This window comes from Capricornis sumatraensis, chromosome 7 (assembly GCF_032405125.1).
Source record: "Capricornis sumatraensis isolate serow.1 chromosome 7, serow.2, whole genome shotgun sequence".
Lineage (NCBI taxonomy): Eukaryota > Metazoa > Chordata > Mammalia > Artiodactyla > Bovidae > Capricornis > Capricornis sumatraensis.
The window spans coordinates 91102590-91246768 of NC_091075.1; the positions used below are offsets into that span (position 1 = coordinate 91102590).

Genomic DNA, 144179 nt, shown 5'->3' on the forward strand with positions numbered 1-144179 from the left:
TGCCTACCCCTCAGCCTCAGCTTACCTGTTCTCCAGACTTTCTTTCCTGCAGCCCTCCAGACACCGACACCGTGTGATCTGGCCTTGCGCCCACAGAGCAGCCCCTGTGCTCACTTGCCCACTGGATCCACACTTCAGAGGGTTGTTCCTGCTTATCCCATGTGTATGGCCCTGCTGTGTCCTGGGAGCAGAGGACGTTTCCTCTGTGCAATGGGCTGCAGCCACACCGTCTTCAGTGCATTTCAACTCCTTACGCCAAGCTTTTCCTTAGTTGGGTATTCTTCCTCAGACTAGAGTCCCTTTTAGAGTTCCCTTTCCATTTTTATAATTACTCTCCTATTATCACAGCTAAATAGTTCTTTATATTAAATTATAACCCCCATTTAAATGACTGTGTGATTTCTGTCTCCTCATTAGACACAGACTAATACCACTGATCACTATTAAGATACAACTTTTCCCACACACTTAGTGGCTATTGCATTTTCTCTTCTGCAATTTTACTTTTCAAACCATGTTTCTTACTTAATATTGTTATTTTTTCCTTTTTGTAGACTTTCAAGATATTAAAGATGAATCTTTTGTCATGTCTATGGCAGATACTTGAGACTACATTAAATAAGTAGGTTTGAGTATACTGAGTTTTAACCACTATATTTGCTTTAGTTTAGTGAGTTGAGACTTTCTTATTAACTCATAGATAAAAGGATAAAGATGCAAGCCACTGTCTTATTCAATAAAGGAGATTTCCTAGGACTGAAAAGTTCATAGCGCACTTTTACTTTCATCTGGTTTGGGATTTGGTGACATTGGGAAGTAATACTTTGTCTTAAATATGTTTCATGTTTTGATAACTGATCTTCCAACTGGGTTTACATCACTCAACCGTATCCTATAGTATGTGTAATACAATCAATGTAATCTAATACTTATTCAGTTCAGTTCAGTCACTCAGTTGTGTCCGACTTCTTGCGACCCGATGGACTGCAGCATGTCAGGCCTCCTTGTCCATCAACAGCTCCTGGAGTTTACTCAAATTCATGTCCATTGAGTCGGTGAGTCCATTGAGTCCCATGCTTATGAGGAATGCAAATAGAAGTAGTAGTAGAATGGAAAAAAGCTGCATGAATCTCCATTTTAATACAGAGTTCATAAGTAAAATCACAGGTGAAACTTGCGGCATTCGAAGTGCTTTTTCAGACAGGTGAAGTGGACTTAAAGGACCCTGAGCCCTATCTTGTAGAATGAGTTATTTTGGAGAAAAAGAACAGAGCTCGAGATTTCCTGCCCAACTTCAGATCCCACAGCTTCGCGTCATCTTCTGTATTCATTCAGCAACAAATGGTTATCATGGATCAAGTCTTAGCCTAGCTGATGAAATACATTAAATCTCTGTGATATGTTTATTTGGAAAAATAAAGAAAACTAGTTCAATTGACTTAAGAAAAATCTTCAGAACACTTTTGAAATTCATCAGTAGAACAGAGGGGGAAAAAAAGAAGGGCTCGGGCTGAGAGAATTATGATTTGGATTTCTTAACAGAGTCCATAATGTTTTCTGTCCCAAAGGACAGGTAGCTTTGATATTATAGATAGCTCAAAGGACTGAAAGACACTCCTAGGTTTTATGAAAAGGCTAGAGTTTAAGAAACTGTGAAATACCATCACCATCAGATTTCTTGGTGGGATAATAATGGGCTGATATTTTATTTCCAGAGCTGGAAGCTATTACTTCTGAATCATTTCTGAAAGCTAGTTGATGATAGTTCTCTTAACAGTTGAAGTTAAATAAGCTTAAGCTACATGGTATCTTAAGATACCATTTAAATTCAAGTTCACTGAGTGTTTTATTCTAAAAACTATTTGGAATACATAGTATCCAAGCTTATTTTAGTTACTGAAACTAAATTCAAGTTTCTTTTAGTCCAACTGTGAATCCTACCTAATCTCTTCACTTCAGAGAGAGACAAGCCTTACATTCAATTTCCTATAGATTCAAGTTCACATATGTTTTTATAATGCAAGTACAGAATTTATGCACTGAAATAGTACCAAAACCTTCTAATTTTGTTGAAGTGGCTTAGCAATAGCGACTTGTACTGCTAAACTGTTGTCTCTGTTTTTATTACCCGTTTACTTCGAAGATATTTCAATATGATTGCCTTTTCTGTACTGAATCTGAAAATAAGGAGAAAAAGAGTATTAACCACTGGACACATTTCATGCATTGAACCTACTAAAGAACCAAACACCCAGTGTGTAAGCTCTTGACTTACTTTGCTACTGTTCTTTGGATCTCTCTTTTTTCTTCTTCATTTAATCTTTGAAGGATGGATTCCAGGAGAGAAAAATGAAAGTTAATATACTGAGCCACCTGAAAGAAAAAACAAAAAGGCAGAGCATTTGTGTGAGAGGTACTGGGTCAGGACAGCTCAAAGACAGATTCAGGGCAACGGCATCCATACATCACTGCTAATTTCTTCTGCATCTTTATCCATGAGGAAAATGCGAGCATTTGTTTTGGACGGTCCCTGTAGGAGTCTATGCAGCAGCGGAATGTCTGTCTTCTTTAGCCGTTTCTGCTCTGCAAATGCAAAGAAGAATCAGCTACGGTCAGGAGGCCACCATAGAGAAAAAAAAGGACCATAATTTGTCCATTCATTTTGCTTCTTCTACTTACTTTGTGAAACCTATAAAGAAGAGGAGTTGGTTTACTCACTCGAAAAAGCAAGTTGAAATTAAAACCTTTAAGTGAACTAAAAATAGACTTTCTCTTGCTTTCCTTTGGGATTTGACTTTCCATTTCAGAATTCTAACCTTGCCTTTGGTTTGGATGTTCAGACAAATCTGCCATCCCATTTATGCCTTTGCAAAACCTAAAAACATTCATTCAATAAATATTTATTGATCTTTCCTAGTTCCATTAATGTAATTCTATCCTTCTAGTAGCTCAGATCCAAAACTTTGTAATTATCTTCAATTCTTCATTTCCCTCTCACCCCACATCCAATCTTTGGATTTTCTTTAAAAATATATTCTGAATTGTTATTTATATTAGCAGTATTTTTTATTATTTCATTCATCTATTGGCTTCATCCATTCAGCCATAATAATGACATGAGAAAGAAAATAACTTCCAATTTGGTATATTCCCAGAACTTCAAATTTCTAAAAGTCATAAACACTTCTACCACAAAATATTTCTAATTTTTTGCCTAAGTAGTTTCACATCTGTGATTTCATTTTTATGAGAATAAAGCATGAACAGGACACAGTGCCCTTACAATCATTTTCTTTCCTCAAATAATTTTTGAGTTCTTACTAGGCACCAGGCCTTGTTCTCTGTGCTGGGCACACTATAGAAGAAAGCAGGGTAAAATCACTTCTCTCATGGACCTCACACTCATGGAGAGGATGGTGATAAGGAAGATACAGGAATAAAACCTATCATATATAGTGGTAAGTATTCAGGGGGAAGGTTACTCAAGGAAGGGGGTAGAAAGCGTGCATGTGTGTACATATGTGTGAGCAAGTGAAAAGTTTTAAATTATTGATAGAATGGCTGAGGAAGGCCTCACCGAAGATGTAATATTTGAGCAAAGACCTGCAGGAGATGAGAGAGAAATCGTGACGCTATTTAGGGGAAGTGTGTGTCAAAAGAACAAGTAAGTAAACTGAGCACCCATGAAGTCAGTGCATGCCTAAAGATGTCGAAGAGCGCCTAGGGAACAAGGTGGCTGGTATGGAGATGAGGAGAGGGCTATTGAATGATGAAGAGAAGAGGTAATGGGGCCTGCACAAAGATTCTGACTTTGCTGTGAGAAGGGAGACCATTGGAGGATCTGAGAAGAGGTGTGACACGGTCAGACTTACACGGTTAAAGAATTGTCTGCTCTGTTGAAATAGACTGATAGGGAAAAGGTAGACCAATTAGTCCCCTCTCTGGTATCATGTGTTTCTTTGGGCTTTTAACAGTTCCAAGGGTCAGAACTGTTCTCGTCCCCTGGACTGGACTTCTCCAGGAAAAAAAATGCAAGGCAGGGTCCAGAAGTTAGAAGCCCAGCTTCCCCACAGCTAGTGATATGATTCATTAATGTGTCCACAGAGTCAGTGTTAGCTGCTTTAATTCCTCTATGATTTCTGAAGCAATGGGGGACCTTGATAATTCAACTCCTCTCATTAACCCACCAGAATCCTCTTTTATGAAAACTAATTAATTTATTTTAATTGAAGGCAATATTGTGGTGGTTTTTGCCATACATGGACATGAATCAGCCACAGGTGTACATGTGTCCCCCATCCCGAACCCCCCGCCCCCCGCACCTCCCTCCCCATCCCATCCCTCTGGGCTGTCCCAGGGCACTGGCTTTGAGTGCCCTGTTTCATGCATCAAACTTGGACTAGTCTTCTGTTTCACATATGGCAATATACATGTTTCAATGCTATTCTCTCAAATCATCCCACCCTCTCTTTCTCCCACAGAGTCCAAAAGTCTGTTCTTTATATCTGTGTCTCTTTAGCTGTCTTGCATATAAGGTTGTCGTTACCATCTTTTAAGATTCCATATATATGTGTAATATACTGTATTAGTGTTTTTCTTTCTGACTTACTTCACACTGTATAATAGGCTCCAGTTTCATCCACCTCATTAGAACTGATTCAAATGTATTCTTTTTAATAGCTGAGTAATATTCCATCATGAATATGTACCACAGCTTTCTTACCCATTCATCTGCTAATGAACATCTAGGTTGCTTCCATGTCCTGGCTACTGTAAATAGTGCTGTGATGAACATTGGGGTACACGTGTCTCTTTCAATTCTGGTTTCGTTGGTGTGTATGCCCAGCAGTGGGATTGCTGGGTCATACAGCAGAACCCTCTTTGGAACTTTACATCTTATGTTAACTTGGGTTTGCATCCTCAATTTGTTTTATGCTTGATAACATAAAACAATGTTTCTTACTTCATGGTCACTGGGATAATTATTAGAAATATGTATTCCCAGACTGTCCTCAGATCTGGAGGGGCTTGAGAATTTGTATTTTAAATGAACTCTTCAGGTCATCCTGAAGTGTGCCTCAATTTGAGAAACACTGTTATAGATCATGGGCTTAGCAGATAAAAGGTTTTAAAAGTACAGTCATCTATTTTCCACATTACTACCCAAACAGGTGCTCTATGCTCCATTCTTTTCCCTATTCTTAGTCCCTAAAAAGGACTTAGTTTTGATTACCTTCAGTTCTGGATTTCATGTATAAGAAATTTCATGTATAAGAAATGGATTTTCATAGGTAAAATGTAAATAACTATAGTTTTATAGTAAAAATAGGTTTCTTTTTTTTGGATTTTAAAATAATATGCATGTTGTGAGAGGGGAAAGGAGGTTACGTAGGTCAAAGGGTGCACATTTTCAGTTATTAGAAGAACAAATTCTGAGGACCTAATGTACACTTGAAAGTTGCTGAAAGTAGTAAGCATTCTTAGCCCAAGGAAAAAAAGGTTAACTATGTGAGCTCATACATGTGTTGATTATCTTGATCACAGCAATAGGTCCACAGTGGTTGTACACTTTAAATATATTCAATTATATTTGTCAATTATCCTAATTATTCATCAGTAAAGTTAAAAACCCTTATACACTGTTGTAATTATGAGGAAAAGCACAAGGCAGAAAGTAAAACTTCCCTGGAATCCCAGAACTCTGAGATAAGCAGCATTTCACTTTGAGAGGATACTCCTCCATACGTCTCTTTAGCTACACACACAGACAATACATAAAAGTGGTCATATCACACTTGCTATTTTTATTGCACACATTTTTAAAAATCAAAGTTTATTTTTTGCTTTTTTTATTTTATGCTTTCTCTTCTTCCCGTTGTCTTTTCTGTATCTCCCCAATCCCCTAACCAAGCAATCAATGTTAATGGCTTGGTATTTATCTTTCTCCCTAGTCATATACTCATATAAACCACATATTTAAATAGGGATTTATAATTCTTTTTAAAAAATGAAGTCATACTCTATACATTTATAGGCATGTTGCATTTTTAATAAATATGTATTGTAAAGGCCTCCTGGTGGCTCAGATGGTAAAGCGTCTGCCTGCAGTATGGGAGACCCGGGTTCTATACATTTATAGGCATGTTGCATTTTTAATAAATATGTATTGTAAAGTTCCCTCCATTCAACTGGTACAGATCTAACTCATTTCATAATAGCTGCATATTAATCATGTATTAAATCATTCTTCTATGATGGGTAACTTTGCCTTTAGCTTTCTATCATTATAAATAACCTTGCATATAAATCTGTAGGTAATAGTGCTTTGATTTTTGTGAAACAGATTCTCACCAGTGGATTTGCTGGGCTAAGGAATATGTATACTGTAGATTTTTAATAAATATTGCTAAAACGAGTTCCAAGAAAGTAGGAGTCAGATCTTCAGCAGAATTGCATGAACATTCTCTTTTACTCTTATCCGTGGCAACCAGTAGGTAGAATCAGATAAAAGATAACATGGCATTGTGGGTTGAATATACATATCCTTGACCTTTGCATTTCCTTTAATACTTGCATTCCCTTAAGCTTTAGACTTTCCTAAAAATATTTACAGGTTATTTTGTTATTCTCTGAACTGCTTTATCATACTTCTTTGTATTTTCATTGGACTGGTTGCCTTTTCATTATCACTTTGCAAGAACTTTTTGACACAGTAGGTATTAATTTTTCATCTGACAGTCTTCATAATCTTTGGTTTGTATCTTTTACGTTTTATACAGTCAAGCATTTTTATCTTGTAGTTTTCTCCTAAACAACCAGAATGAGTACACAAACACTCAGAACTTTCAAAAATTTATAAATATATATATATATATATTTAAGCTTTCAATTTATAAGGACTTCAATTTTATATATGTTTGGATATCCAGTTTCCATTTTCTTATAGTTGTTCTGGATCAAAATATATAATTTTATTTATTCAATTTCTGGCTCAAGCGATCAGACACTTAAATTACAACTTGAGCCATTTCTATAATTTAACTTCAAAATTTTTCAGTTTTAATGATGGCCATTCTGGCTGGTGTGAGGTGATATCTCATCGCAGTTTTGATTTGCATTTCTTTAATAATTAACGATGTCGAACATCTTTTATGTGCCTGTTGGTTGTCTGCATGTCTTCTTTGGAGGAGTGTCTGTTTAGATCCTCTTCCCATTTTTTGAGTGGGCTGTTTGTTTTGATGCTGTTAAGTATCATGAGCTATTTGCAGTTTGGGGAGGCTGATCTTGTATCATTTGCATCATTTGCAAACATTTTCTCCCAATGAGTGGGCTATAGTTTTGTTTTGTTTACTATTTCCTTTACTGTGAAAAAACTTTTTTGAGTTTAAGTAGGTCCCATTGTTTACATTTGTTTTTATTTCCAATATTCTGGGAGACAGATTGAAAAAGATATTGCTGTGATTTATGTCAGAGAGTGTTCTGCCTATGTTTTCCTCTAGGAGTTTTAGAATATGCAATCTCACATTTAGGTCTTAAATCCATTTTGAGCTTATTTTTGTATATGGGGTTAATGAATGATCTAACTTTTTTCTTTTTTTAACATTTAACTGTACCTTTCCCCCAGCACCATTTGTTGAAGAGACTGTCTCCAACATTGTGTAGTCTTGCCTCTTTTGTCATAGATTAATTGACAATAGGTGCAAGGGTTTATTTCTGGGTTTTCTATTTTAAGGCTTTCAAAAGTTTCATTTCAATATTGCCTTAGGATTTCTCTAATCCACCTTTTACTCTTTGCTCCTAGCGCCCCACACATAGTCTCTTCCCAAGGTCCTGATGCTAACTTTTACCCCACCACATAGTTCTGCACATTTTTCTCTACTGAGGAAGAGGGAACACTCCCACAGTGTGTCAGAAAGAGGTAATGTTGAGAAAGAGGTACCAATGAGATCAGGGAGTAACGGTATGTAATGATGACTCTAGTAAAAGCTAGAATGATAAGGGAAAGTGAAAAGGAAAGGAGTACAAAGATCGACAACTGAAATGCCTACAGTTCCTGGGAATCTTCCACCTATTCTCCAGGGCTCTTTGATCACCATTCAGATAGCTTAATGCCTGGCCAACAAGCAAATGGCAACCCACTCCAGTGTTCTTGCCTGGAGAATCCCAGGGATGGGGGAGCCTGATGGGCTCCCGTCTATGGGGTCGCACAGAGTCAGACACGAGTGACGTGACTTAGCAGCAGCAGCAGCAACAAGCAAAGTCTTTTGTGTTAAGCTCTTCTAGGACCCCTTATTCTTAGGTTGTCTTCCTTTGAAACTGTGAAGGATGAATAATGTAAAACACTCCACCTCTCGTCTTTCTTTCTTCCCTTCCTCCCTTTCTTCCGCGGAAAGAGGTAAACCGCTTTTCTGCCTTATTAATGGGCAGGAAACGACAACACATGCAGTCACATAAGAATAAGCAAGTTTTCTTACCTCCTGTTGCAAAAATAATGTAAAGTGCAAAATCCTGGGCACTATTTTCAATCTGTCAATGGAAAAAAATGAACAGACATGAATTCTTTGTTAGTATTTTCTAAGCCAACCAGACCCAGATTATATATCTGTTTCTTCACTTTAATTTTTCACTTTCATATATAAAATCTTCTCTGCTCCCAGGGGATAAGGTAATTTCTCAGTGCAGTTACTAAAAGATGTTATACAGTTATCTTTTGGTATCTGCTGTGGCTCTTGCCTAGGAAATCTCATGGATGGAGGGGCCAGGTGGGCTACAGTCCATGGGGTCATGAAGAGTCAGACACGACTGAGCAACTTCACTTTTCACTTTTCACTTTCATTCACTGGAGAAGGAAATGGCAACCCACTCCGGTGTTCTTGCCTGGAGAATCCCAGGGATGGGGGAGCCTGGTGGGCTGCCGCCTATGGGGCCGCACAGAGTCGGACACGAGTGACGTGACTCAGCAGCAGCAGCAGTGGATACCAGAATCCACATACACTCTAGTCCCTTCGTTGGCCTTTTGTACTCTCGGGACTGCATTCATGGATTCAGCCAACCATGTACTGTAAACAGTAATATATGCATTGAAGAAAAAAATCCATGTATATGAATATATATGGCTGAGTCCTTTTGCTGTTTACCTGAAACTATCACAACATTGTTAATTGGCTATATCCCAATACAAAATAAAAAGTTAACAAAAATCCATATTTAAATAGACCCATGGCATTCAAACGTGTTTTTCAAGGGTCAACTATACATAGGAAAGAATTTTTTGGAACTGAATATTTAATTTAGATATACATGCTTATATGTCTTTTTCAGAAAAATCCATTTATGTGTTTACAATTAAATTATACACAAGATATTCATAGTTCAGTTCACTGATAAAGATTACCTTAAACTTTTGGAGAATTTGCTTTATTACTTCTTCAGTTCTCATATTACTGTTTACTCTGACCTTAGTTTCTGATCCAAAGGCTGGAGTGAAAATTGACGTCTAGAAAAAAAAAAAAAAGATTTTTGTAATTTTAAGGACATATGTGACAAACTAACAAGAGTCTGTCTCTTGAATCTGGCCTTCCTTTGCACAAAAAATCCGAGATCATGAGTTTAAAATTTTGCTTTCTTATTTTTACTTTCTTTGTTTTGGTTGTTGAGTACTATGTATGCCTTTAAGCAGCTTCATATTGTTTCTAGAGTACGTTAGGTAAAACATCATTTGAGAATGTTTGAAATATTTTCATTAGATAATCATACTATTCTTTACTGTAATTTAAGATTTCAAAATTCCCTCCTGTTTGGGAGTAATTGTTCTAAATTGCTTTTATTTGAACCATATGAAATCATTCCTTTTCAGTTGGTCAGAAATGGTCCAATGTTGGCAATTTCATGTGATTCAGCTTATATCTCAACTGAGGATTTGGGTAAAAGTGCTGCTAATTGAACATTTAGAACAATGTTTCTCACAAGTTGCTCTAATCAGTAGTTGGCCCTTTAGATAAAATTTGGTAAACAGCTGCCATGATCCAATAAATTTGACACATCCCTCTTGGGGATTAGTACTGCACCATAAAAATTATAAGAAACATATAACCATAAAATTTTTTACTCATAATTTTATTCCTATTTAAAAATAAAGTCCTGAGAGAGACGAAAAAATTAAATGGAAAATTCCAGAAATAATTCACACATTTTAAATTGTGTGTTGTTCTTTTTTTAAAATTTTTTTTTAATATGGACCACTTTTAAAGTTTTTATGGCCTTTGTTACAATATTGTTTCTGTTTTATGTTTTTCCTTTTTTTTGCCACGGGCATGTGGGATCTTAGCTACTTGACTAGGGATCAAACCCACACCCCCTGAACTGGAAGGCGAAATCTTAACCACTGGGCTGCCAGGGAAGTCCCTGTGTGGCATTCAGAAAGTGTGTTGAAAGTGTTAGTTGCTCAGTAGTGTCCAACTCTGCAATTCCATGGACTGTAGCCCACCAGGGTCCTCTGTCCATGGGATTCTCCAGGCAAGAACACTGGAGTAGGTTGCTGTTCCCTTCTCTAGGGGATCTTCCTGACCCAGGGATTGAACCCGGATCTCCTGCATTTCAGGCAGATTCTTTACCATCTGACCCACCAGGGAAGCCATTCTGAGTAGCATGATAAGATCTTGCATCATCCTACTCCACCCTGCCCAAGATCCCCAACCACTGACCATGTCTGCTTCTGACAGACATCTATCAACTTCATCACAGCCTGATGGTCCAGGATCATCTGAAGCAGATGGTCCTCCTTCTGATATATTGTCAGAAGGTCATTAGTAGCCTAATGCTGCATCACAATGCCTATGTCATTTACCTCAATTTATCTTATTACATCATAGGCATTTTATCATCTCCTGCCCTTATAAAATTGAATACAGTACTGCAAGATATTTTGAGAGAGAGAGGAAAAGACCACATCCACATAACATTTTTACACTATATTATTATAATTATTCTACTTTATTGTTAGATATTGTTGTTAATCTCTTATTTTACCTAATTTATAAGTTAACCTTTATCATAGGTATGTATGTATAGGAATGAACATTGTATACACAGAATTCAGTACTATCCTTGGTTTTAGGCATCCACTGAGAGTCTTGGAACGTATTCCCTTGGGACTATGTATCACAATCTAAGCCTCTAATAAGTGTGTTATTCAATAATGGCATTATCAAGAGCTTTCATGATATAAAAACATATCTTACAACTATTTCAACTTAAATTCCTAGATATCCAGCATTGCATACCCATTGACAGGGTGCTTTGGCTTTTGGGGTTTCATTTTCTGCTAGTTATTATACTGTAGTAAATGACATTTGTATGGAATATCTTTAGTTTCACTTGATCTCTTTCAATCAACAGCAATGACACTAATGTAAACTCAGTTCTTTTGTGCAGACACTATGCTAAGTGCTAAATTCACCTCATTCCACTTAATCCCATGAACAGCCTTGTAAAGAAGGAAGGATGAAAGCTAAGAGACTGAGATTTTTTATTTGCTCAGCAAGAATTTGCAATCAAGTCATCAAACTGCAAAGACCAGGAATTTTAATTACGATGCTGTGCTGCCAACCTAGTGCCAATTTCGTTCTTAGTACTGCAGACCAATCTGGAAGATGCTCATTTGGAAACATGTGGCTTTCACAGCCTTTCTTAACACAAACCATCCTACATGTGCTGATGACATACAGCATAATTCTGAAGAGAAGAAACCAGGACTATTGGTAGTTGCATATCTGTAGGGGACTGTCAATATTATGTCTTGGCCAGGGAGGAAATTCTTGAGACAGAAAAATGTCTAATTTGAACCCAAAATTCACAAGGGAGATTTCTCCCCACCAGTCTCCAAAGAGACATATGGATAGCCTTCCAAGGGAGGAAGAAAGAAAAAGGTAGAAAGCCTTCTAAGGAAAAAGCTTATGATGAATGAATTAATATTTTGTATGAAAACTTAAAATGGTGCCTCACATAGAGTGGTTTTAAAGTATTTATTAAATGAATGGATGAATGATTGCTAAAATACATGACATAAAAAATTTGAGTTCTAGAAAAGAATGATCAATTTCCTACCTTCAGCCAAGTTAAGTCTTATAAATATTACAGAAAGGCACATAAAAGTTCAACACATATTAAATGAAAAAATCAGAGTACAAATTATATAAACTATAATTGCACTTCTGTAAAAAGTGATATGTATATTATATGTGTAAGACCTGGAATTAGAAATTTAACTGATCAGAATAAACAGGGCTATAGCTGACTTAATCCTTTTATTTCAAATTTAGTGTTTGAATGTACTTTGAACCAATATCTTTTGTAGCACTTACATGATTCTAAGGACATTTATGGATGTATTGGTTTCTTTGCCCAAGCGCTGAGCTCCATGCTGACACAGGCACCAGCTGAGCCATCTGTATATCTCCATTGTGTATCATAGGGGCTGCCACTTAGGGTTCACCAGTCATGCTGGTTGAGAACTTGAGTTCTGGCATCAGACAAAGCTGGATTTGAGTTCAGAGTTGGTACTTAAAAGCAGTGCAACCTGTGACAAATTGTGTAACCTCTGTGAATTTCTGTGAATCTGAGGTGATCAAAGCAGTCAGTCAATCCTGAAATCACCCTGAATATTCATTGGAAGGGCTGATGCTGAAGCTCCAACACTTTGGCCACCTGATGTGAAGAGCCAACTCATTGGAAAAGACCCTGATGCTGAGAAAGATTGAAACCAGGAGGAGAAGGGGATGACAGAGGATGAGATGGTTGGATGGTATCACTGACTCAATAAACATGAATTTGAGCAAACTCTGGGAGATGGTGAAAGACAGGGAAACATGGAGTGCTGCAGTCCATGGGGTTGCAAAGAGTTAGACATGACTGGTGGCTAAACAACAACTGTGAACCTCAGTTAACTCATATGTAAAATAGGGAAAAGAATAGTATCTGCTTCATATGATTATGTTTTAGTGAGTAATGAGATAAGCCAGCAAAACAATTTCATGCCAAATAAACAGAGAGTACCCAGTAATAATAGCAGTATAGCTGATAGTACTGTAAGTTTGAATTGTAAATTCAATTCAGTGATATTGTTAGCACAATAGACAGCATTCTTTTAAATGACATTAATGGAATTGTAACTCACTTCGTGGTTATAAAAGTGTCCATTAATAGAGGCCCTATGCTTCTGTCTGGCTTTTCTGTCCATCATTGGAGGCTTCATCCTTTTCCTCACCAGGGTTGCTTCACTCATAGTTCTGTAGAGTAAAGGGGATTCAGGCTCTTCGTTTGCATGAGGCTTCAGAGTGCTACTGTGATAAAATAAATAGTCTGGGAAGAATAAAGGTTATAAACTCATATAATTTAGCTGCTCATCTCTTTGCATCATGGATGGATTAGTATTAATAAGTAATTATGTGGCTAAGCAATGAACTAAAATTCTTTTAAACAGAAAATAGCAATGATCTTGTTTAAGAACAGGGACATCTGGTGACACTTGTGTTCCATTTTACCTTGGAATTTTAATTTAATTGTAGTTAGAGTATAAGCAAGTGATGTTTCATCTTTCTCTAGCACTGGTGCTAAATACAAATAGATTTTTATTATATCTTTGGTGTCAAGATATTGGGATTCCCCTGTGTTGAAATGAGTGTTGTCAATGGATTAATTATTAATATAAGGATTCTCATAAAAAAGTGCCAAAAGGCCTTAAGACAAAAATAAGGAAGTCTTGACAGGAGCATCATGTTTGTTATAGAATATGAGTTGTTAAAGGACAGTAGAGGGGATGAATTGAGAATGCTTTGAAAAAAATTAGTTACACATTGGAAGTTGCTGGTAGCTTCCTGAAGATAATGCCAGCATGATACCCTTGTTCAATCTGAAATCAGCTTGGTAATATCACCATTCCAAAAATGTGAACCCCACTCCAGTCTCAGTCATCAACTCCTCCTTGTATCTCTATATACCATATAAAAATGAAAATCCATGTAAAATACAAAATATCATGCCTGTCTCAGTAAATGACAGAAAACTAATAGTATTATACCATTGTTGTTATGATTACTGATGTCACAAGTCATAGGAGCTGGCATTTTCCAATGGTTTGTCAAATTTGATATGAACTAACTTGATTTTTAAGTAGATTTCTCTCTTTTTTTAAACTTGTTATTTTATCTTGGAATATAGCCGATTAACAATGTTGTGATAGTTTCAGGTACACAGCAGAGCAACTCAGCCATATATATGTTTAAAACAACCCTATCAAATATAGCAAACCAAGTATATCTGCCTCTGAGAAGTCATGTCATATTAAGTATTAACTAAAATGTTTAGCTTCTCAAAAGATGTAGAATTCAACCTGAAGGGCTTGGTCTTAATATAAAAAACTACTGAGTTATGAATGATCCTAATCCTTGGGGGGGAAATACTGAACAATTTTATGTATGAAAAACTTTATTCAAACCATTAGTTCTCCCTAATCTAATAAAGCTAAGTGACTTAATACATTTTTTTAAATAATGCTTTTATATTGCCAAGTAAGGTTCTTAAACATTATATGAGCACTGTAGTGACAAGTTGGTATGCTCCTAAGATATATTTTTTAAATATAAAATAAGAGTTTAATAACTAATGGTATATAAAATGTTATATTTCAGAGAAACATTTAGGATTCATGCATTATATTAGCTAAAAAATTCTCCTCATTAATAAGAGTTTGATACTGACCTTCTTGGGAACCTGTTCCTCCAGTCACTGGAATCTGATCCTTGTCCAAGTCACTAATGCGATAAAGATCATCAAATTGTCCCCAGCGTGTCATTCCCCTGAAAAGTAATAAATTGTGTATGTGATATCAATTATATTTATCAAAGGGCCTATGATAGTTTCCAGATTTACAGTATTAATGCAGTACATGGGCCTCTGTGGGTAGACACACCAGCCTAAATTATAATAATCTTTATATTATTAAATCTATATACCAGAGTGGTCAATATGCATTTTAATTAATTCTTGTACTGATTCTTAGCATGTTTTGACACAATATTTTAGTTACATACTGAAACAAAATTATACAGATTCTGTAAAATATATGGAATATGTAGAAACCAACAGAATCCATTCTTATACAGAAACCTCACTATGCTCTTCAGTGAGTTTAGATACAAAAGTGTTTATTCTAACTTGCATTGAGCTTCCATTGTATTCAAAGCATTTTAAGGTAAAATGATTCCAGTATAATTAGATGTAAAACCTATCTTTAAGACCCTTGAGCACTACAAAGAATTCAATTTATAAAGAAGGAAAATCTCTGGGAAAGACTCCTTTTCTGGGACATCATGATTTATAAAGTGTGCTATTAATTTTCAATGCATTCTAATACCCAGAAAAAATAAAACTGGGCAACTGCTTATCTTTACCAGTTGGACCATGGCTCATTTTTTATTTTCTTTCTGGCTTTAAATAAGTTATTTATTTTCTCTGTGCATTAGTGTTCTCACCTGTAAAATGGGGATGAATATAGAGTGAGGTACGATAGGACTGTTGAGAAGATTAAATGAGTTAATTTATGTAAAACCCTTGAAAAAGTGCCCCACATGCAGTAAGAACTCAAGATGTGTTAAAAAAAAATGACGGTGGTTGTCTTCATCTTCATTGCCATCCTCATCACAGTCCCCATCATCTGTGTGTATTTCATGATGGGTCTGGAGCCATTAGGGATCCAAGGTATTCCTAGATCTCTCTAGGTTAATAGATAACTATCATATCTGGGACTAGTCTTAGCTCTTACTAAGAGTCTCTTCCAATGTCTGTTTTCCTTATGGCCAAAAAATATCAACCCGTAGGGAGTCTGTGACATTAATTCTACCCAAATGTCACTGGTAGCAACAATAACACAAAGTGCTTATTCATACTAATGCTGGTAAATATGAATAAACATGATCCTTTTCTTCTTTGACCTTTGAATTCCTTTGAAGTCTTTTACAACTTCTATATCATTTGAGTCTCACAATAATAGTCTTGTGATATAGATAAGATAATCCTAATATACTGGTTTATTAATTTTCCATTAAGCTCTACCATCCAGGATATAGCCAGTCAAAACAAATGTCCTAAAAGTCCAAAGTTACTTAGTAACTTTGACTCAAAGGAGAACAATTCCGGCCCCGACTCAGAGCCTAGTTATTCTTCCTTTTACTTTTTTTAAATTGAAGTATAGTTGATTTACAGTGTTTTAAGTGTACAGCAAAGTGGTTAAGATATATGTATGTATATGTATATATATTTCTTTCTCAGATTCTTTTCCATTATAGATTGTTGGATGATATGAATATAATTCGCTGTGCTATATGGTAGGTCCTTGTTTATGTATTTTACATGCAATAGTGTGTATCTGTTAATCCCAAACTCCTAATTTATCCCTCCCTGCACGATTCCATTTGGTAGCCATAAGTTTGTTTCATGCGTCTATTTCTGCTCCTGAAATAAGTTCACTTGCATCATTTTTAAGATTTCACATGTAAATGATATTTGTGATATTTGCCTTTGACTTCAGGCAGTGTGGTATTCTTCAGGTCCATCCATGTTGCTGTAATTGAAATTATTCATTCTTTTTATGGCTGAATAATATTCCATTGTATGCATATATATACTACACCATCTTTATTCATTCGTCAGTGGACATTTAGGTTGCTTCCAGGTCTTGGATATTGTAAATAGTGTTGCTCTGAACACTGGTGTCCATGCATCTTTTCAAATTATTGTTTTCATCTTTTCCAGATATATGCTCAGCAGTGGGATGGCAAGATCATACAGAGGCTCTATTTTTAGTTGTTTAGGGAACCTCCATACTGTTCTCCATAGTGGCTGTACCAATTTACATTCCCACCAGCAGTATAGAAAGGTTCCCTTTTCTAGTTATTCTTTTGAAAGGCAAAATTATCAATGTATAGAAGATTAATTTTAAAAGGCAGATGTGATTATCATAGAACGAGAGTTGAAAGGGAAAGTGTTAGTCACTCAGTGTGTCCGACTCTTTGAGACCCCGTGGACAGTAGCCTGCCAGGCTCCTCTGCCCATGGAATTCTCCAGGTGAGAATACTGGAGTGGGTTAACCATGGAAAAAAAAACAACAGAATAACAGTGAAAATAGAAACTAAAAACTCAAGCAATCCAATGCTGTCTCCCCTGGGGGAAGACGAGAGAGCCCAAGCATGCCAGACTAGTGATGTGCTATAAATTCTTGGTAGTCCTGCCAACTTGACACCTGTCCTCTCCTTCTCTCAGCCCAGTGAGGTCACACAAATACAGAGGAACAACACGGCTTAATTTAATATAGCCAGTGTTGGGCCCCTTTTCTTCCTTACCATCTTAGCAAAAACAAGCACCTCCACCCCCAAATTGCCAGCCCCCAGCCTATCCCTTTTCAGCTCTAGACTGTGTAATTGGAAGTGCCTCCATATACAGTTGTGCACTTGACTAAGCTTGAATGCAGTGACCCAAAGTTTTCTAAAGAAAACTGGTGGAACTTTATGTAACATCAAATAGTTTAAGTTGCCCAAGCACGGGCATGTCAGCCTTATTCTGACCAAGTTTCAGGATATATACCATTAGCAAATTTAAACTGTGGAGAAGTATTCTCATGAGCTGCAAAATAAAAAGGAGGTCAACATTTGATAGACAAATTGAAGGTGGTCACTTCTCTACCCACATGGTAAGAAAGGAAAAACACTCTTGATGTTATTCACATGGACATCTGTCCAGTTTCTGCTCTTTATGCCATTCTGCCATGACTTGTCCAAAGCATGTCAAAGCAGACATTGGAAAAACATTGAAAACGGAAAGGGAAACCGGTGCCACAGCAAACATAACCTCAGTAAGATTGTTTTTACAAAAAATTTCCAAAACAAAATACTTGGACCAGTTATGAGATATCAAAGTACTGCCCATGGAAGTGTTTCCATAAAGGATCACAAGCGGTCACAGCTCAAACTGATTTATTTTTAAACTATTACCACTCCCATTTAGCTGATTCAGTGTGACTCATTTCAAAGATAATGTAAACAAAGTAGCTTGATTCTCTCCAAAGGTGAGTAGAAAGAAAAGATTATAGCCCTTCCTGCAGCTGAGTACACAACTTCCACATCTTTTGTACCACATCCAACTGCTGGAGATATTAAGTCTGTGAACCTGAGCGAACAGAGGTATAAGTTCTGCCCGCAGAAGTCCAGTATGGGAAAGGGAGCAATAAAAATTCTTATGGAGTGAGTAGTGACAGTCCATTTCCTTACACAATTTCACTCAAGGCTCAAAATTTAAATAATACACTGCAAGGAGATCCAACCAGTCCATTCTGAAGGAGATCAGCCCTGGTATTTCTTTGGAGGGAATGATGCTGAAGCTGAAACTCCAGTACTTTGACCACCTCATGCGAAGAGTTGACTCATTGGAAAAGACTCTGATGCTGGGAGGGACTGGGGGCCGGAGGAGAAGGGGATGACAGAGGATGAAATGGCTTGATGGCATCACTGACTTGATGGATGTGAGTCTGAGTGGACTCCAGGAGTTGGCGATGGACAGGGGGGCCTGGTGTGCTGTGATTCATGGGGTGGCAAAGAGTCAGATATGACTGAGCAACTGAACTGAACTGAACTGAAAGAAGGCTTCAGCAATACATGAGCCGTGAACTTCCAGATGTTCAAGCTGGTTTTAGAAAAGCCAGAGGAACCAGAGATCAAATTGCCAACATCTGCTGGATCATCGAAAAAGCAAGAGAATTCCAGAAAAACATCTATTTCTGCTTTCTTGACTATGCTAAAGCCTTTGGCTCTGTGAATCACAATAAACTGTGGAAAATTCTAAAAAAGATGGGAATACCAGACCACCTGACCTGACTCTTGAGAAACTTATATGCAGGTCAGGAAGCAACAGTTAAAACTGGACATGGAACAACAGACTGATCCAAATAGGAAAAGGAGTACGTCGAGGCTGTATATTATCACCCTGTTTATTTAACTTACATGCAGAGTACATCATGAGAAACGCTGGGCTGGAAGAAGCACAAGCTGGAATCAAGATTGCCGGGAGAAATATCAATAACCTCAGATATGCAGATGACACCACCCTTATGACAGAAAGTGAAGAGGAACTAAAAAACTTCTTGATGAAAGTGAAAGAGGAGAGTGAAAAAGCTGGCTTAAAGCTCAACATTCAGAAAACGAAGATCATGGCATCTGGTCCCATCACTTCATGGCAAATAGATGCGGAAAAGTGGAAACAATGTCAGACTTTATTTTGGGGGGCTCCAAAATCACTGCAGATGGTGACTGCAGCCATGAAATTAAAAGATGCTTACTCTTTGGAAGGAAAGTTATGACCAACCTAGATAGCATATTCAAAAGCAGAGACATTACTTTGCCAGCAAAGGTCTGTCTAGTCAAGGCTGTGGTTTTTCCAGTAGTCATGTATGGATGTGAGAGTTGGACTGTGAAGAAAGCTGAGCACTGAAGAATTGATGCTTTTGAACTGGTGTTGGAGAAGACTCTTGAGGGTCCCTTGGACTGCAAGGAGATCCAACCAGTCCATTCTAAAGGAGATCAGTCCTGGGTGTTCTTTGGAAGGAATGATGCTAAAGCTGAAACTCCAGTACTTTGGCCACCTCATGGGAAGAGTTGACTCACTGGAAAAGACTCTGATGCTGGGAGGGGTTGGGGGCAGGAGGAGAAGGGGACGACAGAGGATGAGATGGCTGGATGGCATCACCAACTCGATGGACGTGAGTTTGAGTGAACTCCGGGAGTTGGTGATGGACAGGGAGGCCTGGCGTGCTGTGATTCATGGGGTTGCAAATAGTTGGACACAACTGAGTGACTGTACTGAACTGAACTGAACTGAAAGGATGGATGGCAATCAGAGTGAGGATGTCTGGAACTGAATTGAAACAAAGTACAATACTTTAGGGACTTCCCAGGTGGCGCTAATGGTAAAGAAAGTGAAAGTAAAGTTGCTCAGTCATGTCTGACTCTTTTTGACCCCATGGACTGTAGCCTACCAGGCTCCTCTGTCCATGGGATTTTCCAGGCAAGAGTACTAGAGTGGATTGCCATTCCTGCCTGCAAATGGAAGAGACTTAAGAGACACAGGTTCGATCCCTGGGTCAGGAGGATCCCCTGGAGGAGGGCATGGCAACCCACTGTAGTATTCTTGCCTGGAGAATTCCATGGACAGAGGAGCCTGGTGGGCTATGGCCCATAGGGTCACAAAGAGTTGGACACAACTGAGTGACTTAGCACTCATGCACACATAATACTTTAGGTGGGACTGCATCCCACTAGGGAACAAGAGGTCAAGGAACAGTAGTTATTCCAAATTGTGCTGCACATTCCGGCTAACTGTTCAGCTTGTTCCCACAAAAGCTTCTTGGATAATTAATCACAATTGAATCAATTGAATCTAATCTTGCTCTTTTGTGGGACAGGAGTGGGGTCATTTTCTGACAATTTTTACCCACTGTAAAAATCTGATATCCTGCAAATATGCACTTCAAATATTCTCCCAGTAGGTCTCATTACTGTGGTAAAGAGCAAGCAAAGTTTTCACGGGTAGTCTTCCTCAACTTGAAACAAAAAGAGATAGATTTTTTTTTTCTGGTCACGCCACACAGCATATGGGATCTTAATTCCCCGGCCAGGGATAGAATCCATGCCCCCTGTGTCAGAAGTGCAGCCTTAACCACCAGACTGCCAGGGAAGTCCCTACAGGAGATAATTTATCTTTGGTTCACAGCATTATTCTGATAAATAATGGAAAAGGCAAATGGATCCTATGGAAGGCAACTCATGAGAATATTAATTTATAATCTTCTATAGAATATGGAAAGGCATTAATATACCTTGTCTACTTGGGCTCTTGAAACTTATCCTCAAGTTCAGGGATTCTAGGAATAAGTGTTTTGAATTTTAATTTGGAAAATAAAAAAAATATATATTGGGATACATATTCAAGATCATGAGAGCTTAATGTGATAATTTAGGTAGCTTACTGCATTTCCTTGACATCTCCCCATAATGTCTCATACTAATTAAGTTTTCATGATTCAGCTAATTAAAATGCATCGAAAGGAGCTGACTGCTCAGAGAACTTTGCAATGAGTTCTTAGGCAATATGAAGAATGATAGCTAATTTTGCCAAATTCATATCTTGTATAGTTTCCTAAAAGTAGGACCCAGGGTAATTTCTACTTTTACTTGAGGTTCCTAGTCATTTAGAACCACCAGCCCATCAATCACTTAGTACCTGAAGGTGAAGGATACAGGATTTCATCAGGTTGCCTAAGTCTGTGGTTTCCCTTCTGCTGTTTCATAAGTGCTGGACTCTTTGTCCTTTGATAGCTTGGATGGGATACTAATCAGAAGTGGTAGATGGAGAGAAAGTTCACACAGCAGAGCAGAAGTATTTCACCACCAGGATTCTGAGGGTTTCATTCAATACTATATTTTGAGTCCCGTCTTTGTGCTGGCTCACTGCTGAGCATGGGGATAAAGATGAGTAAGGCATGCTCCTTACCCATTAGAGCTCATAGACTAGAGGGGGAGGCAGGTATATGAAAATTCAATTAACAGCGTGCTCTGAAAGTGACATAGAAAAGTTGTCAGTGCACCTCCTACAGACCTAAGGGTCAGAAAAGGCTTTCTGGAGAAAATGTTACTGACCTGAATCTTAAAAGAGTGGTGGAAGAGTCTAGCAAGTGGATATCGAGAAGCAAGTAGGCTTCTAAGCAGAGGTAGGAAGTAAGACTATATGACATGTGTAGGCAATTACCAAATGTTCAGAATTATTATGGGAGCATAGCACTTGAGAAAGGCTGGCAAGGTGCAACTTGTGGAACCTCTGTGTTTCTCCAGGGGAAAAGTAGGGCTTCCCTGAAGGTGATATGGTATCATCTTGGTTATGGCCAAAGGTCACATTGAGGAAAATGTCCTGGCTGCTCTCTCTCCATCCTCTGTCCTGCTGGAACTCCAGCTCATCTAGTTATGTATGGAAGGGTGGATGAAGAGAAGGACTGATAGCTCCATGAATATATAAAAGAAAGAAGCATTAGAAGCCAACGATTGAAAATGAAGGTAAAAAGGGAGGGAGGGAAGAAGAAAACAAGATTTATATGTGTGTTAGATGGTCAGTCGTATCCAACTCTTTGCTACCCCAAAGACTGTAGCCCACCAGGCTCGTCTGACATGATATTCTCCAGGCAAGAATACTGGAGTGGGTTGCCATTCCCTTCTCCAGGAGATCTTCCCAACACAGAGATAGAACTTGGGTTCCCTGTATTGCAGGCAAGTTCTTTACTGTCTCAGCTACCAGGGAAGCCTAAACATTGTAAAGGATAATGAAAGTATCTATCAACTCTACTTATGTCTTCAAGGTACAGTTGAGAGAGTCATTTCCTAGGCAGGTTGATAAGAAGTCTAGGGGTCCCCAAGGAGAGAGGGGTCTGGAATTCTCAAGGAGGGAAAAAGGACAAACATTTTTATCCCTCTACATTCCTTAGGATTATGTATCCTGCCAGAGGACAGTCTCTGGATTAAACCTTCTGGCTAATCCTGTTGTCTTAAAATGTAAATTATGGGAGTAGGTCTGGTGAGGTCTTTAAAACCACCAGACACTCTTTTGATTCCTTCAGTTCAGTCACTCAGTTCTGTCTGACTCTTTGCAACCCCATGAATCACAGCACGCCAAGCCTCCCTGTCCATCACCAACTCCCAGAGTTCACTCAGACTCATGTCCATCAGTCAGTGATTCCATCCAGCCATCTTATCCTCTGTCGTCCCCTTCTCCTCCTGCCCCCAACCCCTCCCAGCATCAGAGTCTCTTCCAGTGAGTCAACTCTTCCCATGAGGTGGCCAAAGTACTGGAGTTTCAGCTTTAGCATCATTCCTTCCAAAGAACACCCAGGGCTGATCTCCTTCAGAATGGACTGTTTGAATCTTATTGCAGTCCAAGGGACTCTAAAGAGTCTTCTCCAACACCACACTTCAAAAGCATCAATTCTTCAGTTCTCAGCTTTCTTCACAGTCCAACTCTCACATCCATACATGACCACTGGAAAAACCATAGCCTTGATTAGATGGACCTTTGTTGGCAAAGTAATGTCTCTGCTTTTGAATATGCTATCTAGGTTGGTCATAACTTTCCTTCCAAAGAGTAAGCATCTTTTAATTTCATGGCTGCAGTCACCATCTGCAGTGATTTTGGAGCCCCCCAAAATAAAGTCTGACACCGTTTCCACTGTTTCCCCATCTATTTGCCATGAAGTGATGGGACCAGATGCCATGATCTTCATTTTCTGAATGTTGAGCTTTAAGCCAACTTTTTCACCCTCCTCTTTCACTTTCACCAAGAGGCTTTTTAGTTCCTCTTTACTTTCTGCCATAAGGGTGGTGTCATCTGCATATCTGAGGTGATTGATATTTCTCCTGGCAAGCTTGATTCCATCTTGTGCTTCTCCCAGCCCAGCGTTTCTCATGATGTACTCTGCATAGAAATTAAATAAGCAGGGTGATAATATACAGCCTTGACATCCTCCTTTTCCTATTTGGATCCAGTCTGTTGTTCCATGTCCAGTTTTAACTGTTGCTTCCTGACTTGCATACAGATTTCTCAAGAGGCAGGTTAGGTGGTCTGGTATTCCCATCACTTGAAGAATTTTCCACAGTTTATTGTGATCCACACAGCCAAAGGCTTTAGCATAGTCAATAAAGCAGAAATAGATGTTTTTCTGGAACTCTTGCTTTTCCCATGATCCAGCAGATGTTGACAATTTGATCTCTGGTTCCTCTGCCTTTTCTAAAACCAGCTTTAACATCTGGAAGTTCATGGTTCACATATTGCTGAAGCCTGGCTTGGAGAATTTTGAGCATTACTTTACCAGCATGTTAGATGAGTGCAATTGTGTGGTAGTTTGAGCATTCTTTGGCATTGCCTTTCTCTGGAAATGGAATGAAAACTTTTCCAGTCCTGTGGCCACTGCTGAGTTTTCCAAATTTGTTGGCATATTGAGTGCAGCACTTTCACAGCATTATCTTCCAGGATTTGAAATAGCTCTACTGGAATTCCATTACTTTCACTAGCTTTGTTCGTAGTGATGCTTTCTAAGGCCCACTTGACTTCACATTCCAGGATGTCTGGCTCTAGATGAGTGAGCACACCATCATGATTATCTGGATCATGAAGATCTTTTTTGTACAGTTCTTCTATGTATTCTTGCCACCTCTTCTTAATATCTTCTGCTTCCGTTATGTCTATACCATTTCTGTCCTTTATTGAGCCTATCTTTGCATCAAATGTTCCCTTGATATTTCTAATTTTCTTGAAGAGATCTCTAGTTTTACCCATTCTGTTCTTTTCCTCTATTTCTTTGCATTGATTGCTGAAGAAGGCTTTCTTATCTCTTCTTGCTATTCTTTGGAACTTTGCATTAAGATGCTTATATCTTTCCTTTTCTCCTTTGCTTTTCACTTCTCTTCTTTTCACAGCTATTTGTAAGGCCTCCACAGACAGCCATTTTGCTTTTTTGCATTTCTTTTCCATGGGGATGGTCTTGATCCCTGTCTCCTGTACAATGTCACGAACCTCAGTCCATAGTTCATCAGTCACTCTATCTATCAGATCTAGGCTCTTAAATCTATTTCTCACTTCCACTATATAATCATAAGGGATTTGATTTAGGTCATACCTGAATGGTCTAGTGGTTTTCCCTACTTTCTTCAATTTAAGTCTGAATTTGGTAATAAGGAGTTCATGATCTGAGCCACAGTCAGCTCCTGGTCTTGTTTTTGTTGACTATATAGAGCTTCTCCATCTTTGGCTGCAAAGAATATAATCAATCTGATTTCGGTGTTGACCATCTGGTGATGTCCATGTGTAGAGTCTTCTCTTGTGTTGTTGGAAGAGGGTGTTTGCTATGACCAGTGCATTTTCTTGGCAAAACTCTATTAGTCTTTGCCCTGCTTCATTCCGCAGTCCAAGGCCAAATTTGCCTGTTACTCCAGGTGTTTCTTGACTTCCTACTTTTGCATTCCAGTCCCCTATAATGTAAAGGACATCTTTTTTGGGTGTTAGTTCTAAAAGGTCTTGTAGGTCTTCATAGAACCGTTCAACTTCAGCTTCTTCAGAGTCACTAGTTGGGGCATAGACTTGGATTACTGTGATATTGAATGGTTTGCCTTGGAAATGAACAGAGATCATTCTGTCAGTTTTGAGACTGCATCCACGTACTGCATTTCGGACTCTTTTGTTGACCATGATGGCTACTCCATTTCTTCTAAGGAATTCCTGCCCAGAGTAGTAGATATAATGGTCATCTGAGTTAAATTCACCATTCCAGGCTATTTTAGTTCACTGATTCCTAGAATGGCAACGTTCACTCTTGCCCTCTCTTGTTTTACTGCTTCCAATTTGCCTTGATTCATGGACCTGATATACCAGGTTCCTATGCAATATTGCTCTTTACAGCATTGGATCTTGCTTCTATCACCAGTCACATCCACAACTGGGTATTGTTTTTGCTTTGGCTCCATCCCTTTATTCTTTGTGGAGTTATTTCTCCACTGATCTCCGGTAGCATATTGAAGGGTATATAACTCCATTGCTAACACTAGCAAGCGGGTACTCTTTCTACCCCCATCTGATGTCTATGTCAGAAGCTTTCTCTATCTCCTTTATATTTTAATAAAACTTTATTACACAAAAGCTCTGAGCGATCAAGCCTCGTCTCTGGCCCCAGATTGAATTCTTCTCCTCTGGAGGCCAAGGGTCCCGGTGTCTTTGCATCATTCAGCAACAACTTTTCACAGTCACATAAACCTGCACAGGGAACTGTTTCGTGCATGTATTGTACTTCACCTGTACTTTGTCCTAATCCTGTTTAACAGGACACAGCGATCAGATGGAACATAAGTCTCCTTTCCAGAAAGCAGGAAAAGCCCTTTGTTCCATGAAAAGGGGAAATTTAAATTTCATCCTCCTTTTTGCTGATAAGCACAGGGCTAATGAATTACTTTGCCAACAAAGGTCCTTCTAGTCAAGGCTATGGTTTTTCCAGTGGTCATTTATGGATGTGAGAGTTGGACTGTGAAGAAAGCTGAGCACCGAAGAATTGAAGCTTTTGAAGTGTGGTGTTGGAGAAGACTCTTGAGAGTCCCTTGGACTGCAAGGAGATCCAACCAGTCCATCCTAAAGGAAATCAGTCCTGGGTGTTCATTGGAAGGACTGATGCTAAAGCTGAAACTCCAATATTTTGGCCACCTCATGCAAAGAGTTGATTCATTGGAAAAGACTCTGATGCTGGGAGGGATTGGGAGCAGAAGGAGAAGAGGTAGACAGAGGATGAGATGGCTGGATGGCATCACTGACTTGATGGACATGAGTTTGGGTGAACTCCAGGAGTTGGTGATGAACTGAATGAAATCTTGCCTGTATCTCTTATCTATTCTAGTGAAAGAATGAAGGCTCCTAGAAGAGAAGGACTACAGCAGAAAGGTCAAGGGCACAGACTCTGGTGCCCACAGACCTGAGGTCCAGTCCAGCTCTGCTGGATGGTAACTGGGTATCTTGCACAAACTACCTAACCTCTCAGAGCCCTGGTTTCTGAACACCCACTTTCTAGAGTTGCTGGGGGATTAAATGAGATTGGATATAAGCTTTAGAGCTTTCATCTTCAAGAGTGTGCACAAGAAAGATAATTATGAAGATCATTTTCTAAGGAAGTAAAACCATAAAAGCTAGCTCACCTTTTGGAAAAGTCTTCTGGTGACTCCAGCACACTGAAAGAAGGGATTTGTTTCTCATCTTGTATTTTCAGTTGGATAGGCCGTTTTACTCCCCAGAAAATGTCCAACGTTCCTTCAACAATTAGCTTACCATCTTCAGTCTAGGGAAGAAGCCAACCATCTCAAACACTGCTTTTTTATTATCTATAGAAGGTAAATGTTTTAACTGAAGGTATAGAAATTAAGTCTGTAAGACATCCTGACAGCTAAAAAAAAAAAAAAAATTCCCAGGTGGGATTATTTGGCTTTTAAATTTATCTACAGAACAATCCTATTTCTTAAACATTCTTTTATTTTTAAAAACAGTGACAACCAGCAATGTAAGTCATAATGGTGATGACATGCCCACCAGAGGGCACAGTATGCTAAAATGTTTTCTGAAGTCTTGATTCTACAATTAAGTGGAAGTTTAATTCTCTAATTCTATTTAGCTTAAAATTAAAGCAAAATTAAAAGCTGTACTAGGGTATAAATCTGAATAGCATTGATCAGTTTAGCAGTTGTTTTCTAATTTCTGAAAAGGAAAAATTTGGCTCACACACTTATTATGCAGAAAAAGTGAAATAATGTATGTAAAAAGGTGTAAAGTGCTTGACATGATATTTTTGAAAAAATCAATAGCACTTAATCTCTTTTAAGTTGGAAATATAATAAAAGAAAGAAATTCCATGCAAACAACGAAAAACTAGTAAACAGGATTGAACACTTACTCATTCTCTGAATGTAAATATTAATATCTAAGCACATTCATATAGAATGTATTTTCTAATCCATTTTTCTCTTATATATGCAAAAGTTTCTTATTAGAGATATATTATTATAATAAATTTTAAAAATAGAAAGATATTTCATCTATTCAGTAACTACTATAATATCCAATAGCTACTTGTTATTATGAAAAATCAATTATTAGAAAACATAAATGACTCAATTCTTATTTGAATGTGTAATGAAGACTCCAGACTGTGGAATCAGATAGCCCTGTGCTTGAACTGTGGTTCAGCTACTTCCTAGCTGTATGATTTTGGACAAAATGTCAAACACCTTTAAACCTGAGCTGTTTCTTCTGAAGAATTAAATCATAACAGTCCCTGAATCATAGGAACTGATATTTAAAGTGCTCAGCAAATGTTGTTGCTTATTATTTCTTTGGCTGATAAACCTACTTTGGAGTCACTCCTGAAACAAAGTTTTGCTCTTTTCCCCACTTTTGAGTCCACATTTCAGATTATTGTGAGGTCAGGCACTTTTCAGTTCTTAATATGTTATGTGCTGTGCTTAGTTGCTCAGTTCTGTCCGACTCCTTGTGACTCCACAGACTGCAGCCCACCAGGCTTCTCTGTCCATGGGGATTCTCCAGGCAAGAAGACTGGAGTTGGTTGTAATGCCCTCCTCCAAGGGAATGAACCAGGGATCAAACTCAGGTCTTCCCGCACTGCAGGCAGATTCTTTACCTCTGAGCCACCAGGGAAGCCCCATTTCTTAATAACCAAACACAATTTGCTCTCTGAAATGGCAGTACATGATGCAGGGCCTACATGTTAGTTATTGATGTACGATATCTTTCCTTGGCCTAATTATACTTCCATGAATCCTTTATATCAAAAACTCATAGAATAACTGATCTTCTCAGGTTATCTAATTTTTGCTTTCAAGAAGAAATACTCCAACTATAATCAGACAATGAGGTTTTCTCATATAAGGAATATGAGAATATTTTTTAATTTCAGAAAACATCTCTTTTGAAATTAACTACATAAATTACCCCTGAAGGTTTGGTTGCACTTCTGTAGTCTCATTGCCTCAATTGTTAGGCCTTTTCTCATGTAGGTCTACACCGATATCCTTGGTGACCTCAGTGATCTTTACATGCTATCTCTAAACTGGTAGCTCCCAATTTTAGATCTCCAGCCCAAACCTTAACCTTTCCCCTAAACTTGAGCTTTCAAACTTGATGTCAAATTTAATACGATCCTAGTTAACTCTTGAAATTTCTCTCCTAAACATTTTCCTTTCCCAGCCTTCCCCATCTTGTTAAATATCACTCCTATTCTTCAAGTTGCTCACATTAACATTGTTACAGTCACCAGTAATCTTTCTTTCATTCTGAACATCTCCAAATCCAATACATTAGCCAATCTGATTAGCTTGACCTTAAAAATATATACCCGATATGGCTATTCTCACCATGTGCATTACCACAAATCTGGTCTATGCCATTGTCATTATTTGCCAGATTATTGCAGTAGTGTCTCTGTGGTCTACTTCATTCTTCTCTTGTCCCTCTATGTATTCCTACTAGCTAGAGAGACCCTTTTAAAATGAATCTTTAGATTATATCTCAACACCTAAGGGGCTTCTCCTCTCTCTTCAAGAGCAAGCTGAAGTCTTTGCAGTGATCTACAAGACCCCACATGCTCTAGCACCTTCTCCTTCTCAGTTCTTCTCTAGCTTCCTTATTCTCTACCAGTCCATTCTCACGAGGTTCCTGGCACACTGGCTTCCCCGCTGTTCCTCAGTTACACCAGCCAGGCTCAGGACCTTGATTCAGACTGCTGTCTGTACCCAGAATGCATGTCCCACAGACTCCTGCAAGGTTAGCACCCTGATACCTTTCAGCTTTTGGTGAAACGATCTTCTTTACCCATCCACTTAGATTCCTGAGCCCTCTTCCCTGATTTGCTCTCCTCCACAGACTGTTCACCTTCTAATACACAATTTACTTTTTTGGTTTTTTTCTATCTACTAAAATGTAACGAGCATGAATGCAGGACATTCTCTCATTTATTCATTGTTGTCTCTAGCTTTTAGAACAGTGTCTGCTGTGTTGTAAACAATAAATAGTCATTTCATTAATTAATCAGAGATTAAGAAAGCTTAAGTCATTCCACACACTGACCCTTTGAACTGTATCCATCACTACAACTAAGTCAGAGACTTGGAAAATTCTGGATTCTAATTTTATTGTCAGCAAGTAAAGATGAAAGATTAAGCAGTCTGATATTCTCACTATATACTTTAATTCATGCAGTTTAAAAAATTATGTAAGACACAGACTTTATTTTAAAAAATCAAATGACTTTTGTAAATTGAGCACCAGTTCACAGAATAGAAAAGACATGCCTCAATTCATATGCTTGTCACATCAAAATGCAAAATTTTCCTAAAGGAAACATGGAAACTATTGAATTACAATCTAAAATAATTTCCTTAAAGTTTTGATCTTTTCCTAAAGTTTATATTTTTACAATTATGCATTTTACTGATCTAAGATATAGGACAATATTGAAATAATTTTAAATTAGGCCATTTGGAAAACTTAGGCCCATTTCTTTATAAAAGGATTAGCTACTTCCTGCTTCTGTAGAAAATTACATTTGGGAGGAGAATTGAAATGTCTGATCAAACTAAATCATTTAGGCTCACTAGTAAAGGCCAAAGAGGCTTATAAATTTCCTTCTGTCCCAAATGCCAAGGGTGGCATAAAGTCAATGCTGTACCACCACATCTGAAGATCTAAACATAGGTAGACAATTCTAATGTCCCCTAAGACCAGGAAGATATTGTAAAGATGTGAAGTGAGTCCCATTAGGATACAAGACTGAGTGGGGAGACCTGTAGAGAATAACATATTAAAGAAAATCTAAGGTCACTTGATACAGTAGCCTAACAGTTGCACCCTTAAAAATGCTTGCTAGATTCAGGACTTTGCTGAATTATTTGTAAGGTAGAGTTCTAGTGGAATTGCTGTTCAAAAGATATTCATACTCTGTTTTTAACATAGAAAGCAAATATGTCATTAAAGTTACTTTAAATGTTTGCCCATTCCAAAAAATACTTAGAAATTTACAGATGTTTCAGGACTAGGATTTTCAGTATAGTCTAAAACTAAAATTATCCACCTGTTTTTCCCAGACCGTTTGTATTATGGAGTCCAACTTATCCTGACTTCTCTGTACTTTTACGGAATTTTTTTTTTCCAATAAATCAATCTTCTTTGGTGGCTCAGCTGGTAAAGAATCTGCCTGCAATGCACGAGACCCAGGTTCGATCCTTGGGTCAGGAATATCCTCTGGAGAAGAAAATGGCTTACCCACTCCAGTATTCCTGCCTGGAGAATTCCATGGACAGGGGAGCCTGGCGGGCTACAGTCCATGGGGGTCACAAAATAGCATGACTGAATGACTAACACACACATACATGCGCCAGAAACCTCCCTGGGTGCTGGCTGGCAGTACAGCGGATGCGGCCTACCCTTTGTGGTTTCACTGGTAGCTCAGCTGGTAAAGAATCCGCCTGCAGTGCAGGAGACCCCAGTTTGATTCCTGGGTCAGGAAGATGCGCTGGAGAAGGATAGGTTCCCCACTCCAGTATCCTGGCCTGGAGAATTCCATGGACTATAGTCACAAAGGGTCGGATTGAGCGACTTTCACTTTCAAACTGTATTGCATTTCTTTGACGAGCTTACCTGTCCATATAAAATATGCAGATTTTTCTGGTTCCTATAAAAGATGTTATAGGTCTTCAGTAAAGAATCAAGTTGTTCCCTGAAAAATAAATTACATTCACTTACACTTGGTCTTAGACTCTTTAATGGTAAAAGGCAATAATGATGCTTTCAACTCATAAAGGTATGAGATAGAATGAAATGCTTCAATGAAATCTTTTCTATTCTGTCATTTTAATGAATGTCATTGAAAGCTGAAAACTTCTTAGGACACCACCAAATGTTGAAGGTGTTAATTCATAAATGAATAACCAAAGTAAAACAAACAAAATCTGACCTTTAGATGGTTATTTTCCCTTGGTGAAGATATGTATGAATAATTTCCAAGTTGAATTTGATTTTTTAAAAGTTCTTCAAAATTTTCTGTAATGAAGAAATGACTGGCTGCAAAAGTTTGACTTGAATATAAAATCTAAAGCAGTGGATCTCAACCTATTTAAGTCACAGTATCCTTTGAAACCCTGATGAAAGCTTTGGCTTCCCTATGTGGGGGAAGAAACCTATATATAGACACATAGTTTTGCATATACAATGTGTGCTAATTTATGTGATGTTTTGAAAGATTTTCTTGATAAACAAGGAAGGAGTCATTTTCCACATGGTTTAAGTATAGATTCTTTTTATCTGACAGTAACAAACTGACATTTTAAAATATTCTTTGTCTAAAATTCTAGAGTAAAAGAGAATTCCCTGGCAATCCAGTAGTTGGGACTCCAGGCTTTCACTGCTGAGGGCCCAGGTTAAGATACCTGGTTGGGGAACTAAGATGCCACAAGCCATGTAACTCAGCCAAAAAAAAATTAATCTGGAGTATATACACCAATATATTTATAGTAGGTAGGTAGGATAGTATAGTAGGTAGGATTTGAGATGACTTTATTATTATTTTCTTTTTCTACTGTCATCTCTGTTGTCAAGGTCTTCCAGTTTCTTTTCTTTTTTTAAAATTTGATTAGTTTTATTTTGACAGCTAGCAGCTAAAATAAAAATATTTTCATAAGAGAAAAATAAATAAATAACCAAAGGATGGAAAATAACTCCAGACAAAGCAGTGAGGAGAGTATTCTGTAGCAGGAGGCAGCCATAAAGTAGATTTTGTTTCACATTTCCTTTTTCGTTTTACAACAATTTAATCAACTTAAGTTCATCAACTAGTATGTGCCTGACCTTGTGCTACCCCCTGGGGGGGTGGGGGGTCGGGTGGGCACAGCACTGGTTCAGGAGCCATCGTTGCTCCCAAGCATCTCACCTTTGTGGCAGGTAGGCTCTGGCAGTGGGAACACTGGTTCCTGCCACACCTCCATCCTTCTCTTTGGGCCACTATGGCTCAAGATGCTTGTCTCATTCACCTCCCCCTCTGGCCTCTATCAACCTGTTGGTTTAAGCTACCTTCTCTCACCTGGATTATGGCAGCAATCTCTTAAAAGCCTCCCTGTATTTGTTGTCTATTCTCAACAGCAGGAGTAATTTTAATGTAAAGCCAATAGCCTCTCTCCTTTGTGCAGAACTCTTTAATATTTCTCATTATTACAATAAAAGTCAATATCCTTCCAACAACTTCAAAGGCCAGCTTTGATCTGGTTCTTGTTACACCTTCCACCTCATTTCTGCTTCTCCCTCCTTCACTTACTGCACTCTAGCTGCTGGTCTCCTTGATGTTCCTTGAGTACTCCAGGCACATTCTCACCCCAGAGCCTTTGTACCTGTTGAACTTTTATCCAGAATGACCTCCAGCCTGCTATCACACTGTCCTGCATTCATTTTCTTTAACTATTTCCTCCAAAGTCACCTTCTCAAAGAGTCCTTCCTTATAACTAAATCTGAAAATTTGCCTTCTCCCCACATTCATATCTTGCTTTCCTCCTTACTTCTGCCCCCTGGTCACCATCTAACCTTGTATAAGCTAAGCTAAGCTAAGCCACTTCAGTCGTGTCCGACTCTGTGCGACCCCATAGACGGCACCCACCAGGCTCCCCCGTCCCTGGGATTCTCCAGGCAAAAACACTAGAGTGGGTTGCCATTTCCCTCTCCAATGCATGGAAGTGAAAAGTGAAAGTGAAGTTGCTCAGTCATGTCCGACCCTCAGCGACCCCATGGACTGCAGCCCAGTAGGCTCCTTCGTCCATGGGATTTTCCAGGCAAGAGTACTGGAGTGGGTTGCCATTGCCTTCTCTGCTAACCTTGTATATATTCTACTTATTTATCTAACATTCTATCTCCTCCACTAGACTACAGCTCCAAGAGAATAAGCATGTTTTCATATTTTGTTCATGCTATATTTCATGTGCCTGGAAGAGAGCATGGCAAATAGTAAGAACTCAACACATACTGGTTGAATGAAATGATCAGAAAAAAATATTATTCAGAAAATAAAACTAAACATATCAAAGTGTGAAAAGTTCTTTTATATCATCAGTTTTAGGGGGGAGATAGCTCATGATATTAAATTCTCAGGTATAGTAATTGCTAAAATCCCTTTGATCTTTAACATCTGTCTCCCTCTCATAAGAATCCTGGCTCCATGAGGGCAGGGATTTTGGTCTGTTTTATTCATTGCTGTCTTCCCAGTGATTAGAGCATAGCCTTGCTCATGGTAGGCTCTTATGAATACCGATTGACAGAATTCATGTATATTGATTTTTATGTTTGAGATCATATAAGCATACTTTACTTTGCCAGCAAAGGTCCATCTAGTCAAGGCTATGGTTTTTCCAGCAGTCATGTATGGATGTGAGAGTTGGAATGTGAAGAAGGCTGAGTGCCGAAGAATTGATGCTTTTGAAGTGTGGTGTTGGAGAAGACTCTTGAGAGTCCCTTGGACTGCAAGGAGATCCAACCAGTCCATTCTGAAGGAGATCAGCCCTGGGTGTTCTTTGGAAGGAATGATGCTAAAGCTGAAACTCCAGTACTTTGGCCACCTCATGCGAAGAGTTGATTCATTGGAAAAGACTCTGATGCTGGGAGGGACTGGGGGCAGGAGGAGAAGGGGACGACAGAGGATGAGATGGCTGGATGGCATCACCAACTCGATGGACGTGAGTTTGAGTGAACTCCGGGAGTTGGTGATGGACAAGGAGGCCTGGCGTGCTGCGATTCATGGGGTCGCAAAGAGTCGGACACAACTGAGTGACTGAACTGAACTGAACTGAACTGAACTGAAACATACTTTCCGTTTGACTTTTCTCACTTGTAATTTTAATGTACCTATTTCCAAGGATCAATATACTCCACACAAACACCACAAAAAATTTTCTGCAGAATTACTTTATGCTACTATACCATTTTCCTACTGGCTTACTTTAGAATTCTAGTGTTGATGAATATTTCTGTTTTAAATATCACTGAGCACACAAGGGATTTTATTTCATTGAAGTCATTGCTGTGGGATAGTTCCTAAAAACTAACATACTGGTAAAGAGCCTGAACACTTTATAGCTTTCGTTATGGTGCCAGGGTGGCATATGGAAATTTCCAGTTCACTTGGGATGCAAATCCTGATATGCTAAGCTGTGAGAATTGTAATATAAGCAAATGAATTTTTACATAATCTTGTTCCCTCAGCTTCTGTTTCTGATAAAACTGCATGATAAGGAATGGTACACGTATCCTTCAAAGTATTTACCTCAGGACCATGTTTAATTAGAAAGATTATTCTCTGGGAGCAAGCTCTTTGGAAAATATTTCTACATCTGAAAAGAACCAGGCTAAATCTTTCTCCACAGAAATAAGTCTCCATATGACCCAAGGAGTCAGCAAACTGGTTCCCAGGACACCCAGTTTTTATAAATAAATTTTATTGGAATACAGCCACACTAATTTTTTTGCTAATTGTCTGAAGCTGCTCTCCTTCTATAATTTGATTGACACAAACCATATGGTCCACGAAGCCTAAAATACATATTATCTGACCCTTTACTGAGGTATCTGGTCAACCTATAAACTGTGTGTAACACAAGGTAACTGAAGACCACAGATACCTTACATATTTTCCTCACCACAGGCAGGATCTTTCTGACGCCACAATGGCAAGCACTTTGAAGGATTTTGGCATGCAGAATAAGGGAAGAGTTTGGGAGAATAGTGTTGGGATAAAATTGGGTAAGTTAATGGTGCAATAAAGTGAGGGATTAGAAAATTCAGAAGTTAGGTGAACAGCTATAGTAACGGTGAACGCATTCCAAATATTAAAACCTCATCACGTTTTTATCCTGTGGACCTTACCTGAGGAACTTTTTAAAGATCATTAGCTTATGCACCTGATGAAACAATGGACCTAATACAATACTGGGAATACAATATAGCCTACAACATTCTAATTCAACTTTTTTGGGCAACCAGGCCACAAGGAACTGAAGAAATTATTGTCAAATGAATCATTTTTTATTTGATGAATTGTTCAAATTTTGTTCTCTAAGAGAAGACTCGTCCTAGTGGCCATTCATTCATACACTTGCTGTGTGAACACAATAAAGAGGTTTCAGTCATACTCTGAGGACGAGTGAGAGCTTCAAGCAATTGGTGCTGCCTGTTTTGCACTTTCGGGGCAAAGGAATAAGCGAGAGTGTGAGGAGCTCACCAGGCAAAGAAAGTGTTAACAGGGACCTTCTAGATATTTTCATAGCTTTTGTGGAGAAAGCTCAGAAAGTTGATTCTGAGAACAGGACATTTAGGATGGGGTATGGTAAGTGATGAAGAAGCAGGCAAGAAGCTTGCGAACTTCTAAAAGAAGTTTAGCATTCACTCTGCAGGGAATGGGCAGTTACTGGAGCTTTCATGTAGAGAAAGATATGCTGCTCCTAAGGGCCACTAGGGAACCTATGGTAGACGGGGTAGATTAACTAGACTTTCGCTCGGTCATGTCCAGCTTTTTTGCAGTCCCATGGATTTTTGCCTTCCAGGCTCCTCTGTGCATGGGATTTCCCAGGCAAGAATACTGGAGTGGGTTGCCATATCCTTCTTCAAGGGATCTGTCTGACCCAGGAATGGAACCCACATCTCCTGTGTCTTCTGCATTATAAGCAGATTCTTTACCCACTGAGCCATCCAGATTTCAGGGTAAAAAACATGACGGCAGCAAGATGAGTAGAACCACTGCAATGGCATTGGGGTGAAGTGTCAAGGCTAATTTCTATAGCTGCTAAGTTGCTTCAGACGTATCTGACTCTGTGCTACCCCATAGACGGCAGCCCACCAGGCTCCCCCGTCCCTGGGATTCTCCAGGCAAGAACACTAGAGTGGCTTGCCATTTCCTTCTCCAATGCATGAAAGTGAAAAGGGAAGGGGAAGTCGCTCAGTTGTGCCCAACTTCGCAACCCCATGGACTGCAGCCTCCCAGGCTCCTCCATCCATGGGATTTTCCAGGCAAGAGTACTGGAGTGGGGTGCCATCGCCTCCTCCGCTCCTCCAGGCAAATCTTCCCAAACCAGAGATCGAACACATGCCTCCTGCATTGGCAGGTGGATTCTTTACCGCTGAGTCACCAGGGAAGCCCGTTACTTTATGTGTGATATATGAATTGATTTTCTAAGAAAAGCTTGGTTTTTCAAACATGGAATACTGTATCATAATGTATCACAAGGATTAAAAAAAAACACTACTACACAGTATATAACATGAACAGTGTTTTTACAAAACTAAGGAATAACAAGCCTCCGTATAAACTTGACTTCTAACTAAATGAACACATAGAATCATAAGCTTCCCCAGCACAGAAGCTGGTACTGTGGATGACAGTGCAGAGAGAGGACCCTGTTAGATGCAGATGGACACCCAGAGTTAGTCATTAAAGCTCCCAGATAAGCGCTCACCAGGGAAAGACTTAACACGGGGGTGACAGGTATAGGGGAGATGATGCCAGGGCTCCTGTCCCTTTAAAGGTCCCTGTTCCTTTAAGCCTCCTTGCTCAGTTTTAATGAGTAATAGTGGATCCAAAGCTGACTGTAAAATGCTTAGGTGTACTTTGCACTTTGTGGTCTGAATGGCATCTGCTCAGCAGATGGGAATTACCCACATTCTGACGTTTGTCATGAATAATGGAGTGAGCAAGAAAGGAGTTCCTCAATCTTATCACGCTATTTGCTTGGCCAGAAGAAACACTTTGTATTTTATTTTATAAATCGTAATAAATATTGACACTGGACAGCATGATGGGTGGAAGTGAGTTGTGCCCTCCATCCATAGATAGAGTCATATTTTAGTTGTGAGTTCTCTCTCCTTTAAGTAATGATTTGCAGCATAATTAAATGGATCTCCAACTCTCTTCCTGGAAATCAAAAAACCCCATCTCACTATTTACTAATGATTCCTATACTTTGGACAAAGGAAAACCAGAAATACTCTTGTATGTGGTAGTCCAACACAAATTTCAGAGCGTGCCACATGACACAAAATAAACTTCAGTGGAAAATACAATCCCATGTAGTCACCAAAGACATATTGGGTCATGGCGGTGCTTCCTTAGTTTGTGTCATTTTTGCCTTTTGGGGACTTGCTGAAAAATATTTAGGATCCTGGCCAGGCAGCCACTGAACATCACAGTGACAGCAGCAGTAGAGATAGCATCCTGCCTTGTGTGTTGCCATGTTTAAGAGCAGGAACCTAGAACATTCGAAACAGTGTCTTCAAAGAGGTGAAAAATTAAAGCAGAATAAAAATGCTAGCTTGCTCTCTTACAGATTTAGTCATCCCCCTCCACCAAATTTTGTTCATAATGTTACATTTCAGCAACGAGGTTAACAATTTAATGTCAGTTTCAAAAAACTGAATTAAAAACTTAATTCATAGTGATTTTTATAAACAACTTAATAGACGTGTAAAATAGCAAATTGATCATATTCTGGGAATTAAGGTTGGGATTTTTTTTTATTTTATGTGTTGTAGTTCTATATGCTTTCAAACTCCATATAGTAAGTGCATAATACAGTCGATGTTTTCATAATTTCACTACCGTAAAAATGTATGTAGAGTCCTGTATGTTTTTGGAAAGGTGAACCAGGAAATACAAGGACAAAAGAACAAGTAAAGCCTTATCATTAAGCTTTTTGCCAAGACAAACAAACCATCATTCCATAGTCCTGACATCTGCAAGAAGTAGCAAGATTCTCTTAACTTCCTTTACCCTTCATTACCGTCAGCTCGAATCCCGGAATTAAAATTGCAAACTCCTTCAGTCCTTTCTCAATAAGCAGCCTGGCTCCAGTTCTTTTTGCCTTGGGCCTCATCTCCTGGCTCAGAAGATGAGGAAAAAAGGCTGCTTTTCAACCTTTGCTTAGAGACTTTCCTCAGTTCTCAAAGTAGGCTATTCATTTCCATTGCAAATGAAAGGATTGGGTTCCATCATTTGAATACTGAGAGGCTGGGGAGAGGAACGCTATCTCCTCGACTGAAGTAAAACTGCAAAACCAAAATGATCAGGAAGCCCCGAATTGAACTCTCCTGACTTCCTTTGAAGTGCTGCCCTTTCTGACATCCCTCACAACGCTGCTCAAGTATTATTAATTACTGCCGGTGGTTGGGAGAATGGTGACTGTGGCTTGTCTTGTTCTTCCTGGCAGTTCTGTCTTAAGACTCTGATTTACTCTGTCAGTGCTGACGACTGATAATAAAAAGGACCTGGGAGCTTCCTGCAATCCATTAGTCACCTAATCAATAAGGTAATATAACCAGATGGATCTTACCTCTGGGGCTTCCCTGGTGGCTCAGCTGCCTGCAGTGCAGGAGCAGCAGGAGATTCAGGTTTGATCCCTGGGTTGGGAAGATCCCCCTGGAGGAGGGCACGGCAACCCACTCCAGTATTCTTGCCTGGAGAATCCCATGGACGGAGGAGCCTGGTGGGCTACAGTCTGTGGGGTCACAGAGAGTCAGGCAAGACTGAAGCGACTGAGCACTCACTCTGGTTGTTTTTTTAGCCATTTTGTGACTTTTGGGGGGTATTCATCATCTCAAAATTACCCTGTAAACAGTGGCCCTGGAGTCGGCTTCTCCCAGGTCCTTAACTCCTCCTAAAAATCAGTTGAGAACAGAAGGACTAAAGATTAAGGTATAATTTCACAATTTTAAAAAGAAATCTGACGTGACTGATGTCTAGTGAGTTGGCACAAAACAAAAACACCCCAAATATTTGAAAAGTCCACTGCTAAAGAGACGGGCTAGAACCACTGGGAACAATGTCACCAGATGCTGATGTGACATGGAAAAGGGATTAAAAGGGAGCGGCAAAGAAGGACAGTATCATTTATTAAAACACTTGTGCTTCTGAGGAAGACGGGGAAAGTGTTTTAGAGGTGACATCTGATTCTGAAGAGAATCCCTGTATAAGTTAGGCATCCCTGATGATTCAGGCAGTAAAGAATCTGTCTGTAATGCAGGAGACCTGGGTTCAATCCCTGGGTCAGGAAGATCCCCTGGAGAAGGGAATGGCTACCCACTCCAGTATTCTTGCCTGGAGAATCCCATGAAAAGAGCAACCTGGAGGGTTATGGTCCCTGGGGTAGCAAACAGTCAGACACGACTGAGTGAACTAACAAACACCTTTATAAGTATTTGATATTTTAACACATTAGCTTGTTTTCTAACAACCTCAGATAAAGGAAGACACATACCTGCTCCCTTTCCTTCTATGGTCTGGCTTCTGAAGAAGCTTCTGAAAAAATTTTTTTAAAAATTCGTTGTCTATTATTCCAGTTGGTGGCTGTAATGAACTGCTTCTGCGTCAGACCTCAGTTTCTGTTGTCACATGCAGCTGACTTCCTAGGGGCAGCCTGAGCTGTGTGTGGACAGGGAAGAAAGAGGGAAGTCTTTGCTCTATCATCTCCTTTTCTGGCTTGAAACACAGAGAAGTATGGTCTCTAATTCCTTGCCCTGCCACAATTCAGAAATCACTACTGATTTTTAGATTTCTATTCTAATCCAAAGTAGGGACTTGAAACGACCTCTCCTTTGATGAAATAGTCTGTTTCTTGTTGTAGCTGATCATTTAGGAGAGAACAAAGAAACATTTAGTGCCCAGGAAAATACGGTTTGAAAACTACAGAAAAACCATGTGCCCTCGAACGTGTGAATAACAGGAGAGGAAGTGATACTGTACTCTGTTAGAGAAATGGTTCTAAATCGAAGCGAGCATCAGAGTTGCCGGGAGTGCTTGTTGTGAGTGGCACCTCCAGAGTTTCTTATTGAGTTCGTCTGGTGGGTATCCTGAGAATTTGCACGTCTAACAAGCTCCCAGGTGATTCTGATGCTGCTAATCCAGAGACCATACTTTGAGATTCATTCTTTCAGAACTCAGGATGCTGAAGAAGGGGAAGGGAAGTTTATCTATTGGCAGATGGCAGGTTGAAATAGGTGGTCATTCAGACTGAAACTAAGATAGTTACATATAATCAGACCACTAACTTTTTTTGGCCACACCACACAGCAGGCTTCCTAGGTGGCTCGGTGGTAGAGAATCTACCTGAAAATGCAGGAGATGTGGTCTCAATCCCTGGGTTGGGAAGATCCCTGGAGAAGGAAATGGCAACCCACTCCAGTATTTTTGCCTGGAGAATTCCACAGATAGAGGAACCTGGTGGGCTACAGTCCATGGGGTCGCAGAAAAGTCAGAAACGACTTAGTGATTAAAAAACACTTAGTTCCCCAACCAGGGATTGAACGCATATTCCCTGCATTGAAGTGCAGTCTTAACCACTAGACCGCCCCGGAAATCCCACTACTAACACTTCTGCCCCTCCTCCTTTATTACTGAGCTGAGAGGATGGAGGACACCATCCCCACAGACATTCTCTGGGAGCAGGTTTGTTTTAGTTTCCTATGGCTGCTAAAACAAACTACAGCAAACTTAGTGGCTTTAAATAACACAGACATATTATCTCACAGCTCCACAGGTCAAAAGCTGGTCTCACTAGCTATAACAAAGGTGTCTGTAGGGCTATTGCTTCTGAAGGCCCTTGGGGTGGAGAATGCATTCCCTTGCTCTCTGCAGTTTCCACAGCCTGCCCACATTTGTTGTCTTATGGATCTCTTTCCATCCATCTTCAAAGCCAGCAATGCCACACAGTCTTACCTACTCCATCACTCTGACATGGAATCTTCTCATATAGCTCTTCTCCCCTCCCACATTTAAGGATTGAGGCTTTCTTGGTGATGCTAGTGGTTAAGAATCCACCTGCCAATGCAGGAGACGTGGGTTTGATCCCTGGGTTGGGAAGCTCCCCTGGAGGAGGGCATGGCAACCCACTTCAGTATTCTTGCCTGGAGAATACCCATGGACAGAAGAGCCTGGAAGGCTACAGTCTGTGGGGTCTCAAAGAGTGAGACAACTGAAGTGATTTAGCACACAGCATGTGATTACATTGAGCCCATCTGGATAATCCCCCAAACTTAAGGTCAATTGATTAGCTGCAGTTGACAGCTAAGGTTGCCATTCCATTGGCAACCTTAATTCCCTTTTGCAATGTAATGAAAAACATTAACGGGTTCAAGGGATTAAGGAGTAGACATCTTTGCTACTAAACCGCTTCAGTCATGTTCGACTCTGTGCGACCCCAGAGACGGCAGCCCACCAGGCTCCGCCGTCCCTGGGATTCTCCAGGCAAGAACACTGGAGTGGGTTGTCATTTCCTTCTCCATCTTTGGGAGGGCATTATTCTAGCTATCACAAGACTTAAGGGTAACTCTGTCTATCCAAATATTGTCTGAACATTTGAGAGGCATCTTGTTAGAAATCACAATCTGTATTTTAACTAAGATCCCCAGGAAAGTCTGCATGCACATTAAAATGGAAAGAAACCCTGATGTAGATAATCACCCTACCACTAGGTATGAAGCAGTGTTTGAGAGTAACACCCATCAAACCAAAGGGCATCCCTGGTGGCTCAAAAGGTAAAGAATCAGCCTGCAACTCAGGAGACCCGGATTTGATTCCTGGATTGGGAAGATCCCCTGGAGAAGGGAATGGCAACCCATCCCAGTATTCTTGCCTGGAGAATTCCACAGACAGAAGAGCCTGGCCAGCTACAGTCCATGGAGTTGCAAAGAGTCAGGCACAACTGAGTGACTAACACACACACACACACACACACACACACACGTCAAACCAAAATACTAAGGTCCTAATTTAGTTCCTTGAGACTGATACTCCCATACTCACTCATCATCAACACAAATTTATTGGAGGATTACTATGTAACAGACAAAACAACAGGTGCTAGGAAGACTGCAATATTTAAACCGATGGGGCCCCTGCAGTGATGGGAATTACTGTCTGGAGAAGGACGATTGAAAAAAGAACAAATAAAGAAATATGCTGATTTTACATATGGAAATATGCTGATTTTACATATGGGTAAGAGGTATAGGAGCAATAAAATGTCATCCTGTGATGTAGCACATGAAAGAGGGCATTTTAGAAAAGGTGATCTGAAGGCCTGAACTATTAAACTGACACCTGAATAGTGGGAAGAAGTCAGCCATGTGAAGAGTCAAAAAGAGGGTCCAAAACGAGAGATGCCAGTGCCATATCCTGTGTGCAGGACTAAACTTGGCATATTTCAAGGCGATAAAGAAAGGAAGAGTTGTAAAAGTTCTTCAGGCCAAACTGCATTGGGTCTTAGAGACTCCTTAATGCTGTGACTACTCTGTAGAGAATCCATTCTCTGGGAGAATGGATTGCAGGCCCAGGAAATGGTAGCTGGCAGCCTGATTAGGAGGCTGTTGTAGGTGTCCTGGCAGGAGCTAGTGATTGCTTGGACTGGATGGTGAGAGGTGGTTGGATATTGGATGTGAGGCTGATGGGACTTGCTGTGGGGCTGGGTGTAGCAATGAGGGAATGAAACAGTGAGGTTGGTATCTAGTTTCTGTTGAGATCTTGCTTCTCATTTTTCCATGATTTAAACTTTCAAGTCATTCTAATACATGCCCCATAGATTTTTTTTTAAGAGCCAGTTAAAAAGTAAACACAAGTGTGCCACACAATACCCGTCATGATTGAAGCAGTTGCAGGCTGACTGTAAAAGGACACCCTTTGTGTATGAACAGCGGGGGAATTTTGTACTTATTGGGCTTCCCAGGTTGCTCAATGGTAAAGAATCTGCCTGCCAATGTAGGAGATGCAGGAGACGCAGGTTTGATGCCTGGGTTGGGGAGATCCCTCAGAGAAGGAAATGGCAACCCCCTCCAGAATTCTTATCTTAAATATCCCATGGACAGAGGAGCCTGGAAGACCATAGTCCATGGAGTCGCAAAGAGTTGGACATGACTGACCACACACACAACACTCACTATCTTGATTTCACAGTCTGATGTCCCTATTCCCTTGAGATGGGGAAATAATCTATCTATTCAGTTAATGAAGACTTTCAATTATTTGTACTGATATCTTTCAGCCACTTGGATCATCAGGACTGTCACTAGAGTGTCGGAAACACGGCAAGTGGTCAGTGATCCTTGGGGCCACCTACGTGAGCATGAACTAAAGACTGAGACAGGACTCTCCTGATCCACCGGCTCTTATGGCTTTTCGATAATGCCACCAGACTATAACCACAGATTCTCTTTATATGGGAAAAAAAAAAAAAAAATATATATATATATATATATATATATAAAGCAACCTCCTTGTTTCTATCCTGGGCATCTTCCATCTACTCCCACATTCTATCCAGATTATGTAGAACACCTGTAAGCGAATCATCTACTTTGCCAAACATCCTTAATATCTCTCCACCGCTCTTGGTATAAAAACCTCAAATCCTCATCACAGCAGGTGAAGTCCTGCCTGGTCTCTCTTCCTCTTTAGCCTCTTTGACAGAGACACTTTTCCTTGGGTCCTGCACCTCAACCACTCTGGGAACTCGGACTTGCTGGAACTCTGTGCTCTCTCTGGGCTCGAGGATGTTGGGCTGGCCCCCTGTATCAGGAGTGGTCTCCCACTGACTTCCTTAAACTCGTTAGCTTGATCCTCCTTCAGATCTCTGGCCTTTCCTGCTTGCGCTAGATCCTTATTCTCTCAGAGTATAAGGGTTCTTTGGCTTCTGAATCAGGCTTTTAGAGCCGCGGTTCTCACTGTGATTCTGAGAGCAGTAACATCTGTACCACCTCGGCACCTGTCATATGAGCAAATGCTCATTCCTGTGTGCTCAGGCATGTGTGACTCTTTGCGACCCCATGGACTATAACCCACCAGGCTCCTCTGTCCATGGGATTTTCCAGGCAAGAATACTGAAACGGGTTGTCATTACCTCCTCCAGGGAATCTTCCAGACCCAGGGATCGAACCTACGTCTCCTGCATCTCCTGCATTGGTAGGTAGATTCTTAACCCCTGAGCCATCCCAGACCTCCTGAATTAGGGACTCTGGGAATGAGGCCTAGCAATCTTTATTTTACCAAGCTCTCCAGTGACTCTGATGAAGGCTCAAAAATTGGAGATTTGTGGCTTCAGACTAAAACCTCCTGAAAGCAGGGCTCTGGTCTTTTTCATTCAGAATTGCTACCCCAGCTTCTCAGCTTCTAGTACAGCATCTGGCTCACGGTAGCTCTTAGTAATTATTTGCTTAGGGAATAAAATGCAGAAAACTGAATCCTGACCAGCTTTTAAAGTGGAACAATTTTTTACATTAATTAACTAATTAATTTTTGGCTGCACAGGGTCTTTGTTGCTGCTCACAGGCTTTTCTCTAGTTGCGGAGAGTGGGGGCTACTTCCTAGGTGCAGTGCACAGGCTTCTCATTGTGGTGGCTTTTCTTGTACAGCACAGGCCCTAGGGCACTTGGGCTTCAGTGGTGGCTGTATGCGGACTCTGTAGTTGCAGCTCTTGGGGCCTTTTCTCTAGTTGCAGTATGCGAGCTTCTCATTGTATGTGAGCTTCTCATTGTATCTGGGCTCAGTAGTTGTGGCTCTTGGGCTCCAGAACGCAGCCTCAGAAGTTGTGGCATGTGGGAACTTGCGGACAAGGGATCAAACAGGTGTCCTGGGGAAAGCCTAGAGAGGAATGATCTTTTTCCAGCATAGCTAACATGACCAGAAATTCAAGTAAACTCTGTGTCATCTATTCTTAGAGTTTTTGACTTTTGACTTCATCAGACTATCTACTGAAACATATTCAGTGTGTATTGGGCAGACAGATGATCTTCCTTTTTAATGGACCAAAGTGATCAAATAGTAAAATGTGGAGTAGATAAATGTTATTGCAAATAGCGATCATCTTGGTATGCTCAATGACTGTTAACAATATATACTCATTGAAAAATATCTGATATAAAGCTGAATGACCATTTGTACATGTCTGAGAGTGACATTATTGACCTTTTTTGTGAAACTGTGATATCCAATTTCTGTTGATAAAAATGTATTTTTACTAGGCCACCAAACATGAATAATGGAAATTTTTACATAAATTAAAAACAAAAGAAAACTCCCACACAGAAAAAATATTCTTCAGTTTTAAAGGAGATGGTCCTACCTATGTCTCAAACATTTTTAAATCCTCACTGCTATAAAAATATGTTAGGGAGGGCTCTTTTCTGCTTTCTTAAAGACGGAAGTCCAACGGTGCCCAGTCTTTAACATCTAGCGCAGGGCATGCTAGAGCTCGTGGTGTTTGTTCCAGTTCCTTTGATCCAGAGAAGACTCTGGCCACTAGACCTGGGAAAACATGGCCCTCTGGCTCTGCTGGCCAGGTAGGAGGCAGCCTCAGGAACACCGCCCTTTTGTGCTGAACTTGTACTCGGAGGTGTAGGTGGCTGGTTCCTTTGTTTCAGCAAATGGTGCCGGCCAACACCCTTGGAAAAAGAAACTGTTTGGAATGATGTACTTTCTGCTAAAATTTATTACATCATGCTAATTAAAGTTAGTTGGTAAGGACAAGAATGCACACGTGCCTTGTGACTGCTTTTGGAAGAGCTGCAGCCTGCAAGGGTTTGTATTAGGTTCCTAAGTAGGAAGGGAAAAAAATCTAGCAAGTTCTGAGGGTGAAATCTGATCTATATCCTAAAACTGGATTTGAACATCTTTTTTCAAATTTAGGATAGGCATTTCCTCACTCCTAAAATGCCCAGATTTCAGCCTAGGACCTGAAGTAGAAGCACTTTGAAAGCAACCATATGGAACCACTTTTTTTTTTTTTTTTTAATGACTCAGCTCACTTAGAATATTTACCAGGTGAAACAACAGAGCAGTGATAACCCCAGGCAAGGAAACAGCAACTGGAACCTTAGTTACTTGAGCATGAAGTTAACTTCTGCCAACGCCCTTCACTCAGAGAAGTTTCCAAACTCTAATCCAATACTAAGACATAAATGTTCTATTGCTTACTGTGCTATTAAATCAAGACCTTTTATTTCACAGATCATATACAGTTCTCATGAAATCTGCTGAAAGCAAATTTCTCATTAAGGACTTTTTTTATTAGTCTTCATCATTTTTATGTATTTCTCTGCATGAAAATAAACATCCCTTAAGTTGGTGGCTCCTGCCTTGTTTGCCAGAACAATCCCTGTTGCAGAGTGGGAGCTGAATAACTACTTAAGTGAATAAATGAATGGAGGTGTTTGTCAGGTTTATGACAAGTTGGATGTTGTAGGTAATCAGTCATATCACTATAATTTCTGGTGACTAGTTTGTAAAGATTTTCCTGAATTCCAGAAATTTATTCCAGGTGTCCAAAAATTCTCAAACTTTAATCTTTTCCTCCTCTAAGCAGTAGTTTCTAGGCTTCAGTACTGCATCAAAGTCACCTGATTAACACTGGGGTGGACCATAGTGTCTGCTTGTTAACAAATATCTTAATCAGGAGGCAAGTGGCCCATGACTACATTTTGAGAAACACTATTTTCTCATCTGGCGTTTGTGTAAAGGCTATGTTACTTTACCATCTAGAATGCCAGTAATACATGGATACTAGGGCCTGAAAGGGGCTCTAGCCTATAGAAGATAAACTGCAAGTCTCTAATTTAGTCAATGTAAAATACGATGCAAAATAAGGGTTGCTGGAAATCCAGACACTTCTTCAGAAATATCCTCCCCCAAATATGTGGTTTCATTGTGACATATTTCATCATGACGTGTGCTCGGTTGCTCAGTCGTGTCCGACTTTTTGCAACCCCCTGGACTGTAGCTCACCAGGCTCCTCTGTCCATGGAATTTTCCAGGGCAACAATACTGGCACAGGTTGCCATTTCCTACTCCAGGGGATCTTCCTGACCCAGGGATCAAACCTGAGTCTCTTGTGTCTCCAGCATTACCAGGTGGATTCTTTACCACTCAGCCACATAAGAAGCCTATACTCGGTTATAGGCCAGTTATAAAATGGGAGTGTATATAAGTTCTCAAATATGGTTAGTTTTCTTTTTCTCTTATATTCCTAATTATTAGAATGCATTTATAAAAGTATTTTCAGAGATAAAAAAATTACAAAATGCTGACTTTAAGGCTCCTTTGTGGGAAAATGATTGCTCCATTCTGGCTGAGGGCTATGGCTGTGCTGTTCAAAATAATTACTTATGTACTGCTTTTATGAGTTTGACCAACTCCCAAGTATCATCTGTTGTCACTTAATATTTTTCTAGTTGACTTCTTTTTACATATTTACTCAACAATCATGTATTATTTATTGAGTTCATATTTTCAGAATTATATATGAAGCACCACCCTTTCCTCTTAAATTTTCAGTCTTATTTAAAGAATAAAATTTAAAAACATAACACATTATAAAGTGAGAGTGTTCTGATAGCATGTGCTTCAGGATAGGTATTTTTTATTGTTAGAACTCTGTGGTTGTGTGTGACTGACAGCCAACTAAGTTGCTTAGTTGATTCTCCGTTTAAGTAAGTTTTTATTTGTCCTGAGAAATAATGTTTGTGGAATCAAAGATTTCATGTGCTAATTACATTTTTCTAACATTTTCCATAAGTGTTTAATTAAAAATCAATTATTTATGCTTAACCTAAAATCATCTCATGTATCAAAGTCATCTAGGTATCTCATCTTGGGAAAGAAGTTGTAAAAGATACTAGGTCTTACCTTCAAAGGGTTTACATTCTACCTTGGGAAACCAAGCATATATTATGAGACAAGCCAGGAAGCCTCAAGCTGTTGGTGGAAGAGAAGGCTCATCAAGCATTTTTAGAAAGCTAATCTGTAACAATAATATTAGATTTACTTGTATACTTTGATTCAGGAATTCTACTTCCGTGTAAACTGCTGCTGCTGCTGCTAAGTCGCTTCAGTTGTGTCCGACCCTGTGTGACCCCATAGACAGCAGCCCACCAGGCTCCCCCATCCCTGGGATTCTCCAGGCAAGAATACTGGTGTGGGTTGCCCTTTCCTTCTCTGTGTGAACTAGTCCTAGTGTATTCAAAATATTGGAGCCATTTTGAGGATCAAAATTAAAGGAATGATTATATTATGACATATTATATGCTATTGAGTGATATAATGTCATTAAAATCATCTTCAGGAAGATCATTTTAATTGTACGGGGAAATATTGATAATGCCAGGTATATAAAACAAGATATAGTATAATCTCAACTATATAAAATAGAATCCTTAGAAGATGAGGAACATGACAAAATTAAACCTTTTTTTTCTGAGTAGTAAAATTATGGATAATTTTTATTCTTTCAGTCTATATGTTTCTATATTTTCTCAGTTTATGAAATAAATATATAAAAACAATAATTTATAAAATAATCATACTTCCATAACCAGGAAATATTTTCAAAGAACAAATACACAAGTAATTAATGGGCTAATTAAAGTCTTAATGCAGTTCAGGGAGGATTTCATGAAGAAAGTAAGGAGCTGAGACTGGGAAACTAAAATATTATAAAGGAACCAAAAGTTGACCTGGTGACTACCAGGGTATGGAATAGGTGTTAATTTCAGTGAAATTCTTGATATTCATACTGTGATTAGACAGATGAATAAAAGGAACATGATGTCCAGGAGGAGAAGTTATCATTAAGATACAAATGAGATTAACATACATCAGTTTAGAACAGAACAAAGTTTCATGAAGATGGAAGGAAGCTGTTCTAGAGAAACAGATGATTCAAGGCTGAGAATAAAGAGAAGCACATGTGTACAAATAGCAGGACTGGGAAGAACAGGACTGCCCCTCAGAGCAGACCTGAGTTAGGGAGGGCACTGGGGCTTCTCTATGACGTTTGTCTTGAGGTTTTGTAGAGGAAGAGAGATGCTAGTTCAAAGAGACGCCAGTGAATGCAGAAGGGGACTTTGGATTCCTATTTGGGTTAGGTGGTGCCTGTTTAGAGAGTATTTTAATCTCATGACAAGGGTTCTGGGCTTCCCTGGTGGCTCAGTGGTAAAGTATCCACCTGCAATGCAGGAGATGTGGGTTCGATCCCCGGGTCGGGAAGATCTCCTGGAGAAGGAAATGGCAACCCATTCTAGTATTCTTGCCAGGGAAATTCCATGGACAGAGGAGCCTGGTGGGCTACAGTTCATGGGGTCGCAAAAGAGTCAGATGACTTAGCAACTAAACAACAAGGATAAATCTAAAGCTGTGAGTGAGAAAGGATCTTGCTTCCTTGGGAGTTCAGGAGTTGAAGAGCAGCTGTCTAGCTGAAGAAAACGAAAATTATTGTAGTTTCAGACTGAGAGGTGGCCTGAGGTATGGCTTAGTAATGCCCTGGCGTGGATGGGGGATAAGAATCAGGATTTCACAGACTAACCTGAATTAGGCAGTTGAATAACAGGAAAATATATACATGGGTTTGTACATTCTTCTCTTATGCTGTGTAATGTTTCTTCTTGAAACTTCTCTCCTGGTGTGGTAAATGTGTTTTCCAGGTTTGTTAAACTTACTCTGCATGAAAGGCATTTATGCACAAATAAACAGCGGTGTAGACCCAGGGCTATGTCTTTGCAGACACCTTTGTTGCTTCCCTGGTGGCGCAGAGGTTAAAGCGTCTGCCTGCAATGTGGGAGACTTGGGTCCGATCCCTGGGTCAGGAAGATCCCCTGGAGAAGGAAATGGCAACCCACTCCAGTATTCTTGCCTGGAGAATCCCATGGACGGAGGAGCCTGGTGGGCTACAGTCCACGGGGTCGCAAAGAGTCAGACACGACTGAGCGACTTCACTTTCTTTCTTTCACTTTCTTTGTTGCTTCTGTAATTTTGGGGGGAAGAGGCACATGGCGTACGGGGGCCTTCTTGAGGCTGTCCAGTGGCTCTTACCCTGTTCTGCCCACCCTCTTGTGAGCTTCTTCCCTTTTATTCACAGCATCTCCCATCTTCTCCATCATCTCTCTGTCTTGAATCTCATTTGCTTCCTGCTTCTCCTGCAGATCACTCACATCCTTTTATCATCACCCTTTTCTCTTCCCAAACTATCATCTTTCAGGTACTTTTAACAATGTCCATCTTACTTCTCTCTAGGATCTTTCTGTCTCTCTCACCTTTGGTTTTATACAGATGTTACCTTGTCTCCCTTTCATTATCAGTCATCTGCACTTATTTTAAAGCGTAATTTGTCTTTCCTTTCAATTTCCCATTTCCTCAACTTCCTTCTTTTATCTCCATCAAAATGTTAGCTGCGTTGACATCCCAAAGTGGTGCTTTATATACGTACCCACTATATCGCTGCTCCTCCTCTCTGTTCTATGCCCACATTCCTTCTGCCCACTTTCCATCCAAAGCCTTGCCTTCTTGTTTTCTACTTTTCCTACTTCATTTTGCTCTTTTCTACCCTTGGACCTTGAATCTTCTCTGTTCATATTTATTCCCTTGGTGATATTAGTAATTATCAAAAGAAACATGTTTAGGACTGAACTCCTGATCTTCTACCCCAAATGTGGTCCTCTTGTAGTCTTTATAATGTCAGCAAGTGTTCACTCCATCCTTCTAGATCCAATCCTTGATATCGTCCTTAATTGTTCTCATACCCCACATCTAATCCTTCAGGATTTTCTATTGTCCTTCCCTTCAAAATATACCTAGAATCTGACTGTTTTTTCCCTGTATCTCCACCACTGTCACCTTGGTCCAAGCCACCATCATCTCTACTCTAGACTCCAAGTTTCTCAATAGTTTCTCTGCTCCTACTCTTGTCTCCTCTTTGGTCTGTCCTTAAGAGAGCAACCAGACTGATCCAGAAACTCACATACTCAATATTCTTCAATGGGTCTCATCTTTTAAGTGGGAAAGACAAAGTCTCAATGGCCTACGAGGCCCTACGTATTCTGGCTCCATTGTATCTCTGACCTCACCTTCTCCTACTGTCCTTCCTATTTCACTTTCCACACTGGCTTCCTCCACTCTTACAGGCCTGTAACTGCCTCAGGGCTGTGAACTTAGCATCCCCTTTCCTGGAAGCCTTCCAGCTAGATACCAACACAGCTTATTCACTCACCTCCTTCAGGCTTTTCTCCCAAGGCTACCTCCTCCTTGAGGCCTTTCCTGGCCATCTTATATGAAATCCTAACTCACTGGTCTCCACCCCCAGTGATCATTACTCCCTTTCCAGCTTTCTTTTTATCCTACATATCTTTCAGCATCTCATAGTGCATGCTGTTTAATACTTACCCTACACACTGGTTCCCTTTTTTAGGAGGCAGCCCCATGAGGGTAGGGACTTCCCAGGTGGTGCAAGCAGTAAAGAACCTGCCTGACACTGCAATCACAGAAAACTAACCAACCTGATCACATGGACCACAGCCTTGTCTAACTCAATGAAACTATGAGCCATGCTGTGTAGGGCCACCCAATATGGACGGGTCATGGTGGAGAGTTCTGACAAAATGTGGTCCACTGGGGAAAGGAATGGCAAACCACTTCAGTATTCTTGCCTTGAGAACCCCATGAACAGTATGACAAAGGACACAGAAAGAGGAACTCCCCATGTCGGTAGGTGTCCAATATGCTACTGGAGATCAGCAGAGAAATGAATCCAGAAAGAATGAAGAGATGGAGCCAAAGCAAAAACAATACCCAGCTGTGAATGTGACTAGTGATGGAAGAAAAGTCCAATGCTATAAAGAGCAATATTGTGTAGGTACCTGGAATATTAGGTCCATGAATCAAGGCAAATTGTAAACAGGAGATGGCAAGAGTGAACGTCGACATTTTAGGAATTAGTGAACTAAAATGGACAGGAATGGGTGAATTTAACTCAGATGACCATTATATCTGCTACTGTGGGCAAGAATGCCTTAGAAGAAATGGTGTAGCCATCATAGTCAACAAAAGAGTCCAAAATGCAGTACTTGGATGCAATCTCAAAAATGACAGAATGATCTCTGTTCATTTTCAAGGCAAACAATTTAATATCACAGTAATCCAAGTCTATGCCCTGACCAGTAATGCTGAAGAAACTGAAGTTGAATGGTTCTATGAAGACCCACAAGACCTTCTAGAAGTAACACCTTAAAAAAATGTCTTTTTCATTAAAGGGGACTGGAATGCAAAAGTAGGAAGTCAAGAGATACATGGAATAAAAGGCAAATTTGGCCTTGGAGTACAGAATGAAGCAGGGCAAAAATTAATAGAGTTTTTCCAAGAGAACACACTCATCATAGCAAAAACTCTTTTCCAACAACACAAGAGAAGACTCTACACATGGACGTCACCAGATGGTCAACACCGAAATCAGATTGATTATATTCTTTGCAGCCAAAGATGGAGAAGCTCTATACAGTCAGCAAAAACAAGACCAGGAGCTGACTGTGGCTCAGATCATGAACTCCTGATTGCCAAATTCAGACTTAAATTGAAGAAAGTGGGGAAAATCACTATACCATTCAGGTATAACCTAAATCAAATCCCTTATGATTATATGGTAGAAGTGAGAAATAGATTCAAGGGATTAGATCTGATAGACAGAGTGCCTGAAGAACTATGGATGGAGGTTTGTGACATTGCACAGGGGGCAGGGATCAAGACCATCCCCAAGAAGAAGAAATGCAAAAAGGCAAAATGGTTGTCTGAAGAGGCCTTACAAATAGCTATGAAAAGAAGAGAAGCTAAAGGCAAAGGAGAAAAGGAAAGATATACCCATTTGAATGCAGAGTTCCAAAGAATAGCAAGGAGAGAAGAAAGCCATCCTCAGTGATCAGTGCAAAGAAATAGAGGAAACAATAGATTAGGAAAGACTAGAGATCTCGTCAAGAAAATTAGAGATACCAAGGGAACATTGATGTGAAGATGGACTCAATAGTGGACAGAAATGGTATGGAGCTAACAAAGCAGAAGATATTAAGAAGAAGTGGCAAGAATACACAGAAGAACTGTACAAAAAAGATCTTCATGACCCAGATAATCATGATGGTGTGATCATTCACCCAGAGCCAGACATCCTGGAATGTGAAGTAATGTGGGCCTCAGGAAGTATTACTAAGAACAAAGCTAGTGGAGGTGATGGAATTCCAGTTGAGCTATTTCAAATTCTGAAAGATGATGCTGTGAAAGTGCTGCACTCAATTATGGCAACAAATTTGGAAAACTCAGCAGTGGCCACAGGACTGGAAAAGGTCAGTTTTCATTCCAATCCCAAAAAAAGGCAATGCCAAAGAATGCTCAAAGTACTGCACAATTGCACTCATTTCACATGCCAGTAAAGTAATGCTCAAAATTCTCCAAGCCAGGCTTCAACAGTACATGAATCATGAACTTGCAGATGTTCAAGCTGGTTTTAGAAAAGACAGAGAAACCAGAGATCAAATTGCCAACATACATCGGATCATGGAAAAAGCAAGAGAGTTCCAGAAAAACATCTATTTATGCTTTATTGACTATGCCAAAGCCTTTGACTGTGTGGATCACAACAAACTGGAAACTTCTGAAAGAGATGGGAATACCAGACCACCTGACCTGCCTCCTGAGAAATCTGTATGCAGGCCAGGAAGCAACAGTTAGAACTGGACATGGAACAACAGACTGGTTCCAAATAGGGAAAGGAGTATGTCAAGGCTGTATGTTGTCACTCTGCTTATTTAACTTCTATGCAGAGTACATCATGAGAAATGCTGGGCTGCATGAAGCACAAGCTGGAATCAAGATAGCCAGGAGAAATATCAATAACCTCAGATATGCATATGACACCAACCTTATGGCAGAAAGTGAAGAAGAAATAAAGAGCCTCTTGATGAAAGTGAAAGAGGAGAGTGAAAAAGTTGGCTTAAAGCTCAACATTCAGAAAACGAAGATCATGGCACCTGGTCCCATCACTTCATGGCAAATAGATGGGGAAACAGTGGAAACAGTGACAGACTTTATTTTCTTGGGCTCCAAAACCACCCTAGATGGTGACTGCAGCTGTTAAATTAAAGACCCTTGCTCCTTGGAAGAAAAGCTATGACTAACCTAGACAGCATTAATAGGCTGAGACATTAATAAAAGCAGAGATCTTACTTTTCCAACAAAGGTCCATCTAGTCAAAGCTACGGTTTTTCCAGTAGTCATGTATGCATGTGAAAGTTGTACTATAAAGAAAGCTGAGCGCAGAAGAATTGATGCTTTTGAACTGTGGTGTTGGAGAAGACTCTTGAGAGTCCTTTGGACTGCAAGGAGATCCAACCAGTCTATCCTAAAGGAAATCAGTCTTGAATATTCATTGGAAGGACTGATGCTGAAGCTGAAACTCCAATACTTTGGCCACCTGATGCAAAGAACTGATTCATTTGAAAAGACCCTGATGCTGGGAAAGATTGAAGGCGGAAGGAGAAGTGCACGACAGAGGATGAGATGGTTGGATGGCATCACCGCCTCAATGGACATGAGTTTGAGTAAACTCCAGGAGTTGGTGATGGACAGGGAGGCCTGGGGTACTGCAGTCCATGGGGTCAAAAAGAGTGGGACATGACTGAGCAACGGAACTGACTGACAGAGTGACTGACACTGCAGGAGATGCAAGTTTGATTGCTGGGTCAGGAAGATCCCCTGGAGGAGGAATAGCAACCCACTCCAGTATTCTTGCCTGGTGAGTTCCGTGGATGGAGAAGCTTGGTGGGCTACAGTCCATGGGGTCGCAAAGAGTTGGACAGAACTGAGTGACTTAGCACATCCATGAGGGCAAGGGTTTGTTTCATTTATTCCTGAACTCTCAGGGTCCACAAGAGTACCTGTCCACAGGGAGCAGTTAACTAGTATCTGAGGAATGAATGAGTGAGTTCTCTGTCTTTTGTGTTCTGCCTTCTCATTTCTTGCTCATCCTCTACCTGTGGCTTCGATTCCATTTTAACCAAATTTTTCTCTTTGCTTTCCCATTGTGCAGTCCTGCACCATTTATACTACTTTATCATTTATTTGGCTTTGTTTCTCTTCCCTGTAAGACATGGGTCATGTTTCAGGGCCACTTTTTTTTTTTTTCCTTACCTTTGTGTCTTTCTCTTATTCAGCTTCTGCTTTAGCTCAGCCAGGTTCATTTTTATCTCTACTCTTAAAGTTTTCAAATCCCTGCTCTATTATACCTAAACTAACATGATATATGCTATTTGCTGTGTATAAGAAAATAACTATAGCTACTGGTCATCTATTACATAACCTAACATCCAGAGGGAAATAGTAAATAATGAAGTGTGTCCTGAAGAGCAAGGAAGGGGAAGGACAGAACAGGACAGGGAAGTCTGGTTCAGGCCTGTGGGCTAATTCTTTGATACATCATTTATGACGAGTCTTAGATCTTTTACTGAATGCTGCTCCTGAGAACTGTGCCAACTATTAACAGAGAAATTTAGCTTTTGGTGACATTAGACCACTACTTATGAAATAGAGTGGTTGTTCCATGATAGGCTATGGCTTTGCAGTCTTCAGGAACTTATTTACTTAATTTGTTATTCAAAGTCTCAACTGATAATTTGTATCATTGATCTTGTGGATCATATGTCATGCTTTTTTATTGATATACATTTAGACTTTATTATAATTCCTGTGGAAAAACCGAATTTAGACACTGTTTATCTCATATGTTCTGAAATATTTTACAAAGCCCTTCCATAATTTTTATAATATATATATCACTGGGTTCTTTTTATAGAAAAATGAGAATAGTTAGAAAATGTAACGATGTCATTTTCCAGTTTTTTTTCAATACAGCCAAAGTTTTAAAATGATGGTTAGAGTGACATAATGCATAATAAACATAAGGTATAACCCACAAATGACTGATGACCAGAATAAAATATAAGGTATATAGCTGTAGGTGTATAGTTACCCAGTAATGAATGTCCTTTCATTGATGAAGATCCAAGAGGAAGGCTGGTAAGCCATCATAGTCTTCTTCTGCCCCTTTCTGAGATCATCTGAGGCTGCCCTAAAACATTAGAATAATATTAATGGTATGTTCCTGGATACATTCATAAATCAGTCTCTAGTTTACATTGAAATTGTTTGTTATCTCCCTAGTGTGTAAAAATATTCTGGGGGCAGTTTTTAAGTAGTGTTTTGTGTATGTGAGCATGAAGGTTAGATTGGAGAGGGAAGTAAACAGACTTTTTACCATGTGTCTGCTTTGAATCTCATACTTTGTATGTGATTTACTCCTTAGGCCTCCCTAGCAAGGAAGGGGCATTATTATCTCCATTTCAAACAGTAAGTAGTGGAACAAATTATTTGAAGCAAGGTCTGAATATGTTTGTTTCCTGTTTTTCCTTTTCACCAATGTTCTTTTTGAAATTTGCAAAAAGGTTGTATGGATTAAATATTGTTGATTTTCTACAGATTTGTCCATTTTAAGATTTTTTTCAAAGATATATTTTTCCTACATCCAAGGGAATTAATATTGAGGATAAGTAAAATGTTTTCCACAATCTTCAATTTTAAGAAAATAAACTTAGAGTTCAGAGTTTTAACTACAACTCACTGTGAGTGGGTATTAAATAGCATCCTGTAAACCCATTTTTCACAGAATAATTTGTTTTGGGAACAAGTAATAACATGTTTTTTCTGACCCTTCCATTCCTCTCCACCACCTCCATATAATCTTTAAGATATTTAGGTGTTTCATTCCATTCTCATTACTCAGTATGTGCTTTTAAGAAAAAAATCCATTTTTATCCTATTTGATAACCATTTCTTATTTTAAATTGAAAATTGTATTCTTCATTTACTTTATGGAAAATATTAGTAAAGGAAATGAAGTGAAGTGAAAGTCGCTCAGTTGTGTCTGACTCTTTGTGACCCCACGGACCATACAGTCCATGGAATTCTCCAGGTCAGAATACTGGAGTGGGTATTATTTCTTCTCCAGGAAATCTTCCCAACCCCCTGGATTGAACCCAGGTCTCCTGCATTGCAGGAGGATTCTTTACCAGCTGAGCCACAAAGGAAGCCCAAGAATACTGGAGCGGGTACCCTTTCCCTTCTCCAGGGGATCTTCCCAACCCAGGGATCAAACCCAGGTCTCCTGCATTGCAGGAGGATTCTTTACCAGCTGAGCCACCAGTGTAGCCAGTGAAGGAAGAGGAACACATAATTTTATTTTGACCCACTAAAGAAAGATGATAAAGAGGGCATACTAGGAAACAGTAGATGAGTCAAAAATACTTAGCCTGACATACAGATTTCCCCTTGGTGATCAATTTGAGAAACTAACTGTGTGACAGAGAAATGGGAAGAGAGAAAGGTAGAACAAGGGGCTGGATATCAAAGGACCATACAAAAAGTACAGTGTTGGCCCATGGTAAATGCTAATGATTTGCAAATGTGTAAGTGAGATCCTGGATCAAAGTTGTGCTGACTGTCACTTTCCAGCTGTTGGCTGTACTTAGCTATGCTCCCAGTAATGAATGTACCCACCAGTATGTCTAAATTTGGCATAACTCCCATTATAAGGAACCCTACTATGAATTTTTAGTATTTGATTTGGAATACATGAGAAGAATTTTCTTCATTTTTTCAGTTTATCCACAGTTCTGATGCTAGCAGGTTTCAGTGATTTAAAAATCATCCTCCTGCTCCATCTCTTCATAAATGCACAGATGGGCTCAGGGTGTTTGAAGCAGCTGTTTCCTGATGCAGAGCTTATGCTTATTGAGAAGTATAAAAAGGAAAAAAAGAGAAGCTCCTTGAGGAATTCTGCCTGGTTGAAATAATATTTCAGAAGTCTTCTTGGTTTTAGATTTTGTAGTAAAATTTCCAGGTATTTTTGAAAAAAAATTAAATATCTTGTTATACTTTTAAGTTAAATTTCTAGACACTTGTGAAAACTTCTATCTAGCTTAAAAGTTCTGTTTATATAGCAGCCAAGTGTTATTTTCTTTAAAAAGATATTAAATTTCCAAAGGCTTATGTGATCCAAAAAGAGGCATTTTGCAATCATTGAAATTTGGGGGGCAACATGAGAACACGAGCTAGTTAAAGTAGAGAAGAAATTCTAGAGCAATGTCTGAAGGTATGCTAACTGAAAACTATGAAGCTATGAAAACTATATAAACTGAAAAACTACAAAAACTGGCCCAAGGCAGAGAAGGATCAGCTAGTTTGTTAAGTCTGTTTTTGGAATATTTCTAGAAAGAATTCTCTTTGGTATGACTGTGCAAGAGAATATATTCCTTTCGTTCCAGCAATTGAATTCAAACTGACTGAACCCTGTCCCATTCCACAAACACAATTTCAAGTTGCCAGGCAGCCAAAATCAAGCTCTGACTCGTGGGGTTAATTAAGTGTGACATAACATCCTTCAGATTTCCTTCAGGCTCTGGAAACTGTGGTCAGATATGAATAATAACCTTATTTATATCTTCATATAAATGGCATTAGGGTGTGACCAGAGAATATTTTCTAGTCATTCCCTTTTGCAGAAATTGAATATTTAATTACCATTGCTTCAAGTCTACAGAATCAGAGGGGCTATAGCCAGAATAAAAGGATAGGCTGGAGAGAAAAATTCCATTTTTTTTCTTAAATTTTAAAAAGAAAGGGAGGTGATTCTAAAGTAGGTCATTCTGGCTGGGGTAAGGTGTGTGGAAGATATTTCATGTTTTCTTTTTCCAAGAGAATAGCTTCCCTGGTGGCTCAGATGGTAAAGAATCCACCTGCAATGCAGGAGACCTGGGTTTGAACCCAGGGTTGGGAAGGTCCCCTGGAGAAGGGCATGGCAACCCACTCCAGTATTTTTGCCTGGAGAATCCCAAGGACAGAGCAGCCTTGTGGGCTACAGTCCATGGAGTCGCAAAGAATCGGACACTACTGAGCGACTAACACACACACTGCAGTCAAAAACAACAACAAAAAAAAAAAGAAAAGAAGAAAAGAGATTTCATAGAATCCATCCCTGATGTGTATTTTCCCTTAGTCCATCCCTGATGCACATTGTTACTTTGAAATTATATAATCTGTTAGAAAGCTATGAGCACGTCCCACCAGGCGTATTATAATGGTCTCTAAGCTGAATGCTTGACTAATTTCCCTTTATGCTTTTGCCATTTTGATCATCACATCATCTTGCTATCAGATATTCCCAAGCTCTCATTCTTTGCAAATACAGCTCAAGGCCCATAACCTGACTTTCAGGCTTTCTGTATTCCCACCGAAACCTACCTTTCCAAACACAGCACTGAAACTTTCTTTAATACCAGGCTTTGCAGTCTAATGGAGTCACATGTCATCCAGTCTCCTCTCACCATTCCCCTTTCCCTCATCTCTGCAGATCCAGATCTCTACTTCCTTCTTGTCTCTGCTCAGAAGGAACCAAATGAGTCTCCCCATGGTCTGTTTTCTACACTGCTGTGATGTCACTCTCTGCCTCCCACTGGTATTGCCATGATCATTTTATACCTTATCTCATTTTCCAATCATGTCCTCCACTTCTTAGAATTTTGCCTAGAACGTAAAAGGAATTTAGATAATATTTATTTAGTGACTGACTAAATGTCAAGCTGTACCTGTGATCCAAAGGACTGTCCATTACTAATAAAACTTTTCTTGACCTCATAGTTAATATGGTATTTTAGGTAGGACTGGAAGTGGACAATATTTTGAACTGAAGTACAAAGGCAAATTGACAATCATGGGCTGAAGAATCATTGCAATGGCTTCCTGATTGGTCCCCACTCTGTTTGTGTTCATAAAAACATTAGCTAAAGTATTATTAAAGATAGCAAACAACTGCGATGTAATTATATTGTCACTCATGACCTATGCTGAAGCAAATTGTAGCTAGCTTCAGAAGACGTAATTAAATTTCAAAACAAACAAATAAGAATTCAAAAGTCCTTTCATTATTTTGACCTTACAAAGAAGGACAGTTGAATGAAATCTGTGAAAGAAAATGAAAACGGGGTAACATTTTTCTTGATAAGCATTATAAGCTAATTGAATAGGAAATAATATTGATTGAATCCAAAAGTTGGCTAAGCAAAATACTCAAACAATTGAAATACGTGAAAGGTAATAAGGTGATTTGGTAAAAGTCCCAGCTTATTATTAATTGCTAAAGTGAGAAATAGATCTATGAATTCAAACAGTTTCCCCTTTCCATTCCCATTAACCATGATTCATCATAAATTAAAATCTGGTAGTGTCCTTGTGTGGAGAAGGCAATGGCAACCCACTCCAGTACTCTTGCCTGGAAAATCCCATGGATGGAGGAGCCTGGTAGGCTGCAGACCATGGGGTCGCTAAGAGTCGGACAGGACTGAGCGACTTCACTTTCACTTTTCACTTTCATGCACTGGAGAAGGCAATGGCAACCCACTCCAGTGTTCTTGCCTGGAGAATCCCAGGGACGGCCGAGCCTGGTGGGCTGCCATCTATGGGGTCGCACAGAATTGGACACGACTGAAGCGACTTAGCAGCAGCAGCAGCAGTGCCCTTGTGAATATCCTCTAAATTACAGAGACTTGGTAGATTTAAGGATCTGAGCTAGTTTCCTCAAAAGGCTTAAGAGGAGGATAACCAGAGGTTATGATTAAATAGGCAGAAAGATTTATGAAAAAAAAAGAAAAATTACAGGTCTGAAGCCTAAGGGTCTTACTTTGAATGCTCACGATTACTTTGGAAGAACATAAATTATGACTTTGGGCTTTCCTGGTTGCTCAGACAGTAAGGAATCTGCCTGTAATGCGGGAGACCTGGGTTCAAACACTGGGTTGGGAATATCCCCTGGAGGAGGGCATGGCAACTCACTCTAGTATTCTTGCCTGAAGAATCCCCATGGACAGAGTAGTCTGGTGGGCTGCAGTCCATGGGGTCGAAAAGAGCTGGACATTACTGAGCGACTAAGTACAACTATGACTTAGCAACTTATTTTTTTGACTCCTAGAGTGAATGTATATATGCAAGTATGTAGAGAAAACATATATTAATATAAACCAATGAATATCTCTATGTTCAGTATGTGATGTGAGTGCTCAGTCGCTAAGTCAAGCGACTGAGGAGGAAGGTAGTTGTTAAAAATCTAAGTGTTTTACTGGTAGAGGTAATCTTACAGGCTCTCCCATCCTAGGGCCAGAGCTTATTGACTTTGATTGTGTAGGAAATAAGATCACTTATTCAATGTTTGGCTATCTATTTTAAAATTTTGTCCACATAGAGTACAGCTCAATATAGAATTAAATAAGCAAATAATTAAATCTTGGATAAATAAACAGTCCTGGAAGTACTAGGTCAGTCAAGGCTAAAATAGACCTTGGAGGCACAACAGGGAAGAGAGAAGACCAGGAAGATAGAATCAGTCTGAGCAGGCAGCAGGGATGAAGACGCTGAGAAGGCAGGAAATCAGGTGCTGACCCTGAGAAGTCAGCACCCGTATATGGGCAATGCTGAGGATGGGAAGCATCTGAGAGCATCTGAAGTGGTTTACCCCTTTCCATTCTGCATCCAGCATAGGTGTGGACTTGCCTGAACTGGCCAGTTACCAGAATGAGGCCAAAGGATGTGAGGTGAAGCCCAAATAAAACACCAAAAGGACCAGTCATTTAAAGTACCTTCCCAGGTTCAAGCATGGATTAATTAAATGGTTACTTGTTTAAAAGTGGAAACTTGGTTCGCTCCTCTGTATATCAACAAATATTTCAAGAGTTCCTTCTCTGTGCCTGCTATCGTGCTAGGCCAGGAAGCATAACCTATATTTGTATCTCTATCTGCAGCCCTTGATTCCTGAGGCCACTGGGTGCAGGAAATGTCAGAGCAGTCATAATTTTACAATAAGCTAGAAAAATATATGTGTTAACTCCCTGGGTCCTCCAGCCAAAGAGAGTTTCTCCTTTGAACTTTCACAGCAAAATATCTGAGGCTTTCTAATTACTGATCGCTTTCTCTCCCTAATCATATTTTATTTTACCTAGCTTCCTTTAGAACAGGATGATGGCTTATTTTATTTTTTTGACTCCAAGAGTGAATGTATATATGCAAGTATGTAGAGAAAACATATATTAATATAAACCAATGAATATCTCTATGTTCAGTATGTGATGTGAGTGCTCAGTCGCTAAGTCGAGTCAGACTCTTTGCAACCCCATGGACTGTAGCCTGCCAGGTTCCTCTGTCCATGGGACTTCCCAGGCAAGAATACTGGAGTGGGTTGCCATTCCCTTCTCCAGGGGATCTTCCTGACCCAGGGACTGAACTTGTGTCTCTAGCACTGCAGGCGGACTCTTTACCACTGAGCCACTTGAAAAGTCATTCAGTATATGGAGAGATGTACAAAAATATTAACAGCGAAACTGAAAGCTGTGAAATTATGAGTGATAATTATTTCCTTTTTGATTTCATATGTACTTTCTAAATCATACATGAGGAGCATATCTTATGTAACACACCAAATTCATGCCTGCATGCTCAGTAGGGTCCAACTCTTTGCGACCCCATGGACTGTAGCCTGTCAGGCTGCTCTGTTAATGGAATTTTCCAGGCAAGAATACTGGAGCTGGTTGCCATTTCTAACTCCAGAACACATATTATAAAAATTGCTAAAAAAAAAAAGGTGACTAGAGAGTATCACATTAGAATAGCAAGAATGTATTTCAATTATGAAGTAAAATTATATTAAAGGCTGTACACATGGAGGATTTTGTTTTAAATATTTTGGCCTGAAAAAACAATGGAATATTACAAATATGTATTTAACTCTAAAATAAAGCTGTTTTCTCTAAGCTCTGACCTGAAACCGTATAGTATGGAAGAGCAGTTCAGTTCAGTTCAGTTCAGTCGCTCAGTCGTGTCCGACTCTTTGTGACCCCATGAATCGCAGCATGCCAGGCCTCCCTGTCCATCACCAACTCCCGGAGTTCACTCAGACTCAAGTCCAAAGAGTCAGTGATGTCATCCAGCCATCTTATCCTCTGTCGTCCCCTTCTCCTGCCCCCAATCCCTCCCAGCATCAGAGTCTTTTCCAATGAGTCAACTCTTCGAATGAGGTGGCCAAAGTACTGGAGTTTCAGCTTTCGCATCATTCCTTCCAAAGAAATCCCAGGGCTGATCTCCTTCGGATCCAGAGCCATATACAATTATATCACTTCAAGGAAACACAACATCTGTAATTCTAACGGTTATCCAATTATTAGAAAACAGGAAAAAAGTCAAGAAAAAATATGGGTTCTGGGAAATACTTGGCACCATATTTTTTCTAAGGAGTGTGCTTCATTTGCAGAGATGGTAAAAGTTGAGTGTTGGACTATAAATATTATCACTTTATCAGGTGATATTGATTGCAGTTAGGGAATGTTTATTTTGAAATACAAGTAAAAATGTATTATAGTCTTTAAGACAGGACTAAACAGAATGTGGATCAAGCAACCAGATTTTTATGTGACTCTCCCATCACCATCAGTCCCAGTGGAACCTAATTTGAAATGCCAAGCCATTAGAATGCTATTGCACATTTACACGGTGCTAACCCTGGGTGCTCCACTCTCCCCAGAGTGCCCTCAGGGAGGTGAGAAAAGCAGGAACAGTAGGGGGGGTGAACTAGTCTGAAGCCCCTTCAGGATTCAAAGTACCTTGCCACTGCTTAGTCTGGGAGGGAGCTGTTCAGTCTGCCAACAACATCTTCTGGAATCGCTGCTGTGAGCCAGCTCCAAATTCTCTGCTTCATCTAAGTTTTCAAGAGGAAATTCTAAGGTTGACTTTACAGGGATCAAGGCTCATTTTTCCTGTTCATTATTTGGCTGCAAAAGAATGATCCCTTTCTCCTCTTGAGCTCCATTTCCTAGACTCTGGGATGATAATGGAGATGTCCTTCAACCATCTCCGCTATTAAGATAACACCCTCATCCCTTAAGAAGGAGACGCTTTCATGTTCAACTCCTGAAAGCGGTCGTACTGGTTCATTTGGTACTTGAGATGATGTTATGAAATGATGAAATCACTGTACCTGATCGTCTTTAAAAGACTAAATTTTGCAACAGATCCCAATCTTTTCTAAGTCCAGACTTCAGTGAAAAGGAGAGCATTCAAAAGAAGTTCTTTTGCAGAGGTTGTACCTTCAATTGACCTTTACTTGACTTGTTTTTAAAAATTAAAACTTTTATATAAAGCCCATGTATCTATCAATCTTAAATTCCTTGTCTGCCTTGTGATCAAAGAATCTGCACAAGTAAATTGACAGCATTAGATTTCTATTTCAATGAAAAGTATAGGATAGCTCTTATTTAAGGAAGTTAAAATAAGTATCAAATATGAAACCTTAAATTACATGCTACACATATATTACACATATGTTACATTATTTTAAATGTAACCAGAAAAGTTAGTTTGTTTTAATCACTGCTGGTTATTTCTCTCTTCTGATTGACCAAAATATTTAATGGTTTATCACAAAATTTTATAGGCATTAGAAATAGTAGAAATACATTTATATACTAAAATAAACTTTAGGAAGATTTATACCTTTTTATGTAGCTAAATAAATTAATCTCAAATATGGTTAATAGATTTGTTTTAGTTGGGGCTACTGTTTGTTTGTTATTTAGATATATGCCCATTATGAAACAAAAAGTCAAATGACTTGTTTAAATTCTAAAAATATTTATTTAGCATAAAGGCATATTTCTTTTTTGAAAAATGTTTAGTGAGCACTGGTACTATAACTTATTCTAAATAGATTGCATTATTTTGCAAGTTTTTAAACTACACTAAATGCAATCACACCTCAGATGACAGTAATGTGGTACAGTTCAGTTTAGTTAGATTATAGAGTTCTATTTCCAATTCTCCAGTCAATATCCAATTATAAGGGGGGCAGGAGGGAATCATATCAAAGTGTCAAAAGGTAAAACTTGCAATTATAAGATAAATTTAGTACTAGGGATGTAATATACAACATGATAAATATAATCAATGCTGATAGGGCTTCCCTGGTGGCTTAGGGGTAAAGAATCCACCTTCCAACGCAGGAGTTATCAGTTTGATCCCTGATCCAGGAAGATCCCACATTCCTCTGAACAAATAAGCCCACAACTATTGAGCCTGTGCTCTGGAGCCTGGGGTTGCAACAAGACAAGCTACCACAATGAGAAGCTTGCGCACACCACTAGAGAGTAGCCTCTGCTTGCTGCTAAGAGAAAAGCCCACAGAGCAATAAAGACCCATCAGAGCCACAGATACAATAAAGAAGTATGTTGTATACGAAAGTGAAAGTCGCTCAGTCGTGTCAGACTCTTTGCGAACTATAGAGTCCATGGAATTCTCTAGGCCAGAATACTGGAGTGGGTAGCATTTCCCTCCTCCAGGGGATCTTCCCTACCCAGAAATCGAACTGAGGTCTCCTGCAATGTACGCGAATTCTTTACCAACAGAGCTATATGAAAGTTGTTAAAAGAGTAAATCTTAAGAGTTCTCATCACAAGTAAAAAGTTTCCTTCTATTTCTTTAATTTTATATCTATGCGAGATGATGGAGCATTTCATGAATATGTAAGTTAAATTACTGCGTTGTACAACTTAAACTCATACAGTGCTAAATGTCAATTATATTTCAATAAAACTGGATAAAAAAGTTATTTTCCCCTCTCAAGAAAAAAAAAATACAGTGCAGATTTTCAACTCAGCATTTGAGGGCAGAATTCATTAAAACAATGATAATACTAACCTAAGTTCAATTGCAAAATATTTAAATGTTTTATATTAATAAAGTAAAGAGATAAAATGTCATCAATAGAATTACTTTGTTAGTCACGCCTACTAAGTTTATTCCTACCTCAAAGTTATCCACATTAATAAACCTATCAGCAATATTATTAATAACGAAAGTACCCTTTAAATAAAAATTCATAAAGTAAGTTCACTTCCTTGTAATTTAAGTTTAGGTGGTAAAGACCAACAAAACACAGGCATCAATTTTTATGTTTCATGTTGCCTGTCTATACACAAATAAAAGTCTGTGTCACTTTACTGTGAACAGTACAATATGTGTTACAATATTAGAACATGGAGTATATGGTCTAATTTTATCGACGTTATTCAGGGGCAGTCTCTTTTATAAATAAACCTCAAAATTGATGGGTTCCACAACATAGGATTGAGTGGTTCTCTCTTATTAAAAATTATAGTTTCTAATATTGTTAGTTGCTCAGTCATGTCTGACTTTTTGCAACCCCATGAACTGTATAGCCCACTAGGTACCTCTGTCCATGGAATTCTCCAGGCAAGAATACTGGAGTGGTGGCCATTCCCTTCTCCAGTCAGAAATAACAGATTAATATAAGTATGACTTCTTCAAAATAAAAATGATTGAGCATAGCAAGAAGTTTGAACTGGCCACCACAACCTCTATTTGAAAAGTGGCAAGAAGCCAGATAATTTCATTGTTTCTCAGAGGTAATGCTCTGCCTACTTGCCATCTGCTTATGCATCCTGGACTCACTCACTGGAAACCAGTTCAACTCTAGTACCCTTATACCGTCTGGTCTCACCAGCTCAGCTCATACTGCTTGAATGGACACTTTGGCAGAGCTGTTTATTTCTTAATGCTAATTATTTATAGCTATTTATAGAAGGCTTGCCCAGTGTTTAATTCCCACCAAAGCCCTATTGGAACATCCTCTTATGATGCCTATTTTATAGATGATGAACTGAGGCTTGGCTAGGTTAAGTTGTTTGCTAAGTAAGGGACAAACCAGTAAGTGACAAAGGCAAGATTTGAACCTAAAGCTCTCCTGCTTCAGAATTGGATCCTTAACCCAAGAACTCCTATTTAATTATGATTATTCTTTCATTGTTTGGTGCAGTCCTGAATTGTATCAGAAATCCTTTTTAACTTTTATTTTGGTAGGAGAGAAGTCTCTTTTGATTTGTGGAAAATAATAAAAGTTTAGCTGAACCCTCAATTAAAAAGACCTTCTGAGTCTGCTGGTTGAATGCAACATTGCAAACCTAAGGATATTCAGAGGAAGCAGTAAGTCCTGCAAGAGTCTAATATCTTTTCCTGACAAAAATCACAATTTCAGGTAAAGAACATGAGATCATTCCCTATTAAAAAGTGAGGGGAGATTGGCGGCCACACTTAGCTTCAAGCCCTTCCCTGTCCCCCGCCCCGTAGCCCTTCCATGCTTACCTGGATCAGGAAGGGGTGTTCTGTAAAAATCAAAAGGAAAAGTATGTCCGGGTTTCAGGCTGCTCTGATACACGCACACCTTCAAACCTGGCTGCCTGTGGATTTTGCTTTCTAACAACTTGCCCTCAACTTGACCTCAGGGAGTGGATTAGAGCGCTTTTTTCACCCCCTGCTCCCATTTTTCACCTCCTACGGTGTGAATACGAGGAGACTTTTTACCTTAGTTGTGGAGCCGAACCTGCCCCGGGGAGTTTGTTCCCGAGCTCAGTCACAAACTCTGATCATCGCCGGAGAGTCAGCGCTCGCTCACCTGTCCCGGAGGTGGAGGTGAGGTCGGAGCCAGGTGCGGGAGGAGGGGCGGCAGGGCGCCCTCTGCGCCTGGCAGTGCCCTTCCGACGATCATCCAGCCTAAGAAGCTGTTAATTATTACTCCCTGTCGCCACAGCAGGGAAGTGTTGGAACCTGAGCCACTCCCTGCGCCTCAGTGCATGTTGGGAGTGTTTACTTTCTTTCTCCCCAGCAGCTGACAGGGACACTCCTTTGTGTCCTGTCACACATCTTGAGGACAGGTGAACTGTCAAGTGAATTTGTTGCAGCTTTACCCTCTGAACTGGACGCATTCTAGTCTCTCCTCTCTGCTCTCTAGAGAAACAGTCTTCTTTAAGAAATGACATCAACGAGGATGGAAAGTCATCATTCATGTCTTTCGTTTTTTAAAATTTGTCTTTTAATTAGAAATTTCTGAAATATACCCCCTTGTTTTTATTGCCACTTCCTTTTGGAAAAAGCACCTAATCACACAGAGCAGTGGTTTTCACACTTTCTAGGGAACCAGAGACGTTTCTGTATCTCGCTAGACTTCACGGGTCTCAGCATCTATGAGACTTTGATCTAGTAGGTTTGGGGCAGGTGGCAGGTATTTTTAAAATCAGCTTCACGGAAGAATCTGGTGAACACCTGAATTTGAAAACTACTGTAATAAAAGTATACAGGAGAAAATGAATAGTAAGTTAGTCACTAACTAGAGAATTCTGTTTGGAAGCTGCTTTCCCTCAATACCTCTGATTTTAAAAAGGACACAAGTGTAATTAACTAGACTTATTATGGTGATGATTTCAGAATATATGCAAATATTGAATCATTATTATATTATATGTCAATTATATCTCAAAATGAAAGGAATGGATAAAGGAACTGACAGTTAAAATGGAGGATGGCTCAGTGATAAAGAATTCCGCTGTCAATGCAGGAGACATGAGTTTGATCTCTGATTCCAGAAGATCCAACATGCTAGGAAACAACTAAGCCTCTGAGCCACAACTATTGAACCTGTGCTCAAGAGCCTAGGAGCCACAGCTACTGAGCCTATGTGTCAAAGTGCACTGAAGCCCAGGAGCCCTAGGGCTCGTGCTCCACAGTGAGAGAAGCCAAGGCAATGAAAAGCCAGCGCAGTGCAACTAGAGAGCAGCCTCCGCTCCCCGCAAATAGAAAAAGCCCTCAGCAAGGAAGACCCCATGGACGGCAGCCTGCCAAGCTCCTCTGTCCATGGGATTTTCCAAGCAAGAATACTGGACTGGGTTGCCATTTCCTTCTCCAGGGGATCTTACCAATCCAGGGATCGAACCTGGGTCTCCCACATTCCAGGCAGACTCTTTACAATCTGAGCCACCAGGGAAGAAATGAAGACCCAACACAGCCAAAATTATAAAATTTTAAATAAATAAATAAAATTAGTTTTTAAAAAAGAGTTCCCGCGTTGAAAACTACCAAATACCAAAATTTTAATACTTATTTAAATTAAAATCAGACTCCTCCTCCCCCTCAAAAGGTACAAAGACTTGGAGACACTCATAGTAAATGCTCTGGAAATAATGCTTTCATTTATACATGCACAAATGTACTTTTTGGTATCATTGGTACTTTATTTGTTTCCCATGTAAAGTACTTTGATAATGGGAAAAAAAAAGGTTATTTTACAAGTATAAACCTCAGAGACCTCAAAAGGAATTGAATATAATTCCTACAATGAGCTCAGAAGGTAGAGTTGATTTCTGGTTTCCTATAAATGCAAATGTCAATTTAACTGTGTATTACTCTGATTTGCAGGTTATAAGTTAGATATAGTATCAATACTTCAAGGATTCTCTATGTTCAAAAGATCAGACAGTTTATCTAGTTAACTTTTGGTGTGTGGAGACCAGGGATGTTCAGACTGACCATTCTTTGGGCTAGTTTAATAAGCAGAACAGAATCAGGCATGTGGGCTTATTGGATCACAATAAAAGCTTCTACAGCTTCGTATATGAGGACAGTGTGACCTGGTATTACCTGTGGATCTTAGTTTGATGGCTATGTTGGCTCTACAAACCCTCTTGTGTGACTGACCACTGGTATGGACTGACCTTTGAATGACAACTAACAGCAACTGCAGTGTCCACAGATCCTAGGCTCCAGAACATCTTTTTCCAAATCCATGCCGCACTCCTATTGTCTACATTTGTTTATTATCAGTATCAGAGAAACCTTGTTTTGTCTTTTTTATCTGCAACCGTCCTTGAAGACTTTGTTCCAATGACTGGTTTCAACTGGTTTCCTTTTGTTAGTTTCAGTGATTCTTTTTGGTTTGGAGTATTTAATCTTTTACAAATAAAAATTTTTATTTTATAATATAAAAATCCATAATTTCACTTGTGCAATGTGAAAAATTTGAAAAGCACAGACATGTAGAAGAAAAAAATCACTTACAATTCCATCTCTGAAATATAGTTACCAAGAACAACTTAGTAAAAGTCACTTTTGATATACTTTCTCTTTGGATATTTACCAAAATGCTATTACACTTGCCTTATTGTTTTATAGTCTGCTTTTATCACATTGAACATATTATAAACAATGTACCACATGTCAGCTTTTTTTTTCTGCAGTGTGATTTTTAACTAGCTGCCCTGTGTTACACCATATGGATATACCATTATTTACTTAATCAGATCTCTATTATGAGAAATTTATGTTAGTATAAACAATGCTACAGAAAATGTTTGTATGTAGTTACACACAACCATGCTTATACCCTTTAGACATTTCAAAAACTGAAGTTGCCAGATGAAAGGTAATGTACATTTTTGAAGAATTTCTCTCGTGTCAATTTTATTCTCCCAAACTAACTTTTGGATTATTTTTATCTATAAGCATGTATGAATTTGAACTTCACAGTTGATGCTAGTGGTAAAGGACCCACCTGTCAATGCAGGAGATGTAAGAGACGCAGGTTCTATCCTTGGATTGGAAAGATTCCCCTGGAGAAGGGCATGGGAACCCACTCCAGTATTCTTACCTGGAGAATCACACGGACAGAGGAGCCTGGAAGGCTACAGTCCATAGGGTCGCAAAGAGTCAGACACAACTGAAGCAACTTAACACACAGTACATCAATTTGAAAGGTTTTAAAAAATTCATATCCTATTTTAGCTATGTATGTTATTGATAACCTGCAAGGTTGAACCCATTTTTAGACTGACCGTGTACTTTTGCTTTTTGTTTATTATTCTCTTTGGTCATTCTTTCTGTATTGATTTCTAAGATCTCTTTCTATATTAATCACATCAACATGTTATCGAATATGCTGTGGCTATATTTCCCAGTACTGTTTGCATTTTAATGTTATGGTAGATTTTTAACTTACAAAAGTTTAAAATTTTTAACAGTCAATCTATTAATATTTTCCTTTATTGCTTACACCTCAGTGTTAAAAGGGGCTTCCCAGGTGGTCCAGTGGTAAAGAATCCTCCTGCCAATGCAGGAGATGCAAGAGATGGAGGTTCCATCCCTGGGTTGGGAAGGTGAGTAGGAAATGACAACCCACTCCAGTATTCTTGCCTGGAAAATTCCATGGACAGAGGAGCCTGGCAGGTTACAGTCCATGGGGCCGCAATCGGACATGATTGAGTACACACACCATGTTAAAAAGCTTTCCCATCCTTAAAGTATATATATATATATATTTTTTTTCTTCTAGGTTATTTAGATATTGTTTATTAAATTTAAATTTCAACCCATCTGGATTTTATGATGTTAACAATTGTGATATTTAAATCTAAATTGATTTTTTGAACTATCAGCTATTAACCAAGTAGCATTTAGTAAACAGTTTTAGATTGTAAACTCCAGAAGTGGAAGAGCTATGTCTTATGATCTATTTTACCCCTGAATCCTAGCATAGTGACTAGCAGTCTCATGGTTACTCAGGTCAAAGTTTTGTTTACTTATTCACTTATTTACTTATTGATATATTTAATTGGGTCAATTTACAATATTATATTAATTCCAGGTATACAACATAGTGATTAAACTTTTTATAGATTATACTCTATCTAAAGTTATTATAAAATATTGGCTATATTCCCTGTGCTGTATAATACATCCTATAGCTTATTTATTTTATAGGTAGTAGTCTGTACCTCTTAATCCCCCACCTACATCTTGTCCTCTACCCACCAGTAACCACTAGTTTCTTCTCTGTATCCCTCAATCTATTCCTTTAGGCCAAATGTTTAATAGTCACTGGATTCTTTTCTTTCAGTCCTTCCCCTCCCAGCAAGTCCTGAAGTTATATCTTAATCTCTGCATCTCCTCTACCCCTTAGATTAGGCAGCAGATTAGATTCTTGCTCAGATACTACACATGGTCTCCTAAGTGAGGCAGAGAGCTGCCTCCACTCTTGTTCCACAATAGTCCATTCTCCACCTATAGCCAGTGTAATCTTCTAGAAACAAAAGGCAAACAAAAAACAATGCTGCCTCTCATCTCCTTTGCTGAAAACTTTCCTGCTGGTTGTCCCTTAAAATCTGCAGTAAAATCTAGATCTGAACTTTTTCCTATGACCTCCAAGGTCCACATGACCTTGCTCTTCCCGATGTCTTTGAACTTATAATTCTCTGCTCCCTTAGTACTGACTCTTTCTTGCTGTCCCGGTTTGATTTTTGTTCCCAGAAGAGACTAAGCTACTTCCTGCATCATTGCCTTTGCACTTGGTTTTGTCTCTGCCAAGAAAGCTCTGCCCTTGTCATGACTTCTTTCTTTGCATTTTTTGCTTTTTTCTCAAATGATGCTTCTCAGAGAGGCTTCCCATGACCACTCTATTGAAATAAATCTTTCAGTCTTTCTATATAAGAGTCACCTGTTTTGTTGCATTAGTGGAAATCATCACTATCTGAATGAATTTTATTTTCTGTTTATTACTGAATGTGTATTTATTGCTTTGGATGACCTGTTTATTTTATATCTCCCCTCATTAAGACATAAGCTCAAAGAGAATAGGAACCTTGACTTCTAGATCCACTGTTCTGTCCTCAGTGTCTACAGCAATGCCAGGGCCATGACAAAAGCTTAAGAAACAATATGTCAGCAAATTTGGAAAACTCAGCAGTGGTCACAGGACTGGAAAAGGTCAGTTTCATTCTAATCCCAAAAAAGGGCAATGGCAAAGATTGTTCAAATTACCATAGAATTGTGTTCTCTTTACATGGTAGTAAGCTTATGCTTAAAATCCTTCAAGCTAGCCTTCAGCAGTACAAGAACTGAGAATTTCCAGATGTACAAGGTGGGATTAGAAAAGGCAGAAGAACCAGAGATCAAATTGCCAACATCTGTTGGATCATAAATAAAACAAGGGAATTCCAGAAAAAAATCTATTTCTGCCTCATTGGCTACACTAAAGCTATGACCAACCTAGACAGCATATTAAAAACAGAGACATTACTTTGCCAACAAAGCTCTGTCTAGTCAAAGCTATGGTTTTTCCAGTAGTCAGGTATGGATGTGAGAGCTGGACTCTAAAGAAAGCTGAGTGCCAAAGAATTGATGCTTTTGAACTGTGGTGTTGGAGAACACTCTTGAGAATCCCTTGGACTGCAAGGAGATCCAACCAGTCCATCTTGAAGGAAATCAGTCCTGAATATTCATTGGAAGGACTGATGCTAAAGCTGAAACTCCAATACTTTGGCCACCTGATGCAAAGAACTGACTCATTGGAAAAGACCTTGATGCTGGGAAAGATTGAAGATGGAGGAGAAGGGGATGACAGAGGATGAGATGGTTGGATGGCATCACCGAGTTGATGGACATGAGTTTGAGCAAGCTCTGGGAGTTGGTGACGGACAGGGAAGCCTGGCATGCTGCAGTCCATGGGGTCACAGAGAGTTGGATATGACTGAGCAACTGAAGTGAACTGAAAGCCTTTGGCTGTGTGGATCACAGCAAACTGTGAAAAATTCTTAAAGATGGGAATACCAGACCACCTTACTTGTCTCCTGAGAATCCTGTATGTGGATCAAGAAGTAAGAGTTAGAACCAGAACTGGAACAATGGACTGGTTCCAAATGGGAAAAGGAGTACGACAAAAATGTATATTGTCACCCTGCAGACTTAATTTATATGGAGAGTACATCATGTGAAATGCTGGTCTGGATGAAGCACAAGCTGGAATCAAGAGTGCTGGGAGAAATATCAACAACATCAGATGTGCAGATGATACCACTCTAACGGTAGAAAGTGAAGAGGAACTAAAGAACCTCTTGGTGAAAGTGAAAGAGGAGAGTGAAAAGCTGGTTTGAAAAGCTGGTTTGAACTGAAAGTTAAAAAAATGAAGATCATGGCATCCGGTCTCACCACTTCATGGTGAATAGAAGGGGAAAAAGTGGAAGCAGTGACAGATTTTACTTTCTTGGGCTCCAAATCACTGTGGACAGTGACTGCAGTTACCATGAAATTAAAAGGGGCTTGCTCCTTGGAAGGAAAGCTATGACAAAAAAGCGCAGAGATATCACTTTGCAGACCAAAGTCCGTAATAGTCATAGTTATGGTTTTTCCAGTAGTCGTGTATGGACATGGGAGTTGGACCATAAAGAAGGCTGAGCGCTGAAGAATTGATGCTGTCAATCTGTGGTGTTGGAGGGGACTCTTGAGAGTCCTTTGGACTCCAAGGAGATAAAACCAGTGGATCCTAAAGAAAATCAATCCTGAATATTCATAGAACTGATGCTGAAGCTTCAATAACTTTGACCACCTGATGTGAAGAGCCAACTCATTGGAAAGACTCTGATGCTGGGAAAGATGGAAGGTCAAAGGAGAAAGCAGCGGCAGAGGATGCGATGGTTGTATAGCATCACCAACTCAATGGGCATGAATTTGAGCAAACTCTGGGAGACAGTGAAGGACAGGGGAGCCTGTCATGCTGTAGTCGGTGGGACTGCAAAGTCTGACATGACTAGCGACTGAAAAACAACAATAAATATGAGTTGAGTAAATGAATATAGGTCATAGTTTTTCCTGATTTGGAGTGATACTTTTCTCCCAGGCCAGCGGGTTGTTGTTCAGTTGCTCAATCATGTCCAACTCTGCGGCCCCATGGTCTGAAGCATGCCAGGCTTCCCTGACCTTCACCATCTCCCAGAGCTTGCTCAAACTCATGTCTGTTGAGTCAGTGATGCCATCCATAATACCAATCAGTAACTTCTGGTCCAGGGGATAAAGGATCCTAAAACTACATATTTTTCTTGTCTGATGCTTTCTTTTAGGGCATTGATTTGTTCCTGCCTCTTTTAATCCCTTGGAAGGACTTTCTTACATTGGTTCTGGCATTGGCCATATGACTTTGCTTTGGTCAGTGGGTCAGTTCCCAGTGGTAAAAGCAGAGGCTTGAAGATCTGTTGCACACTGGGACATACCCTCGTATCACTCTTGGAGTCGTGAACAACCATATGAACAAGTCTGGGCCAGCCTGTAGGATGAGCGAGACCCTTGACTCGCTCTGCTCCTTTATTACCCCAGCTGACAGTCTAAAAGCAGAGCCACTAAGCTAACCTGCAGTTGACTGAAGACCCATAATGAAGTCCAACTGAGAACAGCAGAACTACCTAGCTGAGCCCAGCCCAAATTACCAACCCACAGAACTATGAGCTATTTTAATGGCTATTGTATTAAGCCACTAGGTTTTCGGGTGGTATGTTAGAGCATGGTCTAACTGATATATCTGGTGTGATTTTCTCACACACATACACAAATGAACACATATGTGAACATGCATCTACAATAGTATATCAACAGTTGGAAAGTGAGAGAAATACTAGGATCACAATGTGTTCTTAATATAATTCTGCTGCCAGGATGCAATCACCCATAGAAATAGAACAGAAAGGGGACAAGAAAGAGATGTGGGTATAATTAGATTGGGTCATTTCTAGATCTCACTTAAGCACTCCTGAAAGATATTTAGAGACGATTGCAACTGAAAGAAAGTAGAAAGAAAACAGGAAATTGCCTGATTTTAACACTGTGATCCAGTTGCTATGGGCCACACATACCAGTCTGTTCCATAGCCTTATACCTTGTTAGGTTTCTGAAGCTGCACTGGAAGCCAAAGTTATACACTAAAGGAAATTTTAAAAAGGAAGCAGATGAGCTCCAAACAAGGAGGGGATTCCCAATAAAAGCCTAACTAGCAATTGCCTTAATAAGGAAGCCACTAGACAACATGTTGTCACAAGACAACATGAAAAATTACTTTTCCAATATGTAAAGCTTGAAATAAATATAATTTACATTTGGTAATTTTGCTGTAGAGATCTTAATAATTTACAGTTATAATATTAATTCTCAGGGGAAAATCCCAACATTTATCCTGAACTTGAAGAATAAACCACCATTTCCTGTTGAAATCAAGAAACATTTAATTTTTTTTAATGAAAACACAGACTTTAAAGCATTGACTTTAAAATATATTGAAAAAATAAGATGAGGGAGGAGAAATTCCCTTCTAAAATCCCCCTAAAGCTTTAATTGAATCAATGCTGTTATTGATGTACAGGTCATTTAAAAACTTATATGTAGTTGTTTACTTTTTAAAAGGTCTCACCCTTCTGTAGTTGCTGTATGTTTTGTACCTATATTGACTTTTGAATCAGACTGCAGTTTGTCCTACTCATGAGAATAATTGCCACACAACTGCTTTTAAAATTTGAACAATGAAAAACATTACATTAATTGAGAAGTGATGAAATAAGTTCCATTCCTAGTGCATTTGCTTTCTCCTCTGATAGACAGTTTTTAAATTGTCAATGGGGACTGTTTTCAAGTAGTGTAAAGGCCAGTGGAAGGCATTCACTTTAGTCACATTTTGAAAAATTACTAGGATTAAGGTCAATCTGGATGGGACATCTGTCACCCCATTGATCACAAGGTTTGATTTAACTCACCTGGCTGGCTCGGCAGTGTCACTTTCCCCGTTCACATCTCCATGAAGGTCCTTCCTCCACTGTCTGCTCCCCTAGGTCAAAGAGGATGACCTTCCCCTACATAGGTGGATCATTCTTTGGTCAAGGTTATATGAGTAGCTGTGCTTTCTTGCTGGAATTACACAATAAGCTCTCATGGTTCATTTGCAGGAGAAGGTAAGGTAGTCATACTTTCAAGACTCCAGACACATCTGAATGAGGCACTGCATGTCGCAGTCTGTCTTTCTTTTTTCTAAACTTACTTACTTTTAACTGAAGGATAATTGCTTTACAGTATTGTGTTGATTTCTGCCAAACACAGTCTGTATTTCTTTTCAAAAAACAGGAAAGGAAAAAGAAAAATTATTTGATGTCAGGCAGGTGCAGAGATGGTCTTACAAAGTTAAATAAGACAATCTCTGCCCTCAAGGAACTAAAGTCTTCAGCATTGAGATGGACTCCATTCAGTCTTCTCTGCCACAGAAGAGAAAAGATTTCAAAGCACACATACTTTCAAAATTCAGTGACAGAAAGAAACGAAGGGCATGAAGATGTTTGATAGATTTTAAGAAGTAAAAGTCACAGTGGGTTTTTTTTTTAAACAAGTATATTCTTTATTTAAAAGTTTTTATACAACTTTTCAAGGTTATTTTCCATTTACAGTTATTTCAAAATATTGACTATAGTTGTATGCTGCAACCTTGACCCAGCAGTTTCTACCTCCCATTCCCCATCCCTGTGTTTCCCCTCCTTCTACAAGTAGCCGCTAATTTGTTCTCTGTATAGGTTGTTTCTATATAGAGAAGCATTCTCTATAAGCAATTGCTTCATTTTGTTATATTCACTAGTTTGTTGTATTTTTTAGATCCCATATATGAATGATATCACACAGTATTTGTCTTTTTCATTCTGATGAATTTCACTTAGCATAATGCCCTCCAAGTCCATCCATGTTGTTGCAAATGGTAAAATTTTATTCCTTTTTATGGCTGAGTAATATTCTATCGTGTATATATACCACACCTTCTTTATCATTTCATCTGCTGATAGACATTTAAGGTTTCTTCCATATCTTGGTAATTTAAATAACGATTCTATTAATATGAAGATTGGAGTGCATATATTTTCTCAAGCTTTCGTGTTTTTTGTGTTTTTTTTTCTGTTTGTTTGTTTGGATATATACCTAAGAGTAGAATTGCTGGATCTTATGGTAGTTCTGGGTAAAGAATCCCACAGACAGAAGAGCCTGGTGGGCTTCAGTCCATAGGGTCACAAAGAGTTGGACATGACTGAAGTCACTTAACATGCATGCATGTATGGTAGTTCTGGGCTTTCCAGGTGCCTCAGTGGATAAAGCATCCACCTGCAATGCAAGAGATGTGGATTTGATCCCTGGGTCAGGGAAGATCCCCTGGAGAAGGACATGGCAACCAGTGTTCATGCCTGGAGAATCCCGTGGACAGAGGAGCCTGGAAGACTACAGTCCATAAGGCTACAAAGAGTTGGACATGACTTAAGTGACTGAGCATGCACACATGGTAGTTTTATTTTTAGTTTTTTGAGAAACCTCTGAACTATAATCCACAGTGGATCTTCCAATTTATATTCTCAGCAACAATGTACAAGTGTTTCCTTTTCTCCACATCCTCACCAACATGAACTGAAAGAATTAACATTGCTAAAATGTTAGGAAATCTACAGATTCAATAAACTCTATATCAAAATACCAATGACATTTTTCACAGAACTAGAAAAATTAATTTTTTAATTTGTATGGAAACACAAAATATCCCAAATAACAAAAGCAATTTTGTGGTGTAAGAGCAGAACTGGAGGAATCATACTCCCTGATTTCAGTTCAGTTCAGTTCAGTCGCTCAGTTGTGTCCAACTCTTTGTGGCCCCATGAATCACAGCACGCCAGGCCTCCCTGTCCATCACCAACTGCCAGAGTTTACCCAAACTCATGTCCATTGAGTCAGTGATGCCATCCAGCCATCTCATCCTCTGTCATCCCCTTCTCCTCCCCCGCCCCGCAATCCTTCCCAGAATCAGAGTCTTTTCCAATAAGTCAGCTCTTTGCCTCAGGTGGCCAAAGTATTGGAGTTTCAGCTTTAGCATCAGTCCTTCCAATGAACACCCAGGACTGATCTCTTTAGGTCCTAAAGAGAGAGAATTGCAGTCCAAGGGACTGTCAAGAGTCTTCTCCAACACCATAGTTCAAAAACATCAATTCTTTGGCACTCAGCTTACTTTAGAGTCCAACTCTTACATCCATACATGACTACTGGAAAAACCATAGCCTTGACTGGATGGACCTTTGTAGGCAAAGTAATGTCTCTGCTTTTGAATATACTATCTAGGTTGGTCATAACTTTCCTTCCAAGGAATAAGCGTCTTTTAATTTCATGGCTGAAATCACCATCTGCAGTGATTTTGGAGCCCAAAAAATTAAAGTCTGACACTGTTTCCACTGTTTTACCATCCATTTCCTATGAAGTGATGGGACCGGATGCCATGATCTTCATTTTCTGAATGTTGAGCTTTAAGCCAACTTTTTTACTCTCCTCTTTCACTTTCATCAAGAGGATTTTTAGTTCCTCTTCACTTTCTGCCATAAGGGTGGTGTCATCTGCATATCTGAAGTTATTGATATTCCTCCCGGCAATCTTGATTCCAGCTTGTGCTTCTTCCAGTCCCGCGTTTCTCATGATGTACTCTGCATAGAAGTTAAATAAGCAGGGGGACAATATACAGCCTTGACGTACTCCTTTTCCTATTTGGAACCAGTCTGTTGATCCATGTCCACTTCTAACTGTTGCTTCCTGACCTGCATATAGGTTTCTCAAGAGGCAGGTCAGGTGGTCTGATATTCCCGTTTCTCTCAGAATGTTCCACAGTTTGTTGTGATCCACACAGTCAAAGGCTTTGGCATAGTCAATAATGCAGAAATAGATGTTTTTCTGGAACTCTCTTGCTTTTTTAATGATCCAGTGGATGTTGGAAATTTGATCTCTGGTTCCTCTGCCTTTTCTAAAATCAGCTTGAACATTTGGAAGTTCATGGTTCACGTATTGCTAAAGCCTGGCTTGGAGAATTTTGAGCATTACTTTACTAGCATGTGAGATGAGTGCAATTGTGCAGTAGTTTGAGCATTCTTTGGCATTGCCTTTCTTTGGGATTGGAATGAAAACTGACCTTTTCCAGTCCTGTGGCCACCGCTGAGTTTTCCAAATTTGCTGGCATATTGAGTGCAATACTTTCACAACATCATCTTTCAGGATTTGAAAGAGCTCAGCTGGGATTCCAGTATGCTAAACCAATACTGCTTTTGAAAACTGACAATTGTTTACAAAAAATAAAGAAACTCAATAGAATATAAGAGTATATTTCTAAATATGACATTTAGCAATTTGTAGTCATAGATGGGAGCGGGTAACAAAGTGCACATGTATTTTTTTTTTTTTTAGCTTTTCATTTAAAACATGTCATACGTAATGACTGACTTAAAAATGTTATGAATTTTTAACTATTGTTTTTCTTAGAAGGCTTACAATTGCTTTCTGTCCCACCCTTAATAACTCCAGCTACTGTGTCATACATTCTAAGCTTCCCTGGTGGCTCAGTGGTAAAGAATCCTTCTGACAATGTAGAAGACGCAGGTTTAATTCCTGGGTGGGGAAGATACCCTGAAGAAGGAAATGGCAACCCACTCTAGTAACTTTGCTTGGGAAATCTCATGGCCAGAGGAGCCTGGTGGGGTTACAGTCCATGGGGTCACAAAAGAGTTGGATCAACTTAGCGACTAAACAACTCTGTCATTCACTCTAAGCATAGATGCTTTCTTAATTTCAGAAAATAGGATACAGTTGAGTTGTGTTTGTTCCAGCCACAGCATGCAGCTGGTGGAGCATATCCTGTTCATGCTAAAGGATCCTTCTTGGAGTAAGTTCTTGTGACATAACATAAATCAGCATATTGACAGAACTGGGTTAAACACTTGAGTAATGTCTGTGTGAAACTGAAAGTTGGTCAGTTGTGTCTGACTCTTTGCGACCCCATGGACTCCATGGAATTCTCCAGGCCAGAATTCTGGAGTGGGTGGCCTTTCCCTTCTCCAACTGATCTTTCCGACCCAGGAATCAAACCAGGGTCTCCTGCAGGTGGATTCTTTACCAACTAAGCTATCAGGGTCTGCTTATTAGTTAGAATAGAATGTTGATCTGAAATTAATATTAGTATGTCAGAATCTTTGTAATTTAGGCTATGTATTTCTTTTCTAATTTCCACAGATTCATGACATCTGATATTTGACATCTGATATTCTATAGCTTTGTTGCTTTATTTTCTGTTGGTCTCACAAACCCAGAAATCTAGAGGACTAGTTAAATAAATTTTATTGGGATATACTTTATACATAATACAAAAATTATCCATTTTAAGTGTACAGTTTTGAGTTTTGATGAATGCATGCATCCACTGCAATCAAGACAGAGAATATTTCCATTGCCCACACATCTCCCTCCTGCCCCTTGTAGTCCCTCACTCTTACTCACAGACAGGTATTGATCGGTTCCTTACAACTCAGACAGTTTTGCTTGTTTTGAAATGGCATCTATACAGTCAATCACAGTGAGCTTAGCTTGTACAATTACTTGGAATGGCTGCAGGTTCTGATGATTTATCTTCATCAGATAAACAAATGTTTATGGAGCTCCTATCAGGCATCAGACATTTCCCACCAATACTCTTACCTTTGCAGGTGAAGACAGTGACAATGGAGATAATTTCATAGCTATATGGATTTCATAGGTGAAATTTATGTTACTTTTCATAAGCAATGTGGAAGTTAAGGGAAGGGAGTATTCTGAGTACATTTCTTTAATTTCCAGTTTGGACAGTGAGTTTTTTTAATTATGTATTGAGTTTTATTGAGTGTAGTTGATATATAATAATCTGCATATAGTTAAAACGTGCAATTTAATAAGTTTTGATATATGTATACCACTATGGAGTCATCATCACGCTTAAGATAATGACCATGTCCATCACCCTCAGAAGTATCCTCTGATCTGTTTGTAATCCTACCCCCACATTCTGTCCACATGAGAATCCTAATTGTTCTACATATTCACCAACTCTTGGTATGGTTAGTCTTATTACATTTATCCATTCAGTTAGATATATAGTGGTATCTCATTGTAGTTTTAATTCTTATTGCCCTAATAATCCTGATGCGAAAAACTGACTTATTGGAAAAGACCCTGATCCTGGGAAAGATCGAAGGCAAGAAGAGAAGGGGATGACAGAGGATGAAATGGATGGATGGCATCACCAACTCGATAGACTTGAGTTTGAACAAGCTCCAGGCGTTGGTGATGGACAGGGAAGCCTGGCGTGCTGCAGTCCATGGGTTTGCAAAGAGTGATAGACTGAATGACATAACTGAGCTGAACAGGAGAGGGCAAAAAAATCTCAAAAGTGATGCTTCCAAGACTGAAGTTATGTTTTATATCTGAAGGATGGAGTTACAACAGGAAAAATGAAAGTAGATTGTGGCTAATGAAAAAAATTTAGAAGGAAACTTAGTTTGAAGTTTTAGTTTTTCCAATGTGACTCAAGTATCATTTTAATCCTTTCCAAAAGCACAAACGTATATGCCTATATGTCTATGCGTGTATATATATATATATATATATATATATATATGTGCATATATATATCGATAAATGACAGACGTAGACTGAAGGCAGCTTGAATTGTCTGGGACAAGGAAAGATTAAGAAGAGTGGTACAAACCAAAGCCACATATTTTTAGATATACAGATGGAGAGATAACCACGAGAGACAGGCAGAAAGGATAGGGTGTCTCCAAGAATTCAAAAGTTGAAAGACTTTGCAATGCCATTCAGCCCAAGGCCGATGTTTTGCAATTGTGGTCGTGCCATTGTTTGCCAGGATCCCTTTCCTTGGCAAGTCTTGTTAGGTTATTAATTTAGGGTGGATTTCTTTTATTAAAATATAAAGAATACACTGGAAGGCAGTACACAAGGGCAGAACTATGTTTGCCTCTTAGCTTTGCCAATTTGGGCAAACTAATTAGTGCCATCTACGTTACTGAAATCCTATCATGACCCTGGTACTGCACCAGTTTCCGATGATATGATGGTGAGCAAAGCACCTGTTATTCCTGCTCTTTTGGACTTCAGAGTATCAAGTGGGACACAGACATTATTTTAAAATGACAGCAAAGTGCATAATTACAAACTTAGATACGTTCTAAACTATACTATGATTTGAAGGTGTATTCTTGCTTGGAAAATCCCATGGACAGAGGAGCCTAGTAGGCTGCAGTCCATGAGGTCGCTAAGAGTCGGACACGACTGAGCGACTTCACTTTCATTTTTCACTTTCATGCATTGGAGAAGGAAATGGCAACCCACTCCAGTGTTCTTGCCTGGAGAATCCCAGGGACCAAAGAGCCTGGTAGGAGGCCGTCTATAGGATTGCCACAGAGTCGGACACAACTGAAGTGACTTAGCAGCAGCAGCAGCAAACTGTACTATGATTTGAAGGGGATTGGGAGAAGAGTGTGATAGTCAGAAGGAACAGTAGGTACCAAAAGATCTGGGGCAGGAAGGAACAGGGAAAATTAAAAGACTGAGAAATCAAAGGTCGCTGGAGTTAAGACAGTCAAGGAGAATGCAGAAGCCTCAATCTCCTTGTCTGTGAGCTGAAGCTATTACTGTGGGAGGTTGTCTTATAGATTAGTAAGAACACATGATACTGGCCCATCAACAGGGGCTACTAGTTAAATGTTGGCTACAATGATCATTACATAATTGCTGCAGAAAGGAAGATCCTTCTTGAATCACATAAGTCAAATCAACCATGCCTTTAACATTTTGGGCTTCCCAGATGGCTCAGTGGTAAAGAATCCACCTGCCAATGTGGGGTGGGGGTGGGGGCTTCCCAGGCAGCGATAGTGGTAAAAAGCCTCCCTGCCAAAAAAGGAGACACAAGGTACTTGGTTTTGATCCCTGGGTTGGGAAGATCCCCTGGAGGAGGAAATGGCAACCCACTTCAGTATTCTTGCCTGGAAAGTCCCATGGAAAGAGGAGCCTGGTGGGCTACACTCCTTGGGGTCGAAAAACAGTCAGACATGACTGAACGTGATGATGGGCCATCAGCAGACAATTACATGTCAGTCCCTGGGTTACCCAGCAGACCTGTAGTTTAGGGAGAAAATGGGGTGTTTTCTTGTGGTCTTGGGCTGCATAAGATGCCTATCAGTGAGAAGAGGAATATCAGAAAGGCAAAGTTGAAAGGAAGAAGGGAAGAGGTCAAAGAAGCTTCATGTTCTAAATATTTTTCCCAAACATGTCTGGAAATGTGGCATTCCATTCCCTTAATCTGTCCCATTCTATGCCACAGGCAAATGTTCCAGTCTTCCAACGTGTTCCTGCAAGCACATTCTGAACAAGGACACCCCACCACAGAACAATCTCATTAGCAGTATCAGTGGAACCAAATTGTAGAATTAGGTAGACTCACCCAACCAGTGCCTTTTAAAAGGACCCCAGGATGACAGCCCCTGTATCCCAGGGCCTGTAGCACTAATAGGATCCAAATCCTGTCTCCACAGTTGACTTCTCTGTGCCCTGGTTTCCTTATCCGGGGGATGGTGATAATGATGAAAATAGTTATACTACCTCAAAGGCTTATTGCGAGGACTGAATGAGTAAGCAGAGTGAATGTGCAAAGCCTTTAGAACAGTTCCTAGCACAGAGTGTGCATATGCGTAAGTTTTAACTATTATTTTAATGCCTGAAGAAGTTGCCAATTTTGCTCTTCCCCATTCCAACATAGACACAAAATGAAATTGTTAGTTACTCAGTCATATCTGACTCTTTGAGACCCACCAGGCTCCTCTGTCCGTGGGATTTTCCAGGCAAGAATACTGGAGTGGATTGCCATGTCCTTCCTCATGGGATCTTCCTGACCCAGGGATCGAACCCAGCTCTCCCTCATTGTAGGCAGATTCTTTACCATCTGAGCCACCAGGAGAGCAAACAAAGACACAAATATAGACACATGCATACTTATAGACAGGAATCCACCTGCCAATCTAGGAGACAAGGATGTAATCCCCAGGTCAGGAAGATCTCCTGGAGGAGAAAATGGCAACCTACTCCAGTATTCTTGCCTGAGAAATCCCACGGACAGAGTAGCCTGGTGGGCTATAGTCCATGGGCTCATAAAAGAGTTGGACAGGACTTAGGGACTAAACCACCACCAGCACGATACAGTTAGAAAGGCTTTGATTTTAATGAGTTTTCAAATACTGTAGCTATTAAGGTCAACAGACAAAGGGAAGAATGTCTTCATTTCTGCAATATCCTTCTAGGGACTAGTATTGTTTCTTAAGAGTCATGAGGGAAAGATAAGTGAGGGAGGGTTATTTAGGGCACAGCTCTTCCTTCTTTAAATTTCATGTGTGTCCAAGTAGTCCACATCAGTCTTACTTCCCTGTCCTGTGATGCTCAGCCCAGCAAAGCTAAAGCCTGGGGAAAAGGTAGAGAGAGACAGCAGGGGTGGGAGCAGAGAACCCATTGCCTCATTCTGTGTACAGTTTAGCTTCCTGCATCCAGACCAAGGTCCTGTGGTCACCTTTGCTTGTAGAAGGCTGAGCTGTCATAGGCTGAGATTCATGTATTTCTAGGCCTCCAGTGAACAAGCAGGGATTAACTAACCCGTCCACCCCACTCTAAATCCATATCAGTTGTCATCAGAAGCAGTGGGCTGGCATTCATATGTTTAGGCTCCTATTGGTACATCTTCCTGGAACCTGAGCCTCAGAGACTCACATTTCTGTTGCAATTTTATGGCAAGAGGGTGCCCTTGTTCCTGCCAACCTCTCACTTTGAGTCTGGTTTCTTTGCCATTCTTTATAAAGCTGGAGAACTTGAGTCTGCAGACACCCGTGATCAGTGATATTCAGGCTGTCCTTCCAGGACACACATTACCAATTTTGCTTCCTACATATGTTACTCGGAGAAGGAAATGGCAACCCACTCCAGTATTCTTGCCTAGAGACTCCCATGGACAGAGGAGCCTGGCGGGGTACTGTCCATGGAGTCGCTCAGAGTTGGACACAGCTGAAGAGCCTTAGCATGCATGCATGCATTAGGAAATGGCAGCCCACTCCAGTGTTCTTGCCTGGAGAATCCCAGAGACAGAGGAGCCTGGTGGGCTGCCATCTATGGGGTCACACAGAGTCAGACACAACTGAAGCAACTTAGCAGCAGCAGCAGCAGCATGTTACTACCCGACCTATGTGAGGCTTGCTAACACATTTTCTTTTCTGCCACTGACATCTGCTGTGTTTCTGACTCTCTTTGCTCTAATCATTTGTCTTAACCCAGAAACTTCAGTCAAGGGAGATGTGGACCATCATGAGGGTGAGCTGTGGGTCAGTCTGGGGTAAATATAACCCCATGGTTCACTACGATTTGTTCTCTACCGACACAGCACCAGAACCCAGTCCTGGCAAAATCCCATCTTAGGGCTTCTAGATTTCTCTAGGGATCGCGGCAGAGTCCTCCATTTTCTTCTCCATGACCTCCATCTGCAGCCAGCCAAGGTCACCCTTGTTCCTCTGCTGCTGGGTTTCTTGGAAGAGGCTGAGGCCTGAGGGTTTCATCCTGAGGTTTCCAACCTCGTCACTGCAGAGGCTCCAAATGGTGCCTGCGTCAGCAGTTCCTGCTCTCGACCACACTGACGCCAGCCCCAGCTGTCCCGTTCATGCCCAAGGCCTCCGAAAGTCCCCGCTGTGAAGCTGGCCCTTCAGCTGCCGCCACCACGCCTCCCCTTCATGGCCTCAGTCACAAATCTAAGGGATAAAGTAGAGACTTCTGGTTTCTGTCTAGGATTAAGGAGCTTGGAAATCACCACTCTGTTCTAACAAGTAAAATGCTGATCAGACTGAAAATGCAGCGACTCTTCTTAGGTCTGTAAGAGAAATGAGGTCACCATCAAACCACTTCCACCAAGTTGAAGAGACAGAGAATCAAGACTTACTGGAACAGAAACCCATGAGCAAAATCTCCGTCGGAACCAGTGCTGGGGTAGGAAAACCTGAACTGATCAGTTTGTTATGAAAAATTTCAAATATACAGAAAAGTAGAGAGACTTTTACAGTGAATAACTATGGATTTAGCAGTTAACCCTTTATTATACTTGCTTTTTTAAATTGTATATTTATTTATCCACCCATCCATCTATTCATTCTTTATCATGTTATGTTTTGATCCATTTAAAATAAATTATAGAAATCAGCTTGTTCACCCCTAAATACCTCTGTGTGCATATTATTAACATGATTCACTAGAGTTCATTATTTGTGTATAAACCAAATGCTATTCCCTTTTTTAGGTATAATGAAATGTGCAAATCTTACATGTTCCATTGGGCGAGTTTTGACAAATGTATTGTTTCTGCACATGCTCAGTCATGTTCACTATGACTCTGTGGACTGTAGCCCACCAAGACTCCTCTGTCCATGGAATTCTCCAGGCAAGAATACTGGAGTATATTGCTACTTCCTTCTCTGAGAGATCGCCCGATCCAGAGATCCAACCCAAGTATCTTATGTCTCCTGATTGACAGGTGGGTTCTTTATCACTAGAGCAAATCGACATACCAGGGAAAATCAACACTCTTTTTTCTAGCCATGCTGGCCTCCTGATGATCACTCAAGGTGTTTGCAATTGCTGTTTCCTTTATCCCGACATACATTCCCCCCAGAGGAGATGTGCTTATGGCTTATCTTGAGTTTTTGCTGAATTGTTACCTCCATAGAGATTCCTCACTTAAAATTGCACTCCCACCTCCATGCTGGCACTGCCCATCCCTCTTGCTTGCTTAATTTCCTGCATAGAACATAAAACTTATTTTTAAAACTTATTTATATTTTTTATTGCAGTATAGTTGATTTACAATGTTGTCCTAGTTTCAAGTGTACAGCAAAGTGACTTCTATATACATATATATATGAATGTATATGTTGTACATATCTGTTCATCTCAGACTCATAATTTATTCCTCCCCCACTTTCCCTTTTGGCAACTGTAAGTTTGTTTTCTGGGTCTGTGAGCCTGTTTCTGTTTTCTAACAGGTTCAACTATGGGTAGTCAGGGGACCCACTCTGAGAAATATTGGATTAAGTATTTTGCCCAAGTTCACCATGATAAAAGCATACATGGAACAGAACCATGTCTAATTCATTGAAATATATTCTTGAGTTTCTACTGTCTGCAAGCAATGTTTTGAAGGCTCTGAAGAGGCAGTGGTTCACAAAATAGATTTCATTACCCATGCCCTTTCAACTAGAACATGCCTCCTCTTTCTAAATGAGTCTGATAAAGATTTCCTGAGATGAATGATGCTCTTTGCATTTCAGTTTCAGCCACTGTTTTTGTAAGAACATGACAATCATGGGCATGAATGATAGGTATCAGTTTTAAAATGTAATAGCAAATAGAGAAGACTTTCTCTAAGGCAGTAGAATTAAATACCATATAAATCTAATTCACATGACACAGTCTGATGCAATTCAATGCAGCACTTTACAGCAAAAAGTGATGCGTTGTCATACAAAGCAGTATCTCACTGTAGCTGCAGGACAGGGGCCTTGGAGGCAACCTCATCTCAAGTCTTGGGTTGTGGCGCCCTCTAGTGGCAGACACTGAGACTTTTTTGTGACTGCTACAAATGCACTTTTCATTTAATGAAAAAACTGTCAATCTAAGAATGGAAAGGAGCTGATATACAGCAGCCTGCTTTATTATACCACAGAGGCCACAGATTAAGAGACTTGCCTAAGCTGCCACCTCGGCTAAAGTAACTAATCGTGCTGTCCATGCGATTACTTTTTTCAGTTTTTTTTCATTTGTGACACATACAGAAAAAATAGTAATCAGCCTCTTCTTCAGTCTAAAGATAGGAGACTGGAATGGCAAATGCAGGAGAGTTAGAAACCACATAAAGGATTAACATAATAGGAATATAAAAATAAAATATATAATGGAATATAATAGGAAAAAAATCTGCATCCTTTAATATATAAGCATCTTCCTTCATGGTGAGAGATCAGCTGCTCCTATGTTGTTTGGAGATAGCAAGGAGAATGTAGATGATTACAAATTCCTTATTTTTCAAAGTGTACATGCATAATGTTTTCAAATCATATTTATTGAGCACCTACTATGCTTCAGGTTCAAACGAAATACCACCCCCCCCCACACACACACACGCACACACACCCTGATAAGCAATTTCATCTGAACAATAGGCTCCTTTTCCTCCCTCACATCTTCGCTGAGGATGATGAAAGCTTCCTTGGTGCCAGGCACTGCACTGAATACCAGTGAAGGTCATGGTCATGGGCTGACTCTCATTTCCTTTGGCAATGTGTCCTCTGATTGAACATGGTGTTTTACACCATGGAGCAAACCACTGGAGCAAACTCAGGTGATCCACTTAGGTGCCTCTTGGCTCAATTTTTATGGAAAATAGACAAGGATAGTAATTCTGCTTTGAAAAAATCCTGGTGGTCAGGGCTTTTGGTATTTTTGAGAATGGATTTCTGAATCACATCACCAGAAAGCCTCTGAGACAAGCAGAGATGTCAGCTAAAGGAGATACAAGGAGATAAAACCAGTCAGTCCTAAAGGAAGTCAATCCTGAATATTCATTGAAAGGATTGATGCTGAAGCTCCAATACTTTGGCCACCTGATGTGAAGAGCTGACTCCTTGGAAAAGACCCTGATGCTGGGAAAGATTGAAGGCAGGAGGAGAAGGGGTGACAGAAGATGAGATGGTTAGATGGCATCACTGACTCAACAGACATGAGTTTGAGCAAACTTCAGGAGATGGTGAAGGACAGGGAAGCCTGGCGTGCTGTGGTCCATGGGGTCACACAAAGTCAGATGCGACTGAGCAACGGAACAGCAGCCGTGGATAATGGAGGCGGGAGACCACGTTAGTCACACTGATGGGGACCGTAGTTCTTTCCATTTCATTTCCTTGCCCAAGTTTCCCCTAGGAAGAAAGATCCCAAGGTTCGTGGAAGAGCTGCTCCTTGTATGTATGTAAGCAAGTGGATCCCAACAGTGTGGAGTGGCCTGTAATCCCACTGGACATGGCTGTGCCCTGGTTTCTCCCTCGTCACCTCAGACACTGGAGTATTGTGAGCAGACGGCCTTCAGCTCAGACCCTTCAGCAACTGCCTCAGCTGCTGAGGCGACCTGCTGAGGGGAGCTGATCTCACCCAAGGTCATGTCCTTCCGGGCCCTGCCCACATCCAATGACTGATAAAGAGATATAAAGACCCATTGGACTAGAAACAGGACAACTCTGATGGACCATTGCAGCCCCAGAAATGATCACTTAAGTTATGCCTTATCATTTAAGCTATGCCTTAGATAATTTATTTAAAGTTTCTCTTATTGTTTGAAATTAAGATACTATTAAATTTTAATTCTTACTAGTAGTTGAATGGTAACATCTTAAGCATGTAATTCTTCTCTTTTTTAAAGATTATTTACATAGACTAAATCCCTATGATCAGCCTTAACAACTCAAAGCGCAAGTATATTTTTATGCCTCCTGACTTCTAGGGCCTAATTGTTTTTCAAAAGGGCCATGAAAGTTTACAGAGGCATACATCTAAATATATGTTTCTGTATAGCTCACACCTTGCAAGTATTTCCAGCTCGGGTATTTGAGGACTCTTAAAAATTCTGCCCAGTTTTTCTTGGCATAAAGAAAATTTATTTGGCTAACTTTGAAATTTTGTGCTGATGATGTCTAAAAAATTTATCCAAATTTGAGTGATGAGGATGAGGGATTTTATCAGTTTGCTGCACTGAAAGTTGCTGTTAATTTGATGAAACCAGTTCCTTCTCATTCACATTATAACTTTGGGCTTACAAATCTCCTTCTCAGTCTTTTTTTTTTTAATCTGTTTCATGTTTACTAGGGAGAAGTATTTTATATGGTTTGTTGCTGAAAAGCTCACATGGTTTTAAGAAAGAGAAAAATCTGTCCTGAAACTCCAGAAGCTGGGCTCATACTCCCAGCGAGACCTTCACGTTCTTCTTTTAAAATAAACAATTTCACAGAACAGTGACATCAGACAAGCCGCTCTGTGATCATGATGGGTCCAGACACAAACAAGACGGTAACCACAACTGAGCACAGACTAAACCATGAAAATGGAGTAAGCCACAAAAAATAATCGGCTATTCCCACATCCAGGCTGATGAGCGTGCCTGTGGCTTCTTTACTCCTTACTGTTTTAGCCTAACTCTAGTTATCCCTCTGTTTAGGTTGATTCATTAAGAGACCCAACCATAGAATTAGGGCTTCCTTGGTAGCTCAGCTGGTAAAGAATCCGCCTGCAATGTGGGAGACCTGGGTTCAATCCCTGGGTTGGGAAGATGTCCTGGAGAAGGGAACGGCTACCCATTCCAGTATTCTGGCCTGGAGAATTCCATGGACTGTGTAGTTTATGGGGTCTCAAGAGTTGGACTCCACTGAGCGACTTTCATTTCACCTCACTTTAATCATAGAATTGCCCCACTTCCTAATAACATCCAACCTAAAGCAAAGCCCTGCTTCCTAATCCTCCCCAAATCACCTAACACAAGCCCAAAATCTAAAAGAAATTCTTCTGAATGAATGCCATCTTCTTGTGAGTTCACCCTCCAAGGTGTGAGTTCTGTCTCACACCATGAGAAGCACACACTGCTTGTTCAATCACAGTGGATTCTCAGTGAAGGGTGTGACACCTTTACTTCAACTATTGATCATTTCAACTTAACTTGATTAGAACTTTGCAGACAAAGTTTGATTTATCTTACCCTAGCTTTTCAGGTTGGGGCTTCCCAGGTGGCCCAGTGGTAAAGAACACGCCTGCTAATGCAGGAGACTTAGGTTCCATCCCTGGGTCAGGATGATCCCCTTTGCGACAGTCCTGCTGCTAAGTTGCTTCAGCCATGTCCATCTCTGTGCGACCCCAAAGACGGCAGCCCACAAGGCTCCCGCATCCCTGGGATTCTCCAGGCAAGAACACTGGAGTGGGTTGCCATTTCCTTCTCCAGTGCATGAAAGTGAAAAGTGAAAGTGAAGTCTCTCAGTCATGTCTGACTCTTCGCAACCCCATGGACTGCAGCCTACCAGGCTCCTCCATCCATGGGATTTTCCAGGCAAGAGTACTGGAGTGGGGTGCCATTGCATTCTCCATGGGGTCGCAAAAGAGTTGGACATGAGTTTGCAAGTAAATAGCAGCAACAGCAGCAGCTTTCCAGGTTAACCTCTCCGTGTGTGCTAAGCCTCTTCAGTTGTGTCCGACTCTTTGGGACTCTGTGGACCATAGCCCACCAGGTTCCTCTGTTCATGGGATTTCCCAGGCAAGAATACTGGAGTGGGTTGCCATGCCCTCCTCCAGGGGATGTTCCTGACCTAGGGATGGAACCTGCATCTCTAACATCCCCTGCATTGGCAGGCAGGTTCTTTATCACTAGCACCATCTGGGAAGCCCTAACGTCTCTAATTTATACAACATTTTCTCTCTTGATTCCTCAATCTTTCAGTGTTCTTTTCTTTAGACAAATAATAGATCAACAAAACGTTAAATGCTTGACAATCTTACTCATTCCCAAGTGTTTGAATAAATAAGTGTGGCATTTGTTTATTTATCATAGAAACATAGAAACGCTTACGGAGAGATGACTGTTCAGATTCTGTTTGGCTTGGTGCACGTCTTGCCATTTGCATGTCAGGTATTTTGAAACTTTGTGGTTTGCTCTGAGCCACCTCTCTGCAGGTAAGTAGAAAGATCCATGGGGCACGAAGGGAAGGCCAAGGGGAAGTGTGTGGAGATGTAGGCTGGACATGGCTGTAGAGGCCTCTGTCATGATCGCAAGGGCTGTGTCAGGGGGCTGACCTGGGGCAGCCAAATTCCCAGCTGTCAACAAGTGAAGTCAGTGGAGAGCCTGAGTCATGCTCCATATATGTAAGGTTTGGAATTCCTAGAGGAAAATTTCATGGGGGAAATGGCTTTGAACAAAATGAGAAGCAGTCCGTTTGGTCATGTTTTATTTCTCAATATGGCTTCCTGTCCTTCGACTAAAAGGTACCTATGACTGATAACATTTTCCTCCAGATTCTCAGAAAATGAAGCTTGTTTTCCTTGAGTTTGACTTAATGTGTATTTCACATAGTTACACAAGTTGATGAATAGTACTATGATTGACTCAGCATGAACGCCTTTATTCTTCTGAACTTATCATAACGAATTTCAAATGACAAAATCTGCATGAGCTGCATAAAAATGATCTGATCACTGCTTGGGTCTGGAGAGAATTCTATATCTTTTACCCCAAGAAAATGTCCACAAGGAAGCCCTTATACGATAGCATGTAGAAAGTAAATCCTTCATTTAAAATAATTTCAAACACCAAAGTAGAAAGTGCTGGTTATTTATCAATGATGAGCTTTCAGTTGCAGAAAACCCGAGTCAGTGGGATTTAAACAATAATGTGGATTTATTGGCTCATGCAACTGAAAGTCAAAGGACAATCCCACATTGGACATGTTTTGGTTAAGACTGCTCTTCATTCTGGCTTTATCCCAAGCTGGAATATCACCCACAGTCACAAAGATGCATGATCACAAAGGGGGACAGGCTTCCTTGTCCATTTCCAGCGTAGAAAGTGGCACTTCTCACCTTACCAAATGATACTTTCTGTTTTTTCATGCAGATTGAACTAAGATACATTGACCATAGTTGCAATGGATATGAGAATAGGCTGCTTGACCATCACCTGGACCCGGAAGTGGATAAATCCCCTTTCACATCATGGTTACTGTGTAACTGCTCCATGCTTACTACAGGTATTTCCTTAAAGGAAAATCAGAGATTTAATGGGTAGGGGGAACAAAGGGAATAGATGCTGGTCAGGTCTGTCCAGGACTTTGCATTTAATTTCCCTGTTAGAAATGATGGGCTTCCTTGGTAGCTCAGCTGGTAAAGAATCTGCCTGCAATGCAGGAGACCCCAGTTCGATTCCTGGGTTGGGAAGAACCCCTGGAGAAGTGATAGACTACCCACTCCATTATTCATGGGCTTCTCTGGTGGCTCAGACAGTAGAGAATCCACCTGTAATTCGGGAGACTTGCATTCAGTCCCTGGGTTGGGAAGATCTGCTGGAAGAGGGCATGGCAACCCACTCTAATATTCTTGCCCAGAGAATCCTCATGGACAGAGGAGCCTGGTGGGCTACAGTCCATTGGTTTGCAAAGAGTCAGACATGACTGAGCAATTAAGCACATTAGAAGTAATATCTCATTTTACCTATAAGTGGCAGTATTGGGCTAAAAACATGGGGCCTAGACTTAGCTTGGCCTACAGTGTACGTACTCAGTCATGTCAGACTATTTGTGACCCCGTGGACTGTAGCCTGGTTAGCTTCTCTGTCCAAGGGATTTCCCAGGCAAGCATATTGGAGTGGGTTGCCATTTCCTTCTCCAGGGGATCTTCCCTACCCAAGGGTCAAATCCGCCTCTCTTGGGTCTCCTGCATCTCCTGCATTGCAACCGCGTTCTTTACCACTTAAGCCATCTAGGAAGACTACTTAGGCTGCAACCATTCAACCCTTCTGTCCACAATTACAAGCAATGTGGTTTTATGCAAGTCACTGAACCACTCCTGGCCTCGACACCTTCATTTGTAAGATAAAATTGGTAGAATCTTCCTTGTAGAGCTGCTATGAATTTTCAGTGGGGAGATGCATACACAGCGCTTAGCATAGTGCTTGTCGATTTCTAATACTTGCAACAATATGTTTGCAAGTCAAACAGCCATTCGATGGCCTCTCTAAGGTATTGTTTTTATCTGTTTGGGTACCTGCCATCTGCCCAAAATGTTCTGGAGTTTTTCTTCCCATCCTTAGGACATTTTATCAATTAACTAATTTAAGTAGACTCAATTCTTTAACCCAGAGACTAGCAGTCTGATACTGAAGAAGCGATGTATTGTGGTATATTGTGCTATAAATGGTCCCCCGAAGCCCCACCAGGTGTTCATGATCAGGTGATTCCTTTGCAGCGTAAATTTCATTCTGAAATGGTTTGAGTACAGGGTACCAGCAGCAACTTACTGGGTCTCCTTAGTTTCTTGTTGGGAAAATCACCACAGAAGGCCTGCTAAACCCACCCAGGGCAATAATGTTTTGATTATTCCTTGCTTACCTCCTTTGGCTAAAGCAATTGGAAGGCTGAATGTATGCATATGGCAAGAATGAAGTAATTTCTTTTGGCTTGCGACACTTTATTGCATCTTCATTGAAGGTAGTGGTGAGGTGGGGGAACAGGGAAAAGGGAGATGAAATTATTCTAGTTATTTGTCTTAAAAGTCATCCATGAAGGGGCTAAGATGGAGCTTGGACCACAGCCCTTTGGGAAAATTTATCTAAACTTTGTAAAATATAAAGCAGATAAATTAGGGTGATTGCTTCAGATTGCTCTTTGTTTTTCCAAATGATTTATCTCATGTACTTACAGAAATGACAAATGATGAATTTGGAATATGACTTGTGCTTCAGTATATGGAAGCAATTGGATCAAGGGAAAAGACGTCAACTTTGCAGACAGAAAGTTGTGTGCTGTTGTGTGCTATTGTGCTCAGTCTTGTTCAACTCTTTGCGGCCCCGTGGACTATAGCCAGCCAGGCTCCTCTGTCCATGGCATTCCCCAGGCAAGAGTACTAGAGTGGATTGACATGTCCTCCTCCAGAAGATCTTCCTGAGCCACGGATCAAACTCATGTCCCTTATGTCTCCTGCACTGGCAGTTAGGTTCTTTACCACTAGCACCACCTGGACAGGCCAGAGACAGAAAGACCAGCCCTTAAATCCTGAAAACACTGTTGATCAGAAGTGTGACCTTGGAAAATGCCTTAACATCTATCTCTGAGCCCTCAGTTTTCCAATCTGTGAAAGAGGGACAATACTTTCTTTGTAAGAGTTTATGAAATAATTTAAAAAAGAATTGTTTAGTACAGTGAATGATGGAAAGAGCACAAAATTATTCTTATTTATAAAGATTCATTGAACATGTAAGTTGTAAGGAAAGATCTATTATATAAAGTAAAGGATGTCTATGCTCAGAATTCTATGACTTCTTGTTGACTATCCTACATCTGATCATAAATCATTGTTATATCACAGGATCTCATGGCTTCAGGTCTAAAATGGAGAAACTTCCTTCCTATTGTTCAGTTCAGTCGCTCAGTCGTGTCCAACTCTTTGCGACCCCATGAATCGCAGCACTCCAGGCCTCCCTGTCCATTACCAACTTCTGGAGTTCACTCAGACTCATGTCCTGAACGTGAAAGTGTTAGTTGATCAGTTGTGTCTGACTCTTTGCGGCCCCACTTAGCCAGTCAAGCTTCTATGTCAATGGATTTCTTTAGGCAAGGATATTGGAATGGGTTCAGTTCAGTTCAGTCGCTCAGCCGTGTCTGACTCTTTGTGACCCCATGAATTGCAGCACACCAGGCCTCCCTGTCCATCACCAACTCCCAGAGTTCACTCAGACTCACGTCCATTGAGTCGGTGATGCCGTACAGCCATCTCATCCTCTGTCATCCCCTTCTCCTCCTGCCCCCAATCAGAGTCTTTTCCAATGAGTCAACACTTCACATGAGGTGGCCAGAGTACTGGAGTTTCAGCTTCAGCATCATTCCTTCCAAAGAACACCCAGGGTTGATCTCCTTCAGAATGGACTGGTTGGATCTCCTTGAAGTCCAAGGGACTCTCAAGAGTCTTCTCCAACACCACAGTTCAAAAGCATCAATTCTTTGGCACTCAGCCTTCTTCACAGTCCAACTCTCATATCCATACATGACCACAGGAAAAACCATAGCCTTGACTAGACCTTAGCTGGCAAAGTAATGTCTCTGCTTTTGAATATGCTATCTAGGTTGATCATTACTTTTCTTCCAAGGAGTAAGCATCTTTTAATTTCATGGCTGCAACCATCATCTGCAGTGATTTTGGAGCCCCCCAAAATAAAGTCTGACACTGTTTCCACTGTTTCCTCATCTATTTCCCATGAAGTGATGGGGCCAGATGCCTTGCATGATCTTCGTTTTCTAAATGTTGAGCTTTAGGCCATCTTTTTCACTCTCCACTTTCACTTTCATCAAGAGGCTTTTTAGTTCCTCTTCACTTTCTGCCATAAGGGTGGTGTCATCTGCATATCTGAGGTTATTGATATTTCTCCTGGCAATCTTGATTCCAGCTTGTGTTTCTTCCAGCCCAGCGTTTCCCATGATGTACTCTGCATATAAGTTAAATAAGCAGGGGGACAATATACAGCCTTGACGTACTCCTTTTCCTATTTGGAACCTGTCTGTTGTTCCATGTCCAGTTCTAACTGCTGCTTCCTGACCTGCATACAGATTTTTCAAGAGGCAGGTCAGGTGGTCTTGTATTCCCATCTCTTTCAGAATTTTCCACAGTTGATTGTGATCCACACAGTCAAAGGCTTTGGCATAGTCAAGAAAGCAGAAATAGATGTTTTTCTGGAACTCTCTTTCTTTTTCGATGATCCAGCGGATGTTGGCAATTTGATCTCTGGTTCCTCTGCCTTTTCTAAAACCAGCTTGGCCCTTAAAATAAATTTGAGTTGTGAAAAAATATACCTCTATCTTCAGTACAAGATGACTCACAATTTTAGTTGTTAAAAGTATTTGACATAATATGGACACTTTCAGAAATTTGCTCTGAAACGTTTTTAAAGAAGGCAATTTATGCATAACTAAAAATCAAGAGGGCTTCCCAGGTGGTTCAGTGATAAGTAATCTGCCTGCCAATGCAGGAGATGCAGGAGGTTTAGGTTTATCCCTGGGATCAGGAGGATCTCTTGGAGGAGGAAATGGCAACCCACTCCAGGATTCTTGGCTGGGAAATCCCATGGACAGAGGACCCTGGCAGGCTACAGTCCATGGGGTCGCAAACAGTCGGAGACGACTTAGTGACTAAACAATAATTGACCCGTGTGGGATCATTAGCAGGCTTGTTATCTCCAACATGATTTATTTCTTTATATGAAAATGGCTTTTGTTTGTACCTTGGAAGTTGTGTTTCTAGTAAAAGAGTCCTTATTGCATTGCCATAAAAAACTTTTTAACGTTTTTACCTAAAAGTTAAAAACAGTAGATCATTGTTGCTCTCTTCAAAATCTAAGACTAAGAAAGCAAAATTGCATTTTTATTTACTTTTTGTTCAGTCACTCACCATCTTGTCCTCCGTTGTTCCCTTCTTATCCAGTCTTCAATCTTTCCCAGCATCAGGGTCTTTTCCAATGAGCTGGCTCTTCATATCAGGTGGCCGAAATACTGGAGCTTCAGCTTCAGAATCAGTCCTCCCAATGAATATTCAGGACTAATTTCCTTTAGGATGGACTGGTTTGATCTCCTTGCAGTCCAAGTGGCTCTCAAGAGTCTTCTTCAACACCACAGTTTAAAAGTATCAATTTTATGGTGCTCAGCTTTCTTTATGGTCCAACTCTCACATCCATACATGACTACTGAAAAAACCATAGCCTTGACTAGACTAGACTAGACTAGACTAGACGGTTGGCAAAATAATGTCTCTGCTTTTCAATATGCTGTCTAGGTTTGTCATAGATTTTCTTCCAAGGAGCAAGCGTCTTTTAATTTTCATGGCTGCAGTCACCATCTGCAGTGATTTTGGAGCCCACCACCAAAAATAAAGCCTGTCATTGTTTCCATTGTTTCCCCATCTATTTGCCATGAAGTGATGGGACTGTATCTCATTATCTTTGTTTTCTGAATGTTGAGTTTTAAGCCAGCCTTTTCACTCTTCTCTTTCACTTTCATCAAGAGGCTCTTTAGTTCTTTGCTTTCTTCCATAAGGGTGCTGTCATCTGCATATCTGAGGTTATTGATATTTCTCCCAGCAATCTTGATTCCAGCTTGGGCTTCATCCAACCTGGCATTCTTCATGATGTACTCTGCATAGAAGTTAAATAAGCAGGGTAACAATATACAGCCTTGACGTACTCCTTTTTCCCAATTTGGAACCAGTCTGTTGTTCCATGTCCAGTTCTAACTGTTGCTTCTTGACCTGCATACAGGTTTTTATTGATAAACAATTGCTAAGTTAACAACCAATGAAAATTTGAAATCAGAGAGGAAAGAGGACAGACTTTGCCCCTATTGCATTAATGTGTCATGAACATCTGTTGCTTCCACTAATACTGTATTATAAGTTCTTCACTGGAAGTGACTGTGTCTGATTAGTCTTAGTATCCAATAAGTTGACACATTTCTTGGCTCATAGTAGATGTTCAGTAAATTTTGTTTCAAAATTAATCTCAAAATACATGATTTCATGCAAAGTTAACTTGGCAAAGTTCTTGTCTTGGCATTAATGAATATGTCCTCATTTTCCTATTACCATGCTTCAGCTTGGCGATGATCTCCCAGCTTATTGTGAATATATCAAGTGGTGTTGACAGAGGCAACCCATGAATTAGCATTACCTGGCATGTACAGAGTAGAGGTGGGGCTTAGACAGTTTTAGTAGCACGAAGCTCCTTCTGTTTATGTCCCAAGTGTGTTGTTGTACATTGGTCTCAGAGTCCATTGTTGTTGCTGTTTAGTTGCCAAGTTGTGTCTGACTCTTTGTGACCCCATGGACTATAACCTGCCAGTCTCCTCTGTCCATGGGGTTTCCCAGGTAACAATACTGGAGTGGGTTGCCATGCCCTCCTCCAGGGCATCTTCCTGACCCAGGAACCGAACCCACATCTCCCATGTCTCCTGCCTTGGCAGGCAGATTCTTTACCACTGAGCCACCTGAGGGTTATCAGTAGTGCTGAGGGCCAGCTCATCACATCCTAAGTCTCCCTGATGCCTATGTCTGAATCAGAACAAGGTTTGAGGGCACGGGATTTATAGGACTTGTTTGGCTGGTTTTCATGAGGTGACATATTAATGTGATCAGTGAGCTCATTTCTCCTTTGAAAAAGACGGAACCACTGTGTAAGTGATACTGGAAATTTCTTGAAAATGAAATACTTACAGATACATGAGAAAGCCTGAGGGAAGTGAGAATCAAGGATAGCTTCCAGTAAGGAACTTTAGGATGCAATTTTCTGGAAGGCAGAGACCTGTGACTTCTCTGTCTTCAGTCCCCATTGGTCATGTGATGCCACACTTCATACTCTGTAGGGAGTAGGCTCAGGAGAGCTCACATGTGCCAGGTTCCCTTCCTTTATTCTGAAACATGAACACTCAGGGCCAGAGGGGCATTGGCAATAGCAGTGCCCCAAGGTGGTCATCCTGTCCTCACTCTTTGTATGTGGCTGTTCAATGAGGGCTTGTCATTCTGACCAGTTAATTTATGCTTTTTCCATCATTCTCAGTCTGGGGAGCTCTTGCAATCTTCCCAGAGCACGAACTTCCTCCCTAGGTTTCCTTATGAGTAGTGGTTGCCTTAGGCTTAAAGGTGACCTTTTAGGGGTAACACTAAGTCCAAGCATGGTGGTGACAATCTCAGATTCTGGAGCCATTATTTTCCAGCTTCAAATCTCAGCTCTCTCAACTGCAAGTTCTATGCTGCTGCTGCTGTAAGTCACTTCAGTCGTGTCCGACTCTGTGCGACCCCGTAGACAGCAGCCCACCAGGCTCCCCCGTCCCTGGGATTCTCCAGGCGAGAACACTGGACTGGGTTGCCATTTCCTTCTCTGCAAGTTCTATGACCTTAGGTGAATTGCTGCCCCTCTTTTCGCCTCATTGCCTCACTCTCCTCCCCAACATCGTAGGGCTGTAAGGAAGATTAAATGAAAGCACTGTCCGCCACAGAGAAAACCCTATGTAAGTAAGTAAGACTATCATCATTTGTATCCATCCCAATTCAAACCTCTAACTACTTTAGCAATTATACATGCAGCCTGTACCCCAGTGGTATCAACGTAGAAATTTGCTCTACTATGTGAGATAGGTGCTAACATAATCTGTATGGTGATGGTTGTGATCTTCACTTTGCAACAACATTTTGTTTTAATTATTCTTAAATATATTTCTTATGGTTTATTTTTTTCAAGGTTAAAATATAAAATTTCAAGGGTTTAGACTTTCTCTATTAGTTTCTTCATATATCCAATGCAGAAGTGTTAGATATGTGTCAAATATAAAATGGACTCTTTTCAAAATTAAAAAAAAATTCTATTTAGAGGTAAGTCCTTCACTATGCCAAAACAAATAACCAACCAATTCAGTCACAAGGCTCCTAGTTTCATGACAGTTAAATTGTAGGATTCATTCCATTGTTTTCAGTATATTAATCTGACTACTTTATCACATAATCTTCCCACCTAACATCCATAAGATTTTAGGTTGCTTGAACCTCATCATTACCTTTCATGTAAAGGAAATACTGGGATTATTAACGGTTTGATTGACAACAGAGATTGCAGTTTTGAGGAATAATCCCTATGTAGGGATTAGAAGACTCATTCATTAACAGGTCATAAGCAGTTAGAATATATTTTAACCAATGAAATATCAGTTGGCACTGTTGAAGTAACACAAGAAGAGCTTTTGATCACTGGAAACTATGCAATATGGGCAAAGCGTTGGTAAAACATAGTGGTGTGTCCTGGTTTAAGAAATAACATTTTGGTTGTTTCTCTGGCCATCAAAAAGCTGCATCTATGTCATATGTATACAGTTTCTTGTAGGTGACTCAAATGAATTGTTTCAGCAGGGCAGTGGGTTTGGCCCAGGTAGACAGAGCAGAAGTTATTAAAAGTACTGGCTCTGGAATTGGACTTCCTATGATCAGATCAAAGCACTGCTGCACTACTGATATGCAACCTCAGGCTGATTCTTTCACCCTCTGAGGATCTGTTTTCTGGAAAATTGGCATAAAATAGTACCTACTTTATTAAGTTACTGTAATCATAAAATCTGAGCATATATAATAAAGTGCTTAGCCCAGAGACTGTATAGTAAGAATTCACACATTTAACCATTACTTTTTTACTATTATTTGAAGACAACTGCCAACTTGACACTACATTGGTAAATAACACAAGGTGAGAAGAAAGCTCTTCCTGATTAGTACCAAGACCTGCTTATTTAGGGAACTCTAGTTTGTGTTTCCTTAAGTAATTTTTATTACTCCTGGGACTAGAAGGCCCAGTCATTGAATACCCACCCTGTTCTTGTCAGAACAACCTGTTCTGAGTCAGGTTGAGACTAGCTGCCTGCCATATTCTCATATGATTTCCACCTAATGAAGACAGCTTACTCCATTGCTTTTCTTGATTGGCCAAGGAAACTATTGAGAAAACTGTCATCACATGACAGAGCGTTCCTGGAAGGAGGAAGTGACTTGCTTGAGGCCACATTTCTGCAGTACTACTCTGTCTTAGAAATAGCCAACTTTAATGAGCATCTACTTTGTACTGGCATTGAGTTAAGCACTTTACATGCATCATCTTGCTTAACATTCGTAACAACCTTTTGCAATGGGACTTTCATTATCTCATTTGCATGCTAAGAAACTGAAACTCCCCACAACTTGGAAGAACAAGGGTGTGCTCTGAACACTATACACTGATGGTTGCAAGTACTCTGTCTGAAAAATTGTTTCTCTGTGGTCTGTAGGGTGTATGTATTTTTGGAAGGGCAAAGATGAACTGTTGACCATTTTGCTTTTCTTTATTTATACCTAATTTTTTAAAACTAAGTAATGGCTTTATTTATTGATATAGAGGTAATTAGAAACATCAAAGCAAAAAACAAAAAACAGACTAGATAGAAGAAGAAAGGTTTATTTTGGTCACTTACAGACTCAACTCACATTTCAGCTGCATTCTATAGTCTTCTTAAATCTCCAGGATTGGAATTAATCACTTCATCCTCTGGGATCCCAAAAGATTTTTCAAAAATAAATTTACATCTTGAGCAGGGTTGATATTAAAAATATTTAGCAGCTGGTAGCTGGTAGCAGGGACAGGGGAGCCTGGTGGGCTGCCGTCTATGGGGTTGCACAGAGTCGGACATGACTGAAGCGACTTCGCAGCAGCAGCAGCAGCAGTAGTATATGTGTGTGTGTGTGTGTGTGTGTGTGTGTGTGTGTGCAGGCTAAGTCGTTTGAGTTGTGTCTGAATCTTTGTGACCCTATGGACTGCCTGACAGGCTCTTCTGTCCTTGGGATTCTCCAGGCAGGAATACTGGAGTGGGTTTCCATGCCCTCCTTTAGGGGATCTTCACAACCCAGGAATAGAACCCATGTCTCCTGCGTCTCCTGCAGTGGATTCTTTACCACTGAGCCACATGGGAAGGTATAGCTAAGGGTTATCAGTAGTGGTGGGAGCTAGCTTATCACGTTTTAAGCCTCACTGATGCCTATGTCTGAATAAGAGCAAGATTTGAGGGCACAGGATTTATAGGACTTATTTGGCTGGATTTCATGAGTACTGTAGCTCACCGGGCCCCTCTGTCCATGGGATTCTCCAGGCAAGAATACTGGAGTGGAGTGCCATGCCCTCCTCCAGGGGATCTTCCAGAGCCAGGGATTGAACCCGCATCTCTTATGTCTTCTGCATTGGCAGGGGGGTTCTTTACCTCTAGTGCCACCTGAGAAGCCCAGTCACTAGTGAAGATACTAACCAAATATAGAAGAACGGGCTTGGAACTCATCTGTGCTGGACATTAACATTTTAGTTCCTGGATCCTGGGGAATTCCAGCATGTCTCAGGCTTCCAGGATGGCTGGGAAGCACTCAGAGAACAAGAGCAGAGGTTATGTGCCAAGTGGTATGAAAGTATATGTTATTTCAACAACCAAAAAGTATGTATGGATATAGGGCCTATTTTGTGTCATGGTTGTTAAGATATAATTGATATAACATTATATTATTTCCAGGTGTACAACATAGTGATTAGATATTTGTATATATTGTGAAATGATCATCACAATAAGTCTAGTGAACATCCATCACCATATATAGTTATAAAAATTTTTATCTTGCTATGAAACTTCAAAGATCTATTCTCCTGGCAATGCTCGCCTATACACTACATTATTAACTATAGTCCCTATGCTCTACATTATATTCCCATGACTTATTCATTTCATAGCTGGCAGTTTGTACTTTTTAACTCTTTTCTCCCATTTTACCCTCTCTGTAACCTCCTGCCTCTGGTAACCACGAATCTGTGTGCATGAGCTCTGTTTGACACCTATTTTGTTTTTAATTGTTGTTCTTTTTTTAGATTACACATATAAGTGAAACTGTACAGTATTTGCCTTTCCCCGTCTGACTTATTTTGCTTAGCATAATGCCTTCAAAGTCCATTTATGTTGTTGCAAAAGTCAAGATTTCCTCCTTTATTGTGTCTGAATAGTATTTCATTCCCCCTGGAGGGGGACATGGCAACCCACCCCAGTGTTCTTGCCTGGAAAATTCCATGGACAGGGAAGCCTGGCAGGCTATAGTCCATTGGGTCGCAGAGAGTTGGACATGACTGAAGCAACTTAGCACACACACACATTTCATTCCATTTCTATCATAGCTGCCTGCCTATGGAAACTTTCACTGACCTCAGAGAGCAGCCAACTGGCTGTAATTTTGTTTTTCCATTTTTTAGGAAGCCACAGAGCCGTTATAACCCATGTCTCGCACTTTGCTTAGTGACCCTATGCACTAAGACTTTGCTTGATCTATCTTGGAGGATTTTCCAACCCAGTAAAACTAAAGACCACACACATACACAGATACACATATGCAAATTTGCAATAGATGTTCAGAGATTTGCATGAAAGAGTTTTTATTTTGTGACTCACTTGGGAAATATGGAGCATGCCTCTGTGATATGTTGTTTCTGAACCAGAAAAAATGTGAAGGGAGCCTGGGATCCTATCCTTTGCCACCCCAGTGGATTTGTGTTTCTCCAACTGTGTGTTTGCTGGAATGTTAGTGGTGGTTATGGAGAAGAGTGTGCTGTGCCCAAGTAAGCCATAAAAGTGTGTGTAATACTAAGTTAAGCCGATCTCTTCAAGTCTTTATTTGACAATGTTAATGGTAAACTGCAATGAATTCAGTTAATTTAAATGACTCTGTAATCACTTTTTTATGGAGAGTCTTGTGGAAGTACTTTTCTGCAGAATGCATTTTGTCAAACTGGTAAAAATGGCTGTATATGTAGCATTGACTGGTTATAAGCATTAAACTAAATAGTGTTAGTCACTCAGTCATGTCTGACTTTTTGTGACCCCATGTACCATAGCTTGTCAGGCTCCTCTGTCCATGGAATTCTCCAGGCAAGAATACTGGAATGGATTGCTATTTCCTTCTCCAAGGCATCTTCCTGACCCAGGGATCAAACCTAGGTCTCCTGCATTGCAGGCAGATTCTTTACTGTCTGAGCCACTAGGGAACCCTGCATGTAGGCTCAGGGTTAGATCCAAGCTCTACTGTTTAGTGTGACTTTAGGAACATGTTTAAACTCCCTGTGTCATCTCTTGTTTCTTCATCAGTAAAATTAATTTAATAATGACATGTATTTCATAAAGTTTTGTTAAGTGTGGTTGTCGTTAGCATTTCCGTTCAGTTCAGTCACTCAGTTGTGTCCGACTCTTTGTGATCCCATGGACTGCAGCACCCCAGGCCTTCCTGTCCATCACCAACTCCCAGAGTTTACCCAAACTCATGTCCTTTGAGTCAGTGACATCATCCAACCATCTCATCCTCATCGTCCCCTTCTTGTCCCACCTTCAATCTTCAAAGACCCCTGGCATCAGGGTCTTTTCCAATGAGTCAGTTCTTTGCATCAGGTGGCCTAAGTATTGGAGTTTCATCCTCAACATCAGTCCTTCCAATGAACACTCAGGACTGATCTCCTTTAGTATGGACTGGTTGGATCTCCTTGCAGTCCAAGGGACTGCATTTAACTATTAAATATAAACAGTTTATTTGTAAGAAGATGCTTCAGTTGTATATTTGTGTTAGTTTCTTCAGCTTCATGTAATTTAGTCCTATTTCCTCTTAAATGGTTATCTGCTGACTTGAGAGGGACCTCATCCCCAAAACAAAGAAAAACAAACCTTGAGCATTGACTCATGGTAAGCCCTGCCCAAGTGTGCAGTTGACCTAATGATGAAACTGAAAATAGCACTGAACTACATAAACGCTTGGGCTTCTCATGTGGTGCTAGTGGTAAAGAACCCACCTGCCAATGTAGGCGATGTAAGAGATGTGGGTTCAATTCCTGGGTTGGGAAGATCCCCTGGAGGAGAGCATCGTAACCCACTCCAGTATTCTTGCCTGGAGAATCCCATGGACAGAAGAGCCTGGCAGGCTACAGTCCATAGGATTGCAGTTGGATACAACTGAAGTGACTTATCATGCATGTAACACTTGGGCTTCCCAGGTGGCTTAGTGGCAGAGTTCACCTGCCATTGCAGGAGCCACAGGAGATTTGGGTTCAATCCTTGGGTCAGGAAGATCCCCGAGGGTAGGAAATAGCAGTCTACTCCAGTATTCTTGTGCTTCCCTTGTGGCTCAGTGGGTAAAGAATCTGCCTGCAATGTGGGAGACCTGGGTTAGATCACTGGGTTGGGAAGATTCCCTGGAGAAGGGACAGGCTCCCCACTCCAGTATTCTGGCCTGGGGAATTTGATGGACTGTGTAGTCCTTGGGGTCACAAAGAGTTGGACACAAATGGGTGAGTTTCACTCACTCCAGTATTCTTGCCTGGAGAATCCCATGGACAGAGGAGCCTGGAAGGCTACAGTCCATTGGGTCAAAAAGAGTTGGACACAACTGAGTGATTGAGCAGACACATGTAACATCAAGGGCAGCTAGAAGATCTTTAAATGGTGAGAGGTGTCCAGAGGGCTCCTCTCCCAGCGTACAGGCAGCTGATATTATTAGTTGATAATTCTGAATTCTCAAGACTGGTGACTTCTTCACCTGGGGCTCAGATTTTGTTGATGAGGAGGCCATCTAGCAGGGCTGCCTATGTAGGTAAGTGACTGAAGCTCTCAGTTGCTCTTTTCTCTGAGAACTATGCAAGCCAAGATCCAGACACTTCAATTTTGAGACATCAACTTGGCACTTTGCCAGTTTTAGAGAAAAGACAATAACATGTCAAATGGTTGGTAAAAATGTTAAAAATTATGGCCCATAAGGTGATGAGGTTGACATGGTAAATAGATAAATACTATTTTTTTTTTTTTGCACATTTCTTTGCCTGCCACTATAGAATTGATGGGGTGACAGCCTGTTGCTTTCTCTAAAGGAATGTTGAACTCTGGGAAGATGAAAGCTTTCACCTTCAAAATCATCTTCCTTCAAAAGCATCTTCATTGAGTCAAACTCATCTTCCTTCCAAGATGGTCCACACAAAATCCCTTGTATTTGCTAACCAAGAGTGGATTTATTACTCAGGGAGGAGAGAGTGTGCCCAGGAGATCCTGTTTCTTCATCTGTGGATGAAGGTGAAGGGATGGGAAATCCCAAACCCTCATCTTGGGAGATGTAGATTTAAACAGCATCTATGAGGGGCTTCCTTGGTAGCTCAGTGGTAAAGAATCTGCCTGCCAACGCAGGAGACACAGGTTTTCTCCCTGGTCTGGGAAGATCTCACATGGCATGGAGAAACTAAGCCTGTGGGCCACAACTATTGAACCTGTGCTCTAGAGCCTGTGCTTTGCAACAGGAGTAGCCACTGGAATGAGAAGCCCGCCACCACAACTAGAGAGTAGCCCCTGCTTGCTGCAACTAAAGAAAAGCCCACATAGCAATGAAGACCAAGCGTAGCCAAAAATAAATAAATAACAAATAAAATTATTAAAAATTAAGCAGCATCTGTGGGATTAAGCAGCATACAAGATGCTAGTCTTGCAGACAGATAGGAGTAATTGTTACTTAGAAAACTCAGGATGGGGATGGAAAAAAGAGTGGAAGACAGCAGCAATAAAGGGAAAGTTGAGAAATATTTAAGGAATAAAATGATTAGGACTTTAAGATTGATTAGTTATTGGGGGTGAATGGGAATAGTCAACGATAATTCTGTTTTTAGCTGACTGCTGCTGCTGCTAAGTCGCTTCAGTCATGTCCGACTCTGTGTGACCCCATGGACAGCAGCCCAAGAGGCTCCCCCATCCCTGGGATTCTCCAAGCAAAAACACTGGAGTGGGTTGCCATTTCCTTCTCCAATGCCTGAAAGTGAAAAGTGAAAGTGAAGTCGCTCAGTTGTGTCCAACTCTTAGCGACTCCATGGACTGCAGCCCACCAGGCTCCTCCGTCCATGGGATTTTCCAGGCAAGAGTACCGGAGTGGGGTGCCATTGCCTTCTCCACTTTAGCTGACTATATGGCGTCAATTCTAATGTCATCAAAGGAGAAACAGCAAGTTTAGGGAGGAGATAATGAGGTCAGATTCAAAAAATTGTACTTAAATGTTGACTATCAATTCTTAAAAAGTCAACCAGAAAAACCTGCTGATCAAGCAATGTTAAGTTCATTGGAACACTATCCAGTTGTAGGGATGTCTCAAAATGCTACATTAAGTCAGGAAAGCTATAGCATTTTAGGACCTGGTGTGGGGGGTTTTAAGGTAGATATTTCAAGGAGAGGGGTGGTAGGGATTGGTGAGCATACTGAGGCACAGATCTTGAAGCAAGACTTGACTTGATGAGAAGCTGCTAAATCTTGATAAACAAACTTTCTAATTTGATTCTCAGTCTTAACTTCCAGAAAAAAGTATTTCCTGGATCAAGAAGCTAACTTGTTTTTCTTGGCATAAGTAAATATCTAACATAGGATACATTAAGTATGTGTCGTTCCACCATTGTCTAATTCAGGGAAAGGAGGTTCTCAAGATGTTCATGGGACATTTAAGCAGACCAGTATGACAGGCTGTCTAGAAACTTGTCGGGGAAATGGAAATAACGATTTCAAATCATTTGAATATATATGATTTCCAATACAAAGCTGGAACTCAATGAAATAGGGGCTCCTGTGGTGGTTCAGATGCTAAAGAATCTGCCTGGAGTGCTGGAGACCCCAGTTTAATGCCTGGGTTGGGAAGATCCCCTGGAGAAAGAAATGGCAACCTACTCCAGTAGTCTTGCCTGGAGAATTCCATAGACACAGGAGTCTGGCAAGCCACAGTCCATGGAGCTGCGAAGTCGGACTCAGCTGAATGACTTCCACACATACAATGAAACATCAGACAAATCTCCTTTGAGAATATCTTCTATCCAAGACCACTCAGGAAAATAAAACTCCTTGCTTCTGATATGTTAGTGACTTGACATCCAAATCTGAGAAAGAAGGAGAAAATGAACATTTTCTTCTTATTCCTCTCTATTTTTTTTCTCTTTATCTTCTTTAGGACCTATCAAGCTAGGAAATTGCACTGAACATTTAGGCCAGGGTCGGGGCAGGGGGTTCCAGGAAAGGTTGGGAAAGAGGAAACTGTCTAAATAATCACAGATTTTATTAGCACTTTTAAAGTTTAAACAAGTTTCCTGAATCTGAGCAGTTAAGCCAAATCAACAAAACCAAGGCTAGAAATATAAATACATAGATCAATAGATATAGATGTATAGGTATAAATATATATGTATACACACAAACAGACACATACACACATACGTTGTAGGTAACCTCATGTATCAATTTCTACCCCTCAAGTTATTACCAACCTAGACAGCATATTAAGAAGCAGAGACATTACTTTGCCAACAAAGGTCTGTCTAGTCAAGGCTATGGTTTTTCCAGTAGTCTTGTATGGATGTGAGAGTTAGACTATAAAGAAAGCTGAGCACCAAAGAATTGATGCTTTTGAACTGTGGTGTTGGAGAGTCCCTTGGACTGCAAGGAGATCCAACCAGTCCATCTTAAAGGAGATAAGTCCTGGGTGTTCACTGGAAGGACTGGTGTTGAAGCTGAAACTCCAATACTTTGGCCACCTGATGCGGAGAGCTGACTCATTTGAAAAGACCCTGATGCTGGGGAAAATTGAAGGCAGGAGGAGAAGGGGATGACAGAGGATGAGATGGTTGGATGGCATCACTGACTCAATAGACATGAGTTTGGGTAAACTCTGGGAGTTGGTGATGGACAGGGAGGCCTGGCATGCTCCAGTTCGTGGGATCACAAAGAATCGGACAGGTGAACTGACTGACCCCTCAAGGTTCTATCCCTAAACTATAGCCATTGATTTGTTATCATGGCAATTAACTGTGTACAACATGCCTTAGAAATGGTCTCTCTTGGAAAATTACAGCTTTATGGCCATTTGCAGGTCAGAAACAGATAAGCTTACATATTGTCCATAATCTGTAACTATCTCCTGAGAGGAAGCCATTATCAAGCCTTTGGAAGAGAGAGCAGAGGAAAAACTAGGGAGTAGAAAATAGCCTTGACAACTTCTTTCTCCATCTGCCCAATGCTTTGACCTATTCTGAAGGATGATCAAATATATTATGTGCCTTTAGTTAATTCTCTCAACAGTGTTTATTAGGTACCTACTGTATGCCAGGTACTGTTATAGGTGCTGGGACACAGCAATTTACAATTGGGAATCCTTACTCCTGGGGATTTTGCATTCTAGTCATGGACACAAGAAGAGCAATGAATATATTAGATAAACTTATAAATCATGGGTTACTGGGGCTATGAAAATAGTATGACAGGTGAGTTGGATAGAGATCAACAGGGTAGTGCCATTTTAAATAAACCAGACATGATTCAGGCTTAGGAACAGGGTTCCTGATTCTCAGCTTGGAATTTTTTTCCATGACAACACTGTTCTTCATGGTTTTCTATTATTGCTTCAGTTCCAGAAACATCTTCCCTTTTCTTGAGCAGTTAATTCATGACCAGAAAATCTGGAATTCTAGGGGCAACAGATAAGTGCTCATTAAAGCTGTAGATATACTTTAGCCCAAGGCTGAGGCTAGATGGAGGAGGACATAGTGGTGTTCCAAACAGTCATTTCAGGCAAAGAGAAGTGACTGCTTCTCTTTCTCACTATATTTACTGTTCAGGTCTTTTTTGACTTGATTTGCTTTACCATTAGATAGAATTATAGAAGCTTTTCGAGCTTTGTATCTTATGCTCATACTCAGTTGTGTCCAACTCTTTGCAACCCCATGGAGTGTAGTCTGCCAGGCTCCTTTGTCCATGGAATTCTCCAGGCAAGAATACTGGAGCAGGTTGCCATTTCCTTCTCCAGGGGATCTTCCCAACTCAAGGATCGAACCCACCTCTCTTGTGTCTTCTGCATTGCAGGCAGCTTCTTTACCACTTCATCACCTGGGAAGCCCTTTTCAAGCTTAAGAATGACTTATCTGGAGCTCTCCAACAGTTGGCCCACAGTCCTCTGGAATTACAGAATGAATTACTTGATATTTTAAGCACAGTAACCAACTTCTTGGGCTTTCCTGGTGTCTTAGCAGTAAAGAACCTGCCTGCCAATGCAGGAACTGCCAGAGATGTGGGTTGGATCCCTGGGTCAGGAAGATACTGTGGAGAAGGAAGCGGCAACCCACTTCAGTATTCTTGCAAGAAAAATCCCACGGACAGAGAAGCCTGGCAGGCTACAGTCCATAGGATCATAAAGAGTCAGACACGAATGAGTGACTAAACACTCACACACGACCAACTTCTTTCCTACCAGTCTCAGAGAATGATTTTAGGTAGAGTTCATTATTCTCTTGTGTGCCTTGACTAGTGAGATAACAAAACTGCTATTCATGTTGGCCGCTTGTTTACCTATAAAGAAAAGGGCACATCTTAGGTAAACGGAAACCTCTACTCAAAGGAAAAAAATTTTGACTCATCACTTTGAGTGGAGTCTTATAATGGCCAACTTTTAATATGTATGACTCAAAAAGAACAAATACATGTTTCAGAAAAAGAATGAGACATTCCCCAGTCCTTTGGCAGGTCTTAGTCAGAAATATATATGAATTATATTCCTACTTTATATGCAAAGTGTTCAATGGATGGTCATCTAAATCTCTACGTCTCTTTCTCTCATTTTTTTTTTAAATAAAAAGAACTTTTGTTAATTCAAATGAAAAGACACTTATGGCAACTGGGGGAAGGAAGTTGGGCAGTGTGGCAGTAATTGCAGAGTGAGTAATGTTTTGATTTCATTTTTTTCAAGTATAAGATGTTAACGTCTTTGCAAAGCATGGTTATACTCCACCCAAAATCTGTAGTAGAAAATAATACCCCTGCAATAAAAGCAAATAAGTATTTGCATAATAGTCATACTGACCAAAATCTGTAGATAAAACTCCATTGAATTTTGCCTACCCATGCTATACAGTTTGTGTGTGTGTTCAGTTGCTTAGTTATGTCTGATTCTTTGTGACCCCATGTACTGTAGCCTGCCAGGCTCCTCTGTCCATGGGATTTTCCAGGCAAGAATACGGGAGTGGGTTCCTATTTCCTACTCTGGGGAATTTTCCCTGCCTAAGAATCAACCCCCCCATTTCTTGTGTCTCCTGCACTGTCAGGCAGACTCTTTACCACTGCTCCGCCAATACAGTTCACTTATCTCTTTTCTCATCATTTCATGTCAAATACTGAATCTAGAAGAACAGTTCTATTTTCCTTGGGGCTCTTATTTCTTGATCTCTTTCTTATTCATCTGCCTTTTATCCCCCCTTACATTTTAGTTATCCTGATGGAAGATAAAGGAGGAAAAAAAAATGGTCAAAAATACTTCACATGTTCTTTTAAAGAGTCTACTATGTACCAGACTATTTGAGGCCCCTCAAATTCCACTCAACTGGAGTTTGCATGGGATTGGGAGGGGGTAGGACAAAAATAAGTAAATAAATGAAAGCAAGAATTATTTCACATTAAGGGAGTTAAATTAGTTTGAATGCTCAGGAAAGACTTCCATTAGATGGTGACAATATTTAAACTATGAATAGAAGCAATGCACAGCTCTGGTGACAGAGCTTTCCAGGCAGATCACAAGGCCTTAAGGCACAACTGACATGTCTGAGGATCAAAAAGGCATGGGAAGCCTGAGTACCACCTGGGATGCAGAGGTAGGCTAGAGTTTGAGAACCTTCAAGGGCTATGGTAAAGAGTCATTTATAGGAATAGTTTATTCTAGTTACAGTAGGAAGTCATTGAATGTATTTAAGCAGAGTAGTGATGTGATTTGATCTACATTTTCAGTGATCACCCTGGATGTTGTATCCAGGTAGGAGATGATGGTGTTTGGACTAATGTAGTAGTGGTAGCAGCAGTGAAGATGGAGAAATGCAAACAGATTTGAGAAGCATTTTGAATGTAAAGGTAAGAGGACTTATTGATGGATTAAATGGCAGTTTGTCAGGGGAGAAGGGAAAGAGGAATTGGAGAGAAGTTCTTGGCTTTTGGCTTGAGTGACTAGGTGGATAATGGTACCATTTACCAAACCAAGGAAGTCTTGGGGATGAGCCCATTTGTGGAGGGAGTAGCAAGAGCTCTGTTTTGGCCAGATGATTCTAGAGAAATCTCTAAGTCTCCCAAGTGGAGAATTACTGCTAATGACACCTTCCACTTATAGATTATATTATATACTTTAAATTTTTTTATTTGTGTGACTGATAGATTGATAGCATGGATAAGAAGGAGATATGAGTAAAGAGAAGGGGGAAGAAGCATGGAGGAGATGATTCTCACTGATGTGATTGCTGTTGGTGATGCCTTGCTAGGTAATCAATCCAGCCTTGGCCCTGCCATGTGCCTTTGAGAAAACATTCACTCCTTTTCCTCTCCCATGCCTTCCCCAGACCATCTTACTGGGGACTGAGATGATGCACTTTCCAGGCAGAAAATAGCAATTACTTTAAATATGCTTTCTTTACAATCCTTATTTGCCTTTGAAACCCTGTTATACTTCTTGATTTGTTATTCTAGTCGTCACATTGAGGCTTCATAATCTATGAACTCCTGGGTTCACTGTGTTCTAGGAATCAGGAAAAGAAAATGCTTACTCTTATTAAACAACAGTTCAGCATGTACCTTTGATATTTCAATAAATATATGTAACTCAACTGATTTACTTAAAGAAAAATTCACCATAAATTAACTCTGAAGACACATTTTATCAATGATTTGTTGTATTTCACACACGCAGCTGGGGGCTTCCCTGGTGGCTCAGATGGTAAAGAATCTGCCTGCAATGCAGAAGACCTGGGTTTGATCCCTGGGTTGGGAAAATCCCCTTAAGATGGGCTTGGCAACACACTCCAGTATTCTTGTCTGGACAATTCCCATGGACAGAGGAGCCTGGTGGGCTATAGACTATGGGTTACAAACAGTGAGAGACAACTGAGAGATTCAGCACAGCATACACTCAGTTACAAACCAGATTTTGATTTTCAGAAGAATGTTTTTTTAAATTAGAGCATGTTGCTTATGTCAATGATTATTATATTTAAAATTTTTTATTTCAAAATAGATTAATAGAAAATGGCAAAGATACTATAGAGAGGTCCACTGTACACTTCACCTGGCAGCAAATATTATTTTACAAAATCTTAATATATTTGCCTTTAATTAATTTGAAAGGCAAATTAATTCCCTTCCCCTGTGGCTTAGCTGGTAAAATATCCACCTGCAATGTGGATCAACCTGGGTTCAATCCCTGGATTGGGAAGATCCCTTGGAGAAGGAAAAGGCTACCCACTCCAGTATTCTTGCCTGGAGAATTCTGTGGACTATAGTCCATGGGGTCACAAAGAGTCAGACACTACTGTGTGACTTTCACTTTCACTTTCAATTTGAAAGGGCAGAGTCTCTCACAAGTAATTGGGTCTTTAGAAAAAATATATATATTTACATTTCTGTTGTATATATATCCAGAGTGAGTTACTGGGTCAGAAGGTATGCATATGTTAATTATTGAATTTTTAATTATAAAAGTAATACATGTCACTGTATAACATTTTAATAATACAATAGCAAAAAAATTAAACCACCTATAATCCAAGAACTGAGATATAAGCAACATAGGCTTTTATGTATAAATGGGCTTCCCAGGTGGTTTGTGGTAAAGAACCTGCCTGCCAATGCAGGAGATGTAAGTAATGAGGGTTTGATCCCTGGGTGGGGAAGATTCCCTGGAATGGCAACTCCTTCCAGTATTCTTACCTGGAGAATCCTATGGACAGAAGAGCCTGGCAGGCTTCGGTCCATAGAGGCACAAAGTCGGACGTGACTGAAGCGACTTAGCATGTATGCGCATCTGAGTGAGAGAAGAGTGTTCCAGGAAGAGGAACAAGCTTGTATAGACGTCTAATATAGACAAAGAATGAGTCTGTTTTCATACCTGAAAGCGTTTTATTGTGACTGGATTTTACATTATAAGAAATCTGTGTGGAAGTAGGCAGAACTCTACAGGGGCTTGTTAAAGAGGGTCTTAAAACTCCCAAATTAAATTTAGTCTTTATTCTAAGAGCAACAGAAAAACTATCATAGTTTTTTTAGGGTGAGAGATAATATAGTTTTAAGTTTTAGAAAGATCATTTATATAAAAACACTTCTGCTTATTGTATGAGAATGGAGTAGGGAAAAGCAAGATGTGAAGTGAGAAACAAGATTTTCTAGTAATCCAGGTGAGGTATAATGGGTATGTAGACGGGTGAAATGTCAGTGGATTAGCAGTCTTGGTTATTGATAGAATTTGGAGGATTAAGAGTGAAGGACAAGTCAGGGAGAGTTTAATGTAGTTGCTTATACAAGTAAGTAGCTGGTGGTTTGTTTTACAAACAAGAAAAGAGGAGATCCAGTGTCAGTGGGGAGATGATGGGTTGGTTTGGGATTGACTTGGCTAGGGTGAACCATAAATCATCCAAGTAGGTGTGTCAAAAAGACAGTAGACACACAGCTCTTCAATTCAGGTGAGAAGACTGTCTTGAAGATACAGGTTGGGAGTTATTAGCAAATAGGTTATTGCTAAGAGTCGGACACGACTGAGTGACTTCACTTTCACTTTTCACTTTCATGCATTGGAGAAGGAAATGGCAACCCACTCCAGTGTTCTTGCCTGGAGAATCCCAGGGACGGGGGAACCTGGTGGACTGCTGTCTATGGGGTCGCACAGAGTCGGGCATGACTGAAGTGACTTAGCAGCAGCAGCAGATTGTTATTACTTGGGTACAGGAAAATCTAATGAAAAGAAAAAGACTTGAGAGAGAAATAGCACTATTTTAAAACATGGAAGAGAAAGGAAAATAAACTGACAGTAAATAGTAGAATCAAAATTATCTAATCCTGGTGAAGCCAATGGAAGAGATTTTCAGTAATAGGGGTGTAGGCAACAGGGTCAAGTGCACCTGTGTGTATGCGTCACAAACCTCTAGAACTATAATCTTTTCAAACGTTGAGAACAGTTTACTCACTACTATGTATATGGTGTGGACCTCAAATGATATTTTATTAGAGAAGGAGGTTGACAACATTTGAACACAGAGTATCTTCATGAGTGAACATTAGGACCAGAAGGGTCATGGAAAGGTGTCAGAGATGGGCAGACTGGACCCAAAGCACCAGAGTGAGGGGCTACAGAGGTGAGGGGAAGGGGTGCTCCTAACCTCTCAACTCAGAGGATTCCTAGGGAGAGAAGGACAGGTAGGCATTTGAGCTCATCTCCTGGGAGTGATCATGTGCAGGAGGTGAGGAGGAAAACTGATGAATGAAATTAAGGAGGTGGGAAGATAACCTTCTGGACGAGAAAGCAGAAATGATCACAAGATATGTCCTAACATTTTAGACACTCTGTGGGCTCCTATCATTAATAATCCTTGGGTAGAAAAGAAGAAAAGAAACACACTATTAATCCATTTTTTTTCTCAGTGGTAAACAGTACAAAAGGGAGTCTAGACTATTTTAGTGTATTACAGTTTTGTTTATATAATAATGCTTTGACTTGGTTCAAGCCAGAATGTTCTAAAATTGGAACATTCCCTTCCCTCTTTCGATGTCTCCCAGAGGAGAAGGCAGACTCTCTCATTCCCTGTTCAGGGTATTATTTTTAAAATGTTATGAGAAACCCAAAACACCAAGAAAAGATCTAAGGACCTTAGGGATTGGGCTAGGTCTGCTGGACTTGCTATCAACAGCATGTTTGCTGTTTTCTTAACTATGCTTGTTATTATCTTTGGTTCAGGTCTGTGAACACATGTCATGCAAACTTATTAAGAAAGCTGTGGAGGAGCACAGCTCCTCCTGTCTTTCCACAGGAAAGACAAGATGTTTCACTTCTTCAGAAGCAGACAGTCCCATGAAGGCAAAGTTCACCATTTTTATCTCCATACCTCCAGCACCTCATACATAGAAAGTGATCAGTGAACATGAGGACACAGAGGGGGAAGGGGAGGATGAGACGAATGGGGAGAGTAGCCTTGACATATATACAGTACCATATGTGAAATAGCTAGCAAGTGGGAATTTGCTGTATAGCACTGGGAGTTCCTTTCAGTGCTATGCGATGACCTAGACACGTGGGATGGGTGGGGGTGGAAGGGAGGTTTAAGAGGGAAGAGATATATGTATACATATAGCTGATTCACTTCATTGTACAGCGGAAACTAACAACATTGGGAAGCAATTATAGTCCAATTAAAACAAAAACAAAAACACAAGCCTAAAAACCACAGGAGTGCTGCAATGAGGCTAGGCACAAAACCAAGAAACCTGAATACAAATTCTTCTTTCCAACTCTTTCAAAGCTGACAGCAGTGAATTGTGCAAGATGTAGGGCTTCAACCAGCACCATTTTTTATGAGCAAAATACATCTTAGTCTACAATTTGGAGCTAAGTTTGCCACTTCTGTCTTGTGGATCTGTCATCTTTACGTGTTCAATGTGAAAGCTGCTACTTTGCAGTTGTCTCCATGCAATGCTTGATTTTATGTTTGCAATATCAAGTTACTCTTTGGGAATTAAAGGCATTTTCATAATATGAGCATTTTGTGTATATTTGATACTGAAATACAAGAGTGTCGGTGGGGTAACCTCACTGAACAATCAGTAGAAACCAAACGTTAAGAACAAACGGCATGTGCTCGCTTCGGCAGCACATGTACTAAAATTGGAACGATACAGAGAAGATTAGCATGGCCCCTGCGCAAGGATGATACGCAAATTCGTGAAGCGTTCCATATTTTTTTATTTGGGAGAATGGCATTGTAACATGTATACTATCATGTAAGAATCGAATCGCCAGCCTATGTCTGACGCAGGATACAGCATGCTTGGGGCTGATGCACGGGGATGACCCAGAGAGATGTTATGGGGAGGGAGGTGGGAGGGGGGTTCATGTTTGGGAACGCATGTACACCCGTGGTGGATTCATGTCAATGTATGGCAAAACCAATACAGTATTGTAAAGTAAAATAAAGTAAAAATAAAAATTAAAAAAATATATATATAGGGGAAAACTCTTAATGGGTACATAGATAAAAAATATTGATAATTGATGAAAGTGAGTGATGGATGCATGGAGATTCATTATTTAACTTTATTTTTGTGACTACTTAAAATTTTCTATAATAATAAAACTTTTAAAAATAAAAAAAAAAGAACAAACGGCATGATATGACTACGTGTGATGGCCCTTTGAAAGTTATATTTATGAGCTGGTATATTTTATTTTTTATAAAAAGCCAAGTCTTGAAATTATAGGCTTCTGTAAAAAAATGAAAAAGTGACTTCAGACAATCCAATTAGGATTAAAATTTTCACATAATCCAACTAGGAATAAAATTTCCCTTTGAAAGAAAAATTCTTAAGCTAGAAGGATAATTTTTCAAATATTTATATTAATGATATTCGAATTTAAACCATATTGAGGTAATCTACTAGAGAAAAAGAGGAGTGAATGAAAATCACTCCACACCTGTCCTATGCTAGCCTTGCCTCTGTTGCTGAAATCATGATCTTTGGACTTAAGCTCTGTTTCTGTTTCCTCATCTGTTAAATGAGGGGAGTTGTGTGAGAACATTTGTCTACAACCACACAGATCGAAATTCCTCTTTATTGTTAGACACTTTATACTTTTTCCTATTATTTAATATTTTATTTGAAAGCAATATAATCTCTTTGCAGATATAATTCAGTGGAACTTGATCTAGTATTCTCTCCATAAGGCAAAAGTAGAGGTAAGTCAGTCAGTTCAGTCACTGGGTCATGTCCGACTCTTTGCGACCCCATGGACTGCAGCATGCCAGGCTTCCCTGTCCATTCCCAACTCCCGAAGCTTGCTCAAACTCATGTCCATCGAGTCAGTGATGCCATCCAATCATCTCATCCTCTGTCATCCCTTTCTCCTCCTGCCTTCAATCTTTCCCAGCGTTAGGGTCTTTTCTAATGAGTTAGTTCTAAGAAATTTATAATTAAATAATATGTGTTTTATATAAATGTGCAGCTTTAGAAACACTAGAAGACATAATGGAACAGAGAGATGCTTGTACATATTTATAAACAGCAAATTTACATTTGAGAGAAGTAAATAGTTCATAAGCCACTCTACATAAGAAGTGCCCAGAAATAAAAGCCCAGGACTCTGGTTGTGGACAGTAGGAGAAAAAACAATGTCAGGATGAGTGAAAACAGACCAGACTGATTTATAGATGATAAAAGGAAAGAAATGGAGAACATAAGGAAGCATGACACTTCTTTGACAGCTTTATTGGCTGTTTCTTTGTAAAATGTTTTAGTCCTGATGATTTTACTGCTTCATCTGAAAAGATTAAAAAAATGCTTGCAGAGTAAACAAATTAGTAAGTCAAATACCACGGAGAGGTTGGAGAAATAGAGAGTGCTGTGGAGTTGCTGTTTCTTAAGATGTAGTTAGAAGACTTCTCTGAAGAGGGAGATTTGCACGGGGAACAGAAGGAAACAAGGAAGATCATGCAAAGATAAGGAAGACTCTGGGTCAGAGGGGCACTTAGAATGTGCCAGCAGCTGCAGGGAGGCCAGGGCAAGAAGACAGAACGTATGTGGCAAAACACAGACAAAGCAGAGGATATGGCCAGAGAGTGGGAGGAGGAGATCACATGGTAACTTGAAAGCCATCATGACCTCTGACTTGTATCGCAGTGAGGTGGGAAGCCGCTGGAGATACTGAGCCAACAGGATGAGGCTTGTACTTGAACAGAATCCTTTGTTTATTTTATTCATTCAGAATGAATAGGTTTTCAGTTGAAAACAGAATATAAGGGTAGGAGGGAAGAGAAATCTGACAAATTTTGCCTAATGTTTAAAATACAAGAAAAATGATAAATTTCCATTTTCCACTAACTTCATGGTACCTAAACATCCCACATAATAATTAAAAAAAAATCTTTTTTTATGTGAATCACTTTTAAAGTATTTATTGAATTTGTTACAATATGGCTTCTGTTTTATGTTATGTGATTTTTGGCCTCAAGATATATGGGATCTTATCTCCCCCACCAGGGATCAAACCTGCACCCCCTGCATTGGAAGGCAAAATCTTAACCACTGGATCACCAGGGACGTCCCATGCTTTGTCTTTGAAGGACAATTTTGCACTCTTAGAATCCTAAAGATCAAATATTTTGTTCACATATTACTAAAGAATATCCTCACATTTGATGACAAAGTTTTGTTTTCAGTTCAGTTCAGTCGCTCAGTCGTGCCTGACTCTTGCAACCCTATAAATCGCAGCATGCCAGGCCTCCCTGTCCATCACCAGCTCCCGGAGTTCACTCAGACTCACATCCATCAAGTCAGGGATGCCATCCAGCCATCTCATCCTTGGTCGTCCCCTTCTCCTCCTGCTCCCAATCCCTCCCAGCATCAAAGTCTTTTCCAATGAATCAACTCTTTGTATGAGGTGGCCAAAGTATTGGAGTTTCAGCTTCAGCATCATTCCTTCCAAAGAACACCCAGGGCTGATCTCCTTCAGAATGGACTGGTTGGATCTCCTTGCAGTCCAAGGGACTCTCAAGAGTCTTCTCCAACACCACAGTTCAAAAGCATCAATTCTTTGGCGCTCAGCCTTCTTCACAGTCCAACTCTCACATCCATACATGACTACTGGAAAAACCATAGCCTTGACTAGATGGACCTTTATTGGCAAAGTAATGTCTCTGCTTTTGAATATGCTATCTAGGTTGGTCATAACTTTCCTTCCAAGGAGTAAGTGTCTTTTCATTTCATGGCTGCAATCACCATCTGCAGTGATTTTGGAGCCCCGCAAAATAAAGTCTGATACTGTTTCCCCATCTGTTTCCCATGGAGTGATGGGACCAGATGCCATGATCTTCATTTTCTGAATGTTGAGCTTTAAGCCAACTTTTTCATCAACATTATTTTACATAAATAAGTCATCTGTTGGGCTTCCCTGGTGGCTTAGTGGTGGAATCTACCTGCCAATACGAGAGATACAGTTTCAATCCCTGATCCAGGAAGAGTCCACATGCTCTTGAGCAACTAAGCCCATGCGCCACAACTATTGAGCCTGTGCTCTAGAGCCCAGGAGCTGAAACTACTTTCTCACTGTGATGAGAAACACACATACTGCAACACCAGAGTAGTCCCCAATCCCCACAGCTAGAGAAAAATCCACACAACAATGGAGACCCGGCATAGACAAAAAACAAAAATCAATCAATAAATACAATTATATATATTTAAAAAACCAGGGCTTTTGTTAGGCTTGCAAATCCTCAGATTGTACAGAGCTTTCTGTTTTTACATATGTACCTCAACTGCAACCCTTTAGTGACATGTTCTCATGCAGACAATGTTCTAGAGCTTGGAATTTTTAAGTTGCAAAAACATACCTAGAATAACAGGCAAAGATTTATGAGATAAGAAGTGGTCATTAACTCAAGTCTATGATTTAATGCATTTAAGATTAATACCCTTAGCAAAATCAGTAGCCTAAGTTTAAATTCTGGGTTCTCAGCCTTCCCTTATTAAGGAGTCATCTCTTATCCACTCTCTCTCAAGCACTTCCTGATTGTCATGCCTGTGTAGAGAATATGACTCTTACACTACAGACTTAAGTATATGGGAAAATTCACATTCACTTAAAAGACAATATTAAATCTGACCTTATTCCTTATTCTGCCAGAATTGCAAGAGATTTAATTTCAGTCATTAATGGGACTCCTTGGCTTCTACCACCCCACCTCCCAAATATGACTAAGATCCCAGGAGACATATGAAAAAGAAAACATTTGGAGAATGTTCCTCTAGTCTTGAAATCTGCCAAAGGCCAATTTTACAAGCCGACATGGTTTGGTGAAGTGCAGAGATGCATGCTGGCAGCACAGAAGTCTTTGCCAATTCAGAAATTTCAAATCTTGATCTAACTTTCCTAGCTATAAAATTGAAGATTTCCCCAGAGTCCTGTCACCTCTCAAAATCTGAGAGAACTTCAGGGTTCTCATTTCTAGTTGAAATTCAAATCTTATTGCTTTTCTTAGTCTAGGATAATGTGCCTTCTTTCCCATCCTCAAGTCTCTTTCTCCTCAAAGACACTCTGCTCTCTCTCACCACCTCCCTCCCCAGCAGAATTGCTGGGATAACTGTCTTAATTACTTCAGGTTTTCCAGGAGAAGAAAATGCTAGTTTTTAGACCTCTTCTGCTTTAGAATAAATAAGCATGGAGCCTCCCTGAGCCAAGAGTATAAAAAGCACAGGGAACATAAACCATAGACTAATAATTCTGTGAAGTAGCCCATCACACTTGGAAAGACCCTTACCATACCGATATGAACCTTGGCCCTGATTATCTACTCTTCAGATAGTTGTGTGCTGAGGAAGAGTAATAAATAAATACAGCACACTCTGAAGTCCTCAGATATTTTTAGTCTTTCTAGTTCCTCACTTCATTAGTATGATACTTTATCCTTAGAGTTTTGCCATTAAAACTCACTGCAGAGTCCAATTGCACATGGCAGGGCTAACAATGCACTCTCTCATTTGGGCCTGGAGAAAAACAACAGCCAACTCCCCAGGCCTTTTCTTGCATGACTGCAGCCGGTATAGCTTACTTTCCTAACATCCTACTGACCTACTGACATGCCTGAGGTCCTGAGCCTTGTCGTAGGATCACCTAAATAACAGCTCCATAGGAGGTTAAGTTGCAAAGGAGGAGACATTTTCTGCTTCATTGAGTTGTGCTGTGATCTCATGTAATGGTACTGTGAATGAAGACAAAGGGAGTTCTGGGAAAGAAAAATCTCCTAATTCACAGGGTTCACAGAATAAGCTTTATAACAAAGGGAACAATTCTTTTTGACTTTGTGAATTGACCCAAACAGCTCCTTGACTCTTAAGTTTCCTGGACTCTGCTCACTTTTGAGCCCCATGACCTTCCTTGAGGACAACATAGTCAGCTCGTGCTTTGTATCCTCTTTCCATAGCCTTGGCAAGGGACGTGGCTATGAATGCAACTTTACTGACTTTATTTCACATCCACTTTCCCAGAGAAATTTCTGGGAATAAGAAGGAAATTTGTTGGTTCCATTTTTCCTTAGTCGATTTGATTTTTATTGAGCCTATTCTTATTGTTCTTTGACATGATTACATCATAATAAATGATACAAGCAACTTCATTAGTAGGACTATGAAACAGTAGAAACACCTAACTTCAACAAGGGAGGCAGACAGCTGTGAGGCTCCTATTTCTTAACAAGGTCTTTTATGGGGTTACATCTGAAATGACTCTGCCATTTGGTGTCATTTGGTGGTTAAATGACTAGAGTCATTATTCATTCATCAAACATTTGCTCTGTCCTGCCACAGACCAGTATCAGTTCAGTTCAGTTCAGTTCAGTTCAGTTGTTAAGTCATGTCCAACTCTTTGCGATCCCATGGATTGCAGCACACCAGGCCTCCCTGTCCATCACCAACACCCGGAGCTTACTCAAACTCATGTTCATCCAGTCAGTGATGTCATACAAACATCTCATCCTCCATCATCCCCTTCTCCTCCTGCCTTCAATCTTTCCCAGCATCAGGGCCTTTTCCAATGAGTCAGTTCTTCACATCAGGTGGCCGAAGTATTGGAGTTTCAGCTTCAACATCAGTCCTGCCAATTAATATTCAAGACTGATTTCCTTTAGGATGGACTGCTTGGATCTTCTTGCAGTCCAAGGGACTCTCGAGAGTCTTCTCCAATACTACACTTCAAAAGCATCAATTCTTCGGTGCTCCGGTTTCTTTATAGTCCAACACTCACATCCATACGTGACTACTGGAAAAACCATAGCTTTGACGAGATGGGCCTTTGTTGGCAAAGTAATGTCTCTACTTTTTAATAAATTGTCTAGATTTGCCATAGCTTTTCTTCCAAGGAGCAAGCACCTTTTAATTTCATGGCCACAGTCACCATCTGCAGTGATTTTGGAGCCCAAGAAAATAAAGTCTGGCATTGTTTCCTTTGTTTCCCCATCTACTTGCCATGATGTGATGGGACTGGATGTCATGATCTTCATTTTCTGAATGTTGAGCTTTAAGTCAACTTTTTCACTTTCCACTTTCACTTTCATCAAGAGGCTCTTTAGTTCTTCTTCACTTTCTGCCATAAGGGTGGTGTCATCTGCATATCTGAGGTTTCTGATATTTCTCCTGGCAGTCTTGATTCCAGCTTGTGCTTCACCCAGCCCGGCATTTCTCATGATGTGCTTTCTCCTGCAATGCAGGAAACTGGGGTTCAATCCCTGGATCAGGAAGATCCCCTGGAGAAGGGAAAGACTACCCACTCCAGCATTCTGGCCTGGAGAATTCCATGGACTGTATAGTCCATGGGGTCACAAAGAGTCAGACATGACCGAGTGACTTTCACTCACTCACTCACTCTGCATATAAGTAAAATAAATAGGGTGAGAATATGCGGTCTTGACATACTCCTTTCCCAATCTGGAACCAGTCTGTTGTTCTATGTCCAGTTCTAACTGTTGCTTCTTGTGTGAGATTTCTCAAAAGACAGGTCAGGTGGTCTGGTATTCCCATCTCTTTCAGAATTTTCCAGTTTGCTGTGATCCACACAAAGGCTTTGGCATGGTCAATAAAGCAGAAATAGATGTTTTTCTGGAACTCTCTTGCTTGTTCGATGATCCAATAGATGTTGGCAATTTGATCTCTGGTTCCTCTGCCTTTTCTAAAACCATCTTGAACATCTGTAAGTTCTTGGTTCACATACTGTTGAAGCCTGGCTTGGAGAATTTTGAGCATTACTTTGCTAGTGTGTGAGATGAGTGCAATTGTGCAGCAATTTGAACATTCTTTGGTATTGTCTTTCTTTGGGATTGGAATGAAAACTGACCTTTTCCAGTCCTGTGGCCACTGCTGAGCTTCCCAAATTTGTTGGCATAATTGAGGGCCACTCTTTAACAGCATCATCTGTAAATAACTCAACTGGATTTCCATCATCTCCACTAGCTTTGTTCATAGTAATGCTTCCTAAGGCCCAGTTGACTTTGCATTCTATGATGTTTGGCTGTAGGTGAGTAATCATACCATCATGGTTATCTGGGTCATGAAGATCATTTTTGCATAGTTCTTCTGTATATTCTTGCCACCTCTTCTTAATATCTTATGCTTCCGTTAGGTCCATATCATTTCTGTCCTTTATTGTGCCCATCTTTGCATGAAATGTTCCCTTGGTATCTCTAACTTTCTTGAAGAGATCTCTAGTCTCTTCAGACCAGTATACAGACCAGTATAGTTAACACATATCCCTTATTGAAATGGTCCCAAGTTTGAGCTTTCTGTTAAAACACAAATTCAAAGCAGAACAAATCCAGACATGCTTTTAAAATATGAACGTCAATGTTTCTGGATGTACAATACTTGAAATCAGGGATCAGGTAGCTATATATATATTTTTTAATGTCAAAAATATAGTTCCTGAGCTTCCAAGGTAAAGCAGAATGTTAGCCTTTGGCATACTCATTTATTGTCCTAAGCAGTTCACCCTCTAGTGAGTTAACTTTACTTCTGGAACTTGTTTATTCTTTCTCCTTGGTGTAGCTTGACTATTTAGAAAAATAGCCCAAAACATCAGATTGGAATATTAAGTGATATCCTGTTTAGCATCTTTAAAAAGTTGTTTAATGGGGAAGGGTATATAAACATATTTTACATTTTCTTTTTGTTTTATTTCTCATCTAAGCTTTGTTCTTCCTCCTCTCCTTCCTCCCCCTCCCTTTCTTCCCCCCTTGCTTCTTCTTCTTTCTCCTTCTCCTTTTTTTCCGCCTTCCTTTCTTCTCTCTTCCTTACCTCTCTTCTTCTTCTCATTCATTCTCCTCATTCTCTTTATTCTTATTCCTGAGTTTATTAATTTCCCCTAGTCTGCAGGGAAATCTGGGATTCCATATAAGGCAGTGATGATGGTGAGAGGTGTGTCCTTCACTTGGGGAAAAGAATAGGTAAGATAGGCTTTGGATTAAGGGGAAAAAATGCTAATTTTATGGTTTTAACCTAAACTTTCCATTGTTGGGGCTTTATTGTCAGAAACAAGTGACTTATGTATGAATGTCTTTGATTGTCCATTCTGGTAAGCAAATATGCTATTGGGATTTTAAATTATGAAATGTGCTGTCTCAAATTTCTGTAAATTCCATATGGTGAAACTATATGCTAGGTGAATGGTCCTTGACCCCAGAACTGAAAAACCTCATCATCTGAAATGGAAACTAAGAACAACTCAAATTCTATTATAAAAGCTAAATAGTGACATAATAAACACTTTAAGTTGAATGCTCACAGAAAGTTTTGAGAAAACTGAAGCATATAGAGATTAAATAACTAATCTAAGATCACACAGCAATAGGACTTGAGTCATGACTTGAACCTACACAATCTATGAGGCATCTCTTGAGGCAATGAAGAGTCACAGTGAAAGAAGGACCTGAAGCTAACAAAACCTTTAGAGGAGAAATCATGTTTCAGTTTAGCATTGAAGGTTACGTGGTAAACTAGTCATCTTAGGTAAACAAGACAAGTGAGGATGTTTTATGTACATGAAGGAGAGAGAGAGAGGTTGTCAAATGGTCAGGAACAGTATAGAAACTTTATATCTAATAGATCAGATATTCTTCTCTTGCTTCTCTTTCGTTGGTCAGTTATCCATGCACATGTTGGTACTGATCTGTCATAATTAGATAACTGACCAAGGGAACAGAATTGAAAACACAAACTCAGAAATTGACTTCTGCATGAACACTTATTAAGAAAGACGTAGTATTACATATCCATGGAGAGAACTGCTGGGACAGTTGAGTATTTGCATGGGCAAAATTAAACTTGACCCTATATTGGATGCTATGATGTCTGTCCAGATCCCCCCTTCAGGATGGTAACCCTAATCCTTCAGCTGCCAGGAGTATTGCTAGCTGATAGCTCAAAGCAGAATCCCACCTCAGGTATTTCCTTTGGCCTAAAGCAGATACCTTGTGCAAAGCTGTGACCCTTTCTGAGGGTTTCTTATCTCCAAAGTCTGGGTGATGTGGGCGTAAAAACCTATCGATATGAGGCATCTTAGAAGGGCAAACCCAGATCTACAGCTCCCCATGGAATCTGCTGGGGCCTCTGCTGCATCTGTTCTATAATCAAGTTTTTCCTTGTCCAACCCTACTTTCCTCACTTTCGGCTGGGTGTTGTCCCTAAAAGCATTCTCCAATAAACAACACATGTGCAAGTTACCATCTAAGAATCTGTTTCCTAGGGTGGTGGTGGTAGTTTAGTCACTAAGTCTGGGTCCAACTATTGTGACCCATGGGCTGCAGCTACCAAGCTCTTCTGTCCATGGGATTTCCCAGGCAAGAACACTGGAGTGGGTTTCCTAGGGAGGTCTACCTATGACAGACCCCTGACCCATACATACCTTGAAATCAACTGCAGGTAACTTACAATAAAGGTACCAAGAGATAAAAGAATTTGTACAAATTCACACATCTAAAAGTGATAGAGCTGGAATTTAAGCCTGCTCATTCAGGCTCTATAGAGCTTCCTTTCATAACCACTAATGGCAAAGAAAATAAATCCACCATAAGTGCCTGGAATGTCATGAATGAATCACACAAATATACCATGGAGCAAAAAAAATCAAGGCACAAAAATACAAACAGTATGCCTCTATTTAGGTGAAGTACAAAACCAGGCAAAATGAGTTGTATTGTTTAGGAATGCATGCAGGGCAAAAAAAAACCAGGAAGTAGTTATCAGAAGAGGCAAGAGAAGAGGCTGGCATTGGAAAGGATTTTATTGGGGTGCTAAGAATGTATTATTTCCTGATCTGGGTGGTGGTGGTTACACATATGTTTACTTTCTCAATAATATTTTAAGGTAGAGATTTTTATTCTTATCCACTTAACTTCATATTATTTTAAAAATAGAGGAAATAAAGAAAAGCATTGTGTGAGAGAAGAAGGGACTGCAGGGGCGTGCCCTTGAAGGATCTCCCAAAAGTCATGATCAGAGAATCTTGTTTGTAACTACTAATGTGGTTTTTAGCCATTAACTATGAAATTTTGCAAAAGTCTCTGCAAGTTGTCTGGTTTTGAAAAGGGAACTCTGGAGTCCTGGCTGGAGTTCTGGTGGTTCAGACAGAGGTTTTGATTCTGATCTCTCTCCCTAAGGAGTCCTAGGGAACTGAACTATTTTCCTCCCTCTGAGCTTTGAATGCTAAGTCACTTTAGTCATGTCCAACTCTGTGCGACCCCATGGACTGCAGCACACCAGGCTCCTCTGTCCATGGGATCCTCCAGGCAAGAATACTTGAGTGGGTTGCCATTTCCTCCTCCAGAAGATCTTCCCTTCCCAGGGATTGAACCCACATCTCTTAAGTCTCCTGCATTGGCAGGCAGGTTCTTTACCACCAGCGCCATCTCGGAGGTCAAAAGTGCCACCTGAGCTTTAAGGCCCATGTTTTAATCTACCTGAACAGCATTCTCTCCTGCATGCATTTAGGTGCCTCAGAACCAATGTATTTGAAACAAAACTCATCAGTAGCAGAATGAACTTTAAAAATTCCTTTCCTCCTTTTATTGAGTTCATACAGGTTGAGATGACTAAGGGACACAGCCCAGAATATTGTTAATTTGATTGGTGTAACGGATTGGATTACCCTGTAGGTAGCATAGCTCTTTGTCTTCCTTCCACTCTCTGTGATTCGTCCCAGAGACAGCCAGAGATGAAGGGTTGATAATGAGCTCAGCAAGGAGGGAGGCACTGGGAGTATGAGAATGGTGTACAAAAAGACAAAGGGCCTTTGTGATGGGAGAAAAGAGTAAGAGGAAGGTGTCTGAACTTCCTCAACTGACTTTAATGGGATGAGCAATGAAGTGAACAGAAGGTCAACAATAGTGACATTGCTACAGTTAGAGAAGTGTGTGACACAATAGGGCATAGTAGAAGTCACTTTAGACTCCTAAGCTATGCCCACCTTGCATTTCTTTTGTAGTTTTTTCAGACATTTGTCAGACTAACATTTAGGCCATGAGAACAAGGACTTTGCTGTCCCTGCTTCTCTCAATATGAACACAGTTGTGGAGGCTCCACATGTATTCAGTTTAGCAACAGCTGCACTCAATATGTCAGCAAATTTGGAAAACTCAGCAGTGGCCACAGGACTGGAAAAGGTCAGTTTTCATCCCAATTCCAAAGAAAGGCCATGCCAAAGAATGCTCAATATACCACACAACTGCACTCATCTTACACGCTAGTAAAGTAATGCTCAAAATTCTCCAAGCCAGGCTTCAGCAATACGTGAACCATGAAATTCCAGATGTTCAAGCTGGTTTTAGAAAAGGCAGAGGAACCAGAGATCAAATTGCCAACATCTGCTGGATCATCGAAAAAGCAAGAGAGTTCCAGAAAACATCTATTTCTGCATTATTGACTATGCCAAAGCCTTTGACTGTGTGGATCACAATAAATTGTGGAAAATTCTGAAAGAGATGGGAATACCAGACCACCTGACCTGCCTCTTGAGAAACCTATATGCAGGTCAGGAAGCAACAGTTAGAACTGGACATGGAACAACAGACTGGTTCCAAATAGGAAAAGAGTACCTCAAGGCTGTATATTGTCACCCTGCTTATTTAACTTATATGCAGAGTACATCATGAGAAATGCTGGACTGGAAGAAACACAAGCTGGAATCAAGATTGCCAGGAGAAATATCAATCACCTCAGATATGCAGATGACACCACCCTTATGGCAGAAAGTGAAGAGGAACTCAAAAGCCTGTTGATGAAAGTGCAAGAGGAGAGTGAAAAAGTTGGCTTAAAGCTCAACATTCAGAAAACGAAGATCATGGCATCTGGTCCCATCACTCCATGGGAAATAGATGGGAAAACAGAAACAGTGTCAGACTTCATTTCTGTGGGCTCCATAATCACTGCAGATGGTGACTGCAGCCATGAAATTAAAAGACACTTACTCCTTGGAAGAAAAGTTATGACCAACCTAGATAGTATATTCAAAAGCAGAGACATTACTTTGCCAACAAAGGTCCGTCTAGTCAAGGCTATGGTTTTTCCTGTGGTCATGTATGGATGTGAGAGTTGGACTATAAAGAAGGTTGAGCACCAAAGAATTGATGCTTTTGGACTGTGGTGTTGGAAAAGACTCTTGAGAATCCCTTGGACTGCAAGGAGATCCAACCAGTCCTGGAGATCAGTCCTGGGATTTCTTTGGAGGGAATGATGCTAAAGCTGAAGCTCCAGTACTTTGGCCACCTCATGCGAAGAGTTGACTCATTGGAAAAGACTCTGATGCTGGGAGGGATTGGGGGCAGGAGAAGAAGGGGACAACAGAGGATGAGATGGCTGGATGGCATCCCTGACTCGATGAACGTGAGTCTGAGTGAACTCCAGGAATTGGTGATGGACAGGGAGGCCTGGCGTGCTGTGCTTCATGGGGCCGCAAAGAGTCAGACACGACTGAGCAACTGAACTGAACTGAACTGAAGCATATGTTAGACATCAAGTTTCTGAGCAGGGCTCTGAGAACCACTGTTAAGATATTCTCTCCTGTCTTGTAGCTCACACTATGGCTGAAGAAACAGATCAAATGGTGAGGGTGGCTCCAGGCCTCAGGCTCTGGGTCAGATTTGGGGGATGAAAGAAAGGAATAATCGTGACCCTTGTCTTTAAGGAGTGTACCTAGAAGCTAGAGTAATCAAGGTAGAAAAAGTGTTGTACACTATGGTGCAACTTTCCATGGGGAGTGTTGGATTGGGAGAAGAGTTGTGAAAAGGAATTCTGAAAGAAATAGTTGAAGACCTGTTTTTTTTTTTTTTTTTTAATAAACAGCCATTAGGATCATTTAAAATGCTTTATATTTTTGAAAAAGCTTTTTCAGTTTATATTTTTTCTTCTTACAGTTTTCATAGTGCCTTGAACACAGAATTGGAGGAGAAATTTTGAGGAAGGGACTGACTAAGTGTCAGTGGTTAAGACTTCCAGAGCAGACATCTCCACTGGAGTATAAATATGTGTTTCTTTCAAGGAAAATTTCTTGGAATATTAGTGGAATAACATTTTAATTAAGGTCCTTTTATTATAGCATAGAACAATGGGGCATGATTGGGAAAATGAAGAATTACAGTCTTGAATGCTCAATGGATCTTTGAAAAAACCGCAGCATATTTTAGATCCACTGATTGATGATTTACGGTCCTAACCCGTCATACACTGACATTTGTTAAGACAATTTGTTTCGTTTTAAGAACATCTTTTTCTTTTTTTCATCATTAACACAGAGAACAAATTTATATTTGTTCTTTGAAGGGTTTCTAATGTGTTGGAATTTCAACAGTAGGAATTCATTTCTCAACTTGCATGAATCACTTAAAGAGACATCAAACTGCTCATGAATTAATAAGCTGACCGTGATTGTCATTTCCTGTTGGGAGACATTCACAGTTAGCACAGGAGGAGACTGCATACGAGGTACTGCTTCATCTTGTCTCTTAGGATATGTTTTCAAAGGTCTGAAGTTTACATTACATTTATAGGAACAAATGTCACTGAATTAAAAGAGAGGAATCTTCATCTTAGAATAAGGCTGTGGAGTCAGATGGTGGTCCCAGGAGGGCCTGCTACACTTAACCTTTAGCTGAAACTCCTTTCTCACACGCACCAACTCAGGATACGCTGCTTCATTCTCTGTAGCTACTTGTCAGGCTTGTGACTCAAGAAACTGAAATATGAGCCAAATGAAATGTTGCACAATTCAGCCTGCTCATTTGTAACACATATAATTTTGATCAAATATGGCAGCCTTGAGTGCTCTAAGAGGAGGAGAAATGAAGCAAGAAGTGAAATGGTCTGACCCTGGCTGCAAAGGGCAACAGGATGCCATCAGACTCAAGGTTATGCTGTTAGCCCCTTGTAGTACTGAAGTGGCAGGTCCATGACAAATTTATGCAAATACTACATGGAAAAAAATTTCTCGAAAGCAATCTTTGTGCCAAATGTTTTCTGGTTTTCTTTGGCCTAGGCTATGGAAGACATTCGCTTAGAGTCTAGCTCTTCCAATTTTCCTTTAAGCTAGGGCCAAGGAGTGGTTATTTCACAGAAAGCCCAAGGCCCTGCGAACAGGGCTAGGAGTGAGAGAGGTCCTGGGGCAGAATGAGAATACCAGGAGGTTTTCACTGACATTCTAGTTCTTTCTCAACCACCCCTTCCCATCTCAGAGCAGCTAGGGTTCATTGAAGGAATGGTAGTTATCATCTCAACCTGGAAACAGAGGTGCCTGGCACTTGAGGGTGAAACCACATTGCTTTACTCAAGACCTGACTCAAGAATTCCCCGGTGATCCAGTGGTTAAGAATCCACCTGCCAATGCTGGGGACATGGGTTTGATCCCTGGTCTGGGAAGATTCCATATGCCCCGAAGTAACTAAACACGTACACCATACACCACAACTACTGAGTGTAGTGCTCTAGAGCCCATGCTCTGAACAGGGGAAGCCACTGCAGTGAGAAGTAGCCCCTGCTCGCCGCGACTAGATAAAGCCAGCCCGCAGCAATGAAGATCCGTGTGGACCGTCAAAATATAAATAAATGAATAAATAAATTATATTAAAAATCCAACTCAAAAAACTGTCTCCTCATGACTAATAGAACGTGAACACTGACTTCTTAAAGTGAAAATACAGTGACCATTAATATCAAAAAGAAGTTTCATGAAAATAAAGTAAATGTCCAGAATAAGTAAGTAATCTACAATAGGAGAATTCTAGTCCCCAGGTCCTTTTGGAGCCCATTGTTGGTCAATGTTTTTCCAAGTGTCAATTAGTTCCACCTGCCATACTGTATGAACATCCTGCCCCCTGGGACCTCTGTCTTCCATCTGCATCATTCTCTACGTGGTAGCTCCATTTTTCTCCTTCGCTTTCATTTTTCTAATTTTACCCATCCAGGCAGCTCTTGTGGCAGAGAGTGCTTGTCCTAGGAATTTATCCTCATGGACTGATTGGTGAAGGTGGTTCTTTTGACACCAACCACGGGTCTAGAAATGAAATGTTAAAAGATCAAGAATTTATTTCTTGTGAACATCCCTTCCCAAATGTCCTGGACTGATGAAGCATTCTGTATATCCAAATTACTGTGTGTATATTTCAAGTAGGAATTCTCAGTGACCAGTTCTGGGGCCACTATCATTACTCTCACACCATTTCTATTAAAAATACTGTTCTATGCAATGACAAAAGAAAACCTGTATGCCCTGGGATAAGGTGTGTTAAATTATCCTAAGTGAAAATGGAGAGAGATATCACTTACAAGTGGAAGGGATCTAAAAAATAATCTACCTCCAATTCTCTCAATTTGCTCCGTGATGAGCAAAGGGAGGTTTGGAGAGGATATTCATTTATAGCTATAATAGTCAGTGGTAATCAAGTCCCTGATTTCCTCTTCTGGGGACTGTTAATTACAACATGATGTCTACTATGCTACCATTATAGCAAGGGCCACAGAAAAGTGCATTCAGCCCAACAAATGGTTATTGGCTCCCACCAGGTACAACTGTGTGTGCTGTGCTGTGCTTAGTCACTCAGCCGTGTCCTACTCTTTGGGAACCCATGGACTGCAGCAGAGTCCAACAGGCTCTCCTGTCCATGGGATTCTCCAGGCAAGAATACTGGAGTAGGTTGCCATGCCCTCCTCCAGGGGATCTTCCCAGCCCAGGGATCGAACCCAAGTTTCCCACATGCAGACAGATTCTTTACTATCTGAGCTACCAGGGAAGACCATGAATACTGGAGTGGGTAGCCTATCTCTTCTCCAGGGAATCTTTCCAACCCAGGGATCAAATCCAGGTCTCCCGCATTGCAGGTAGATCTATGTGCTGGGCCTACCCACACGACCGCTTTCCTGGAGCTCACATTTGACTGGAGGATAAATTGCAAATAAACCCACTATTAATATTATTGTTATGATCTTTAGTTGTTATACTGTACAATGATAGTTTTCACTGGAAATGGCTGGTGTTAATGTAGTATTCAAAGTATTCAAAGTGTTAGGACCAAACAGGCTCCATGACAGGCTTCAGGGGGCCAAGGTAGGCCTAAGTCTCCTTTACAGCGGGGCTGAGTTATTGCCAAGGAGGAGCTAAGATCATCCTCTGCCGGTGCCAGGACTTGACCAATCAGTAGCCTGGTTCAAGCTTATCAGGACGAGGATGAAAACCCCCTAAGAAAGCTCACGCGTGCGAAAATCTAGCCAATTAGTAGATGCTAAGGAACGCTTGCAACCAATCCGCCCCTGCCAATTCCCTGTCTTTGTCTTAAACCTATAAATACTGCTGTAATTCAAGGCTCGAGGCCCTTGCTCCACTCCACTGCGCTGGATGTGACTTGGGCCCTGGCTCGAGCTAGCAATAAATTCCCTTTTTGCATTTGCATTGCCGTGGGTGTCTTGTTTTCTCAGCTGTGGGGACTTGGACTGCGGGTATAACAAAAGAACATGTTTGTCTTTTGCAACAGTCTCAGTTTACAACATTGCAGCTGTTGAAGTGTATGCATAGGGTTGGCTATGCTGTTGTCTATTTCTGAAGTTGTAGTCACAACAACTGTAACCAGAAGTGGGTGGGTTAATTAGGAGACAGTCTAGAAAGGCAGTCATTGGAGGAACAACTACAGAAAGCCAAAGTGCAAATTTACCCAAACCAACTGGGAAAATTTGTTTTACATTGATTACTATATTTTCCCTTGCTAAGTTGTATTGTCAGAGTTTCCTTTGAATATTTCTGTATAAAATTTCTCTTTGATGAAATAAATTACCTCATGGAATCTAAATAAAAAAAGAGTTGAGAGAGCAAGGTGGAGACTTAAGCAATGTGGCCATCAGAAGGTGGGTGCTCTGTGAAGAAGCCTCTCCCTGATCCGGCTGAAAAAGCCCTCAAACCCTCAAGCCCTCTACCTCTGCTTTTTTTTCCCCCTGAAATTCAACTTTTATTTTATCTTGGAATATGGATGATTTATAGAGCTTCTCTGGTGACTCAATGGTATAGAATCCACCTGCCAATGCAGGAGACTCAGATTTAATCCCTGGGTTGAGCGGATCCCCTGAAGAAAGGAATGGCAACCCACTGCCATATTTTTGCCTGGGAAATCCCAGGGATGGGGGGCCTGTGGGGTTACAGTTCATGGTCTGCAAAAGAGTGGATATGACTTAAAGACTAAACAGCAACAACAGTTGATTTATAATATTGTGTTAGTTTCAGGTGGATAGCCAATCGATTCAGTGTATTCATGTATACATATATGTGCATTCTTTTCCCATGTAGGTGCGTGCTCAATCGCTTCAGTCTTGTCCGACTCTTTGTGACCCTATGGACTGTAGCCCACCAGGCTCCTCTGTCTATGGAATTCTCCAGGCAAGAATACTGAAGTAGGTTACTGTGCCCTCCTCCAGGGGATCTTCCTGACCCAGGGATCGAACCCCAGTCACTTGCATTGCAGGCAAATTCTTTACCGCTGAGCCACCAGGGAAGCCCTCCCATATAGGTAATTACAGAGTATTGAGTAGAGTTCCCTATGCTATTATTAGTCCTTGCTAGTTATCTATTTTTTATATAGTAATGTGTATATGTTAATCCCAAACTCCTAATTTATCCCTTCCCAACATTTTCCCTTTGGCAACCATAAATTTGTTTTCAAACTTTGTGAGTCTGTTTTTATTTTGCAAATAAGTTCATTTGTATCATTTTTCTTGATTCCACATATAAGTGATATCATATGATATTTGTCTTCTCTGTCTGACTCGCTTTACCTAGTATGATCATTTCTAGGTCCATCCATGCCTGAAGGGACAGGAGTAAATCCATCTCCTTTGCTATTGATTCTGATTTTGGAGGGAGAACAGTGAGCAGTCCTGAAGAGAGATCTTAGTTCCCTACCCAGGAATCAAACCTGGGTAACCTGGATGAAAACCAAGAGTCCAAGCCATAAGACCAGCAGGGTCTAGAGGCTAGAAGCAAAGTGGCCCTGGCTCTTGTCTCTATTTCAAAGCAAGAATGTTTCAAGGAGGCAAAAACTGCAAAAACAGTTCAGTTCAGTCACTCAGTCGTGTCCAACTCTTTGCGACCCCATGAATCACAGCACGCCAGGCCTCCCTGTCCATCACCAACTCCCGGAGTTCACTCAGACTCACGTCCATCGAGTCGGTGATGCCATCCAGCCATCTCATCCTCAGTCGTCCCCTTCTCCTCCTGCCCCCAATCCCTCCCAGCATCAGACTCTTTTCCAATGAGTCAGCTCTTCACATGAGGTGGCCAAAGTATTGGAGTTTCAGCTTTAGCATCATTCCTTCCAAAGAAATCCCAGGGTTGATCTCCTTCAGAATGGACTGGTTGGATCTCCTTGAAGTCCAAGGGACTCTCAAGAGTCTTCTCCAACACCACAGTTCAAAAGCATCAATTCTTCAGCGCTCAGCCTTCTTCACAGTCTAACTCTCACATCCATACATGACCACAGGAAAAACCATAGCCTTGACTAGACAGACCTTAGTTGGCAAAGTAATATCTCTGCTTTTGAATATACTATCTAGGTTGCTCATAACTTTTCTTCCAAGGAGTAAGCGTCTTTTAATTTCATGGCTGCAATCTCCATCTGCAGTGATTTTGGAGCCCCCAAAAATAAAGTCTGACACTGTTTCTACTGTTTCCCCATCTATTTCCCATGAAGTGATGGGACCAGATGCCATGATCTTCGTTTTCTGAATGTTGAGCTTTAAGCCAACTTTTCACTCTCCTCTTTCACTTTCATCAAGAGGCTTTTTAGCTCCTCTTCACTTTCTGCCATAAGGGTCGTGTCCTCTGTATATCTGAGGTTATTGATATTCCTCCTGGCAATCTTGATTCCAGCTTGTGTTTCTTCCAGCCCAGCGTTTCTCATGATGTACTCTGCATATAAGTTAAATAAGCAGGGGGACAATATACAGCCTCGACGTACTCCTTTTCCTATTTGGAACCAGTCTGTTGTTCCATGTCCAGTTCTAACTGTTGTTTCCTGACCTGCATACAGATTTCTCAAGAGGCAGGTCAGGTGGTCTTGTATTCCCATCTCTTTCAGAATTTTCCACAGTTTATTGTGATCCACACAGTCAAAGGCTTTGGCATAGTCAATAAAGCAGAAATAGATGTTTTCTGGAACTCTCTTGCTTTTTCGATGATCCAGCAGATGTTGGCAATTTGATCTCTGGTTCCTCTGCCTTTTCTATAACCAGCTTGAACATCAGGGAGTTCATGGTTCACGTATTGCTGAAGCCTGGCTTGGAGAATTTTGAGCATTACTTTACTAGCATGTGAGATGAGTGCAATTGTGTGGTAGTTTGGGCATTCTTTTGCATTGCCTTTCTTTGGAATTGGGATGAAAACTGACCTTTTCCAGTCCTGTGGCCACTGCTGAGTTTTCCAAATTTGCTGGCATATTGAGTGCAGCACTTTCACAGCATTATCTTTCAGGATTTGAAACAGCTCAACTGGAATTCCATCACCTCCACTAGCTTTGTTCATAGTGATGCTTTCTAAGGCCCTGTAAAAACCCTGTAAAAACAGGTGCAAAGTTTATTATTAGAGATGCAGCACAATGTATGGGAGAGCACATGGGAAAACATTTTGTTTATCCAACTCAGAAGCAGGGCAGAGATAAACACTCATAGAGAAAGGGTATGGGCATCCCCTCAAATAAGGAGGAATGCCGTGTCAGAAGCTAGGCTAGAGATACACACCCAGAGAGGTGTGCAGGCATCCTGAGTGAGGAGGAACTCTGTAAGGAGATGGCACAAACCACTTTACACAGTACAGTCCTTCTGGGTCTTTGAAGTGAAAATGAAAGTGTAGTTGCTCAGTCAAGTCTGGCTGTTTGCCAGCCCGTGAACTGTAGCCCACCAGGCTCCATTGTCCATGGGATTCTCCAGCCAAGAATATTGGAGTGGGTTGCCGTTCCCTTCTCCAGGAATTGAACCCAGGTCTCCTCCATTGCAGGCAGGTTCTTTGCTTATCTTGTTTCTAATTCTTCATACCTGACTGGTCCATGGATCCTTCCCAAGATGTGTGCACAACTTTTTGCTAAGATGAATCCCATCACAGAGGCCTATGGATGCATGTACACACTTATTATGGGGTGGGGCCTCCTCCCTTTTTGAACCCCAAGAAGCCTTTCTGTGCAAGTGAAGACACGGAAGTCTTCCTTGACTTCAGGAGTGGCCGCCTAATCTCTTTGCTTTAGCAGAGCTCGGCTTTTACAATAGCTTTGTCCTTGGGGTGTCTGGGTGAGAACAAAGCTTGGTATTTTACTCTACTTGACAAACACCAGGTGTCTGGCCTGGAAGTCCATAGTTTTCTACCTCAATTCCAATCTATTTATTTTTTCTTTTTCTAACCAAATTTCTGTTGATTGGATTGTAGATTAGGATACCACACCGGCACTCTAGATTGTTTTAAAGAAAATGGTACCTGCACCCCTTTGTATTCCAAATTGTCTGAATTCTCCTATTGTGTTTGTAAAGGTGACTTGGTAATTTAGACCAAAGTAATTCCTCAAAGTGAGGTTATGCGTGTCTTCTGGATTTGACAGGACAGGTATTCTTTCAAGAGGCAAGACCTAGCCCTTGCCCTAGAACAGTTTACAGTCCAGATGTGGAGAGTTGGCATGAGATGTGCAACTCCTGGTCAACTATTCTGAATTTAGCAGCAGTTCACACTCAACACCAGGTCATGGATGGTTGGGATTTCATGTGAAATTATAATCGGAACCCCATTCAAGTGAAATAGAATTCTCTCATTAAAACAATTGAGCACACCTCTGTTTCAGGTACTAATCTCAACAATTACAACTTCCCTGTAAATACAATGGGCTTCCCAGGTGGCTTATGGTAAAGAATCCACCTGCCAATGCAGGAGACACAGGTTCAATCCCTAGGTCAGGAAGATACCCTGGAGAAGGAAATGGCAACTCACTCCAGTATTCTTGCCTGGAGAATCCCATGGACAGAGGAGCCTGGCGGACTACAGTCCATGGGGTCACAAAGAGTGGGACGAGACTGAGCATGTAAACACAAGAGACCTAATTCCTTGCTCTCAGGAGACCTTGTATTTTAGCTGAAGCTTGGTTAGTTGCTTTGATAGACCTGATGAGAGCTCCTTTCCCATGATGCTTCACAGCACTCATCCAGGCAAGTGTGTGCAGCAGAAGTGGTGAGTCACCAGAACTGCAAGGAAGACCCAGTCTGAGGAAGTAAGGAGCATGGCAGGAAAGCACGTATGACTTCCCTCTGCAATTGAAAATCTTGTCTTAAGTGTTTCTACCGAAATTTTCTAAGCAAAGTGATAAACCACATTCCTTTTATGAAATTTGTTAGGTAAAGAATAGATCATCCTGGAATCAGCTGTATGAGAGGCCCTGAGGGAGGAAGTGAAGGGTAACCAGTCTCCTGGGCCTAGGCCTGGAAAACTGGGCCCACTTCTCAGCAGCTTTGCAAAGAAAGCCTCAGTTTCCAGTGATCTAAGTTATACTCCTGTGAGTGATTATAAATATGCATACTGATGCCTTCATTATTGAACTTGGAGACTATAGTAGAGCAAAGGTTACAAAGAAAGTAAAAATTCAAATGCTCACTGAGAATGTACATTGGGCTAGGTAATATATTTTTTTAAAAATGTGGTTCCAGTTACTTACTTTTCATACTAATCTTGTAAAGAGAGAGTATAGTTTATTTTATAGCTAAAGTAACTGGGACTCAAAGAGTTACCTAGAGTCCCACAGGCAATGAGCAGAGGGTTAGGATTTTAATTCTGAGCAATTTGACTTTATATCTGTGCTTTAACTTAGTTAAGTGACTGCTAATACACGATTAATAATGTTATCATGGAATCTCCTGGGTAAATGTTTTACTAAAATGCAGTTTTCTTGAACAGAGAAATGATAGCACATTTTGATTAAAGGAGCCTTTTTGAAACTGCAAAAATATACAAGTATCGCATCTTGTTTTTTAAGCATTCTTCTGATACAATATTTATGGACATCCTTTCTTAAAGTGAGAAATTACAATAGAAAGCTCCAATGGAGAATTAAGGAGTCAGCTTGAAATATTACCTTTATTTAGATTATAGTTTAGCAACTATTGATAGGTTATTCACTTAAGGAGATTAACTGGGTCTCTGACAACTTTCATATTAATAATTATCACACACATAATGATATTTTTGCATGGTCTGCTGTTAGCTTTAGGGCTTTACACTGATCTCAATCTTCCCAGCTCCGCATTGAGTCTGAGGTCCACTATTCCTCCGTTTTATAAATAAGAAAAAGGAGACAGAGAGACCCAGAGGTGGGAAGGCTGCTTCAGCTTCTGGGTTGACAGCAAACAGCAAAAGAAGGAAAAAAACAATAGAAGGATTGGGCAAGATTCTAGGGATTGGGTCCACTCTGACGAAGGTCTGGTCTTTCTGGCTTACGCCGTTGCTTAAGTTATTCTAAAATGTGCACCCTCATGTTTAGGTGAATAACTATGACACCAATAACAAGTATAAGAACACTCTGTTTTTTGAGTTTTTTTTTTTTTGCCAGGATGTTGAACGAGGATTATGTAATTATAAAAAGGGAAATGAGTTTTGACAAGGTTTGAGGAACAAGCCTGCCCAAACTATCAACAACTCTTGAATTTCAATTGTGATCAGTGTCTTGGGCAATTATCCTTGGCTTAGTCTTGAATGACAAGGATAGAGCTATAAAAAGATTGAAGATTTGAAGTTTTTTCATAAAAGAACTGTTTCGTTCTTCCTTGGGGCTTCCCTTCTAATTCTAATGGTGAAAGAAACTGCTTGCAATGCAGGAGACCTGGGTTCAATCCCTGGGTAGGGAAGATGCCCTGGAGAAGGAAATGGCAACCCACTCCAGTATTCTTGCCTGGAGAATCCCATGGACAGAGGAGCCTGGTGGGCTACAGTTCATGGGGTCACAAGAGTCGGACACAACTTCGTGACTAAACTACCATCACCACCTTCTTCCTTCCTTCCTCCCTGCCTTCCTCTTTTTCTTCTTTGGTTTTTTTCTGCAAGGAAATAGTATGTAAGACTACATATGTCAGATAATTCTTTGGACTAAGTTTAAAAATTTCCATCTGGTAATTTAGCTTCATTTATCTGTGGTAAGAATGAGTGCTTCTAATTATTTAGCACTAATTGTGCACTAAATTCTATTTGAAAACTTTACTTAGCTCCTTACTTACTTTTTTATTGTATTTTGAAGTAGGGACTACAGGCATCATGTTTTTGACTGAATAAGAAGATGTGGAAAGAATGAGATGTTAATCCATATTGATGGTCACCTTTGGGAAAGTATGTTCAGTGCAGTGTGATCTGATTTCATTCATGTGTTCCTAAGCACTGCCCCATTAAGAAGCTCCTTTACGACTTCGTTGAGATAGGTTTCTAGTCACATTGTTACATGTGGAGATCAAGATTTGCAATAATAATGAGAACAATTTTGTAGCACCCTGTCTACCAAAAATTGTCTACCAAACAATATAGTCACAACCTTAAAGTAGTTTTTTTTTTTTTTTTGGTGGGAATGTTTGGGACTCAAAGCCTAGGAGACCGTCTCTCAGTGTCTCTGAGAAAACTGCTCCATGGAGGCCTGAGAGGAAGCCAGGCTATATACAAGTTTGCAACAAAGGGAGCAGGCAGTCTGAACAACAAAGGTCAGGTATCAAGTTAAAGAATGCAGCACTCACTGTATGGGAAGATGCAAGCCTTGGGGCTCACTGAATTCACTCCTTTCATATGCACCTCACCTATCTGGGGCCAATCCTCTTTCCTGTTCACCTTGCTTCTTGCATCCCCCCAGCTCCTCAGCAATCAACATAGGGGATGGTGGCATCTTCTGGATCACAGTTTTGGGTGCCCTGATTCACATTTGGAGGCCAGAAATCACTGATGGCTGTGACATTTCTTGATAAGACAGGATATATTTTCATTTCACAACATCAAGTCCCCACACTACTGTCAAGTAGGTACTCTTTTAACCTCAAATTTATGAATTAGCAACTAAATACAGAGAACTGATGTCACTTGCCCAAGATCACATACAGTAGCATGAAGCAGAAAAGTGAAAGTATTAGTCTCTCAGTTGTGTCTAACTCTTTGTGACCCCATGGACTGTATGGACTGTAGCCTGCCGGGCTCATCTGTCCAAGGAATTCTCCCAGGCAAGAGTACTGGAGTGGGTAGCCATTTCCTTCTCCAGGGTATCTTCCCAGCCCAGGGATTGAACCCAAGTCTCTTGCACTGTAGCAAATTCTTTACTGTTTGAGCCACCAGGGAAGTCATATGTAGTAGAACTGGGGTTCAAATCTCAGGCCCTCTGCCTCCCAAAGCTATATATTCTTACCATAATCTGTGCTGTCCTTCTGAATTATTAATCAGTGTGTACTAAATATGTGTGAAAAACATTTATTTCTGCATTATTGACTATGCGAAAGTCTTTGACTGTGTGGATCACAACAAACTGTGGAAAATTCTTAGAGATAGGAATACCAGACCTCCTGATCTATCTCTTGAGAAATCTGTTTGCAGGTCAAGAAGCAACAGTTAGAACTGGACATGGAACAACAGACTGGTTTCAAATAGGAAAAAGAGTACGTCAAGGCTGTATATTGTCCCCCTGCTTATTTAACTTCTATGCAGAGTACATTATAAGAAATGCTGGGCTGGATGAAGCACAAGCTGGAATCAAGATTGCAGAGAAAAATATCAATAACCTCAGATATGCAGATGACACCACCCTTATGGCAAAAAGTGAAGAAAAACTAAAGCGCCTCTTGATGAAAGTGCAAGAGGAGAGTGAAAAAGTTGGCTTAAAGCTCAACATTCAGAAAACTAAGATCATGGCATCTAGTCCCATCACTTCATGGGAAATAGATGGGGAAACAGTGGAAGATTTTATTTTTGTGGGCTCCAAAATCACTGCAGATAGTGATTGCAGCCCTGAAATTAAAAGACGCTTACTCCTTGGAAGGAAAGTTATGACCAACCTAGATAGCATATTAAAACGCAGAGACATTACTTTGTCAACAAAGGTCCGTCTTGTCAGGGCTATGGTTTTTCCAGTGGTCATGTATGGATGTGAGAGTTGGACTATAAAGAAGGCTGAGCACCGAAGAATTGATGCTTTTGAACTGTGGTGTTGGAGAAGACTCTTGAAAGTCCCTTGGACTGCGAGGAGATCCAACCAGTCCATCCTAAAGGAGATCAGTCCTGGGTGTTCATTGGAAGGACTGATGTTGAAGCTGAACTTCCAATACTTTGGCTACCTGATGCGAAGAGCTGACTCATTTGAAGACACCCTGATGCTGGGAAAGATTGAGGACATGAGGAGAAAGGGGTGACAGAGAATGAGATGGTTGGATGGCATCACCAGCTCAATGGACATGGGTTTGGGTGAACTCTGGGAGTGAACTCAGGGAGGCCTGGCGTG

General features: G+C 40.4%; 1 protein-coding gene and 1 non-coding gene across 2 annotated transcripts; one reads left to right on the forward strand and one right to left on the reverse strand.

Annotated features, from left to right (window-relative positions):
- Positions 1-2101: 2101 nt before the first annotated feature.
- On the reverse strand, positions 2102-68207 carry RASSF6 (Ras association domain family member 6). Its single transcript, XM_068974968.1, has 12 exons — positions 68115-68207; positions 58895-59016; positions 56526-56624; positions 31324-31402; positions 26817-26956; positions 14758-14855; positions 13175-13359; positions 9395-9496; positions 8475-8526; positions 2465-2583; positions 2276-2373; positions 2102-2177 (listed from the first exon to the last, which is right to left on the reverse strand). The coding sequence occupies exons 1-12, from the start codon at positions 68205-68207 to the stop codon at positions 2102-2104; spliced, it is 1263 nt and encodes a 420-aa protein (XP_068831069.1).
- A 50060-nt stretch (positions 68208-118267) lies between these two features.
- Positions 118268-118374, forward strand: LOC138082485 (U6 spliceosomal RNA). The gene has a single exon (XR_011145113.1). It is a non-coding gene; the product is annotated as a U6 spliceosomal RNA (small nuclear RNA).
- The last annotated feature ends 25805 nt before the right edge of the window (positions 118375-144179 follow it).

Bases quoted from the DNA above. Each gene is read 5' to 3' on its own strand.
- RASSF6 (XM_068974968.1), bottom strand. From the start codon at position 68,207: ATGATCGTCGGAAGGGCACTGCCAGGCGCAGAGGGCGCCCTGCCGCCC. The intron at 31,403-56,525 runs GTAACTATACAC...TTTATTTTTCAG, and splicing joins GAAAGGACATTCATTACTGG to GGAACAACTTGATTCTTTAC. The intron at 13,360-14,757 runs GTCAGTATCAAA...TATTCTTCCCAG, and splicing joins AGGAACAGGTTCCCAAGAAG to ACTATTTATTTTATCACAGT.